Source organism: Setaria viridis, chromosome 3 (assembly GCF_005286985.2).
Source record: "Setaria viridis chromosome 3, Setaria_viridis_v4.0, whole genome shotgun sequence".
Taxonomy (NCBI): Eukaryota; Viridiplantae; Streptophyta; class Magnoliopsida; order Poales; family Poaceae; genus Setaria; species Setaria viridis.
The window spans coordinates 24,501,491-24,645,262 of record NC_048265.2 but is presented as its reverse complement, the minus strand read 5'-3'; the positions used below and the strand labels follow the sequence as shown (position 1 = coordinate 24,645,262).

Sequence of the window (143,772 nt, the reverse complement as noted above, 5' to 3'; positions counted from 1 at the left end):
CACATACAATTCACATAATTGCAAATCAATTCAAGTAGCCTTCAATGGATATTCAATGAACACAATATACAAATCATGGATACAAATGGAATATCATCATCTCTATGATTGCCTCTAGGGCATACCTCCAACAGCCACCACCGCCGTAGTGCGGGTGGCCCTCGTGGCTGTACTTCGCCACGCCACCCCCGTACCCGCCGCCGCCACCACCGTAGTGCGGCCGCCTCTCGTCACCGCCCTCGTGCCCGACATGGACGACGTTGCCGTACCCGCCGCCGCCGCCGGTGCCGTAGCCCCCGGTGCCGTAGCCCCTACCCGTGCCGTACGCGGAGGGGGGCGGGGGGTGACCGTAGGGGTCGGCGGCGGGCGGTCGGCCGTAGGGGTCCGGAGGCGGTGGCGGAACCTCCTCGCCGGCCGACCCCACGGCGCACGGGCCGCCGGCCGACCCCGCCTTGGACTCGGCCTCCTCCACCATCCTCTGCTGCCTGCTAGAACTGAGAGGAGGATGTGGCTGCCGTGCTTGCCCGATTGGAGTTGAGCAGGAAGATGAGGAGGGGTAAAGGAGAGGAGGCAAATGAGGGTAAAAGAGTCTTTTAGCAACCAAAGTGCTAAAATTTAGCCCCCCACCCAAACACCTTACAGTGCTAAAGTTTAGCACTCTATTTGAGGGGCTAAAGTTTAGTCCTGGGCTAAAGTTTAGACCCTTCCTCCCAAACAGAGCCTAACACATGCGCATCCTACCTAATAGATTGCATTTTTATCTTCATAAAATAGATTCAAAAAATTACGAACAACCCTGCCAAGTCTAGAACTTATTCCCTCCATTCTCTTTTGATGAGCCTATTTCCAAAAAATCAGATTTTCACTTGATAGTCCTACTCCCTCTCTCTCTCTCCTAAAATACACGGCATCCTGAGTTCAGCAAAAGTCAAACTGTGTAAAGTTTGATCAAATTTATGAAAAAATAAAAATAATAATCACAACATTCAGTTTACACCATTAGATTCATTATGAAATATATTTTGATATTTTACTTATTTGATAAGCTCTATAAACTTGGTCAAACTTTACATAGTTTGACTTTAACCAAACTCAGGATGTCTTTATGTTAGGACAGAGGGAGTATTTGCCATCGGCACCTGTTGCATTTTGGGTCCAACACGAGAGGACCTTTTAGTTCGCATGCACGTTAATTTTAAAAAATGGGCGTTAACACATATCATCACCTAGGAGTCTCGCCTTAAAATCATTTTGAGTAACGAGGAATAAATCATGACATGGCTTTGGATGATAATTAGGATCCTTCTCCTTAGTCATTGTACTAACAACAGTTACTCTATTAATATGTCATTTTCTTATACGAAATTTTAGTCATAAGCACAAACTTTGAATACAAATATAGCAAAAATTTTGTATCACATCGTTATACACTAATAGAGTAATTGTTTCTCAAATGCTTGTCCTAATGAAACAAAATACAGCTTATTTAATCTTAGACATAGGAAGTCGCATATACTGAATCCTTTCTTCGCGAAATGCATAAACTTTTGAAGAAACAACGCCCAAAAAAAACTTTTGAAGAAGCAAAATGCATATACTGAATCCCTAGTTTACGTTCCAATAACTTCCGATCCCGACGATGACTTGGTGTGCATTAGGCATTTAGGCTTGTGGGTTGGAAGAAATTCGGCTTGGTTTCGAATGTATGCCAAAGCTAGTTATCTTACTTGCTATCTCGAAAAAATCAATCAATTTTTTTTAACACACAGAAAAACTGTGTACCAATATATTAAGAAGAGAAAGAGAGTCAAGGAAAAAGACTCGTACACACACCTTTACACCTGTATGCCCGAGGCCAGTACTAATCACATGAGAGCTCTCCACACGGACCAACAAACAAAATCAACCAATTCGAGGAGTGCGGCTGCCGTTGCAATTGCTATTTGCTATTTGCAATGCCACATGATGTCATCATGTTACTGAGGTATTAGTGGCAAATTCTTTCTACTTAAGCAAGGGCATACTCAAATTCTTTCTTTGCCTTTTTTTTTTTTGAGATCTCTTTCTTTGCTGTGTTGGCGGGTGGCCCTTGCTTAAGTAGGCCCATGGTAGGTTCTAACTTCAAAAGGGCCGGCTCGAGTTGCTTTGTTTGATGGGCCATTCGAGAATCGGGCGTGGTCTCACCTACGGCCCATCACACTAGGAACAGAGAAATTGGCCTGTATGCAAAGGAGCTCTCATTCATTCATGGTTAAATTGCATAAACCCACCCATAAGCAGCTTCAAGTTTGACATTGCCCCCCATAAACCATTTTATTGCAAATATCCACCCGCTTACCCAATTTTGGTGAAAAAACACCCGATGCACGCAAATTTAACCGAATCAACCCGTTTTGCCAAGGTAAAGCTACTGCAGGCTAAGGTAGTATAGTCAAACTTGTCCTAGTGTTTACATTAGGTTCATTTACCATTTTGCATTAAATTTTTTGTATAAATAGTTAAATTTGATGTGACAGTTTAATCTCTTATTAGCTATTTTTTGCGGAATCTCCAAAAATATATTGAGATTATACTGCTAAAAGTACCTAATTTTGGTAGAGATCACATTAGCAACTCGCTATTTTTGAAAATGTGTTCAATGGGTTGAGTTTGTGCACAATGGGTGGGTATTTGCAATAAAATCAAATAAGTGGGTGGGTATTGCAACAAAATGACTTATGGGGAAGTAAGTGACACAAAACTCAATAACCCAAAAGCTTTCGCAACGCTTGGGTCATGACGCCCCCGCTCCCTCTCCCTAGCGACTGTGGCGGTGGCGCTCCACTCCATCTCCGGCTCTGATCTCATCGATGACGCCCCTCTTCGGTTCTCCCAGCCCCTAAACAGGTTCGCCATCTTCCCCTCCCCTCCTTCCGAGGTCGATGGACATCCCAATGGATCTTGTCAACTATCTGGATTTCTCCCCTGCAAAAGGTTTCAACAGGAAGTTTTGGATCTCTTTGGGGCTTCAGTTCATCACCCCTCCTCTGTTGTGGATGGTTCTTTCTTCTTGCTGGCCACTTTCCGTCGATATACTTTTCAGTTAATAGAATCATCAATTAGTTTTGCTCTAGCTTCCTGCTTAGGTGGCTCTCCTGCTAGTTTTCATGTGCAGTTCCTTAGTGATCGGTATTTTTAGTTCTCGGTTTCGTGCAGCAACATAATGAAAGAAAGTTCTCCAGCCTTCCTAGGAAAAAGGTTCACTTTGCCAAGAAATTAGTCAAAGATTCACCTTTCAGCAAACATCAACCTCGCTCGAGTTTCATGGTTGGTAATATCTCAGTTCCTCTTGTAGCTTCTCATCATTTCAACAAGATAAGTTTCGGACGCCTTTGTTTTGGTAATTCTCTTGATCTGGTGTCAAAGGAGGTCCCCATTGCTGATGTTTCTGAAAGATTACAGAAAGATCTATTTTCTCCCTCAACGGTTCGTCACACTTTTCTCCAGGTTCTTCGATCGAGACTGGATCCTTTAATTGCGGCGAGGGTTTTCCGGAGTTTTAGAATTCAAAAGTTACTTTTGGGCCTAAGAAACCGTGCTCGAGATGCTTGGCTATTGGGCACTAGGCCATGATGTGCTCCTCCCCAATCCGTTGTAGACCCTGTTTCAAGTAGGGCATAAAGCCTGGAGTTGCTTTACAAGGTCCAAGGCCAAAATCTCTTGGGCCCCCAAGAAGCTGAAAGGTCTTGCCAAGGACAATGCTGGGAAAGTGCAAGATCTTAACCCCCTGCTCCTTGATTCTCGTGCATCATGCTTGGTCTCTCCAACTTCCGAACAAGAGCAAACATCTCCCCCTCCGCTGCCTCCCCAACACTGTTCGCCCCAATCACCCACCACGTCGGCAGAGCCCTCATTTGAGGAGATGGTGAATTTCCCTTGCAATGCGATGCTTTTCGTTCCACCTGGCCTCCATGTGGAACACGGTTGGCTTCGTCCGGCTTGTTCACGTGTTGCTCTCAGTGGGGAGCCTCTTCGTCGACATGAACAATATGCTATCCTTTCTCTGGATCCTCCGTCGTTACAAGAGCAAGTTCTTGACCTTCTAGAGGATGTGTCTTAGGCCCTGGAGCAACAATTTGTGGCGGAACCTGTGGCGGAACCGTCCAAGTTAACCTGACTAAAATGCACTTAAGTCGCCTGACACGCGATCATGCACTTTAAGCAAGTCAACTTGGTCGACTGTCGGATTTCATTCGATAAACCACTTACACAGGATCGAGAAGCATTGCTCACACGAAGGTAGTGGGCACATAGATTACAACATTCCCATCACAATAACATAGTTCCATATTTTATTACATCAAAGTTTTCGAAATTCAGACCGAATTGGCAAGGTTGTAAGCAACAAGAAGTAAATCAAGCAGAAGCTAAATGTCGATACACGATATCATGACGAAGCCGATCATGACATCAATGACCCCTGTCCTCGCCGACCGAGGATGGATCCCAAACAAGACAACACCAGCAACCACACTTGAAAAAAAAGCCTTGCATGTCTAGGAGTCGGTGGAGTAGTTACCACCTGACGGGTAAGCCTTGTTGAGTATTAGTATACTCAAGCAAGACATCCCGAGTAATTAAGAACCTAAACCAAATAATCAACAGGGTGATTAAGAAGCAAATCAAAGCTAACTCCATATTGCTGAGAGTTAAGGGCCAAAAATACCTCAGTTTTCGAACCAAGTGTTAAAAACTCCCTCCTGTTGAGAATAACTTGTGAAGCAAATAAAAACAATTTTTAAAGAAGAACTTAATTTTTGGCTAATATAAAAGTGGTAAAACTTTTCAAGTTGAACACCTTCTACTCACAACACTTCTTCTAATTTTGAGCAGAGGATGTTCCAAAATCGAGTAGACGATCGGTCAAGTTTCAGATCCAATTCCAAAATAGCTTTGACCAACCTTCCACCAAAGGTCCTACCATCCTATCTCCAACTTCGTCGAGCTTTCCTTGTTGATCTTTATAAAAGTCATAGCACATACCTTGTTCCCGAACTTTCACTTTTGGAAGTTAAACCGCGTAGTTCGAACTTGGTGTGAGAATACGCGTTAAACCCGACACCTTCTTTACGACACGCATCGCCATGCATAATTAAGCATCATGAACATCTTTTTGTGCATAGTTGACCATCATGAGCATCATTTGTGCATAAATGAATGTTTTGGCCATGAGTTGTTGAGTGCCCAGAAATTCATCTTTTATTGGTGAAAAGTCAAATTTGTGAAGGAATCTCAATTTCTTCCATACAACTGTGCCTCCAATTATGTTATTCAAATACTATACATCATTTAGTGATTTTACAATATTTTTACCAAATTTTTCAGAGATGTTTTCTTGGGTCAAAAATTCATTTAAAGTTCAATTTTAGTTGTTTTGTTTTGACGATTGTGTTCAAACCATAAAACCTTTTTAGTTGATTCTTGTTGCTTGGATTCTTGGTGATTTTATCTTTCCAACGAGTATTTCTGGAGAATTTTTGGACACCGACAGCTAGGTCGTTTAAGGGGTCAAAGTTGGCACATTTTTTTTATCGCGGGCCCACCTGTCAGCTTCATCTCCTAACTCTCCCCCACCTATTCAGCACTGGTTGGGGGACCAAGGGCCCGAGGATGGCCGTTGGCCAGCCTCCCCCATGCCAGCAGGGCCCTCTCTGCCCATAGGCCACCCGAGCCTCGCCCACGTGAAGCTCCTTCCCTCCCACGCCACGTCTAGCGCCCGATTGGGTAGAGCTCCACCCGCACGGCATGGGCGCCACACGAACAGAAGTGCCGCCACCAGGCCGCCATGCACAGCAGCTCGCCATTGCCGCCAATGGGCAAGCAACAACGCCGTGGCAACCTTATCACCTCGCCCGTGCTTATCCTCTCCGCTCCCCTCCTATATAAAGCCCTCAACCCTCCCCTTCCACCATTGCCAGTAACCAAGCTCCTTTGTTCCCCAATCTTGTCCGGCCAAATTCGTCGCCGTGGTGCATGTTGGGATACGAGGTAGGCTACACTAGCGCAAATCAAAAATTTCTACCGCGTAAACAAGGAAAACTGCCGTATAAGGATCACGGGATTACTACTCGACGCACGGGTGCGGAAGATGTAGATTCGCGTCGATGCAGCGAAGTCGATCAGCGTAGTCGTACGTAGTCGATCACGTCGATGTCCAGCAGCTCCTCAGCAGCTCGCCCTCGTGCCGCGGCTCGTCGTCGGCTCGTCGTGACTCGTCGGCGGCTCGTCGTGGCTCATCGGCGGCTCGTCCAAGTGCTGCAGGCGCAACACCTCCAAGGTATCCACATGTGCAGGGAGGATGCGTCGCAAGCCGGACTGCTAGATCCGTGAGTTGCAACAGGAGAGGGCATGGGAGGCGCGGCAGATGTGTTTCGCCAAAAAGGTGTAAACCCTAGGGTGCCCCCACCCCTCTATTTATAGAGGTTCCAACGGGCCTCTGGGTCCGAGGCCCATTAGTACTTCTAAATCGAATCCAACTCGGATCACATCCGAATTGGGCTTCCAGCCCCTTAAGTGTATGACCCTATGGGTTCGGAGACGTATAGACATGGCCCGAGTACTCCTACTCGGCCCAACAGTCGGTAGCGACCTCTAGCAAGATGTGCCAACTCCTATATGCACACGAAGATCATATCAGACGAACCATCACAACATTATATACATGCTATTCCCTTTGCCTCACGATATTTGGTCTAGCTTCAAGCCGACCGCTCTTTCTCGATCCTGTGATTCGGAATCCCTTTGTAGGTTAACTCTTAACCGTACGTAGCATGGCCATGCATTTTTGGATCCGATCACTCGTGGGCCCCAGAGATATCACTCTCAATCAGAGAGGGGCAAATCCCATCTTGATTGACCATGTCTCATAGCATGCTTCTTGATAAACCTGAAAGCTACCTTTATAACTACCCTGTTACGGCGTAGCGTTTGATAGCCCCTAAGTAGGTCGATCCACATCTTGAATACTTGCGACAATCTCAGATCTAAGGACAAAGCGTATATGTTGGTTAAAGAGAGAACTACATCTTGTGTTGGGTCAGTCCTAGCACATGTCTCCACATGTGCCCACATTATTAGTTCAACATCTCCATGACTTGTGAAACATAGTCATCAACTAATACATGTGCTAGTCTAATATTCATGTGTGTCCTCACAAGAACTCCGACTAGGGACAACTTTAGAATAACCATACAAGTAAAGAGTTTCACACACAATTCACATAATTGCAAATCAATTCAAGTGCCCTTTAATGGATATTCAAGGAACACAATATAAATCATGGATACAAATGGAATATCATCATCTCTATGATTGCCTCTAGGGCATACCTCCAACAGTCTCCCACTTGCACTAGAGTCAATCTAGAAGGTACCTAATACCCATAGCTCTTACATGCGCATCATGCTTAGCCTGCGGGAGTGGTTTTGTCAATGGATCAGAAATGTTCAGATCCGTGTGTATTTTGCATATCTTGATCTCACCCCGGTTAACGAAGTCTCGAATGAGATGAAATCTCCGCATTATGTGTTTGTTCTTCTGGTGGTTCCTTGGCTCCTTTGCTTGTGCAATTGCCCCATTGTTATCACAGTAGAGATTCAATGGGCTGGACGCATTCGGGAACACACCAAGCTCAATGAAGGAATTCCTTATCCAAACACCCTCCTTCGTGGCTTCCGAAGCCGCGATGTACTCGGCTTCTGTCGTAGAATCGGGCACCATCTCCTGCTTGGAACTCTTCCAACTAACAGCACCACCATTTAGCGTGAACAAAAATCCTGATTGTGACTTTGAATCATCTCTATCAGTTTGGAAACTAGCATCGGTGTAACCTGTTACAACGAGCTCCTCCTCACCTCCATAGACGAGGAACATATCTTTGGTCCTTCTCAACTACTTAAGAATGTTTTTCACCGTTGTCCAGTGACTCTCACCTGGATCAGACTGGTGTCTGCTTGTCATACTTAGCGCATATGAAACATCTGGGCGAGTACTTATCATTGCATACATGATAGATCCAATAGCCGAGGCATATGGCACTCTACTCATGCGTTCCCGCTCATCAGCATTCGAAGGACACTGAGTCTTGCTGAGATGTATGCCATGTGACATAGGTAAGAACCCTTTCTTTGCCTCTTCCATGCTGAACCGCTTCAACACTTTGTCAATGTAAGTATCTTGGCTTAATCCTATAAGCCTTCTCGATCTATCTCTATAGATCTTAATGCCCAGAATATATGCCGCTTCCCCTAAGTCCTTCATCGAAAAACTATTTTTCAGTGAAGTCTTTACGGACTCAAGCATAGGAATGTTATTTCCAATCAGCAATATGTCATCTACATATAAGATTAGAAATACTACAGAGCTCCCACTAACCTTCTTGTAAACACAAGACTCTTTTTCGTTCTTGGTGAAGTCAAACCCTTTGACCACTTCATCAAAACGAATGTTCCAACTCCTAGATGCTTGCTTCAATCCATAAATGGATCTTTGAAGCTTGCATACCTTTCCAGCATTTTTCGGATCGACAAAACCCTCAGGTTGTATCATAGACACATCCTCAGCTAGGTTTTCATTCAGAAAAGCTGTCTTGACATCCATCTGCCATATCTCATAATCGAAATATGCAGCTATAGCTAGAATAATCCGAATGGACTTAAGCATCACTACGGGCGAGAAAGTCTCGTCGTAGTCAACTCCTTGAACTTGTCGAAAACCTTTTGCGACAAGTCGTGAGTTATAGATGTGAACATTTCCATCCATATCCTTTTTCTTCTTATAGATCCACTTGCACTCTATGGATTTAACACCATCAGGCGGGTCAACCAAGTTCCAAACTTGATTGTCTCCCATGGACTCTATTTTGGATTGCATGGCACTCTGCCATTTTTTGGAGTCTGGGTCCATCATTGCTTCTGCATATGCCGTAGGCTCATCATTGTCCAATAATAATATTTCCCGCATTTCGCGGAGCCTTGCTGACCTTCGTGGTTGTGGCGGTGCTTCTCTTGCCATGGGTATCTCAACTTGTTCTGCTACGTTAGCATCACTCGTTGATTCTTGCCCAATCGGCTCATCTTGAACTTCTTCAAGATGCACTGTCTTTCCACTCTTTTCTCCTTTGAGAAACTCTTTCTCTAGGAAAAGCCCATTCCGAGCGACAAACACTTTGCCCTCTGTTCAGTTGTAGAAATAATATCCCAAAGTTTCCTTTGGATATCCCACGAAAATGCACTTATTCGACTTGGGTGTGATCTTGTCCGACTGAAGTCGCTTGACAAACACTTCACATCCCCAAATCTTTAGAAAAGATAAACTGGGAACCTTTCCAGTCCATATCTCATATGGTGTCTTAACTATGGATTTAGATGGTACCCTATTAAGTGTGAAAGCTGCTGTTTCTAGAGCGTATCCCCAAAATAACAACGGTAGGTCCGACTAGCTCATCATTGATCGAACCATGTCTAACAAAGTTCGATTACGTCGCTCGGATACACCGTTTCTCTAAGGTGTTCCAGGCGGCGTAAGTTTTGGAACAATTCCGCAACTCTTTAGATGATTACTAAACTCGTGGCTCAAATACTCGCCTCCACGATCAGATCGTAAGGCCTTAATTTTCTTGCCACGCTGATTTTCAACTTCATTCTGAAATTCCTTGAACTTTTCAAAGGTTTCAGACTTGTGCCTCATCAAGTAGACATAGCCATATCTACTAAAATCATCAGTGAAAATTATGAAGTATCGGAATCCTCCTCTAGCCGTCGTGCTCATTGGTCCGCATACATCGCTATGTACGAGTTCCAACAAGTCTACTGCTCTCTCAGGAAATCCTGTGAAAGGCGTCTTGGTCATCTTGCCTAGCAAGCAAGCCTCACATGTCTCGTATGATTCAAAATCAAACGAAGTTAGAAGTCCATCAGAATGGAGCTTCTTCATGCGCTTTTCACTTATATGACCCAAACGACGATGCCACAAGTAGGTAGGACTCAAATCATTAGGCCGAGGCCTTTTAGCACTTACGTTACAGATAGGTGAACCATCAAGATTTAAAACAAATAATCCATTCACAATGGGTGCAAAAGCCATAAACATATCATTCTTAGAGATCACACAACCATTGTTTTCACTCGCAAATGAATAACCATCCTTCATCAAGCATGAAGGAGACAAAATGTTTCGACTTAAACTAGGAACAAAATAACAATTATTCAACTCCATAATAAATCCTGACGGGAGGTGGAGTTTCATTGTCCCGACGGTCAATGCGGCAACTCTTGCATTATTGCCCATGCGGAAATCAACTTCTCCTCTTTCCACGCTTCTACTTCTTATCATTCCCTGCATCGAATTGCAAATATTAGCAACCGATCCGGTATCAAATACCCAAGAATTAATAATTGTATCAGCGAGAAATATGTTGTCTATAACATTAATAACAAGCGTACCTGAGGTGGAAGTACTCTTACTTCCGCCATTCTTCAACGAAGCTAGGTACTGCTTGCAATTTCTTTTCTAGTGACCAAGTTCATGATAGTAAAAGCACTCTTTGTCTGGAGCAGGTCCAGGTCCAGCTTTAACCTTGGGCGCAGGGTTTGGCTTGGACGTTCCAGCCTTACCCTTCTTCCTCCAAGAATTGCCCTTCTTCTTAAAGCTAGGCTTGTTCTGTATAGCCATCACATGGCTGCTACTAGCGCTTTTCTTGATGTCAGCCTGTACTGTTTTAAGCATGCCACACAGCTCATTCAGACCCTTCTCCGTCCCATGCATATGGTAGTTCGAGATGAAGTTCCCATAGCTAGGCGGAAGAGATGAAAGAATGAAATCAGTGGCCAACTCTTGGCCCAGTGGGAAGCCCAGCTTCTCCAACCGTTGAGTGTAACCAACCATCTTGATTACGTGTGGTCCTACTGCTGCGCCTTCTGCTAGCTTGCTCTCCACGAAGGCCTTAGACACATTGAACCTTTCAGTCTTGGCCTATGTTTGGAACATGTCTCTAAGTGCCACGATCATATCGTGCGCCTCATGGTTTGTTTCGAACTGCATCTGTAGCTCGGGTTTCATGCAAGCAAGCATAAGGCAGCTTACTTCGAGGTTAGCATCACATGCTTTCTTGTAAGCATTCTTAGCAGCAGCAGGTACATCATCAGCAGGTTCTTGTGGTAGTGGGTTGTCTAGAACATCTTCCTTTTTCTTAGCCCTGAGAACAATTCTCAGGTTACGGATCCAATCTGAGTAATTTGTTCTATTCAACTTGTCCTTCTCAAGGACCGAATGCAAAGCAAACGGTGTAGCGCTGCTAGGTGCCATTTAATCTACAACAAAAGTAATGCAAAATACACTAAGACAAACGTATCTATGATAGAGCAAATCACATTAAACTATTTTAACAGAATCTACTCCCACTAAAATCAATATCCCTCTATTAATACTTAGTGATTCAGGATCCACAACTAACAAGTCTACTAGTGAGCTTTAGCATCACCGCTAGTAAACAAGGTAGATCGGTAAGCAACTTTTGCTAATCATATCACATATGACTCCTGTTGTTGGGTGACATCTCCATGTCTCGGCGCCCAACCTTTATGCCCCAAAGTCCTTAACCGTTAAGTTAACCTTGTTAAGCAAACAAACCCTTATGCGTGTAAGTGTCCGACACAAACCCGTCTAATCAAGGAAAACTAGTGGCACCCTAATTTCATAGACCCACCACTAATTGTACAAGACATGGGACGGTGCAAGTTTTAGTTGGGAGGGCATACTAACTTAAAATTTGTGAGGGATCGTTCTACTTCTAACATCACAGCATGCAGAAAGTAAAACATAAACAGAATAGCATTCACACAGTTGTGACACAGTACGACCCGTTTTCTTATGGTGATATCCATCTCCATAGAACCTGTTCACCATGGTGATCTCCATCTCCATGTTCCATGTGCACCATCCTCCTGGTGATGAGTCCTCCAAGAACTAGAACATGCTATTACGCCTAATAGCTAGTAAAAAGCTAGTAATGAAGATTACATAGTTGCTTGGATCATCACAAATTGGTACGCAGACCATTAAATACATTAAAGTGACAACACATATGGCTCATGCCGTGTTGCCGTACGCGCGATACGCAGGTCACGAATGAGTTACAGACATGCATCACATACACAAGGGGGCCATACTGATCACAAGATACATACATCCTGCAAAACAGAGTTAAGCGTCCTAACGTTCCAAACTTCGGAGACCCGAAACTCTATCTTCCAAGCCGAATTTGGGAAATCTAATTTCGCTGAAAATGGCAAGACCATTGAATTTCATGTGTAACTTTTTCTATAGATCAATTTTCATATAAAATTCGCCCCGATCCGAGATCGTACCGAAAAGTTACGGCTGATTTACCGAAGCATACGCACACGGCAAAATCCCAACCCTGGTAGTAGATCCCATCTACTATTGCACATCTCATGCGCCTGGCGTATGAACCTGGATTTCGATTCGACCAATCACATTGATCTTCGCTCACTGCAACAGGAATTACGTGTATCACTTAACTCCGATGGCGGAAACCCGACCGGTAGGAGTATGTCGTTACACTACCATTGCAGTAAGAATACGAAACCAGGACATAGATCAAACTGAAAACTCGCATATCTCCATATGCACACATCCCGAATCTAAAACTAAACAGCTACAGCTCTGATACCACTGTAGGAATACGAGGTAGGCTACACTAGCGCAAATAAAAAATTTCTACCGCGTAAACCAGGAAAACTGCCGTATAAGGATCACGGGATTACCACTCGACGCACTGGTGTGGAAGATGTAGATTCGCTACGATGCAGCGAAGTTGATCAGCGTAGTCGTACGTAGTCGATCACGTCGACGTCCAGCAGCTCCTCAGCAGCTCGCCCTCGTCCCGCGGCTCGTCGTCGGCTCGTCGTGACTCGTCGGCGGCTCATCGTGGCTCGTCAGCGGCTCGTCCAAGTGCTGCAGGCGCAACACCTCCAAGGTATCCACACGTGCAGGTAGGAAGCGTCGCAAGCCGGACTGCTAGATCTGTGAGTTGCAACAGGTGAGGGCATGGGAGGCGCGGCAGATGTGTTTCGCCAAAAAAGTGTAAACCCTAGGGCGCCCCCACCCCTCTATTTATAGAGGTTCCTAACGGGCCTCTGGGTCCAAGGCCCATTAGTACTTCTAAACCTAATCCAACTTGGATCACATCTGAATTGGGCTTTCAGCCCCTTAAGTGTGTGACCCTATGGGTTCGGATACGTATAGACATGGCCCGAGTACTCCTACTCGGCCCAATAGTCGGTAGCGGCCTCTAACAAGACGTGCCAACTCCTATATGCACACGAAGATCATATCAGACGAACCATCACAACATTATATACATACTATTCCCTTTGCCTCACGATATTTGGTCTAGCTTCAAGCCGACCGCTCTTTCTAGATCCTGTGATTCGGAATCCCTTTGTAGGTTAACTCTTAACCGTACATAGCATGGCCATGCATTTTCGGATCCGATCACTCGAGGGACCCAGAGATATCACTCTCAATCAGAGAGGGACAAATCCTATCATGATTGATCATGTCTCATAGCATGCTTCTTGACAAACCCGAAAGATACCTTTATAACTACCCTGTTACGGCGTAGCGTTTGATAGCCCCTAAGTAGGTCGATCCACATCTTGAATACATGCAACAATCTCAAGTCTAAGGACAAAGCGTATATGTTGTTTAAAGAGAGAACTACTTCTCGTGTTGGGTCAGTCCTAGCACATGTCTCCACATGTGCCCACATTATTAGTTCAACATCTCCATGTCCATGACTTGTGAAACATAGTCATCAACTAATACATGTGCTAGTCTAATATTCATGTGTGTCCTCACATGAACTCCAACTAGGGACAACTTTAGAATAACCATACAAGTAAAGAGTTTCACATACAATTCACATAATTGCAAATCAATTCAAGTACCTTTAATGGATATTCAAGGAACACAATATAAATCATGGATACAAATGGAATATCATCATCTCTATGATTGCCTCTAGGGCATACCTCCAACAGTGCACTCCCGGCCCGATTCCGCGCAGCCACGGCGCCTACTCGTCGTCCCGCATCCTTTTTGCTACTTCCCGGGCTCCCTCCCTCACCGGATGATGCCCTCCATGGGAGCTTCTTCCTGTGCCGTCCTCCCTGTGCGCCGCCCCTCCTCCAAATGCCTCCTCCTCTGTTGGTGAGTCGCCTGGCCCAAGGTGCCACCCCTCTCCCTCCCCAAGCCGTGCCCCTACCTTTCCCCCTGATTCTGGCCGGCCTAAGTGCCATGCACCTTGCCTGTGAACCGTGCGTGCCTCTGTCTGTGCATGAGGGAGTTGAGTGGAGAAGAAAGAGGAAAGGTAGGGGGTTATGGGGAAGTTTCAGGGACGTTTGCGCAATTAACCCGTAGACCCAGGGGGTAGATCGTAAGATCGTCTCGGTTTTGTTTATTTTCTAGATATAAAAAGGCTGAAACTTTAAAAATTCGTGGTAAATTGTAGAAAAATAATAAAATAGCAAATGAAGATGTTTTCGAATCCTTGTGAGAAGAATTACACAGTAGATTCATAATATGATATGTTTTAGTATAAAGTTTCTGATGTTTTTATTTATTCTTTCAAAGTGCTTTTAGAAATCCTTTTAAGTTGTTAGATGCATATATTGAGTTATAGAAGTCCAAAAGTTGTGATTCCAGTTGTTTTAGTCTTTTGATGACACTCTCTAGCTAAAAAAAATATTGAACATGCTAGTTGTGTATTGTTTTTATCATGTTTTTATTTTTTGATAAATAGGCAATTTTTAGCGTGTTTGCTTGTCTATTTCATATCTAAAGTTGTGTTACTCCAATTGCTGTGAAATTTTTATGGTAGGCTATAAATGATGCTCTTAAGCTATGGTAAAAATTTTATATTTATTGGTGCAATTATGACTGAGTTATTGTTTTAACTTGTTTATTGCTTCATAAATGGTTCTAAATAAGTTATAACTTTCATGTAGTTGTAAAAATGGGAAATGTGGTTCCACTACCATAATAACATATTATATGGCTATGTGTTTATAGGAAATAATGATCTTTAGATTTATCTTACTTTTACATGCTTTCTTGCAAGAGCATTTTGTCTTTTTCATAGCAACTAAATTATACCACTTGAGCATGTGAGATTTATACAGTAGCCATGTTTTGATAACATCTATCATCCATAAAAATCTCAGCTCCCAATGAGATGTTTGCCACATCACCTATAATTAATATATATGCTTACTATATAATTGGATGATGAAAGTTTGCTAGCAGATGCATATACTTAGGTCATGTGAAGCTTTTAATCATTGTTTTTGAGGAGTACATATGATGCTAAGTTATGATAAGTAGTGGTTAAGCTTTGAATATGACTCATATGTATGCTCTCATATTAATATAACAACTACTTATATAAGTTCTTCACCTTTGCTTTGATTCTTGCTTAAGGTATTTAGGGTGTTCCATGTTACCTAAAGCTAACGCTATTTAACTATGTTCATAGTATTTATGAGCTATGTATTTAACTTATGCATATGTTACATTGTTAAAAAAATAAATGAAGAACCTTGTTGCATATGTGCTGAAATGGCTGCTAGAGTAGTTTCTGTTGTGGCAATATTTTTGTGATGCAAATGATGTTTTATGTAAATATAGTGAATATAAAAGTTGTGAGTAACTTCATAATATACCTTGTGTTAAATTTTCATGACCATAATCCTGATGGTTTAGGAACTATAGATTTTACAAGTTCATCATCAGGTTTCGCGTGCTTCATGTATAGGTCTGAACGATTGTGTTGTTTGACTTAGCTAAGATTTGAATCATATCTTGGAGATAATATAATAAATTTAGGTTTTTCATGAGCCTTTCAAATTGTTAAAGATCACCCCTTTTTGGTGGTTTAAATCTCCAGTTATGAGGTTGTGAAGTGGAATGGCAAAATCTGTCCTAATCTGGACAGAGATGTCTTCTTTGTGATGTTTGACCTGGTTAACTTTGGTTTTAGCTTGTGGTGTTTAAAAAAAAGTTGTGCATGGTTTGTTAAGCTTTCTAAAGAGTCTAGAACCACCTTTCTGTGAAAGCTAGAACTCAACTTATGGCTGTCTAAGGTTTAATGTCAGCATCTTTCGAAGTTTGGACAGATTTGCTTCTTTGTGTTGTGTAGTCTTGTTAACTGTTGAATCATCTTTAGATGACAATAATAAAGTTATAGATAACTTACTAAGGTTTCTACCAAGTTAATAATCATGGTTGTTGGAGGTCTAGATCTGCTCTTTGGTGTGTCTTCACCTTGTTATTTGTTTAATCAGATTTTGGTGTGAATAACAATGTTTTAGATAATTTCCTTAACTTTACAGAAAGTCTAGGATCACCCTTTTTGGATGCTTATATCTCTAGTTATGGTTAAAATAAGTGACTACTGTGCTGCTGTCCAGATTCTGTCTATGTGCTTAAGTTATTAGCTTTAACTTGATGTTGCCTTGTGTGCTGGCTAGTTAGCTCATATCACTATTAGAGTTAAATTTATCTACCTGAGAATCTTATAAATGTGTTATATAATGTTGATCAAGCACTTAACTAATAAATGTTCCTGTGTGCATGTTGCTACAAAATAACCTTGCTGCATAGCTTGCTAGAACGTTAGTGATGTTGGTATGTGACTTGCTTGTGTATGAATTATTTAAAAATAAATGTAATAGACTTTGATCACCTTCAACTTGCTGGTCGTGTGATGCACTTATGTATGCCACGTTGATAAGCACCATCACCCTAGTTCTTGTTTGATGCTAGGCTTAAGTAGCTCTTGATTGTTAAATGCTTGCAATAGCTTGACTTGAGTTAACTAGTGTGCTGTGCTTGTTAGGTTTGCTATCTCTATGGAGACTTGAGTGATAGTTAGTTAAATAACTTGCTCTTTAAGTGCTTATATCTTGTGGTGTAACCTTGTGCGTGTCCCGAATGCTTTTGTGTGATGCATCTCTTTTTACTGCTCTTCGTATTCATGCTGTTGCACCTTGCATCTCATCTAGATACGCTAGATAAACCACGTGAAGGACATGATGATGGAACCGAACCCAAAGATGGTGTATGGTGGAGCTATCCCTAAGATGGAAGGACTAAGCATGTGCCGAGGTGGGAGATGCTCACCAACCGAGTGTCGTCTAACAAACACTAACCTAGTGTGGTTTCCAGGCAAGCTTCCGAGCATATCCCAGTTTTCTAAAACTTCTGCAATGATTTTATGTTGATTATGATTGTGTATTTAAGTTACTAGGCATTGTCTAAAATCTTAGATGCATGAACTTAGTATCCTTTTGATCTGAACACTAGCATGATAAGTCGCGTAGATGCAATGCTTAATAGGAACACGGTAAAAGTCGAGTGATTTCCTGTCACTTGCGAGTTATAGGAGTTGTTTGTTTACTTATGTTACAACCATAAGGACGATGGGCGAGGCAGGGCCTTGTGAACTATTTTGGTGGTCGGTGGATTGCCCCGTCTGTCTAAATGAAATTGGACTAAGGTCGAAACGTGTCGGCGTTCGTGATCAAGTTTTTGAAAGTTCTAATCTCATACCTAGTATGGGATGGGGAAGCCTAGTACCTGATTGAACTGGGGCGCTCCCCCGGCTGTCCTTGGAACGTTGTTCCCATGGTGCATCATGTGGGTGCAAGTGCGGTCATAGTACGGCAGTGGTCGGGATTATGGAGCATTGCATGCCAAAGGCAGTTGGCCCTGACACGTGCCTAAGGGATCGATGGGGACGGCTGACAAATGAAGCGACCCTTCATGGTGCGCGGATGTCGTGAGATTAGGTTCGCCATGCATGGTTAATAAATTCGAATCGATCCGTCTGCCTCTCACAGTTTGGGACTACTTGATCGCTATTCTGCACTGAGTAAAGATGGAACATGATAATGATATTAATCTTGATGCTTGTTCTTTAATTGTTTGGAAACTATGGTTGCTTAGTATAAGTTGCTAATCTAGACTGGTTAATGAACTTAGAACTTGAGCTAAAATATTTAAAGTAAGGACCAACTTTAGTCGCTTTTGGCAAAAACAAACCCATCACCAAAAAAAGCCTTGCATGTCTAGGAGTCGGTGGAGTAGTTACCACCTCACGGGTAAGCCTTGTTGAGTATTAGTATACTCAGCCTTGCTTGTGGCTTCTTTTTTTAGGTGTGGTTGCTGGTGTTGTCTTGTTTGGGACCCATCCTCGGTCGGCGAGGACAGGGGTCATTGATGTCATGATCGGCTTCGTCATGATATCGTGTATCGACGTTTAGCTTCCGCTTGATTTACTTCTTGTTGCTTACAACCTTGCAAATTCGGTCTGAATTTCGAAAACTTTGATGTAATAAAATATTGAACTATGTTATTGTGATGGGAATGTAGTAATCTCTGTGCCTACTCACCTTCGTGTGAGCAATGCTTCTCGATCCTGTGTAAGTGGTTTATCGGATGAAATCTGACGGTCGACCAAGTTGACTTGCTTAAAGTGCATGATCGCGTGTCAGGCGACTTAAGTGCATTTTAGTCAGGTTAATTTGGGCGGTTCCACCACAGAACCGTCCAACATAAACTGGCTTAAGTGCGCCTAATCACTATCAGAACAGCAATTATTCATAACCCACTTAAAATAGTTTAAATCTGGCAGTCCGTCGAGTGTCCCCGGGACAACCTTAATCATCCACATATGACTTGAATCTTAGCCATACATCAGGATCGCTTTCACGAAGGGAAAGCATCAACAAACATTACCTTTTTACATAAATACTGAAGAAGCAAATTATTACAAACCGTAGGTTGAAACAAACTTAAGTGCAAGTTAAACCATTTTAAGAGTTTCAAACTAAAACAAGCCGGGGAAGTAAAGTAATTACACAACTAAGTCCAACACTAGGGCATTATGAGACTTGTAAATTAGCCTAGTTCTTCGGGCCTTCCTCTTCGGCAGACTGCTGCTGCATGTCTAAAAACAACAAAAGAGGATCCCCTGAGTACGAAGGTACTCAGCAAGACTGACCCATTTAACCAGTATAGATAAACTAAAATAAAATAAAAATTTCAAGGAGTATGATAGCTTTCTAGTGGACTAGCTGACTCAACATTTTGCGAAAAGGCTTACTATTAGTGAAACCTTAGTTTTGTGATTTTATAGACCATTCGTGTTTACCTAAACAATCTAGGTTTATAAATCATTTGCAGAGACAAGTTGTTTAGAACATCATACAACAATATTAATTCAAAGAAAACATCATATTGAACTTGTTTACTCTACGATGTTTAAGCGATGATCAAGTGCATTCATAATCGAGAATTGCAGCGATCCGGACTGATTTATATCCTGCAGGAGAGAACTAATCACCAGCCATGCACAACTGCGTGGGTTGTGGGTTTGTTGGACGAGGAGCATTATATGGGTTCCTTACAACCCATGGATGCTGTGGTTGCTGTTGCTGGGGCCTGTAAGCTGGTCAAGGAAGTCCTCGGTAAACAACACTTAGCCTCTGAGGAGCGCTCCCAGATGCCCTAAAAGAAATGTCCTTCTTCTTCAAGGACTCCTCCTTTTTAAGGGATTCATCCAAATCTCTCATCTTCTCTTCTGCTGTGATTGCCATGCTCACAGCAGAACTGAAATCAGCAAAGGTGCATGTGGACAAGTTTTCTTGCATCTTCTCATTAAGTCCTCGAAGATAGCAGTCCCTCTTCTTAGACTCAGTGCTCACGTGCTCAGGAGCATACTGGGCCAGATGGTCGAATTCATTTGTATACTCTAGAACACTCTTGTTCCCCTGCTGAAGCTTCAGAAATTGCTCCAGCTTCATCCTCATAATGCCCTCTGGCACAAACTGGGCATGAAAAGCTGTCTTGAAATCATCCCAAGTTATCTCCCTTCCGACGGGTTGCCTAGCCAGATAGCTAGTCCACCATGTGCCTGCAGGACCTTGGAGTTGAAGTCCCGCAAACTCGGTCTTCTGAGTTTCCAGGCATCGAAGAATCATGTGTAACTTCTGCTGCATGGTTTGAAGCCATTCATTTGCCTCAATAGGATGTTCTGCTTTCAAAAATATAGGGGAACCGGTGTCCAAAAAGTTGGTATAGTTTGCGAAAAGGCTTACTATTAGTGAAACCTTAGTTTTGTGAATTTATAAACCATTTGTGTTTGCCTAACCAATCTAGGTTTATAAATCATTTGTGTAGATAAGTTGTTTAGAACATCATACAACAATATTAATTCAAGAAAAACATCAGATTGAACTTTTTTACTCTAAGATGTTTAAGCAATGATCAAGTGCATTTGTAATCGAGAATTGTGGCGATCCGGACCGATTTACATCCTGCAGGAGATACCTAATCACCAGCCATGCACAATTGCGCGGGTTGCACGTAACGACCTTTCGATTAGTCGTACCCAAAGACTAGAAGCATAATTACCCAAACCCAGGTTCACACCCCCACATGGGACCCCACATCTAGCTTGATCTTCATGTGAGTTTCAGGCTATGCTCCTACCTTTCTCCCACACACCAAGCACGAACTAACCTATTGGGCTTGTTGGATCACAATGGCAGTAAGCAACTAGGTAATATCACTTGATCAACGATTAAAACAACAAATGGGCCTTAACCAATTTAACAGAGAAGATGGAACTACAGAACTCAAGACTCCTTTCTTGATTCCATCCAAGCTTCCGTCCACCACTTTCAAAACAAGTCATTTCCTTGATATAAATATGTATGAATAATATTACCTTAGGTTGCTGAGTGCCAAAGGTACTCAGAAAGGATATGGATATCATAACTATGCTTTGCTAAGCATGGGACATTACTAATTATTTTGAATAGGTGGCAAAGATGTCCTACGATAAGGTTTGATTGTGCATAAAAGTAAGGTTTCAATCAACTCCTAGACTTAATGCATAAATGGAGAAATAACCAATACTTTGGACATGTGAATATAAATCTTTGAAAATAATAGGTCTAGATGCTTCGGGGCTTGCTTGGGGTCACAAAAATGTTAGTTCCTTCAGGAGATCCTTCAACAAAAGGAACACCTTCAACAATCTCCTCGAATCCCTAAGTTTCTTCAGATAATTCCAGGAAATCCACTTCAGGAGCTTCAGGCTCCACAATATGATGCAAGTCACACTTAGAATATGCAAAACCTTTTGAAACTGACTATACAACTTATCTTCATGATAAATTTCAAGCCAACACTAACTTACCCAAAAAGTTTAGCCCTCGAATTATTTTCTTAACTAACCTAACTTAAGTCTTTTCTTTTATTTGGAAAAGTATTATAAATAATTCCTAGTCTTAAAACCTAATCCCTATGGATTAATAAGCATTTGTGAATAATAAACATTTTTCAAAATTTTATATATTTTATAAAGGTTAAGTATTTATTTAAGTACCTTAAATAAAGGCACTAAATAAATACCTAATTTTTATTATCTTTTCCTAGTGTTTAAGAATTTTAATGCATAAGGGAAAATAAAAACACACCTAATAAAATTGGTTTCACTAATTTTGGACATTTCTACAAAATAAAATGAATTAAATATGAAAATAGAATTTAAATCTAATTTCTAAAACCCCTAAAACCATTTTCACCCGAAACCCGCTGGAAACACTTTTCTCACTCACCCCCGCCCTACCCATAGACACAGACACGCGGGCCCCATAGTCAATCACCGCTGCCTACCAAAGACCGTGGGTCTACCGGCGGGTAGAGCCGATAGCTTGCCGCCGGTGAGATCTCTCGTAATGGGGACTTGCCGTCTAGGTTCCCTAGGTGCTATCGCATTGGCTGATGGTGTTGTTGCTCAAAAAGGTGGACTGTGCAGGGGTGCTTGACAGCGGTGGCATAAGCAGGCCCGGTTCAGCCGGCGTGGTTGATGATGGCGGCGATACTCTGGCCAAGGGCTTGCTCTACAGCTTCTACAAGATCAAGACAAGTGTCCCAGACCCAAAGCTCAAGCAGAGAGGGGCAGCACCCAGGCACTCATCGTGCGGGTGACTCACGGCGGCCGGCACATAGGAAACACAACGAAGGCGACCTCACCAGTGTGGAGCTGCAGAAGTGAGGTGCGTGGAGCGTAGATGGGATGGTGGTGGAGCTATGGACGATAGGAATTTAGGCAGGACGCGGTGGTGCTCAGGGAATCGAGTTGCGGCGCGGCTTGATTCTTGTGGATGGAGAAAAAGAAAGAGATGGCAGCAGCGTCTTGGATCTTTATAGGCTAGGGAAGGCAATAAGCAGGCCAACTACGGCTTAGTGATGTGTACGCGATGTGGAGGAGTGTTGGATGGCAAGGTGGACGGTGCGTGATGGTCAGGCGATGTAAGGTGGTGGCGCCGACAAGCAGGCAGGCGAGCAGCTGACCAGAGGCGGTAACAGGGCAATGTTTTGCTTCGAAACCGGCCTGTTCATCGACGAAATCTGCACAAACCGATCAGTAGTCCATTCTGAGCCTTTAACCAAAATTGCAGATGGTTCAAACCACTACAAACCATAGATACACATTTTTTTTTTTGCAAAGATCAATGAATTTGGAGATACAGTATCTGAACTTTGGGAAACACTCGAACTCATACTGAAACCTTTGAACTTGTTCTTCAGTTAACAACCGACAGTACAAGATTCAAACTTTGAGCTCACATTTAAATACTTAAACCTCCTTTTCCTTGTACAAGAGCTACTGACATTGGTTAACCATAGACTGGAGATTCCATTTTGCATGATCTTGTCCAATGTGTTAATGTAAACTTCCTCAAAATCTTGACCCAAATTTGCCCACTCAGCAATGTTTTCAGACTTCATTCAGTTTATCAGTTAAGTTGAGAACTGCACAGCTTTCAAACTTTGAGCCTCAGTTTAAAATTGAAATCTCTCTTTTCCTTATCCAACAGCATGTCCAAAATACTCACTAGATACCCAAGATCATTTGTAGTCCAAAAACCTCCAGGGTATCTACGTGATTTTCTTCAGAAATCAAATCCGAAAATGGTCACTTGATCATATTTTCAGACTTAGGAATTCTTCCAGATTCTGTTCAAGTTGACTCTAGGCAACAACTTTGACTATGCCATTGAGGTCCTTATCACTTGAATTTCCTCTCAAACTTGATGCCATTGAATTCTAAGCACTTTCAACTCTTGATTCCTCATTTGGTCAAATTTTTCCAAATTTGAATCTTTAATTTGATTTTTTGACCACATTTGACCCAAATTTGACTTAACTCATAATACCTCCTTTTAAGACAAATTTCATCATGGACCTAATGATGGCCTTCTTTAGGTCTTAAACACATTTGGTGTTACAGCCTCTCCCCCTTAAAAGGATCTCGTATCAAGATTCCAAATGCTCGACTTCTTCTTGAGAGTGGAAAGGAAAATGTGTCATATAGCTTTCTTTTTACAACTCCATAAAAAAATTGGGGAACTGCTTTTGTACATATTATACATCTGTCCATCTAATTTCAAACATCTTCAAAAAATTAAGGATACTTGGATTCCAAGTTCTTTGCTTGTTCCCAAGTGGCCTCATCGTTGGTGTGGTTCTTTCACTGTACCTTGTAAAACTTGATACTTTAGCTGCGAGTATCTCGTGTTTTATGATACAGAATCTTATTAGGTCCTTCTTCATAGGTCAAATATGGTTCCAAGTCAAGTTCTGGATCTTCTAGAATTTCTTCAGGAACTCTTACATACTTCTTGAGTTGAGACACATGAAACACGTCACGTATAGAGGCAAGTTGGTCTGGCAATGAAAGTTTATAGGCAACAGGACCCTTTTGCTCTAAAGTTTCATATGGACCAATATACCTTGGAGCAAATTTTCCTTTGACTCCAAAATGTTGCACTTCCTTCATAGGTGATACTCGGATATATACAAAATCTCCAACTTTAAAGACCAAGGGTCATCTTCTCTTATTTGCATAACTTTTCCTATCTTGACTAGGCTATCTCCAGATGCTTATGGATCTTTTGAATCTTTGCTTCTACTTCAATAACCAAATCTGGTCCAAGGTTTGCTCTTTCTCCTACTTTTGACTAATTCAAAGGTGTTCTACACCTCCGGCCATATAAAGCTTCAAACGGTGCCATCTGAATGCTACATTGGTAGCTATTGTTATAGGAGAATTCTGCCAGAGGCAAACATTCATCCCATTTCTTTGAAAAAGTGATGACACAAGCTCTCAACATATCTTCTAATATCTGATTAACTCTTTTAGTATAACCTCCAGTTTGTGGATGATATGCCGAGCTTCTTATTAGTGTAGGACCCATTGCTTCATGTAAATGTTCCTAGAATCTAGAAACAAATTGGGAACCCCTATCAGAGGTAATGGTCTTGGGTACTTCATGTAATGACATAATCTGGTACAAGTATAACTCTGCATATTGCTTAATGATGTAGGTAGTCTTAACCGGAATGAAATGAGCTGACTTTGTAAGACGGTCAACTATAACCCAAATGGAATCATATCCTTTGGAGGTAGTAGGCAATCCTACTATAAAATCCATAGATATGTCTTCACATTTCCAAGTGGGAATTGTCAAAGGTTGCAACAAACTAGTGGATTTCTGATGTATTGCCGTAACTCTTTGACAAGTATCACATTCGGATACATACCTTGCTATTTCTCCCTTCATTCTTGTCCAACAAAATCTCTATTTCAAATGTTGATACATCTTATTGCTCCTAGGATGTATAGAAAATTTGGATAGATGTGCTTCCTCCATAATTGTTTTCATTAAGTCACTATTCTTGGGTACTACTATTCTATCCTTGAAATAGAGTGTCCCTTGAGAATCTTGAGTGAAACAAGAAATTTCACCTCTGCCCAGCCTTTCTCAAAGTATCTGCATTCCTTCATCTTCTTGTTGAACCTTCATTATCTGCTCTTTCAAGGTATCATGCAAAGTAATATTCTTGATGGTACCTTGGATTACTATTTCTAAATTCAGATCTTCAAACTCTGGACATAGAGTCTTCATGCTAGATTGAACAACCATGCAATAGCATTTAGCTTTTTTTCTTAAAGCATCGGCTACTACATTAGCCTTTCCTGGATGATAATGAATTTCCAAATTATAATCCTTAATGAGCTCCAACCACCTTCTCTGCCTAATATTCAAATCTGATTGAGTGAAGATATACTTCAAACTTTTGGGGTTCGTATAAATATGACACACACTACCCAGAAGGTAGTGTCACCTTATCTTCAAGGCATGAACCACTGTAACAAGCTCAAGATCATGAGTAAGATATTGCTCTTCATGTTGCTTCAATTGCCGAGAAGCATAAGCAATGACCCAGCCTTCTTGCATCAGTACACAACCAAGTCCTGTACCTGAAGCATCACCATAGACATCAAAGGGTTTCTCAATGTCAGGTTGAGCTAGCACTGGAGCTGTGGTTAATAACTTCTTCAGCTTTTGAAACACTTCTTCACATTTAGTTTTCCATTTAAATTTAACTGCTTTCTTTAGTATCTCAGTTATTGGCTTTGAAATCTTGGGAAAGTTTGGAATGAACCTTCTATAATATCAAGCCATTCCTAGAAAACTTCTAACTTCATGTATGGATATCGGTAGTTTCCAATTCAATATATCCTTAACTTTCCCTGGATCAACTTAAATGCCTGTATCTGACAAAACATGTCCAAGGAAAGGTACCTTCTTTAGCAAAATATTCAGACTCATTGAATTTGGCATAGAGTTGATGTTCTCGGAGCCTATTTAGAACTATGCGTAAATGCTCCGCATGTTCTTCGTCATTCTTTGAAAATACCAAGATATCATCAATGAACACCACCACAAACTTGTCTAGTTCGGGTATGAATACTGAGTTCATCAAGTACATAAAATGCGCTGGGGCTTTTGTCAATCCAAAGGACATTACCAAGTACTCATACAACCCGTACCTAGTAGAAAATGCTATTTTGGGAATATCTTTAGGATTTATTTTTATATGATGATATCCTAACCTTAAGTCAATCTTAGAGAAAACTTTTGCTCCAACCAACTGATCAAATAGCAAATTAATCCTTGGAAGTGGATACTTGTTCTTGATAGTTACCACATTAAAAGGGAGATAATACACACATAACTATGGTGGTATGATCTTTCTTTTTAACAAAGATTTCTTGGCAACCCCAAGGTGATGCACTAGGCCGAGTAAAACCCTTGTCCAACAATTCTTGTAACTGCACTTTTAATTCTGCCAACTCTTTAGGTGTACGGTCTTCTTTGAGATAGGAGCAGTACTAGGTTCTAATTCAGTGGTAAACTCTACCACTCTATCCGGTGGTAAACCAGGAAGATCTTCAGGGAAAACATCTTCAAACTCATTTACCACAGGTATGGATTCCAATGTTACTTCCCTAGTCTTCTTTACCATTTGGTCGAAGCATTGGCAGGTAGGTAATTGGATTATGAAAGGATTTCCTTGCACATCCTTTAAACCAAGTGTCCGATTGTCCACATCAATCAGAACTTTATATCGTTTCATCCAATTAACCCACAAAATGATGTCTATTCCTTGATCTTCTAAAATTAAAGGAGCAAAACCAACTTTCTTTCCATCTAAGTTTAGGGTCACATCTCAGGCTATTTGGTTGGTGTTTTGGGTGGTTCCGGTGGCTTGGATAGCATATCTTGTCCTTAAGGTGCTTATTTTCTAACTGATGATTTTCCATGAAAGCTCTACTTATGAAAATATGCAAAGCACCAGAAGCAAATTAAATGACGGTAGGATGATTGTTGATAGAAAACATACCAGCCATGCACTACTAGAAAACCCCCCCTTAGCTGCACTATAGTAGTAACGCATGCTAAAATCATCTCTACATCAGCATGTAAAGATGCTTTTTGAAAATGTGTCAGACTGTTACGATATTAGACACGCTTATAGTGTTATTAGTCATATAAAGACATTTTTTAACACGCTATTGAAGTCATCTCAAAATAACACGGAGTTAGACATGCTTTAAAGCGTCATTATCCCCTAGACACGTTGTGAAGCGTATCAAACAATTGTCTATAGCTAGGTAAAGATACTTTTCTGACTTGATTAGAAAAACGTATCGAATTGATACAAAGTTTGACATGTTTTCAATCGCGAATAGCATGTAGACAAGTCGTAAAGCGTATCAAATAACCATCAATAGGAACGTAAAGATGAATTTTGATGCGAAACGGAAATGACATATTTATTTGCAACAAGAGAACCTAATATTTGTAATCATTAAAGGATGAAGAAACGATATATTTGAATTGGTAGGAAAAAAGCAACTACCATATATCATAATATTTATAACGTTGGCAAGATATTAGAGACCTGGATGCTACAAATCATATTAAAATTAGCTATCTACAACAGAATTAAAAAAAAGGAAAAAAATGGTGGCCCCAAGGAATCGAACCGCGGCTAGCAATTTTAGAATCCTGCAACTATACCATTGAGCTAGCAACGTGTGTTCATCAAGTCTCTAAATAAAATTATATTTGACTATACAAAGCCCGCCCAGTACATCCGCCCAGGCACCCACAGGCCAAATCGGCAATCTAATCCTAGCCAATTCTCTAAACAAAATGCTACGCCAGCCCATGAGACGCCGACACCACCGGACTCGAAGTCCCTAGGAAGCCGTCGGCGCCACCGCACAGGAAGTCCCCATTCCTCAAGCATGCTGGAGGGAGGCGGCGCTCGAAAATCCCTGCTCCCAGGCATGCTGGAGGGTAGTAGCACAGCAGCGACGTTGAGGTCCACGTTCGCCCTCCTACATTTTCTCTCCCTTTGTGTGGTTCAACTCCATTGTAGCGCATGGCTGGTAAATCTTGAATCTAGTGGCTGGACCAGGGTGGCTAGCAGGGGCCATGGCCTCCCTAATATGGTGACTGGATTTGAAGACCTCTTGTGTATTGCGTTGTTTAAAAGCCTAGAGTAGTCATCAATCATCACTCAGCACCACTTTAGTTCCTCTGATCTGAAGCCCATGGCCTAAGTGTCAACGCAGGTTTGTGATGCATAATTCAAGACTTTTTGTTCACTAATATGGGCTGGTGAAGCATGAAATTGAATTTCATATTAGTCATTTCTGTTATTTCTGATTTGCGGTCTACTGTTTAAGCTGGTTAGGTGGAAGCCTTTTAAAAAAGAGAGGGAAAGACTTCATAAAACTAAATTAGAGTTTCATATTTCCAGTTGAGCTAGCGGGATTAGACCAACTAAATTAGCCTGTTTGGGCTACTTAAACCAGTCAGCCAAAAGTTCCCTGAGCAAGTTGTCTCTCTCTGTATTCTTCATAACATAAGCATCTCTGTGTTTGGTAGTAATTCAAAATTCTATAATGATTAAGGATTCTATTTGCATTTTATTTTAGGAATTAACCATCACCTAATATTCATCTCTGTCACAACTATTTACTGCAAATTAAACCAGCTGATTTATTTTATTTAAATTTTATAGCTCCTTACATAGGGTGATGGAACGAAGTTGGATGAAAAAAGCAAGACGGGAGATCGCATATGAAGATGGTGTTGAAGAATTTTTGGCTTTTTCTTACCGGGACCTTCCACATGATAGCGAGATACTATGTCCATGTAAAAATTGCAAGAATAGAATAAACCAAAGTCGTGATGAAGTTAGGACACATTTGAGGTCTGACAGTATTCTTCAAGGTTAAACTACCTGGGTTCACCATGGTGAGAATTATGACATACCATCAATTGCATTTGTTGGTGTGCCAAATATCACAATGTTTCCTGCTTCGGGTATAGTACAAGGTCGCCGGGATGGAGAGAATCAGATAGCATGCAAGAACTGCTACATGCTGCATTTGGTAGGGCTGCAGGCATGCCTCGAGGTGAAGCAGATGATTTTCAGTCAGGATTTTCAGATATGGAACATAATGCCCTAGAGGATATTGTGAATTCAGCTCAAGGTGATGATTCGGGGAGGGATCAGAATATAGATGCAAGGTTCTTGAAGGATGCAAACGTAAGGTTATACCCTGGTTGTAAATACTCAAGGCTGTCATTTTTGGGATTTTTTTATTTTTAACCTTTTTTTATTTATTTTTAACAATAACCTCAGTGGGACTTTATTTGCGCAAATAGCCCTTTTGGCCGCGCCAGACCGCCTGGCGCGGCAGGAAGCCTCTGTCGCGCCGCATGCACTGGCGCGGCGAGTCGCGGTGCCAGGTGCGCGCTAACGTGGCGGGCGCTCGCCGCGCCAGCCCGCCTGGCGCGGCAGAGCCTACACTACAGCCGCGCGCCGGCTCCCTTCCTCTTCCCTCCCTCCTTTCTTCCTCCTCCAGACCCGCCCGAGCCCGAAGCTCCTGCGCCGCCCCCCGCCACCCCACCCCCAAATCCACCCAAAATTCAGCGTTTTCGGTGGGGGGAAGTAGTGGAAATCGATCCCTGCTTCGTGTGGAAGGTATTCCCCTACTTTTTCTCGTATTTTACCGTTGCATTTGGTAGATCGGAGGATGTTTAGGTGACTTAGGGTTAGGTTGATGATTTCAATTTTGAATGAAATGCAATGGTGTTTTGTGTTAGATGATACGTAGTTCATACGCAATTGAGTCTCTGCCCGCGATATTGACGTGTAGAACTTGTTGAATGCTTCGATTTAGGTATATATTCATCCAATTGTGTGGTTTACATGACATGTATTTTTTTTATATGTTCAATTAATTAGTCTCATATTTTTGTTCCTTAATATAGTTGCTATAGTTGATATGTTTCAGTGTTTGTATTTTGTAGATGGAGTGTTTACATTTTATCGAAATGATGTATATAGCTCGTATGGATTACGTGTGTAAAGTTTATTTGTGTATTAAATTTGTGGCACTTGATGTCCAGATGAGATGACGTCGTTTGGTTGTGAATACAAGCGGCGTAGGTGGTATGTGCGTTATGTGGGCGAGTCCAATGGTGCTGGTCCCGTACCTCCTGCCCTTCCGGTACCTCTTTGTAGATGTGGCGTGCAAGCAGAGGTGAAACAATCAAGGCATCCAAAGACAGCCGGAAGAGCCTTCTATGTATGCAAGTGGACTTTTGATCCAATGCCTGCCGCACCTTGTGATTTCTTTTAGTGGATTGATGGACCCGACAAATATGATCCTAGGATCCGCCTATTCCCATATCATAGCACAGAGCTTAAACCATACCATCAGTTTAGGCGTTGGGTTCCTCCTCCACCAAACCCACCTAGGATGACTGAGGAGGAGAAGCAGGAGGCTGCTTGTAGGCGTGTGAGGGATCCTCCCATGTGCAAGTGTGGTGAGCTAAGCTTATGCGTCCTAACTTAGGGGATCCACCTAAGTTTACTCCATTCTTTCGATGCTCGCTAAAGACTCATGTAATTATATTATGAGAATATTAGTATGTCGTTTAGCTAGCAGTTATAATTTTACAGTATATTGTTCATACTTTTACTTGATGTTATTACTTTGAAGTTGGAGCAGCGTTTTCTAGTTACTTTACGTATGAGTAGTTCACGTCACCATTTTTTTGCAGGATGGGTGGCCGTTGTGTGATTTCAATGAGTATATATACGGCCCAATGGCAATGTGGCCAACGGAGGAGCAAGTGTGGGAGTTCGAGAGTGGAAAGGCACCGTGGCCATGTGTGTCCTCTCCTAGTGATAGATGCAAGTGTGGTATATTGGCAACACAAGGTGTGGTGCCTTCTGAACTTGGATATGGTTCGTTCTGTGGAAATGCACATGGCGATTACTGGGTTAGTAACTACTCGTCTCTTGTGTGTTATTAAGGTTGGAACTTGTTTCAAATTTGTAAGAATATGAAATTGTTGTTGCAGGAGGGAAGGACATGTGATTGGGAAGATTTTTCTGGTCGTTATGATTTGTTATTAAAGTTGGGTAATACATCGGAACCATGGAAGTCAAGGAAACAACATTAAATTAAAGAAAAGATTAGGAAAGAGTATGATGTGCCTATTCCTGACAACGACTTGCTTTGGGGGAAAATATATCAAGATATGGTGCATGAGACTAGAGGGGAACCTGAAAGACTTTATGCAAGGGAAACTATTATTAAGTATTGGAGGCAAAATAGATCCAAGTATCCACGACCTCTAAATGAAAATGAGAAGAGAGAAAATAGGAGGAAGTTGCAGGAGGAGAAGGAGTTGGAGAAACAAAGGTTGAGGGAGGAAAGAGATCGCTTAGGTTATGTGGTTGATCCGAATGCGAAACACCCTAAGGGTTCATGGGAAGAATATTTGCAGCAGGTTAGGGCAAGAAAGAGAAGGATTGAAATAGAAGAGTTACAACAAAAAGCGGAAGAGGCACATATGGAGACGATTAAGGCTCTTGTTGCCGATTTACCTGTTGGTAAGGTTAATCTCGATAAGAAAGGGAAGGGAGTTGTTGTTGCCGGAGATGATGATGATGATGATGATGATGATGAGTTACTATATGAAGGTGACTCGGACTAGATGAACGTATTGATGTAGCTGGATCATGTTTCTCTTTAGTTGTGAAAACTATGTTCATTTATGAGAAAACTATGTTTATGTTTATTCTGAGAACTACGATTAGTTGTCAAAAACTATTTTCATTTCTGAGAGAACTATATCGAAACGCATCAAAGTTTCCTCTCCGAACTAGTAGTCAGCGCTAGAGTGTGAAAGAAATAGTAGTAGCTTCGATCAAAATTTCTAGCATACTCGCAAGTCACGTGAGAACCAATATCACCATCAGAAGTGCTTACCTGAGATCCTGAAACTGAAAGTAGCTCTCGTCCTCGTAACCGTATATAAATAATATGATATCATCTGAGGTTGAAGAAAGCTATTTGAGCCACGTGTGCATGATGGACCACAAGTGCAAGCAAATTGGGATGCTAGTTCAGCCCTATTTTTACTCTCTTCTAGATCCGCCCTTTGCAGCGAGTACTTCCTCGTGTCAGAAAGGCAAGAAAATGGAGGCATTTGTGATGGAATAATAGTAGAAGACGAAGTACGAATGGGGCAACATCTACCCCTAACATTTGATGCACGTGTGTCTTCTTCTTATCCATGATTGCGCACCGGTTTGATCTAATCCCATTGCAGAACACTCTGTGGGCGTCTTGTTAGTACCCTCTACCTTTTGTTAAATGTAGTCAGAATTACCGGGCCTACTACTAAACATTATTCTCTATCCTAACCACGGGCTTGCCGCGCCACTCCACCTGGCGAAGCAGCAATGCGCCACTCTGCCGCGCCAATCGAAACAAAATTTCAGTAGGAGTCGCTCCTTGCCGCGCCAGGCGGAGTGGCACGGCAGGAGTGCGCTCCTGTGCCAAGAGAATCGACGTTTCAGTAGGTTTAGCCCCCGGGGGGGGCCTTGCCGCGCCACTCCGCCTGGCGCGGCAGGAGTGCGCTGCCGCGCCAAATGAACCGAAGTTTCAGTAGGTCCCCGGGGGGGCGGGGGGCCTTGCCGCGTCACGCCGCCTGGCGTGGCAGGAGTGCGCTGCCGCGCCAAATGAAACAAATTTTCAGTAGGTTTCGCCTGGGGGGGCGGGCCTTGCCGCGCCACTCCGCCTGGCGCGGCAGGAGTGCGCTGCCGCACCAAACGAAACAAATTTTCAGTAGGTTTCTGTAGGGATACGAGGTAGGCTACGCTAGCGCAAATCAAAATTTCTACCGCGTATAACCAGGAAGAACTGCCGTATAAGGATCACGGGATTACCACTCGACGCACTATTGGTGCGGAAGATGTAGATATGCGTCGGTGCAGTGAAGACGATCACGTAGTCGTACGTAGTCGAACAACGTAGTCGTACGTAGTCGATCACGTCCAGCGGCTCCTCAGCAGCTCGTCCACGTGCACAGCAAGATCGCCTCCGGTGCCGCGGCTCGTCGTCGGCTCGTCGTGGCTCGTCGGCGGCTCGTCGATAGCTCGTCCAAGTGCTGCAGGCGCAACACCTCCAAGTTATCCACACGTGCAGGGAGGAAGCGTCGCAAGCCGGATTGCTAGATCCGCGAGTTGCAACAGGCGAGGGCGTGGGAGGCGCGGCAAGTATGTTCAGCCAAAAGGTGTGAAACCCTAGGGCGCCCCCACCCCTCTATTTATAGGGGTTCCTGATGGGCCTCTGGATCCGAGGCCCATTAGTACTCCTAAACCTAATCCAACTCGGATCAGATCCGAATTGGGCTTCCAGCCCCTTAAGTGTGTGACCCTATGGGTTCGGATACGTATAGACATGGCCCGAGTACTCCTACTCGGCCCAATAGTCGGTAGCGGCCTCTAGCAAGACGTGCCAACTCCTATACGCATACGAAGATCATATCAGACGAACCATCACAACATAATATACATGCTATTCCCTTTGCCTCACGATATTTGGTCTAGCTTCAAGCCGACCGCTCTTTCTCGATCCTGTGATTCGGAATCCCTTTGTAGGTTAACTCTTAACCGTACGTAGCATGGCCATGCATTTTCGGATCCGATCACTCGAGGGGCCCAGAGATATCACTCTCAATCAGAGAGGGGCAAATCCCATCTTGATTGACCATGTCTCATAGCATGCTTCTTGACAAACCCGAAAGCTACCTTTATAACTACCCTGTTACGGCGTAGCGTTTGATAGCCCCTAAGTAGGTCGATCCACATCTAGAATACATGCGACAATCTCAGGTCTAAGGACAAAGCGTATATGTTGTTTAAAGAGAGAACTACTTCTCGTGTTGGGTCAGTCCTAACACATGTCTCCACATGTGTCCACATTATTAGTTCAACATCTCCATGTCCATGACTTGTGAAACATAGTCATCAACTAATACATGTGCTAGTCTAATATTCATGTGTGTCCTCACATGAACTCCAACCAGGGACAACTTTAGAATAACCATACAAGTAAAGAGTTTCACATACAATTCACATAATTGCAAATCAATTCAAGTAGCCTTTAATGGATATTCAATGAACACAATATACAAATCATGGATACAAGTGGAATATCATCATCTCTATGATTGCCTCTAGGGCATACCTCCAACAGTTTTGTCGGGGGGAGGCCTTGCCGCGCCACTCCGCCTGGCGCGGCAAGAGTGCGCTGCCGCGCCAAGCGAAACAAATTTTCAGTAGGTTTTGGGGGGGAGGGGTGCTAGACTTCCGCTGATAAAACTTAAATAGCTTTTTTTCTGATTTTTTTAAACTAGTTTGAACCACGAATACGCGATAGCCTACCAGTGCGAACATTTACGAAAAAATACACGAAACACAAGTAGGTCATGGAGCAAACATATAACATTGTACGGACAGAAATAAACCTAACATCCAACTTAGTCTTTTACACACGTGACAGAAATAAACCTAACAACCAACTTAGTCTTTTACACACGTGACGGTTCCAAAAGTCTTGCACACACATATAATATAAATTGCACACCTAGTGCATCACACTTGAGACATGCAACGTTCAGTGTCGTGACCACCGCTCATCCGGAGGGCTAAAAGGATCTCTTGGGCGACACTCCCTCCTTGGATGTGTGCGCAGCACATTGGCGCTGCCAACGTCGGTGTGGTCCCGGGAACGACGCCGCCGGCGTGGCATCCGGGTACGAGGTGCAGGTTCCTATGGAATAATTGGGCACAAAGCATAAAATTTGTATGACACTTCGGGAGTGAACATTAAAATCTAGAATTGAATTTGGGGAAACTTGTGAATGTACCTAGCTGGACTGTCCCTGCGTCTGAGTCACAGGTGGAGCATCGATTATGCCGGAAATCTCCAGTTCCTCACCATATGTAGGGTCGTCATCCTCGGACTGCTCATCTTCAGAGTCCTCGCTTGCCTGAGGGGATGCGGGTTCCTTGCCTCGTGATCTCCTGCTAGGACCTGCAGCAGTGGACGGTGTTGCAGCCCTGGGGGGGAGTCGCAAATGGAGTCCGACGTGATCTCGAAGAAGTACCCTGCGTTATCTCGATGGAAACCGACATGAAAGGGGCAATATACTATGCCGAGAAGCTCTTCGAGGCACTGGCTATGGCCGCACCCAACGACGACGATGAGCGCCCAAAACAGAACCCACACCCTCCAACCAAACAGCGCATCATCCCCGACGATGCCACGCTCACCAAGGAGGTTAATCTCAGGGATAGCCTTGGCAAAACCGTCAAGGTCGGGGCCAAACTGGGTGACAAATAGGAAGACGTGCTCATCACTTTCCTCTAGGCAAATGTCGATGTGTTCACATGGGAGCCATCGGACATGCCTGGGGTCCCCAGGAAGGTGATAGAGCACATACTTGCCGTGCATCCCGACGCGCGTCCCATACAACAAAAAGTGCGACGGCAAGCCCCCGAGAGGTAAGACTTCATCCTCGAGCAAGTTCGCAAGATGCTGGAGGCTAGGATCGTACAAGAAGTCCTCCACCCAGAGTGGTTGGCCAACCCAGTCATCGTGCCAAAGGTGAATGGGAAGCTCCGGATGTGCGTCGACTAAACCGACCTCAACAAGGCTTACCCGAAGTATCCTTTTCCGCTACCCCGCATTGACCAAGTTGTCAATTCCATGGAGGGGTGCGACCTCCTTTGTTTTCAAGATGCGTACTCCGGGTACCAACAGATAAGTATGGCATGGGAGGACGAGGATAAAATGGTGTTCACCACCCCGGTGGGCACATATTGTTACGAGCGTATGCCTTTCGGCCTGAAAAATGCCGATCCCACCTTTCAGCGGACTATGCACATCACGCTGAGGGACCAGCAAGGCCAGAACATCGAAGTGTATGTCGATGATATTATCGTCAAGACCTGGGACCAAGCCACGCTACTAACAAATTTGTCCGAAACATTTCATAATTTGCGAGCAACGTGCATGAAGCCCAGCCTGGAGAAATGCATGTTCAGGATCCCGTCAGGGAAGCTCTTGTGTTTCCTTGTATCCAACCGAGGAATCATAGTAAACCCGAAGAAGCTGGAGGCCATCAAATGTATGCAGCCTCCCTCCTGCCTGAAGGACGTGCAGCACCTTACCTACTGCATGACAGCTCTGGGGAGGTTCATCATGAGGCTAGGGGAGCGGGGGCTCCCTCTCTTCTAGCTACTCAAGAGACAAGGCATTTTGAATGGACCGAAGAAGCAAGCGAAGCCCTAAAGCAGTTGAAGTCGTACCTCTCAACACCGCCGATGTTGGTCGCCCCCGGAGACAAGGAGCCCTTGCTCCTATACATTGCTATGACCCCCCAAGTGGTGAGCGCAGCTCTGGTGGTCGAAAGGAAAGAGCAGGACCTACCACCTGAGGGGAGCGACAACATGACTACCGACACCCCTTTCCCGGGAACACCTGATGATGGTCCCAGGGGCACGGCTCTAGCTGAGGCCCCTCCCGGGACTACCAAAACCCAGGAGGTTGGAGAGCAAGTGGAGGGCTCTTCCGGGAGCTCACCTTCCCGAGCTCCCGGCTCTACCATCCCGAGGAGAGCTAAGAAAGTACAGCGCCTGGTGTACTTCATCACCGAAGTACTACGGGATGCGAAGGAGCGATACCACCAAGCACAGAAGATGTTGTACACCATACTGATGGCATCCCAAAAGCTAAGGCACTACTTTCAGGCGCATCTGATCACGGCGGTCACATTATATCCCCTCACCTAGATCCTCAGGAACCAGGAGGGTACCGGGTGAGCCGTGAAGTGGTACATTGAGCTGGCCATGTTCGAGCTGCAGTTCGCCCCTTGTCACGCAATCAAGAGCTAGGCTTTGGCCAACTTCATCGCCGAGTGGACTCCCGTACCTGAACTAGAAAAGGAAACCATTCCGGGGTCCATCAACACGGAAGATGGAGAGCCCTGGACATTGGAATATTGGACAAGGAACTTTGACAGGTCCCTCACCCTGCACAGCATGGGGGCTGGTGCGGTCCTCACGTCACCCACAGGGGAGGTCCTCCGCTATTCGATACTACTCGATTTTCAAGCCACCAACAACATCGCGGAGTATGAGGGCCTTCTCGTCGGACTCCGGGCGGCCACCGAATTGGGGATCCGATGGCTTCTTGTCAAAGGGGACTTGCAGCTGGTGGTCAATTACGTCTCCAAGGAGTACCAATGCGTGGACCCCCAAATGGCTGCATACATTGAGAGGTCCAGAGGATGGAGCGGCACTTTGATGGGATGGAGCTCCGAAATGTCCCCAGGAAGGACAACATGGACGCCAATGAGCTATCCAGGATCGCCTCATCCTGGGCACCTCTGCCTCCCGTGGTCTTCGAGGAATGGCTCACACGACCTACTGCTATGGTAGCCGACCATAGTGAAGGGGAAGCCCCGCCACCGAGCGGGAGGAGCCAGGCCTTGCTACAAGAGGGAAGCTCTATGCTCCCTGTGTGTTCTCAAGAACCATCGTGGATGGATGACATCCGCGGCTTTCTGAAAGAAAACATCCTTCCCGAGGATGATGCCATTGCGGGGAGGATCGCGCGATAGTCCAAACACTACGTCATGGTAGATGGGGATCTATATCGGCGCAGCACGGAGGGGGTCCTCCTAAGGTGCATATCCCAGGAAGAAGGCGGCGAGCTCCTAACTGAGGTGCACGAGGGTGAGTGCGGGAGTCACTCCTCGTCCCGCACGCTAGACGGAAAGGCCTTACGGCAAGGTTTTTACTGGCCGATAGCCCTAGAGGATGCAGCCAAACTGGTTAAGCACTGCAGGACGTGTCAATTCCATGAAAAGTAGATACATCAACTAGCATAGGCACTCAACACCATCCCCCTCTCATGGCCATTCACGGTCTGGGGGCTCGACATTTTGGGACCATTCCCAAAGCCAGTCGGAGGATACGAGTGGCTATACATCATAGTGGACAAATTCACAAAGTGGCCAGAAGTGGTGCTAGTCGTCAAAGCAAACAGAGGTTCAGCCCTGAAATTTATAAAGGACCTGGTGGCCCATTTTGGCATGCCCAATAGAATCATCACCGACAAAGGGACGTAGTTCACCAGCACCCTCTTCAGCGATTATTGTGAAGACATGAACATCAAGCTGAGTTTTGCATCCGTCTCTCACCCCAGGAGCAATGGACAAGTGGAAAGGGCCAACACAGAGGTGCTTAAAGGGCTAAAGACCAGAACTTATAATGAGCTCAAGAAGCATGGCACCGGGTGGATCGACGAGTTGCCAGAGGTGGTATGGGCCAACCGAACCACTCCTAACAGGGCCATGGGAGAAACCCCTTTCTTCCTGGTCTATGGGGTAGAGCTATCCTCCCCTCCAAGCTAACTATAGGAAGCCCGACGGTACGCACTTACGAAGAAGAAGATCAAGAGCTTATGTGCCAACAAGATGTTTTATATCTCAAAGAAGTAAGATGCAGATCGGCATTACAGGTGGCCCGGTACCAGCAGGCTCTACACCGCTACCACCAGTGACATGTCCGACCACAATAGCTCTAGGTGGGAGACCTGGTCCTGCGATGCTTCCAGTCTTGGAAAGGCAAGAACAAACTATCCCCCATGTAGGAAGGGCCTTTCTGAGTGATGGAAGTATGGTGACCAGCGGTAGTCAAGTTCATCGATAGAGATGGCATCCTAGTGCCCAACGTGTGGAACATCGAACACCTCCATAAGTTTTATCTGTACATAGTGTGGGGGTCCCATTGCTCAGGCATCAAGGACAACTACCTTGGGACGTTCATCCTCGGGATAGTTGCCCGGGGGTTCCTACCTATGTATCGTTTATCCATGTATCAGTTTAATGTTATCAGTTCATTGTTAATTCCAGTCATATGTTAGCATCTGAACATATGCCCTTTTTTAATAACAATTTTAAAAACTTTTATGCTAAATCCTCTAATCACGACAAACAAACCTCGGGACGCACCCCCTCAAGAAAAGCGTTTGTGTCCAGGATGATAGTAGCTGAGGCATCAGTGGGTCCCAACAGTCAGTGCCTAGCTCCTGGCCTGGTCCCCAGACCCCAGGCATGGCAACCACCTAGCAGCTCTCGGCCTCCACTATCCTATCTACTGGCACAAGCATAAGTACAAGAAATAGCGCCTTCCCGGGAAGAGAAAAACTAAAACAAACACCTTCTTTTATTTCATGCTTCATGCATGGCAACCTCCCACAACACAAGGAGGAAGCCAAGTGCCCTAAAAAATAAGCTTCTTTTGGAGTAGTACATAGGAAAGTACATGGTCACAGTGACCTAAAAGAAAAAATTCTACAAGGATTAAGGAAGATCTGCGGTGTAGGAACATGAAGTTCCACACCATAGAGAAGGGAAGTCCACGAGCACGGAGCACCACTTGAGGACAGAAGTGCCCCACTATAGCTCAAGATGAGAAAGAGGGTGAAGGAGACACCTCCGATCAGCAACGGCAGCAGCAGCAGACAAGGCCTCAGTCCCGTGCAGAAGGAGCGCCTCCATATCCACCATGGACGCTCTGCTCGCCCGGGAGGAAGGTGACCGGTGAGGAGCAGCCATGCCAGGCACCTGCGAGACGCGTACCGGGTATCTTTCCCTGGTGCACAACCACAGCATGCCTGACATCTCAGCCGCTGCAGGCATAGCACATCAATAACATCCCCCGTGGATGGAGATCTGAAGATGGGCCAGCCCTTTTGACCATGGCATCCACCATGGCCAGCCGGAGGTGCACGGGGACGATGGCGTCACTGCAGTCCAAGAGGAGGCTAGGGGCTGCAGCGCTGGGCTGTTCTTAAAGATCTACCGGAGGCTGGCCCTCCAATTAGAAACCCTACAAGCATCCCCCAACTCCATCTCAGCGGCTGGATCAGCGGCCTCTAGGAGAAGGAGGACGTCAAGCCCACGAAGCAGCAGAGCAACCCCACCAGGCACGCCCTCACCACCAGATAGACCCCGGGAGGCACCAAGCCGGCTAACGTGGGAGCAACAACATCCACATGAACCCTATAAAGGGTCCCTATGGGAGGTAGGCATCGATGGATGCATACCGCACCTGCTTCTGGGACAGTCTCGCCCTGGTCACGGGTGGCAGCCTTCATTGACTTCTCCACCCCTTTGGGTGGCCTACCTCATCGGCGAGGAGGTGTGAGAGCCACCACAGGGGCAATAAAACCCACAAGCAACCCTACGATGGATCCAGGGAGGGCCACCCACGAGGTCACCCAGCCACGTACCTCCCCACCTTTCAACCCAGCTCTGCTATGCTAGGTGAGAAAGGGAAATGGAGGTAGGATAGGTGCACAGACCTGAAGGTCTACACACCGCAACCCTGCTTGTTGCCAGTCCGCCGCACCTCCACCTCCGCTCCTAGAGCGCCACAACTCCCCGAGGTTGTGGTGCCCTTTCAACTCAGCTCTCCTATGCTAAGAATGGCAGGCTGCACGTAGCAGCAGCCTTTCTTTCGGCTTCCTCACTAGGTGAAGCAGCATGACAAAGATCAGGTCCGAGGCTAAAGCCACCGGATGCCCCAAGAAGAACTAAGCGGGCTACAAGTTCTATGGCGTTGGTGTGAACAAGGAAGGCAACCCTATGAGCTATTTATAGTCGAAGAGGTCACGCTACCTGATAAGGGTGACCTATTCATGAGGTAGCCATTTGACCGGAGACGGTGCATGACCCAGGGGTCCGAAGGACGCCCAAACAAGCAGTCGCTAGGTGTCGCTCGCCCTCAAAAGGCGCACAAAGTGGAGCCAGCAGTCAGATGCTTCCGCTCATGAAACGAGGACCATAGCGGGCGACGCAAGCAAGGCTGGGGCAACACGCGAGTTTTCTTGATAGGATGCACTAGCATGGGGCCATCAGGAACTGCCACCTAGCCAAGAAGTCCCCCAACTGGGACAAAGGAAAGAAAAAATCCGAATAAAGGAACAATAGCCAAATCTGGAAGCCAAAAGTAGAACTCCTGATTATTACAAAAGTGGGGAGCACACACAGTAGCCCAAAAGTTCAGGTGCCACACTTGAAGCAAGACGACGCAAAAGACAAGACAAAATAAGACATGGGCCCCGCCGAGGGCTGCTGACGTGCGGCAGCCGCCGAGGAGCCGTCGGATGCCTCGCCTGCGGAGGCCGCGGGAGCAGTGCCTAGGTCTTCTTCCCCTTCACCATCGGCCCCTTCATCAATCGGAGCTGGGGCAAACTAGCCCATCACTTCGACGACTAGGTCATGGAAGACGGCACGAGCAGCTTCCTCCTCCTCGACGGTCAGGCCCTCGCGCAGCGCCTCCACGGGCAGATCACCCGACCGAGCCCTCAGACAAGCAAGGATGTGCTCCACGATGTTCTATGCCAAGTCACGCGCTCCTTGAAGCGCTGCGGCATCCATGGCCGACCAGAACACCTCCAAGTGCTCCGCCAACCTAGTGAAGGCGGGAAGACGATGCTCCAGCCCACAGTCAACTGACAGGCTGCGCAGAGGGAACCACTCCCAGCCACCATCCGAGAGCACGTTGTGGAAGTGAAGGCCGATGGTGCGAAAGCCTTCGGCGGACGCCTGGGAGGAGAGCTGAAGCCGTTGGAGCTCCTCCATGAAGCCGTGCAAGAGAGAGAGAGAGAGAGCATGTCAGCAACCCTCTCCTTAGCCTTCTTCGCCCGCTTCTAGGCCACCGCACAGGCAGTCTCGGCCTCCCTAACCTGCCGTTGTGCATCGAGAAGTTGGGCGCTGATAGTGTTCGTAGCTCCGCCTGAATCGCCTTGTTGGCCTCCGCCCGCACCGCCACCACCTGCTGGCTGATGGCGGGCGCCTCATCCGCCTATTGGGTCATCTCGCGCTCACGGCGGTCCAGCGATTGCACGCGAGGCTCCAGGCTTCGTGCAAGAGCGTCGAGCTCGTTGGCACGATGAACCAGCTACGCCTCCTGCTCTTGGGCGGTTGTGTGGGTGGTGGCCACCGCCTGCCTATGCTCCTCACGGCACTAAAGCTGGGCGGCACGCTCTTGCAACTTGATCTCACAGACAGCCATGACCGTGTCATATGAGTCAAGCATCTAAACACACATGGTGGCCGCCTCCTCATGGGCCACCAGGTCCACCTCCTAGAGATGGGCTTGCTCCTCGCGGTGAGCAAAATCGAGCACCACAAAATGGAGCTCCTGCTCGTGCTCTTAGAGCTCTGCCACACGCCTCCCCGAAAGTTCCTCACCAGGATCCACGGCAGCCTACTGGACATCTTCAAGGGCAGACTCTAGGGTGTGTCGCACGCGGAGAAGAATGGCGGCCGGCCTATCACCACTGGTGGAACCCACCGTAGGCGGTGCAAGCGCTGGGGCGTAGATGCCACAGCGAGCTCCACCAGGGAAGCGGCGTTCGTCTCTGCCACGACAACAGCCGGGGCAGTGCCCGCCACCATCGATAGTGCACCGATAGCCCCTGTCACCTACACCGTTGCCCCCGTCAGGATGTCAGGAACCTCGGCTGCTACCACTATCACCGCCGCAGCCAGCACGATGAGCACCTCGATGGCCGGCATCGCCACAACCAGAGCTCCATGAACTCCGGCTGCTCCTGCCGCTGTTGCCGACAGAGTCCTGGGGGACCCGGCCGCCGCCACTACTCCTGTGTCATCCCACTCGGGGGAACAAAGTGGGGCAGGGGTCAGCTCGCACAACCTCTCAGTGGTGCTCATGGCCCCATCCACAGGAGACGACAACCCCACGGGTGGGGGACCACCCGCATGGGCGGATAATCGGACGGAAGGAGGCAAGGATGGCAAGACCCTCCCGCCAGATTCCCCGAGTGGGATCTGCCCTGGCGAATCACTCATGCCCATGAAGAAGAAGCGGTGTCAAAAAATGGGGGGATGAATCAAGAAAAAGAGGAGCATGAGTCAAACCTGTGCCTGGGCCCCATGTTGTGCCACCGATAAGCCAAGGCCACGACAGCCACCCTTGCCCTCGAGTGTTTGGGCAGGGCAGAGCGACCAATGGCCACACTTGATGGTCTCGCCGACAATGATTCTTGCCTCAGGGCAGGCAGAACGTGCAGAGGAGAGGGCGGCGGCAACGACAAAGGAGAAGAGCCAATCGGGACTGGAGAGGAGGGCCATCGACGCTTCCCGTCCCCTTTGGGGGCCACCATCCCTGAAGATCCATCTATTCCTCCCTCAATGCGAATGCCACCAGGGGGGCAAGCACGACGCACCACAAGTTCGTGCGCATCGGTCTCAGGAATCATCAAGAGGATAGCGTGGCACGCTTGGTCCTCACACAGGGGCACGACGCGCCCTAGCAGGATCCCCATCACTAGGTCCTACACCTTCGCGATCAGCATCAACAGCTCTGAGATCTCCATCTCGGAGAGGTTCGTGCCCACCCCCCACCGCGTGCGGGTCGAGTTGTCATCACTGGTGTAGAACCACGCCGGGCAAACCCACGCATGTAAGGGGGCAAGACGGCGGTGGAGGAAGTCCACCACCACCATGGTTGGCGTGAGCCCTGCCTGCCTCAGCTAGACAATCTGGTCCAGCACCGGCCACCATCCTTCTCCAAGGATCGACGAGGCAGACCATGTGTCAGTGACTACGACCAGAGGAGAGGCCGGGAGGCAGAGGCGCTGGTGGGACACGATGGCCTTCATGTGAAACCACCACCGCTTCCAATCTTCCCACTTATCATGGAGGATCATGGAAATGTACTCCCCCTCGCACGCAGCCTGGAGCTTGAAGATGCACACCCCCACCATGCAGGGACTGCTACCAACTGGTAATCTCAGACATTGGAGGTAGAAGAAGTGGCAGAAAAGCTCGATAGAAGGCCACACACCAATGAACATCTCACGTAGATGGGCGAAGATGGCCAGTGTGAGGATGGCGTTGGGCGTGAGGTGCACCAGATGCACCTGGTACTCCTCCAGCACACGAAGGAAGGTGGAGAATGGGGGAATGAGCCCGCAGAAGAAGAAAGAGAGGAACATGACCACCTCCTTTGGCTCATCGGGGGTCACCGGATCCGTCGCCCCACAAATCGTCGTGCCACCATCCGGCCTGATTGGAGGTAGCATCGCTCGGATCTTCTCCAGGGCATCTACGGTTGTGATCGTGGAGCACCTAAGATGGGTGACCCGAGGATCACACTATGGCAGCGGAGGCACGCGACAGCTGGAGGGATCACTTCTGGCCATGGCGGTGAGTGGAGGAGCAGGCAGGAAGATTGTGGTTAAGGAGACAAAGAGATGCGGAAGGTGACAAGTGGAGAAGGAAGCCCTAAAAGCTCACCCATGCGACCTAATAAAGCCACGAGCATGGTGCCTCGACTTTGAGAAACGGCCGCCGAAAAATAAGTACGGGAGAGACCCAGAATTTAGGGAAATCCCAACAGAAACATAGGCGTTAGGGCGCGAGGTGAAGACGGAGCATCAAGAAGTGACCCCCTTTTATTCTACTAGGCCCCACGCTTGGCCTGAGGAAGATTGTCCAGCATAGGGTCGGGGGCAGCTGTCAGCGCCAAGGGAACGAGGGTCCCTCGAGGAGGCACTTACAGTTGGGGCCCGCCTGCAGAAAAAGGCTCCCTCTTCATGGAGCCTACTAAGGGGATGGGCCCCGAAATACAAAGCCTAGGAAGGACCAGGAAAATATCATCTCCACATTATGGGACCCACCGAGGGCCCACGTGGTAGGAAAAGAACGCGGGCGAGGAGGCCTCTCGAGAAGCCTCTCGGGAAGGCTCGCTTCGCAACTAAGAAAGCGGTAGCGTATCCCGGCATGAGAAGGGTGCGGCAGTCGAGGTAGGCCATCAGCAGGCGCCTCGTCCTCATAAAAATACCATCATTACAGTTGATAGGATGTGCCTGGGTGCCTCGGGGACTGGCAGCCCCACCCGTGCCGTCCAACAGGCGGCAGGCACCGCCCTCGTATCAAGAGCGTCCTGCCAAGCTCCCAGCCACCCTCTGCCAAATAGGCGGGCCCACATTGAGGATCCGAGAGGTGGCAAATGGCCCTCCGGGGACTCTGACAGAGGGGTGGGCCCCACACTGTGGACCTGAGAAGTGGCGAAGGGCTCCCGGGAAGATCCTCGGGACCCAGGTTCAACGCTCCTCATCTCGGGATGGTGGGGCTGGAGTGATAAAAGCGAGGATTACCAAAGTAAGATGGTAAAATATGAAATTGACATACAGAGGATTTGGACGAGGTGCTCCGACGCCGTGCATACCAAGGTAAGGGAGTGGCAGGGCAAATGGATGGCGTGTCAGAGGAACTATAGCAAGGAGAGCAGCCATTGGGTAGCCGCGTTCACATGCACAATGTAAAGAGATGGATTGGGGTGTAAGACTCACTCCAATCAGTCCCCTCCAATGGGCGGCAAAGGCCGGCTCTTGTACAAACACAACAAACAACTCTATGTAACAGAACACATAGGACGTAGGGTATTACGCTTCCGAGCAGCTTAAACCTGTCTAAAAACTCTCTAAGTGCAATCAGCCACACCAACTCCCCTCAACGCCTCTCGAATATCTACGCATGAACTAACCCCCAGGCTGGATCTCAAAAAGGAGGTCTCATCAGATCCCCGCTCTCGGTGCTTGACCACCGTCAACACCAATTACAACCTATGCTATGTGTACTCCGAAGCTGCAGAAAGGGGTGATTGAGGTGATAGATCGTGCTAGAAAACAATGTACCTGGAGAGGCAGTGACCTTACTAGTAAAGGTGGCAATTTGGTTGCATGGACAATGGTTATGCTCCCAAAAGCAAAAGGTCGATTGGGTGTTATAAACCTGAGACTTCAAAATGATGCCCTGCTCCTGAAACATTTGCATAAATTCTATACCAGCCAGGGCATTCCCTAGGTACATTTGATCTAGGACACCTACTATACAAATAGGGTACCTCATGCAAGCAGAGAGGTGGGCTCCTTCCGGTGCAAGGATGTTTTTAAACTCAACATCTTGTTCAGAGGTGTAGCTAGATGCACTGTTGGTAACGGCTCCTCAGTTTTGTTTTGGGAGGACCTATGGGGTTCGACTGTTTCAGCTGATAAATTCCCCGGGCTCATTTCCTTTGCTCTGGATAGCCAACTTTTGATCCAGAACATAATGGAGATAGAGGATTTGGCAACCATTTTCAATCTTCCTATTTCTGAGGAAGCTTTCTCTGAATTACAAGAACTTCAAGCCCTACTGCAAAATATTCCATATGATCAAAATGCTCTAGATCAGTAGTCTTACATTTGGGGGAACAATCTGTACACTGCCAAACGATTCTACAACTTGATCTTCTCAAGCTTGCATGTGGCACCGACTTTCAACTGGCTATGGAAATCTAAATGCACCCGGCGTCTCAAATTATTCTGCTGGCTGCTCTTGGTTGACCGTTTAAACACAAGGAATATGTTGAGCAGAAGACACCTCAATGTGCAATCATGAGTGCAATGTGTCCTCTATGACAACGGACTGGAAGAAACCAAAGATCATCTCTTTTTTTACTGCCCTTTTTCACAAGCATGCTGGCTCAAAGTGCAGATCATCTGGACAGACGCAGATGTGCATGAGCGAATTGCATCCACACGATCTCTTGGAAATGTTGCACACGTCATGGAAATCTTCGTCATCGCCTCCTGGAAAATTTGGAAGATGCGCAACGCCATTATCTTCGACTCAGCAAGGCCAAATCGGCAGCTTTGGACCGTATGGTTCAAAGAACAGGCTCTCCTTCAACTTCACCATTTCAAAGAGTCCCACAAATCTTCTTTTGTTCAATGGCTAGAATCTATCTAACTGTGTAACCCCATCGTCTTCCCCTCCTCCTCTCTTTCTACCCTCCTTTCTGTAAGTATCTCATGTAAGTATGCCCTTGTCTGTACCTTTGTGTTTCTGTTTTGTTTTAATATATTTGTTGTGGGGAACTCCCCCAAAGTTTTCCTTTCAAAAAAAATGACTTATGGGAGACAACGTCAAATTTGAAGTGGCTTATGGGAGTGTTTGTGCAATTTTAGCTTCACTCGTCAAGTACTCATTTTTGCAAGTATAGCCCAAACTAAAAACAATTGTAAGTATACCTACGCACCTAGGTGAGGTGATCAAATCATATGTTTAACGCAATATGTCTATCAATGATGCAGCTGTATATATTGAGAGGTTCGATATCTCGGAGGTGCTCATAGCAATAGAGCTGCGTGTGTATTCATGTCTCCTAGAAATATTAATATGTGTGTTTATGCAAGTGTACTGTAAGCATGTTGGTGTATGGCTATACTGTATTTTTAAATAAAAAATAAGAATGAAATGTATCATGGATCCTTAAATGAGCCCTTAAAAGTAATCAAGGTTCTGCACAAGAGGTCCCGTGTGCCATCCTCGTGTGTCAACACCTTCTCAAAGAGAGTCAACGTGTCGAAGAAAAGAGTACGAAAAATGGATCAAAGCGAAGAAATGCGCACCAAATGAAGGGAGACGCCACAAGATTTGGGGGCAGTTAAAGCCTGGTTAAAATTAGCATGCCGAAGGCGGGGGCAGCCAGACAACTAGCCACCAAGGCCATCACGCGCGCGCGCGCATGCACGAGCTCCCGACGCCCCTGGCATCCTCTCCTCTTGGACGCGCGCGAATCGGAGCCAAGAAGCAGCCGCCGGCGATGTGGTCGCCGTGGGTCCGCCGGAGCAAGGCCTCCGGGCGGCTCACGCAGTCGCCGTCCTTCTCCTCGCCGACGGCGTCGTCGCCGACCTGCAAGGACTACCAGGGCATCAGCGCCGTTCTCGACGACGCGGCGCCCGATGCCGCCGGCGCCGGCTCGGCCGGCAAGAGCGTCCTTCACCGCGCGCGGTCGGCGTCCAGGCTGCGCACGTGCAAGTCATTCGCAGCGGCCGCGGAGGCCGCGGCGGCGGCGGTGGCCGGGGAGCGCCGCGTCGTGCTCTACTTCACCTCCCTCCGCGCCGTGCGCGCCACGTTCGAGGACTGCCGCGCCGTGCGCACCATCCTCCGGGGCCTCCGCGTCGCCGTCGACGAGCGGGACGTGTCCATGGACGCCGCCTACCTCGCCGAGCTCCGCGCGCTGATGCGGCGGGACCGCCCGACTCTGCCGCAGCTCTTCGTCGGCGGCAGGCTCGTCGGGGACGCCGAGGAGGTGCGCCTCCTGCACGAGAGCGGGGAGCTCCGGCGCGTCCTGGCCGGAGCCGCGCAGGCCGCGCCCACGCCGTGCGCGTCGTGCGGCGGCTCCCGGTTCGTCCCCTGCGGCGCCTGCTGCGGCAGCCACCGGCGGTTCAGCGAGAAGACCGGCGGCTTCCGCGTCTGCGCGTCGTGCAACGAGAATGGGCTCGTCCGGTGCGCCGCCTGCGGCTCCGTCAGCTGACGTGCACGTACGCGTCCTCATCTCGGCGTCGATTCGGGAGATGGAAGAGGAAATGCTGAGCTGCTGACGGATTCCTAGATCAATTGTGCTGCATTGGATTGTAACCCTCAAGGATGGGTGCATCAAGTCAGAGAAGTCTTCGGATTTGACATTGTTGGATCGGATTAATTGTGTGTTCTCAAGTGTAGCCAACGCTCATGAATAGAAAGATTAAAAGGAATAAGTCTATTTTTGGCTCCTCTGGATCTGTGTTTATCTTGCTTATACAATTGCACCTCCTAACTCTAGAACCGTAAAGTTTCTGCAACCTTACCAGTTTTAGACAGGTTCAAAATTTCGCCGAAATTTCACGAATTTCGGCAAAATTTCACGAATTTCGTGCTTTTCGGTGGAGAGCGAAAAATGTAATTTCAGTTAGAAAATTTCATAAAATTTGAATTATGTATGTTTTATATAGCATCTACAACTACATAATGTCAAGTAGCTAAAGGTGGCACAGTGGTTGAAACACCAACCTTCTCTTGGGAGGTCCAGAGGTTCAACCTCTGCTTCATTCTAATCTAATTTTTCTGCCACCAACCGATCGCTAGTGCTGGTGACCACTCCTGAAGTAAGCTTAGCCAGCCGTACGGTTGCGGGTTTGATGTCCTTGTGGATCCTAGAAATTGTGCTTTGTACCATAGTGTTGCGAATTCGCTTAGGTGGTTTGTTGTGAAGCCTGTTGTGTGATTAAGATCTCTAATCCACTCGTTATTTTCTAGCCCTTCGCGCTCCGTCCTCTTCTTCTTCCTTGTTTTGGCATAGAGTTCAGGGGCGATGTCTTTCGGTCAGCGTCCTTGGATCCACACGTCTTGCCAGAAGCATGTCTTCTCTCCGTCTCCAAGGTGGATTGTTGTGCATGCAACGAAAAGCAGCCTATCGCGGTCATCGCACGGTGTTTCTATTCCAGCCCACGTCTTGTTGGGGGATACCCATTCATACCATAGCCATCTGATATGCAGCGCCCTTTCAAATTTGTCGAAGTTTAGGATCCCCACTCCCCTATGCTCCTTTGGCAAAGTGGTCCTTGTCCAGTTGACCTTGCATTTTCCTTCAGTGAGTCCCTTGTCTCCCGCCCATAGGAAGCGTTTTCTTATTGTCAATCTCTTCCGGTACTTCTTTAGGTGTTTTGAGCGTCATTAGCAGATATATGGGTTGTGAGGATAAAACTGCTTTGGTGAGGCATAGACGGCTGGCCTGTGTGAGGTTCCGTCCTTTCCAGTTTGATAGCTTACTCGCTGTTTTGTCCACCATTGGTTGGAAATCTATTCGTCTTAAGCGTGTGACCATTAGTGGTAGCCCTAGGTATTTTATCGGGAAGTTACGTCGCGCGATCGGGAGGTTGCGTAGAACTGCCTCGATGTGTATGTCGGAGCAGCTTATTGGCGTGACACTTTTTTTTGCATGTTCGTTTTGAGGTCGGTTGCTTCTCCGCATTTGAGCAATAATTCCTTTATGTTTGTGACGTCTCGTGTAGTGGGTTTGATGAAAATTACCGCGTCGTCAGCATACATGGATATTATCATTCTTGCCGCTCGGCCGTTAAGCTTGATCAGCAGACCTTTCTCCGTGGCCACTGCCATGAGACGTTGTAGCAGGTCTATTGCCAGGATGAAGAGTAGCGGTGAGAGCGGGTCGCCTTGTCGAAGTCCTTTGCCATGATGTATGTGGTCCATGGGGATCCCGTTTAGCAAAATTCATGATGTTGATGTGGTGAGAATGGCCATGATCCAGTCCCTCCATTTTAGTGGGAAGCCTCGGTGCTGCATCATCATCAGTAGATAGTCCCACCGTACAGAGTCAAACGCATTGGATATATCGAGCTTCATGAGTAAGGTCGGCCATTTGTTTCTGTGGAAGTGGCGTGTTAGGTTGCGTACATAAAGGAAGTTGTCATGAATGCTCCTTCCTTTGATGAAGGCACTTTGGCATGGCGATATCAGTTCGTTCATAAATGGAGCTAGGCGTAGGGCTAGGATCTTAGTTATGATCTTCGGAATAGCGTGGATTAGGCTAGTTGGTCTGAAATCTGTAATGTCCTCCGCTTCGTCCTTTTTTGGATTAGGATGATTGTGGCCTTGTTTAGCAAGTTTAGGTCTGCGCAACGAGAGTTGTGGAAGGAGTTGATGGTCGCCAGTAGATCGTGCTTGATCGTCTCCTAACAGATGTTGAAGAAAATGCATGTGTAGCTGTCAGGTCTTGGCACTTTGTTTCGTGGCATCCGTTTGATCACCCGCCGGATTTCCTCCTCCATGAATGGGTTATTGAGTAATAAGAGGTCGACCGTGGGTAAATTAAGCGCTAGCCAGTTTAGGTCGATCGTTCGCGGTGGTTGTTCTCTCATAATGTTGTTGAAGTGATCTTGCACAACTCGTTGTTTGTCACTGTGGGAGAAAACCCATCCGTTTTCTTTACGTAGCCTATAAAGTTCTTTCTTCATCTTCCAATTGCCTTTAGGTGGAAGAACCTTGTGTTGGCGTCTCCTTCTTTTAGGTATGTTATCCTGGAGCATTATTTTCTCCTTGCCTTTTCGATGACTGCCCATCCTATGAGTCGCTGTTTTAATTTTGCCCTTAACCATGTTTCTGCCGTTGACAGTGTCCTGACTTCTTGTGCCTCATTTAGACACAAAATTACCTCCTGGCCATGTGCATCTTCATTCTTGCATTAGATAATGTTGACGTGCTCCACTCCTTCAGAGCCTTCAACGTTACGTGTAGCTTGTGACCTAATTTGTGGAAAGGATCAGTGTGTTGCATCGGAGCATTCCAAGCAGTGGAGACCACTTGTTGAAAATGGGTAGGCGTACCTAGAAGTTTTCAAATTTGAATGATATAGGGCGCCTAAGGTCAACATGGTTAGTTAGGAGCAAAGGGCAGTGATTGGAGTGGAACGATGATAGCGCGTGAAGGAGGCAATTGTAGAACTGGAGATCCCAACTTTGGTTGCAGAATGCTCTGTCAAGACGAACTAGCGTCAGCGTCCTTCTCTCATTACTCCATGTAAATTTTCTATTTTGTAGGTTTATCTCCTTTAGGCCACAGTAGTTTATGGCATCTCTGAACCTATTCATTAGCCTCCGGTTGAGATTTCTGTTGTTCTTATCTCTTGCACGGTAGATTAGATTGAAGTCCCCTAGTATTAGCCATTTTGTGTCATCCAGGGGTTTGAGCGTATGCATGTGTCGTAGGAAAGATTCTTTTTCGGGTCGTCTCGTCAGGCCATATACCGTGGTTAGCGTGAAGATTGTCATGCAGTGTTTAATTATTACGTCTACCGAGATTGAGTATTGTCCAATCCTTATGTTCTCAATATGTACTGTCGGGTCATTCCATAACAGGAGTATTCCTCCTTTTGTGCCTGCCGCCGGTTTATACACAAAGCAATTTAGCATGTAAGCTCCCAGGAATCGAGCCAACGTGGAGTCTTCGTTTTGGAGTTTCGTCTCTTGGAGGCACGCAATTTGGCATGGTGTCAATTTCATCGTCTCCTAAACTAACTTTGGGTCCGAAATAAAGGGGGCTGCCTATGTAATAACAAGGTGATTTAGGGGCTTGTAGCACTCCACATCTTCCCCATCAACTCCACCTTCTCAAAACACTTTAGCTTCTCCCAATACAATTCGTCTAATAAAGATAAGCAGTCAAACTTATAAAACTCGCACGTATCTAGATATTTGAAATGGCGCACCATTTTTTTTATTTATTCTAAACCGGTTCAATCTCCTGGGGGTGATCATGCATAAACGTGCACGTCTATACTATGATTCGCTGAAGAAGAAAGTAACGTGTGCATTGCGGATGAATCACAGTGCTCAAATAATTTTTTTTTTGAGTTACACAGTGCTTAAATAATTGAATAAAAAACAAAGAAGGCCGTTGGCACTTGGAGGTATAGGATTTCAGGCCCATCAAGCCCAGAAACCACTCAGAGCACACGAAATCCAGCCCTCGAAAGTTCTTGGCCTAACCGGAATTCCTTTCTTCCGTAAGATTTGAGCTTACACACCTTCCAATGCTTTGGATTAGTATTATAGTGGCAAAGATGAGGTATAAGGATAATCCAAGCAGCCACCTACATGATATATGGCACAATTTGATTGTGGAGAATGGATGGGTGATAAACTATTTTGAACCTTAAACTTAAAATGCACTCCTCCGTCCCAAAAAATAAGTTATTCTGATATTCAAAATTTGTCAAAAAAAAAACAAGTCATTTTATCCTATTTTGTATATGCATGTGCATGTGGTTGTCAATTAGTGTCAAATATAGCTTAATAAATAGGGGCAAACAAAACCATTTTACTTTTTTTGTTAATAGTATGTCCAAAAATTTGTAGAATGACCTATTTTTTTTAAGGACGGAGGGAGTATTTTTTTTTCTCAAATAGAGTGAGTTTATTTTGATTTGGTTTGAACTATTGTGTTGTTCAGAATAAATGCAACACAGTGAGATGCAATATATGTACATTGTAAATATTTTCTTGTTTTAAAAATTAGCATTCAAAATGTACTGCTTTGGCATTTTGAATATACAGTTCAAAATTTTGCATTAATTCATAGATAAGGCTATACCACAAAACGGCCCTTATTTGCACGTACGAACCACTAAAGAAGATTAGGTGTGCTCATGCCGTCGCTTGCACGTTTAGGAACAACGTAATGGAGATGCCCGATGATAGTATATGATTTTTGTTGAATGCATGATTGATCGCGCAGCACAATTCCTAAGCAAAGATAACTGAAGTTGTCGTGTAAACGTGATGGCTTTTTTTTTAATACTCGAATTTTTCATGCATGGTTCCAGTTAACCCTTTTTAACTTTGATCAAAGAATATCCTCAAGCTATTAGATAGAGATATATGGAAATCATATGAATTTTATCTTGAAGAGTAGTTTCATAGTGTAATAGTTTTTTTATTTTTTTGAACACATTCGTATCAAAACCAGTAGCTAAAATTGCATCTTGAAGGCCGTCTTGTTGTCGAGCATTCCCTCTCTTCGTCTCTCACAACCAAAGGAAGTACTCCCTCTGTTCCAAATTAATATTTATTTTGATTTTTCTAGATACAAAACTTTTCATATGGATCTAGATATATGTATACGTAGCAAAAATTATGTATCTAGAAAAGTCAAAATGAATAGTAATTTGGGATGGAGGAAGTAATAATCTTTTCTCTCTTTTCAAATTAGAGTTCACTTTAAGTTTGTCTTGAATCAAATTTGTTCAGTTTTGACCAGGTTTATACAAAAGAGAAAAGAGAAGAGCTTTGTTACAATACTTTTAAAGTACCAGCGGTACTTGCAGTTACTTTCCTTTCTCATCCTTCTTACCAAAAAAATTAAATAGATTTACACATAATTAAAAAAACATCATAATAATTTCTCACTATTTTTGGTACTTGATCCCACTAAATTGGTACTTCTTGGTACTTCTCGTTAGCTACTTCATGGTACTTCCTTTGTTTCAACCGTCGATTTTGCCGGATGGACGGCTCTTATTTTTTCAAGCACTCTTCTATAGAAAAATATAATAACATCTACAATACCAACTAAATGCATTACCAAGAGATATTTTATGGTGGATTCACTGAAACTAATTTGATGTTATAGATGGTTATGCTTTTTTCTATAAACTTAGTCAATACTGGAGGAATTTGGAGTAACTAACAGACATAGAGACGGAGGCTTCTTCACTGTTTTCTCATATGGAATGATGCTCTCGCATGGATGGCTGGACGCATAATCTCGAGTCGTACGTTGCATGTAAGTGATGTGCATCCCCAATCGTAAAGTAGAAACTTTAGTTAGCCGGCGAAAATTGACAACCGCGTCATCAATTTGCCTTTTGGTCCCCCTGGCAGATGAGTTTTGCCAAACAATCAATGGTTTCACGTCGATGCTCTATTCACAAATAAGAGAGGGGTCCTTGAAATTTGGCTTGTAATTCAGGGAACACATTCAAATAAGTCCAACAGTTCTAGAGAAAGCAGAGCACCGAACCACCAGTACTGGAATATCCACAAAACAAAATAACTTAAGGTGCAAACAAGTGGGAAATCCGAATGAGTTCACACAAAGCCATAGGGATAATTTGATTCTGGATTAAACTTCCTATTTGAGTTTCACATAATTGCGTTAACAGGTCAAATCCAATTCTCCAATGCTGACAAAAATGAGATTACAACACAGCAACTTATTAGGTAGGCTGGTACTGTCGATCCATCAATGTGCTTCTTCAAGAACATCACTGGTAGGCAAGGGCCACAGTGCCATTGTGTTTTGTAAGGCAGTGTCTGTACTGAAGAATCTGCTAGACTGACAGATCGATGATAGTATCACCGTCGGAAGATGAATTTCTGAAGGTCACTGTCTGAGTTTCAGGCAATTGGTAACGTCAGAGGCTGTCCTACGACTCTGCCCCAGAAGCACGTCAACAGAAACAACGGTTAACTGTTGACGAACGCGTTGCTCAGAGAAAACATTCTGATAATGCTGCTCATCAGGAATGATGAGGATGCATGAATGGAAGGTTAGAGTGCATAATGTCGTGGGGTACCTTACATGCAAGTGTCGCACAATGGTTTGGTGCACCGAACCGTACGTAAAGCAGAGGGAAGCTCCATTTAGGCTGGCAGAAATTGGCAACTGCATCAACTTGATTCCTGGTCTCTTAAACAAAGAGGTTAATGTCATAGCATTAGTTTTTCAACTGTTCACCAGAACCTAAACTATGTCTTCAGTTTACTATGAAAGCTACTTTATATTCATGTGCTAATCAAAGAAGAAAAACCTTCAAGATCTCATCAAATTACGTTTTTTTGCTCACCACAAGAGAAAAATGATAGGTTTTTCTTTTTTGCTAGTACAAGTCGGGCTAGACATGCCAAGGTTAATCTGGCACTCAAAGTAGGTCAGTGCAGAAAGAAGAAAGGATAAGAATGCAATTACATGTATGATCCTGGTCTATTGTAAACAGTAGGCAGAAAAAGAAAGTAGTTTTCTTCCCGCCTCCTTTGAACTAATGGCCGCCTCGTGCTACATAAATGGTTAGGCAATACAGCAATAGGTTCATTGTCTTTGCATTATTCTCTTGTTTTGCCTTCAATCCATGTCATGCGTGGTACACTATGAAGTTGGCAGCCAACCAAACGATGCATACATCAACGTGCATGCATGGGTCCGGCTACTAATTAAGGTTCATTGACATACTAATTAAGTTGGTTGCTGATCGGTTGGTAACCTTACACACCTTACTCAGGGAAAAGCATCTTCATGCACAAGCCATTTGTAACATTGTTAAAATTAAATGTTTCTAACCCATCAATTAATAAGGAAAATTGCACAAACATCCTCAGATTATGTGATTATGTTAAGCATATACCAAAACACATGTGGTAGAAGTAGAACAATTCCATGAAATGATAGGGGAGATATTGCAATATTTTCTTAAGACCAATTGACCAAGTTAAGGCCTCAAACCACACCCATATATGATGTGTCGATCCAATCCATGACAAGAGAGTAGAAGACAACAAGTTATTAGGTATGATGGTCTTGTCTACCGATCAATGTGCTTGCTTGGTGGTGTCGTCCGTGCACTGAAGATAGTATCATCGTCGTCCATGAATGTCGTAATGTCACTATCACTGAAGATAAGCCAATTTTTTTTTTTGCGAGGATGGAGATAAGGCAATTGACAATGCAAGAGGAGGCCTTATATTCCTCCTTCGTAACACCAAAAATAAATTTTCAGCTCTTCACTGTCAAATTAAAAAAACTCTGAAAATAATGTCGGAAAAAAGAAACTCTGATATCGTCCGGTCATTGTTAAGGGCAGCTCCAGTAGTATAAAACCAGCCGCTAGCTCAAGAGCTCATGCTGTGATTTGTGAGAGGCAGAAGAAGCTTTGGCACAGTACGTACCCCGGCCATAAAAAGGTTGCAGCCACCTCTTGCGTTGTCTATGGTGCTGATGTACTTTACGTCTTGTGGTTCTGATGTCAAGTCGTTACGGCCAAGATGTACGTACGTACATGTTGCCCAGAGAGAGAACATCCTGTAGATGCAAGATGGCATGCAGTCACGCACAAAAGGATGAAATGACACGATCCAGTCGGATCCGCTTCAGTTTTCCGTTAGGTGAGCGACGCATTCCACAGAGTCAATCATTGACCGCGACGCCATATATATGTTGTTCCTTGTCAGATTGCCCCTTTTTTGGCCAAGAAAAACTAGTCAGCGTGCATGAACATACTGTCACTCTGTCAGTGGAGTGATCATCGTCTCTCCAAGTACAAGTACTCGAATATCTGATAAGTACCGACAGGTGCAGAGGTGCTTAGCTACGACTACGACCTCCTGCATGTGCGCTGGTTGCTTGCGATCCAATTATTGCATTGGCTACTGCGATCGTTGATGATGAGGAAGAAGACGACGACAGATCGGAGTCGGAGTTAACATGCGGCGGACCGGGCGGGTAGGCGGAGGGCGATGGCCGCCATCCTAATCGTTTCACCAGAAAGAGCCTACCCTACCGTCCCTTCCGTCCATCGACGATTGATATCTCCGCTCCGCAACGAGGGAGACCAATCACCCGTCGACCCATCGGCCCCCTCTCTCCCAGTCCCCACTCCCCAGAGACCTCTAGTCACAAATGATCCGTCTGAGGTCTGTACTGTCGGCAAGAGAAGTAAATTCGTTACGATGGATGACAAGGAGGCATACACGACGCGCGCACAGCACGAGTGCACTGTGCACGCATGCAGCTGTATCTCTCTCTTTGCTCGACAAGTCATCATCTCTCGATGACCTTGTCAGACCTCTGTAATTTTTTCCCCTTCCTCTTAATAAAATACGTGTCTTTAAAATACGTGCTAAGACACGGTCACTAAAAAGCTATGTTTCTCTCCTCATGCTCACACGCCTACAAAACTTACCACTAGCATCGTTCACAAAACTTACCACTAGCATCGTTCGTTCAACTCAATAGACGATGAGCATAAGATTTGAGCGTTTGCCCATGGATAGAGCCATAAGTTCTGTGCATTGAGTTATGGTTGAGTTTTCAGTTATAGCTATGGTTTTTTAACGAACCGCACAAGACAGTGCGAGTTTCTATTGATAGAGTAGAAAAAATACGATCCTAGGAGGCTATATGCAGGAAAAGGAAAAGAAAAGAAAAACTAAACTAGATTCGCTCGGTTAGATTGGGACATCAACGTGGGAACCACTCAACTCAAAATCGTCAAACCCGACCAGTTGGATTGGGACATCAACACGACCACACCACTGCACTCGACAATGGCAGCCGAACCGAAGCCTAATCGCGGCATCCACCAACATTCTCACTCCCATATAGTCGTCGAAACCTCCAGGCGGGATCCCGCATTGATAGAGAATCAAGAGAAACAGACCGCGCTGCACCGAGAAGGCCAACACTATGCGAGACCCTTCGCCGTAGTGCCGCTGCAACATCGCACTCCATCCGACAAAGTGATATTACCAGATCCATACCTCTCGCAGGCTGCCTCGCAGTCGCCACCATGATAACACAAACACGCGAGGCCTCGCCACATTCGCCGTTGGACTCCACCTCGCTCTCGTCGCCTCGAAGAAAGGCCTCGCCACGCCCGCCACAGTACTCCATATCACGGATCCGTTTCTTTTCTCACCATCAGAATTGTGAGCAATATTGCCTTGCTTGCCAAGGTCCCCATATAACATCCAAGTCGTCGCCGCAAGTCAGCTTCGCCTCGTTGCTCCACCCGCGCAAATGGCCTTCGCCGCCGTATCAGCAAGCCAAAGTAGTCGCTTGCGTCGTCTTTCGATGATGTACCGCACCGGAGTAGCCCAGCAAAGCTGAGCAACCCGACACAGTCCGCTGCAAGCCTAGTCGTCCCACGATGTCGTTGCTGCAAGCGCCATCCTTCGACGCAGTCCCAAGCCGCACTGACAGTTGCCCAGCAACACCAGCCACCGCGGTCCGCTGCAAGCAGCCAGCCCAACAACAATGCAAAAACCCCTAGGCACCGCCAGACCTGCAACCGCCTCCACGTGAGCTCAGCAACCCCCATCAATCTTACCGTCCTGCACCATGCCGCCTTGCCGCCACCGGCTGCAGCCTCCCATGATCAACGCGTCACCAGCAATACCACAAGCCGAGTTGGATCTCTAGAGACGACGCCTCCAAGGAGGGGATGACGCCAGTGGCGCCGCCGTCGCTCGTTTAGAATTTGGACAGGGTTTAAACCCAGCGAACCCCATGCAGCAAACAAGGATGGAGCTCCAAGATGACGCCCCAACGAGGAGAACGACGCCCTAGGGCGCCGCCGCCATCGCCACCAAAAAGATCGCTGGCAAAAGCTTTCGCCCAAAGCATCCCACTCCTAGCCATTGCACGTACACAACCCGGCACTCCCTGGACAACAACCATGGAAGCCCTCCCAAGAGCGGCGCCGCCATCGTGCCTCCTCACACCATGCGTAGACCACCTTCGGTTGCCCTACCACGACTCCTCACCGCATCATCGGCGCGTGCGCAGCTACTGCCACGCGCGGTCATCACCTCCCGCAACGGTCAGGACCGTCGAGGCGTCCCCATGCGCCACTGCCAATAGGCCACCTCCACCGCCACAGCCCGGCCGCTTGCGCCCCGCGCCACAGGGCCTCCTTAGCGCGCGTCCTCTTTCTGGACACCGCCTCCCATGGCCACCGCACAGCCCAGCCGCAGCAAGCCACCCCTACCTGAAATCCACGCGGACCACGACAGTGCGCCGGTTACCCCCGCCGATCAGGCCTCGGGCGCCACCGCTGCTCCGCACGGCCCTCCATGCACAGCTTCGCAACCCGCCGCACTAGCTGGCCGATGGAGCATCTGGCCATGGCCTCACCGAAAGCACACGTCGCTGCTGTTCTCAGGGCTGGGATCGACGCCGCCGTGAGGGGTGCCCCCGCGTAGATCCGGCCACGTAGGCACTGGATCCAACCTCGGAGCTACCGGATCTCGGCGTTGATGGACCGACGCCGGTGGCAGCCGCCATAGACCGCCGCGGCGCCGAGCTTCGGGAGAAGCCTCACTGCTGCCTTCCGTGCAGCCTGCTTAGGCAGCAGCGAGGGGGGCAGGGCGGTGGAGGGGCCTGGCGGCGCGGTAGCTCAGGCGCTGCCCAAGTCGCCCACAACGAGCGACGCGGGGGCGGCTTCCAATTGGATGCCTATCTATTTTAGTGACAAAAGGCCGCCATAGCTATGGTTGAGTGTTTTTTTTTGGATAAAACACATTTACATACGCGCGAAATACAGCGCGCATTTGAATACGAAATATTTAGTGAGTCTAACTAGTGGGGGCCAAGGGTACAATAAGTTCAAATAAGAAGCGGTGGGTCTATAAGACAACAACCCTAAGCATCATGCATATGTAAAATTTACTCTAATTTTTTTAATATAGGAAAAGACAACTTTGGTCATCAATATGTTTTTCGATATTTGGGTTTAACTTTTAGAAATGTCATAGCTAGATTTTTCCTTGAAAGGTACTTTGATAAGGCTATATTTTCCTATATATTTACATACATTATATGCTTATTAGTAACCAGTGGTCGAATCAGTGCGTTGGCGACCATACTCTGTCGCGATATGGTTTTGAGTAGCTTCTTGTAAATCCAGAGTCAGAACATACCAACCGCAAAAACTACCTGGTCCAAGGCCAAATTTTACTCTGGTGCTATTGCCTCCTTTTGACCTCGCGGCTCTCGACGAAGCCGTTGCGTTGGGCGTGCCATACACAAAATCGACACGTCCGGGCATCGGGCCAAGCGGGAATTAATTGCGGTGCCGCGGCCGGTGAGGCTCTGCTCTACGTCTGCTATGTTCTTGTGCTCCTGCTCGCACTGCATTGCTGCGGTAGTGGCGAGTGGTCACAACTCACACCCGAGACCGGGGACCCGATCGACCCCAAATCATCTCCACCTCCGCGTGGCCGTCTTCCCCGGTCTGCTCCCCCACCATATCTGGTGCCCTTCCTCCCCGGTCTCCACTCTCCAGTCTCCACCGCGACGCTACTACCTAGCCGAGGTGGAGACGACCTGGTCTCCTCCCACGCCATTGCTACCTGATTAGCTCCTCCCACCCCTCCACGACTGCCACGCTACCCAAGTCGTCGCTTCCCTTTCTTGATCTCTCTGCCTTTGCATAAAGCTGCTGAAGCATGTGGCCTTCCACGATCAGTGAGTGAGCGTTCCCGTGTTGCTTCGTGGAGTTTCGTCGGCGTCCATGGAGAAGATGCGCCGCCGCCGGTGGATGGTGGGTGTCCTGCTGCTGGTGGCGCTGGTCTCCGTGCTCCCTCATCTCGGCAGCAGCAACGACGCCGGGCAAGGTGTGTCTCTCTCTGCTACTTCCTTTTCTTTCAATTTTCCTCTTCGTTTGTCGGTGTGTAATGTGAGAAGGTAATTGGGCATCAGGGCATGAATCTTTGATACTCGGTTCACGTCATGAGAAACTGATATATGTTTCGTCGGTGCTAAACTGGTTGTAGGAACTCTGAACCCGGAGGAAGATATCCGCTCCGACTCCGAAGCCAGGTGAGATCTCTGATCAACTGATCCTGATGAGCCACAGCAATTCTTGTTTTCTTGGACCATTCCGTTTTTCTCAACTGTTCGCGTGCCTCAAATAATTGTTCATGATTGATCTCAACTTCCAGAGTTTTAGTGCCATTAGGCAGAGGCCCTGATGCTTTTCTGATGCCAATAAAATAAAAAGGCGGTACCATATTAAGCTTGACTTCATCCATGTAACCGATTACGCATCTTCAGCACCAATCCTTCACTTTCCACCTGAAAACAGCAAGCAAAAATCCATGCAGATCACCTAACGTTGTCCACAAATATTTGGCACACGTATCTACCATTCTACCTTCCTGCACCGCGTTGCACGAATTGTACGTAGAGTGGTGGATAGAGCAAGTTGAGCTTGGAATCATGCATTGGCTGTCAGAAAGACGGAAACTGACAGCTGAACCACCAAAAGCAGAAGCCCCAGAGTATGACGGTACATCATCCCTTGTCCGATTGTTCTTCGCCTCTTCTGCTCACTCTCCTTTTATCTCCACCCAACTATTGGCAGGATAACCCATGGAGACCGTACAAGAAAAATCCTGCAGGAGCAGCAGAACAAGTACTGGTCCGGGCGTTTCGACAGCAACAAGGCGGCATGGCCGGATTTCACCAACAACAATCCTTCAGCTGGCGGAGGAGGTTTCCAGGGCCCGCCGTCGACGTTCACGCCAAACCGGCAGCCACAGTATCCGCAATGGCCACCGTGGCCGTGGACACCGAAGGCTACGCCGCCGATCAGCTTTCCTCCGTCGCCTGCTCCGGCACCTTCGCCGGCGGTGTTCGCCAAGCCTTTGCCGCTGCCGGCGCATGATAGCAATCCTTCACAGAGCATCGCACTGCCCCCACAGCCGGCCGACAACGGTAGTAGGCCGGTGATCGCCGGCGTTGCAACTGGAGGGAGACACTCCAATCATGTCGGTAGGCCTGTCTACGTCATCGCCGCGGCGGGGGCATCCCTGCTCGCGGCCGTGTCCGTGGCGGTCTTCCTCCTGTGCTACCGGTCCAGCAAGGTGGTCACCGTCAGACCGTGGGCGACCGGCCTCAGCGGGCAGCTGCAGAAAGCGTTTGTGACAGGTGGGCCCAGTTCGTCCCCGACATACTGTTAATTTGCTAAACAACGGCCAACCTTCATTTTGCAGTGCACATATACAGCTTCTTGGAGATGCTTGACAGATGCTTCGATCTGCAGGTGTGCCGTCGCTGAAGAGATCAGAGCTCGAGCTCGCCTGCGAGGACTTCAGCAACGTCATCGGCTCCCTGCCGGATTACATGGTGTACAAGGGGACGCTGTCCAGCGGCGTCGAGATCGCGGTGGTGTCGACGACCAAGAGCTCTGCCAAAGAATGGTCCAAGCACTGCGAAACACAGTTCAGGAAGAAGGTGAGAAATGCTACTCTGAAACTGTCCCGATTTTCTCTGAAGATTCACCATAGAACTTAACAAATTGACATTAAGGACAGGTAGTGGTGTACAGTAAATCTTTCCCTACTAATGGCCAATGTATTGCTTCAGATAACAAGCTTGTCCAGAGTCAACCACAAGAACTTCGTGAACCTGCTGGGCTACTGCCAGGAGGAACAGCCCTTCACCAGGATGATGGTGTTCGAGTACGCTCCAAACGGCACTCTCTTCGAGCATCTCCACGGTAATGGACTAGAATCACTGCACTAGAACAGTAAAATTTCACGATCATATAAGCATATATGCATAAAATTTCACTGTAAAAGTGTGACACTGATGGTTCTGGCTATCTGCACTGCAGTCAGAGAAGACGGCCACCTGGACTGGCCGACGCGCCTGCGCGTGGCGGTGGGCGTCGCCTACTGCCTGGAGCACATGCACCAGCTGAGCCCGCCGGAGATCCTGCGGACGCTGGACACGTCCACCATCTGCCTGACCGACGACTTCGCCGCCAAGATCTCCGACGTCTTCTTCTGCGACGAGCCCCGGGAGGAGGAGTCCTTGCCCCCTTCCCCGGCGCTGGCGGACAGGGAGGGCGTCGTGTACAGCTACGGGATGGTGTTGCTGGAGACCATGGCCGGCCGGTTCACGGCGTCGGCGGGCGGCCTGCTGGAGGGCTGGGCAGCGGGGTACCTGAGAGGGGAGCGGCGGCTCAGGGACGTGGTGGACCCCGCGCTGCGGCGGTCGTTCAACGCCGCCACCGTGGACCGGCTCGACGGCGTCATCAGGGGATGCACCGACCGCGAGCCCAGGCGGCGGCTCACGATGCCGGAGGTCGCCAGGCGGCTCAGGGAGATCACCGCCATGCCGCCCGACGCCGCCACCCCCAAGGTGTCGCCGCTGTGGTGGGCGGAGCTGGAGATCATCTCCACGGAGGTCAACTGACGGGCATATGGGCATGTTTATTTTGCAAGGATCTGAATCCCTGAAGTTCCCAGAACAATCTCTCGCTCAAATGCACCCCCAAAGAGCTGTTCAGTAGATAATACACCGTTTTTTTTTTGTATTTTGTTTTTTGGGTTTCAGTTTGTATTCAGTGAAGTTTGTGTCCATCTGTACATAAGAACAAGAAGAGAAACTGCAGCCTGCAGTGTGTGGCCAGAGCAGAGGTTGGATAAAGTCCAGATGTTGCAGGTGATGATGTGCTAAAGATATAAAAGGTCTTGCATAGTTAAACGTAGATGTGCACATTCACAAGGGGTGAACCTGAATCCATTCACAAGAAAATTGTCTCTAGCTTAAGACCTGCTTACCTGATACTAATTTTATTCAGAAGAACAAATTTCACGAAACAAAATTCTGGTGTGAGACCAACATAGTTCAAACCATGAACACGCGACGAAATTATGCATAACCCGCAGTTATGCTGACATGGGAATGGGATACTCTGTAGCAAAGCATGTACATCAGATCAAATTCTGGGAGAATGCATCCAGCTATGTGCGTTTGATCATCAGCAGATACATTCTCTCAAAATTTGATCGGATGGACATTGAACAGAGGACGCATCAGCAGCAGCATCGAATAATAACAGGAGTAAGACAAATTAACCAAGTTTTTGCTGTTCAAGACATCCACAGACAGAATCCACCCAGTCTAATGCGACGCACAACGGCTTTGACAGACCAACAACACCACGCGACTGCTACGACAAAGATCCTAGGACTGACGCTACATATATATTGGTATCCTTTCGTTCACCTGTGGCAAATGGACTTGGCACAGCCACAAAAGAAACCTCCCATAACCAACAGAACAAAACCATCTCACATTAAGAGACCACCGCTTGGTTTATCATACCCTGGGCCCATGATGCAGTCTCCTGAACTTCATCATCCAAGTCAAGGCACTCCCTCAAGAACTCAACATGGAAGAGGTGGGTCTGGAACAGATCCTTTGAGCTCGCGCCAAGTGTGTCTGCAAGATCCCCGAGGACAGCAACTGCAGCCTTCGTCACACTATCATCCCTGATTGCATGCAGATGCATGTAGCTGTAAGAAACAGGTAACAGACGACAATATAATAGAAATGGCAACGTAAATGAAGCATACCTGCTCCTATCTTTGGAAACAGCTTCAGCGAACTGCAGTAGATGGGTTGCATATGGAATCATCAGCTGCGCTTTTGGGCCCTTGATACCCTGGAGTATACCAGAGTATGCCTCAAAAATGCCCCGTCTGAGCTGGTTGCCATAATCAACCATATCATCATCACTCTGATCAAGAGTACCAAGGAGTTCTGCAGCTCCCTGAAGCATCGGCATAGCATATGGCAAGTATTTCTCAAAATTCTCACCAATAGCAAGAGCTATGTCTCCAAAGCATGAGAAAATCGGAGGCTTCACAGACCGATTGAGCATAGAGTTTGATAGGTCCTTGAGAAGAACAGCCATAATCCGATCACAGAAGGGCAGAATTTTATCTTCCAAGGCACGGCAAATATCACCCACCACCCCTACAGAGATGGAGCAGACTTGGTACTCTTCATAATTCTGCAAGCCAGCTTCCAGGTATGTGAAGAAGTTAGGCATGTATTTCTCAAAATCTGAACCAGTAGCATATGCAAGAGCACCAATTGCAAGCATTGCTTCTTCATGCACGGTAGAACTGTGGCAGGCAAAGACACGCAGAAACAGAACCATCAGCTGATCAGCAGTCTGGACAATTATGGACTTTGCATCTGTACTGCTCAGTTTCTGGATGATGACCTGCAGTACCCCACACAACAAAGCCTGCAGATCACTTTGCTTCTCTTTGTCACCAGAAGAAATTATATGGAGATCAAATGTAAGGTTTAACCTTCTCATGATCTCCTGCAATAACTGGCCAATAATGCCTGAAGTTTCAGGTATATTGCTGACTCTCACAATCTCATTTAGTGCTTCATAAGCAGAAGCACGGAGCCTGAAATGGGTGGTATCAGCACGATCCGCAGCATTGAGAAGAGCAGCAATAACATTAGGTAGATAAGGTGTGAGCACAGAAGACATGGACTCTGCATCTTCATAACCTTGGGCCAGAAAATAAATAGCACCGCAGACTTTCTCAGCCACATTTGGAACATCCTTACTACTCTCAAGCAACACAGCCATGATACGAGGGAGATTTGAGTTATTTATGATTGGGTTGGCACCAGCAGGAGAATGCAAGATCTCAAAAACCCTCCCAAGAGTCCAAGCAGTAGTATCTTTTACCTGGCTGTTTGAATCGTTCATTGTGTTGAGCAAGAAATCAAGACCAGCCTGGACCAGCGGAGCAAGTTTTTCAACAGAGGGGCCTTCAAGGATAGAACCAAATGCAAAGGTAGCTGCCTCGCGACAATGCCAATCAGGCTTCGTGATGTTGGCCTCAACAAACGGCATCACAAGAGGGACAATTGCATCACCAACAGTTCTAGCAATGAGTCCAAGGCACGTCCCACCACTCATAGAAATGTTCCATACATTATCATCTTGATCTTGGTCTTCCTCTTGCTTCAATAGAGTTTCTAGCAGCATCGGAACAAGTGAAGGGAGAGCCTTTTCAATAAAACGAAAATGTATAGTAGAGTTGCCATCATCAGATCCCTCATATTCATCTTGGAGTGCAATCTCTTCATCACAAATAGCGCTCCAGAACTCAACAGCTTGAAGTGCAACCTGTTCTTCATCTCCTTTCACTGCATTAGCAGTCAGGTTGAATATGGTTTGCATATAAGGATCTAAGTGCGAATAATATGTGGATGCAATTGCAACAAGGCATTCAAATGCCGCCTGTCTGATCTCCACTTCTTTAGACACAGCAGTATCGCAAATCACCTTCATTATGTAGTTCCTCTCCATTTCATTTGCAAAGTTACTCTCAGCAAAGTCAAGAGCATTATAAAGGGCTTTAACTGCTGCAAGACGAACTTCAGGGCTGAGCTCTGTCTGGTTCATTCCCTGGACCACAGCAGTAAGAACAGCATTCACTTGATCCTGCTCCAAGTGCTGCGGGGAAATCTCCTCACATACATACCCCAATGCCTCTAGGGTTGCTTGCTTCAAAGGAGCAGATGCACCCGGGGATGTCATGTTCCCCAGTAATTGGGCAATGAGGTCTTGCCATTCTCGACGTGGTATCTCAATCGATGCAACCTTGGCAATGACTTGTGATGAGGTATGCCTTGCATCATGGACTGAAGATCCTAGTGTTACCAGCAACGACTCCTTGATCTTTGATTTTATAGATGGATCCACGCTGACCCATTGCTGAGTCAGTAGCTCCTTTTTTGCAGAATCCTTTGCATCCAAAGAATTCTTAAGGATGATACCAGCAAGCCTTCTGGACTCTGGGGGTTTTTCATCATTCGAGAGCTCTATGGATAAGGAGAGGAGGAAGTTTGGAAGATTCTGCTCCTGGAACTGCGTGAGGTTGCTTTCCGCTACAGTTCGAAGGTTAGCATCCGGAGATTGAGCGGCTAGCAGAACCTGTGTAATATCCATGCCTGTAGCAAATGCCCTATCCTGCACCAAAAGGAAACAGATTGTCAGTCAGTAAGGAATCAGAGAAAATCAACAAAAATAGCATAATACATACAGACCAGATCAATGAGCCAATTAAATCTAGCTTAAAGCTTTTGCATTCAAAATAACATTGTCCACACCACAAATATTAGCCAGATAAATCATTTAACAAAGGCGCTGTATGATTGTGAGATATCAAATTTTTATAAGCACTACTAAAGCGCATACTCATAAGATAATCAAACATATTCTTATGTAGAAATTACTTTCCTCGTCAGCAATCAAAGATTATCAGTTAAACAACTAAACCAACCAATGCAATGAGAGGCCAGACAAAGCTAATGCGGGGTAAACATGATCCAAGCATCTAGATAATCATGTTACATCTCTGCTAACATGACTTAAAACATGAACAGGTGATTAATACCATAAACATTTTTCAACCTAATAACAGAAAAAGGAACACTATGGAGCACTACTGCCTATGGGTAATGAAGAAATTACACAGCATCAATATTCATAATAGAAGAAATGTAGAACAGTGCCACATGACAATGAAGAAACTACGAAACAAATATATTATTGGGTGAACAGATCGCTACCCTAATAGTATCAGCAGCCATATCAATCAACAGAGAGCAGAGATATACAGAGATATATATCAATCAACAGAACAAAGATACATAACTACACTACGTTGTATGAATACACCAATCCACCTAACTTGGACGCAACATGATCATTAGAGCGCCTATTACTGGCAACATCAACAAAGGAGATGGCCAGTGTTTGGACTAAGACAAACCGTGCCTCAGTTAAAATCCACAGAATAAACCAGGCGAACATGACATACAAGGCATACGCACCAAGGAGCATCACAGGACAACTAAGATCATGCTCAAACTGAATCACTGAAGAGCCAAACCAGCTAGACGCATGACCGCAACAAGCGATTCATCGGAGCAAAATAAGAGCGGGGTTAGGGTTCCTTACGCGCAGAGGAGAAATCAATCCAGGCCCGGACGAATCCCGCCCGCACGCGAGCACGCGAGATCCGGACGGCGTCGCTGGGGGCGGGGCCGGCGGCGGCGCGGGATGGAGGCTAGGATTCGGGGCGGGTCGGTGGAGCGGAGGTGTGGTTTATAAGATGCTTCCCCGCTCGCCTATTCAAATGAAAACGCAACTCCAGCGTGGGGAAGAGGGGGCATGAAAAGAAGAGTGGTGGGGGGGTGCAGGCGGCGGCTAGGGTTTAGGAAGGGAGGTGGGCTGCGGGCCGGGCCTTCTTGCGTGCTCCACGAGACCGTGCGGGATTTTGGGAAAGCGCTCTGTGTGATTGAAATGTTATGATGGATGTAAATGAACTTCTGGCAAAAAAATTGTAATCGAACTTTATAATTTCTTGGGAGACTTCTGCTTTACTAGCCCAACTAAGAAATTTGTTTTGTCCACTAAACCCCATATGAAATGTTGATTCATCAACTCCCTCAAGTTATCTATATATGTCTAATTTACACCCTAATGAAATTTATTTTCCTCACGTTTTAAGTTAAACTTTTTGTGGGTGATTTCTAGCGCCACATTGTATGTTAAACAAATCTGACTTTTGAAATTGTTTTCATAACGTGGAAATATCTTACAGTAGTCTCAAGGTCAAGATATGAAAATACAAGAAAAAATATTTAAGTATTTCTCAAACATAGGTTCGCAATACCAGCTAGGATTGCGCACAATTTTACCTTAAAATTCAACTGGTATGGGGAGAACAAAATATCATTTTGTTAGGGCATAAATCGATCTAATGTAAATATGTAAAATTAGTCAATAATTTTGTTAAGTGGACAAAGCTGATTGTTTTAGTGTAGGACATTTTTTCCCTTAGATTTCATATGTTGATCATTGATTATTAATATATTAGGAAAATAAAACACAACCATAGTTTGTATTGAAAATATATTTGTTCTTTACCATGTTTTGCAAGTATATTAGGGCAGTCCCAATGGGAGAAACCAACCTAGTTTCCATAGTCTAGGATATTGTATCAAGAAATCATCCTTCACAATGCAACTTTTTTATCTAGAGTCTAAACAAAAATCCAACAAGGCATTCTCCCTTCTAGTACCAGATCCTCTGTGCATCATGTAAAGGAGCTCGAGTGATGGGTAGCAGCGATGCAAGCGCAAAGATCTGGCAATAAGTAAGAAGAAACTACTTGGGTCTCCCCAATGCAGATTCGCTGGTTTCTTGGCTCATTGGTGCGCGTGAGGACTTGGTTTCCTCTCTAATGGTTTCTCTCTCTCCATAATAAATCTAATGCCACATCAGCAAATTGCTTAGTTGGCATGACAATTAAGAGGGATAGAAACTATCATCAATGTCCCATTGGGACTGCCCTTACAAAAATAAAATGGATTGGCCAATATTAATTTTCGCATAACATCTTAACTCGGAGGGAGTGCACAATTTAGTTCATTATAAATGGGAAACATGCTTGGGAGTATAGCGACTGTGTATAATGATGGGGGAAAAAGGAATTGTAACGTTAATACATGACTTGAGGGAAAAAAAAATTATTCATGCAAGACTTTAGACACTCTTTAATCATTCACTTTTTTTCAAAAAGAGATCCCAACAATTCAAACTGCCAACTGCTTCTTTCTAATTTTTAATTTTATGCGGCCTCAGTCTTTCTGCGTTTTCCTGTTTTGAGATTCATTCAAGGGCAAAAAGCAGCCAAGGCGTCAAAAAACGATAAAGTAGGGACATGTTTGATTATTTGTACGAGATGGGGCGTTCAAGAACTTTTATAATGGATTGCTGATTTGCTGGTGACACATTATTAGATGTGAAAAAAACAAAATCATCACCAATTAGATCTAGGATGGCAAAGAAACAAAGGCCAGGTTCGTTTCATGATTTTTTTACAAAGGACAGCACAGACGAATTAGCTATCCTACAAATAGAGATGTTCATCCTATGTTCATACCTCATGCCAAGCTTTCAGCTCTTGCTTTTCTCCATTGTTTCTCGTTCCAAAAGCAGCCAAACCACAATCAACGATAAAAAAGATATGTATATCAGTACAAGTGTACACTTTACAAGTTCAGTTCCAATAGAAATGTACATTTAGATCCCCTAAAGGCTGCCACAGCCCCCAGCTTTCAACTTAACTGCATATGGTAACAGTAACACAGAAAATTTACATGTACCATATGGTAACAACAATAACACAGAAAATTTACAAGAACCATATGTACTCTGTTCAATAGTACAACAATAGCCCTGCTTGAAACAAACAGCTAGTCGATAGCTCCGTTTCAGTCAAAAATATACAGGGAACCGTAATTATGTACCAGTTGGGTCACCGTAGTCAGAGCTTCTCTGTCTTGTTCATCAGGGACTTGAAAGCATTTGAATCACCCGCATTTTGTACTTGCTAAGTGTGGATATATGATGGAAAGGCCCAGCAGAGCCTAAAGCATGTGCATCATCCACAATTTGAATTTGCGGACATAAAGATAGACAATACAAGGTCCAATCAAATCTGTCTCGGAAAGTCGCTTGCAGAGTTTCATGTACGATTCTAAGCTGCCAGATTCCTGTATGTTTCTCCGCAGTGCAGTCAATACAGCAGCTCTATCCAGGTAATCAGGAAATATGCCCATGTCAAGCATCTGCATGAGTGTTTCCGAGGCATCTAGAATGAAGCCACCTTTGACATAGCCTCGCAGGAGCCATGACATGGACTTCTTCCTTCTTCCAGCACTGGTTGACTCAACTCCTGCGAGCAATCGGCGTACAGCAGCAGCTTCCCCTTGAGATGCACAAATTGCCAATACAACATCATAGAGCTGTGTATCAGGTTCTCTACCAAGAAGCTTCATTTCCCAAAGTTGGTGCTCAGCTTCTAAGCCACAACCAGCACAAGTATACAATGAGAGGAGCCTTTCATGCACAAGTCCTAGCACTTCTCTGCTGCCTTCCTCTACTGCCCAGTTTGACAAAAGAACACCATCACTTAACAATTCTGATTGATACTTTTCAATACTGTGCATGCTCTCAGCATCCAGTTTAGAAATAGAGCCATCCTTCACCGATGAATTTAATTTACGCAGAGCCTTTGAGAATTCCTTTTGCTCTTTAACCAAGGCAGTCAACCCAATTAGATAACTATACACCTCAGGTTTCAGGCCACTCTCCTTAAATTCAATGACCAATCTCACAGCCTCCCTATAGTCCCCATCCATCTGTCAGATAAAAAGTATCTCAAAAGGTTAGAACAACCGGAATTAATAGGCGTCATATTGATATGAGATATGGTTTTTATGTGCAGCTAAAATATGTTGGAACAAATGAATGCCAAACACATTTGCAGTAATCATAATTTTAACTTAGTAGTGTCAATTATCTGAAGTTCAATTGGTATACTATGAATGCCATCCATCCATATGATCTAATTTTTAGCATCCTCGATCATCGCAACCTTGCTACTAATGCCACCAAATTTCACGTATACACAGTCCAGACAAAGAAAAAATTGTCTTACTGAAAGTATAGATATCCATTATACTAATAACAAAATATCCAAAACATAACAGAACATGCTCTAAGCTAGTAACTGTATAATATTCTAATATCAAGATGAATTTGTCATTGCAATTCATTCTGTCTTCTAGGTATTTTTCAGCAAAATCAAGGACCATGAGAAGAAGGATCACATAGAAAATGCTGTTGGCAAGTATAAAATACGTATACAGCAATCCTTGGAGAGCCTTCTGGAACAAGTTACCGCTGGCTTCCTTTGTATGGGTAACTATAGTTGATTTACTTCAGTTTTTTATTTTTTTGGTCACTTGTACAGAAAAGAGGATAGATATCGTATGGACTGCAAGCTGCAGCTACAAAACAGAGGATTTGGGCTTGCTATTTGATACCTTATATTGGTATATAACAGGAGGAACAACACACCAGAAACCTTGCAACATGGTATATGGGCACACACTTACACCCAAATAACCATGAAACATTGAACTTGTCAATTTTTTTGCTAAAAGCTCCCTGATATGTACAAGCAAGCCCCACAATAGCTCCCCAAACTTTATATCCATTCGGTTCATAACAAGGGGCCATGCAGCGTGCAACATCTGGTCATGCTAAGTTTAACAGAATAACTATTCTAGTACAAAGTATGCCAAATATGAAAACCAATACTCCACATTGTCAGGAAGAAGGATTTGGCAACAGTATTTAGCAAAAAATTGGCAGGAATCCTAGAACATAGCCAAATTCCATGGGGCACTCCAAATAATAGCTTAATTTTTTAAAAACAACCTAGGAGGAGCTAGGCAATTATGAAGAAGAAATAGGCACCCAAATTCGAACTAGAGGGGACTCGAACCTAGGTGGTTAGAGTGCACGACCACACCTCCCACTCTAACCAGTTGAGCTAGGCTCACTTCCTAAATAATAGCTTAATCATTGAAAGATAGGCCTCCAGAGCCACAAACTGAATACCAAACCCCAAATTTCTGATTCTTAAATGGAAAGCATGTTCTACATGATTAATTTTTTTATAGTAAAGAGGATGATACATGTGTTGATTAAAAAAACTAATACAACCGACAGAGAAGACTAAACTAATGACAAAAAATCAGCAACACGATACATGCTGAATATTTTATAGCAGAGCTCATGGCTTGCAACTAGTAACAGAATTGGTTTAGTACCATACAGAATATCCAAAGACGATTTGATAAGACCACGCTACGATATGATTGAGTCTGCTGCAAACAAAGATCACTTTAAACTTTTGAAGGGACATACACGTGCACAATAATAATCTACAAACAGTCAAAGACAAAGGTTTTACACTAACAAGGCAACAACCCAATGCAGCTGTTTAGAAATCAAAACTAAATGATGCAATAAGCACAAATCACGTTAAACTTCAGAACAGCAGAAATCTTTGTTTGTTTCAGCATACACTTAGAAGACCAAAATCCAAGAGTTGATCATTTTGTACTAGCAAAGCTACACTGCAGGACTAACAATTGCACAAATTTGAATGTTTATTAAGACACGACAAGCACAAATTGAAACGGGTAGGAACTGCAAGTTACCATCATCTTCCAGGCGAGGTAGCCGACAGGTCCTCCCCGCTCGCCGTCGCCGTCGGCAGAGCCGTGCTCCCCTCCCGCACCAAGTCCCCCTCTCCTGAGCACGTCCCTGACGAACTCGACGGCGTGCTCCCTCTCGCCGCGGTCCCAGTAGAGCGCGACGGCCTTCTCGACGAGGCTGAACCCTGGCCTCAGCCCGACGCAGTCCATCTCCCCCAGCAGCGCGGCGACGTCGGCGACGTCCCCGCCGGCCCCCACGAGGCGCTCGATCCATCCGCAGGCGATGGCGGCCATGAGCTCCATGGTCTCGCCGTCGACGCGGTTGGCGCGGCGGAGCCAGTCGAAGACCTCGAGCGCGCAGTAGGCGTCGCGGCCCTCCTGCGCGAAGTAGACGAGCACGAGCTGCAGCTCCCGCGGGGACAGCGCGGCCAGCGGGGCCTCGTCGGCGGCCGCGGAGGCCGGCTCGCGCTCCAGGTGCTCGATGGCGGCGGCGAGGAGCCCGTCGGGGGCCGCGGCGGAGAGGGGCGGCGCGGCGTGGTCGAGGCGCAGGGAGCGCGGGGGCGGCGGGGGCCTGGGGGAGGCGGAGGACCCGGGGAGGCGGCGCGAGCGGGTGGACTGCGGGAAGGTGGCGACGGCCGCTGCGGCCGCCGCCGCGGCGGCGTGGGAAGAGAGCACCATGGATTGGGGTTGGGGTGAGGGGTGCGGTGGGGCTAGGGTTGGGAGGAGGGCATGGAACGGGAGTGCGGCGGAGGATTTGGAGGCTTGGTTGTTGATGTGTGTGGGGAGGAGATGGGGAGACGTGGCCCAAGCCAAGGAAGGGATGGTGGATCGGCGATGGCGACCGGGGGCGGAGAGGAAGAAGAGAGAATGTCTTGTCTGCGGATGACGGACCGCCGAACGGTTGCCGCTTCTCGCTTTGCTGGTGGACTGGAGTTGGACTGCAGCAGCCTGCCGCAATGCCGCGGCGGACGCCGGACGCCACGACGCCACAACCGTATGCCGCCGCTACCACTGTACGGATGGAAATTATCCGTATTCAAAAATGCTAATCTGAATATCCATATTCATTTTCAATATGAATATCAAATGGGAATATCCGATTTTTCTATCCGGTTTATTCGTATTCAACAAAAATATGTAATATCCGATAATATTCGTATCCATTTAATACCTAATGAAACCATCAAAAATGTATTTTTATGACTGATTACTAATTACAAATGATGTTAGTTTAAGAAAAAGTGTATTTTTCACCATCCCTCATATTTCATTCGGTGCAAATTAATCCCTTAACTAACTAAATTGGTGCATCTATCATCCCCACCTTAATTTAACAATGATCTAGTGTCATCTAATAGCGGTTTATGTCACGTAATCATTTGACTAATACCTGTTTAGCGATATAACATGCTCAGTCAAAGATATAATGCTCATAGAAAACATAAAATCATCTAAATTGTCTATCACATAAAATTTTATCGGAAAAATTAATAGAACCGATTCACACCAACTATTATAGTGATTGGCTCAACATTAAATGTGGTTGAGCAATGATTAGTAAGATGATTACATGACCTAAACCGATGTTATTGACACTAAACTAGTGTTAAACTAAGGTGGGGATGATAGAGGTTTATTTGCATTAAATGAAACATGAGGGATGAATGTCACACTTTTGCAATACTTGAGAGATGGAAAATACACTTTTTTAATAAAAATAATGATGTACACCATTTAAACCATTAAAAATTATCTACATGACAAATGAATAATTATGTTAATCTAATATTACTAGTGATATACAATAATAAAGTTTAATTAATTCTAATATGACTAATAATATTAATTTTAAATACATTATATTACTTATTTAATGAATAAATTATATTTATATGTATTAACATACTTATTTTTATTGTTAAAGGATATATATTTGTGGAAATATTTAATTATTTAAATATTTTTTAATAAATATGTTATTTTCAATAAGCTATATATTATGCACTGTACTCATAATTTACTACGTAACATGATTTTTTATCAACTGTAGAACCATCAATAAACCAAATTGATACACATTATGACATTATGTTCCAAGTCAAGTAAGTATTCAAATTCGATTTGAATAATTTGTTTTGTATTTGTATCCGATAATATTCATATTTGTATCCAAATTTGAATTAAAATATGGTAAATAATGCTATCCGAATTCGATTCCATGCGTATTCAATCCGAATCCATCCATAACCGCCTACCAGCAGGCATAGCGGCGCTGCCTTATGGGTCCCGGGCATCGGCTGGGTTTGGGTTGAAAAATTAATCCTACTGGTAAAATACATGTTGCTACCGTGAAATGCTAATTGTATTTTTAGAACTCGTAATTTTTTTTCTATTTGTATCACTATATTTTTATTGCATTAAGTGGATCTCTACGCATTTGCTTAGGGATGGCAATTCTACCTGTAGGCATGAATACCTGTGGGTTTTGTATCCGATGGGCGAGGGTATGGGCATTAATTCTTGCATGCGGGCGAGGGTACGGGCACGAATTCTTACCCGCAAGCAAAGCGCAGGTAAGAAACCTTACCCGCAAGTACATGCCGGGTTACGCAAAACCCAAAGTAGTAAATTACCACTCATCAAGGTCCAATTACATACATATAGTTCAAGCTCACTAAGAAATTCTAACATTTATGTTGTAGTGTTTACACATGACTAGCGAGATGGTCGGATGAAATATATCGTTATATTTATTTGGCTTGTGTGTAACTACTAGATAATATTTAATTCTTATATTATAATATTTATTTGACTTGTGTGAGTGAGACTTATGCATGTTTGTACCATTTTGTGGATGGATCGATCATTGGTTGTAAACTTTGAATTGTGTTTGTCGCTTATATGGTATTATGGCTGTCAAATTATTGTTGTACTTGTTGATATGAGTTTGTTGACATGTTTTTATTATGCTGCCCGATGAGTGCCCGATACCCGCCAGGTACCCTATAGGCACATGTAGAAAATTTTACCCAAAGTGCCTCACGGGCACGGGTAAAATTAGGACTGTCGGGCATGATGTCGGGTGGGCCCCTGTTGCCATCATTCATTTGCTAGGAAAAATAGATTGTTCACTTATTATATATCCTTGTACTCAAATAATCATACATTTCTATTTTTTGTATTTCTTATGGTCTAAAGATTAATTCTGCAAGTGCATGGAATCACCGTTGTAGCATTTCACCCGGGAGTATTCCTGAGTATTGTATTTATATTTTCCACAGGGAAGCACTAGTGGCGTAGACGATCGGTAAATAAATCAATCGAACGTTTCCACAACTTAACGAACTACAACTTAGTGGGGTAACGATAGATAGGCGTGATAACTTGTGACATAGAGGAGATCCAAGATAAAATATAGATAGAAAGTGGACTAGCTAGTTGGGAGGACAACGAGACGGGACTAGGTTCCTAATATGAACTATCTAATCGGGTCAACTTCTAATAGAGACTAAACCAGATATGACAACGGCTAAAGAATCCTTATCCTAATTCACTCTCTTAGCTTCGGGTACCCGAGACACACCACCCCGGAAAGGGATGAGAAGGGGGATGATCGTGCCTACCCCTAAGTCCTACAGTCCAGAACTAAAGTGGTGGACTACGTAGGCCGGACAGGGCTGTCACCACCTACTGGCTACCACAACTATTCTGTTGAACTGGGTGTAAATCAAGTGAGAGACAGTTCTAGGCACCACACCTACAACTAGCCACTGAGATATCCTTCGGGAATCCGATAGAGGAAACTTCTTGTCCAACCACAACAATTGGACTCAGACGTGAAACCCGCTAAGAGAGATTCTAAAGATAGATCAACTAGAGCTCAAGCCAACTCACTATAGTCTAAACTAGAAATATCGTAACTAGAATAAAGTAGATGCTAAATATGAATTGACTCAATGAAAGATAGAACTTGAACTTATATTAATAACTCAAGTCTTACAAAAAGGATAAAGAAAAAGATACAAGAGCTTATACCAGAACCTTCGAAGATTTCTTCGGAACCCGAGGCGAAGCTCGACTCGACTATAATTCCCAACTAAACTATCCTAACTCTACTAAGTAGCAAATGGTAGTGGAGAGCTCCTTCTTGGTGTCTTTCTTCTCCTAGCGCGAATGCCTCTATTTATAGCACTATTGACGGCAGTAGGCAATTTAAGGGCACGAACACAGGTAAACATGTCTAGCTACCAAGATGCGTCAACATACTAGATCTAATCACCATGATTACATAAAGTGTGCTATGTAGTCTAATCTAGAATTAGACTAAGGAAAAAGCAAATTCATGATAGAGAGAAAGCATAAAGAAGGCATTGAGTCGCTAACAGATCGGATGACATGAAGAATATTCCTCACATAATAGATGTATTTAGATCTTTACCTCCGAGTACATACCATCAACGATCCACTACTTGCTCTTGAACTCCACCATGGCACAACCGCGTAGGGAGGCCATGACGGCTAAGGTTTGGCCTATGCCATCTCCTAGACAACTACGAAGACTTGCGGTGGCCATCAGCTCCCTCTGGTGAATGCCTTAGGTTTCGTCATGTTCTGGTGGATGGATGCGTGTGCCGGCGGAGAACGGGGATATTTATAGTCCAGAGGTGCAGTTGGGCGAAGGGCACGTCGATCGGGGCCAGAAAAGGGCCAGGTCAATTGGCCTGGACCCACATAGGCTGATCGATCTACCCTCTGTAGGACTCCAATGCCCGATCACTTCATACAAAAGTTGTAGATCTTTTCAAGGCATGCATTTTTCTTGTAAATTCATCCCAATCGGAGTTCGGATCGGGAAGATATGACTCGTGCAAGTTCAGCTCCTCCTGCGCGAATGCAATTCAATATTTGTGTTTGGGCCTTCTAATATCTAAAGTTTAGGCCCCAATCCAACTTGTAAAAAAACCCTTCATTTATATCGTATTTCCTGCCATTTTACAATGTAGTCCAAAATACAACACATATGCGAATATGGGGTTATTTCAAGTGCCAAGTGGCGGGTTAGTATAGGATTTAGTCCAAAAATACCACTTAAATAGCACTAAAAAGGTGGCAATAACGAGCGCCAACAAGCATCCAGGAGGCAGGGCGTACTGGTAGGGATCAAGCAGAGGCGATTGGAGGTGGGCCCCTAGGTCGGCCGAACTGACTAGGTCAACCGACCCTAGGATCCACCACCTCAGCCTGATCAACGCCTTAGAATAGCTCCTAGACATCAGTTTCTTGCATGCAGTTAGGTGGTTGTGCTCCGTGGCGGCCAAGTGTTGGTTCGGCCGAAGTGAATAGGTCGGCCAAACTAACAACCCATGCCCGAAGTCGTCCGTTGCACCACCTTGTCTTGTGGACGGCTTGGATCAGTCAGTAGGTAGGTTGTTCGGTGAGAATTGCTTGACTTGTGGGCCCATGGATCCAAGGGAGTTACACCGAGTCCATAGGATCAAACCGCCATTTCTTCAATGCATGGGATTGGTCCTAGGTGTGTTTCCTCGAGCATGTGCGAACCTGGACCAAAGTGGGGCAACATGGTTGGGTCGGCCCACCTGGTTGGGTCGGCCGACCTGGCCATTGTGCCCAGATTTGGTCCAGAGTTCGTTCTCCTACTTCCTGCTACAAATAATCACCAAAGCTCATGGAACTTTGTTATTCACATAAAAATGTGCCTATGGATTAGTTCATGCTTCATTATTTCAAAGAATTTGATGGTTGAATATTGAGTATAATTTTGAGAATTTTACCAGAAACGCCTCACGGGCACAAGTAAAATTAGGACGGTCGGGCATGATGTCGGGTGGGCCCTGTTGCCATCCTTAATTTGCTAGGACAAATAGATTTTTTGCTTATTATATATCCTTGTACTCAAATAATCATACATTTCGATCTTTTTCATTTAGATTTGCTAGAGATAAAAAATGGGTATAGCGATATTGCACCATACAATACGAACACATCTCTAATTGTACTCTCTTCTTACCCAAGTTGATGAGGACTATATTTCGCATATGATCCAACCTAACAATAACAATTATCATTTACTTTATATGTAGATGCATGTACTACCACCGGATTGGAGGGGAAGGGAGAGGACATGAGGGAGTGCCACCGGACTGGAGGGGGAGGTGAAGGAAGAGGACGGGTGGCTGGGTAGGTGCGCCAGCAGATTGCAAGGAGGGCCTATCGTACATACATCTATGGGTCCACCAGGAGGTTTGACAGTCCTAAATATAGGGTTGGACACCAAGACATGTCAGACATGAAGGCTACAGTGTAGGATGGTGTATTCTACGTGGCAAGATAGGAACTAGTCGAGGATTAGGAAACTACTCGTAGCAATTAGAGTATGACTCATCTCGTCGAAACCGACTACTATTCTTGTAAACATCCGACCTTTAACCCTACCCCCGGCAATATAAGGCGAGGCAGGGACCCCCTCCAAAGCAATTCAATCCAACCAACATATAGGATGTAGGGTATTATGCAATCTAGCAGCCCGAACCTGTCTAAATCGTGTGTTCGAGTTCACCTTCGAGTTCCTGATCTTGGTGAGCCCTACGCACTAAACACTACCTCGGGCACCCCCCCTCAGTAGGTTATCAGGCCTAAACACCAACAATTGACGCGCTAGGTAGGGGTTCTCGTTGAGAATCCACTGGCGAACTTGATGGTCCAAGTCATCATCAAGCCAACCGTCGCATTCAAAGCAGGTGCGATGTTCATCTTCAGCTCCTAGGTTTGCATCACAAACTGTGCTGGAAACTTTCACCGCCACATTCCGCTGGCCTCGGAGAAGAAGAAGCACAACATGAAGCTCCAGCGTCAAGCTCTGGAAGAACTCGTTGAGAAATTCGGCGAATTTTCAATTTCTAACTTAGTCAGAGGTTGGGGGGACGAGTTCGAGTACAACTCGACTTCTCCCGCTAGTCGGATTGGTTTTCACGAGCCGACATTTAAGCCATCGTGCGAATCGGACTACGATCCAAGTCGATTTCCATTCAAACAACGAAACACGGGTGCTATTTACCAAGCTACTCTATCCAGATTATAGTCCGACTCGAATATGATCGAGGACCCGACTACTACTCGGATATGGGCGAGGAGACCCCTTTATCAGGTCCGTAGCAGGGCCTGGTAATCACATCAACTCCACAAGGCAGATTCATCTACTGGCCCAATATGAAGCCACCCGCTCTCACCAAGAACGACGACTCACGCCTAATTGCTTACCTTGATACCCTCCCGTACCAGGAGGGAACTCCCCTGTCGCCCATCTAGGAAGAAGGCGGCTCCACGGAGGTCATCACGTCAAGTTAGGGAAGCTATTCTCCGGAACTAGAACTCTTTGCTCTTATCACTGGACAAGAAGGTGAAGAGGAAGAGCAACCAGAGAGAAATCCGCAACATGAACATCACCCGGATGATGTTTCGTAGGACAAGCTCACCGTCAACGTTTCCGTAGAAGAAACCGAAGCTCAAAGAACTCGACGGAGAGCAAGAAACACCGCTAGAGCAGAGCATCGCTGCTGCCTTGCAGCAGACTTGCCAATTATGAACCTGGACCACGCGTTTGAAGTAGCTCAATTGCGTCAACATCGTACTCCTCTTGCCACCATCGCATCCATTGATCTTATTACTCGCGCAATGCCATAGGACAAGTACACTAGGCAATTGGTTGAACTGGCGAAGCGCGCATACGAATTGGTGGTGCTACTCACTATCAGTACAGACGGCAGGAGGAAACAACGACACCAAGGTCATCTACTTCCCCATCTGCATGAAGGCAGCGCCACTCACATGGCTCGAGCATTAGACAAGAACTCCATCGACACGTGGAAGGATCTCAAGGTGGCGTTCACAAACAACTTCGCAGGGGCAATGCAGCATCCTAGCAACAGGATCGACTTGTCTCAAGTCAAACAACAACAAGGAGACCTTACGAAGTTACCTACGTCGTTTCTTCGACAAGAAGGCCACAATCATGGACATCACGGAGTGCGATGCCATAGATTGCTTCTAGAAAGGTCTCTATGATCGCCAGATGTTCCAGGATTTTGGCAGGAGACGTCCTGAAGATATCAAATCTATTAAGATCATGGTACAGGTGTGGGAAGATGAAGAAGACAAGGAGATCGAGAGGTTCGAGTCTAATCGCAACAAGGCCAGAACAACAATAATCAGAACAATGGACAACGCAACGATAAGAACCGCAATGATCGCCTCAAGAATGACAACCGAAATAACTACTCAGGAGGTCAGAATCACAAGAGGAAGCCAGACAATACCATCGTGGCAATGTCACAGTCATCCAAGAAAGGTGGCAGGAATCAAGACATGACTCTGTTTAGCGAGCTCCTGAAGAAGCAGTGCCCATGGCACCCGTACCATAAGTATTCTGTGATGGATTCCTATAGTCTACGCACAGTCATGAAAGACCTGCTGGAACCTTTTGGAACTAAAGACAAGGGCAAGGCGAAGGAATACGAAGATGATGGTGACAATGGCAAATTCCAGAACCCATCCAACACCATCAATGTCATCTTTGGTGGCACACTGCGTACTGCTATTAAGCGATCCCAGAAGCTCGCCCTCCAAGAGATCATGTCCATTGAACCATCAACACCTACGTTCCTTAAATGCTCCGAGGTGCCAATCACCTTCTCCAGGAAGGACTAATGGACTAGTTTCTCAGACCCAAGATAATATCCTCTCATTCTGGATCCGGTAGTTGCTGGCTCAAGACTCACCAAAGTACTCATTGATGATGGTAGCAGTCTCAATGTACTCTTCGCCAAGACTCTGAAAAAAATAGGCCTCGACATTACTGACATGATTACCCCATTGAACTCTCTGTTCTATAGGATTGTCTCAGGCAACGCAGCTATACCCCTTGGACAGGTGGTTTTGCCAGTTACCTTTGGGAGCAAAGAACACTACCGAATAGGTTCGAGGTGACAGACTTTGAAACATAGTATCACGCTATCCTTGGATGACCTGCATTGGCCAAATTCATGGCCATCCCGCACTACATGTACCTAGTACTCAAGATGCCGGGACAAAAGGGAGTACTGTCCCGGCGCGAAGACTTGAAGAGATCATACGACTGCGACACGGAAGCTATAGAGCTAGCAGCGACTACTTAGATGCCAAATTCGATGATGCAAGTCTACACCGCTTCAAAGAAACTATTCTCGTTAGAACTCGAGATCCCACAGAAGAAGTCAGGGGCAACAAGGTTAAACCGGCAAGTGAAGTTGACATCAAAGCCATTGACCTTGAGACTGGTGATAGCTCCAAGACAGCTATGATTGGCTCAAGGCTATATCCTAAATAGGAAAGCATGCTTGTCAGCATCCACCGGGCCAACCGTGACATCTTCGCATGGAAGCCATCAGATATGCCGAGGATGCCCAGGGAGTTGATCGAGCACTCACTAAATGTGGATCCAAAAGCTCCGCCAAAAAGACAACGACTACGTCATTTTGCCCAAGACAGAAGGGAGACCATTAAGAAAGAGTTGGCCAAACTACTCACGACGGGCTTCACAAAAGAAGTTTATCATCCAGAGTGGTTGGCCAATCCCATCCTAGTGTGAAAGAAAAATAACAAGGAGTGGAGGATGTGTGTCGACTACACGGACCTCAACAAGCACTGTCCAAAGAATCCCTTCGGGCTCCCTGGGATTGATCAAGTTATCGACTCGACAGCTGGATGCGCCCTACTCTGTTTTTCCCGATTGCTACTCGGGGTATCACCAGATAGCTCTCAAGGAAGAAGGCCAAATCAAAACTACGTTCATCATCCCATACGGAGCTTTTTTCTACACTACAATGTCCTTCGCGTTGAAAAACGCAGGCGCTACCTGTCAACGGGCAATCAAGGAGCGTTTCAAAAAGTAGCTACGCCGCAATGTAGAGGCGTACGTGGACTACATAGTTATAAATACTAGAAATCCTGACGACTGGATTGCGGATCTAGAAGAAACCTTCAAAAGCTTGCAAGAATTCTGGTGGAAGCTAAACCCAACAAAGTGTGTTTTCGACGTACCCTCCGGAAAACTACTCGGGTTCATCATCAGTCACCGAGGGATTGAAGCCAACCCCGAAAAGATCTCAGCCATCACCAATATGCATGCTCCATCATGCATCAAGGACGTCCAGAAGCTGACTGGATGCATGGCGGACCTCAACAGATTCGTCTCAAGGCTTGGAGAATGGGGACTACCCTTCTTCAAACTACTCAAGCGGCAAGACAAATTCCAGTGAACTAAGGAGGCAAATCAAGCCCTGCAACAGTTAAAGCACTTTCTATCAAAGACACCAGTCCTCACGGTGCCAAATCTCAACGAAGACTTGCTACTCTACATCGCTGTGACTACCAATATCATCAGCACGGCGATCGTGGTTGAAAGACTAGAACTAGGCCATGTATACAAAGTACATAGGCCCATCTACTTCATCAGTGAGGTGTTGTCAGATTCTAAAGCCAGGTACCCGCCAGTCCAAAAATTGCTATATGCAATACTACTCACCTCGTGGAAGATACAACACTACTTCAAGAAACACAACATCTCGATCGTTACAGATTTCCTCTTAGGTCCTCCACAATCGAGATGCAACAGGAAGAATATCCAAGTGGGCGGTAGAACTAGGAGCATTGTCCCTGGAATTCAAGTCGAGGACTACCATCAAATCCCAGGTACTAGATTTCAAGGCAGAATAGCGAGAAAAATAACTACCAACTCGAGTAAAGCGACCAGAACATTGGGTTATGTACTTCAACATATCACTCAAGCTTGAGGGCGCCGGCGCAGGAGTACTCTTAATATCTCCCAAAGGTGAAAAACTCAAATATGTCTTGCAAATCTTCTGGAAGGTCTCCAACAATGAAGCTAAATAGGAAGCACTTCTGCACAGGCTTTGCCTGGTAGTTTCACTGGGAATCAACCGATTGTTGGTCTACGGTGACTCACTGGTGGTAATCAATCAAGTCAACGACGAGTGGGATCGCCACAAAGACAATATGTATGCATACTTCCTGGAAGTACGCAAGCGAGAGAACATGTTCTCCGGCCTGGAGTTCCACCACGTGGCCGCGAACGTCCTATCTAAGCTGGAATCTACTCATGTTTAAGTTCCAGCTAGGGTCTTCATCCATGATCTAAACAAGCCATCCATAATGGATCCGGCGCCATCAACAACCACCGATCGAGGTCACGATGCACCAGACCAGAAAGTTATGATGATCGATGTAGACTGGAGAACCCCCTTCATCGACTACATCAAAGAGCACAAGTTACCTCCAAACAAAATAGAAGCAAAGCAAATCTCACGGTGTGGCAAGAACTATGTTCTAGTCAGGGACAAACTCTACAGATGAGGCGCATCATCAGGAGAACTCATGAAGTGCGTCTCACGATAAGACGATAAGGACATACTGGAGGAAATTCACAAAGGCATCTGCGGAAACCACACATTCTCACGAACGATCATGGGCAAAGCTTTTAGAGCAGGGTTTTATTGGCCTACAACTCTCGTTGATGCCGAGGAACTAGTCCACCGATGCCAAGGATGTGAATTCTTTGCCAAGCAACAACACGTCCCTGCCTACAAGCTGATCACCATACCGCCCTCTTAGCCCTTCGCATGCTGGGGGCTAGATATGATTAGCCCACTACCTACGACACCTATAGGATTCAACCAAGTACTGGTGGCGATCAACAAATTCACCAAGTGGATCAAGGTGAAGCCAGTAACCTGCCCCAAGGCAGACAGAGTACTTGACTTCCTCGACAAAATTGTCCACCGCTACGGCTTCCGTAACCACATTATCACAGACCTGGGCTCCAATTTCAACAACCACGAGTTCCGGGAGTACTGTGAGAATAGCGGGATTAACATCCGGTACGTCGTTGCTCGTCCACGGGCCAATGGCCAGGTTGAGCGCGCCAACGAGATGGTACTGGAAGCTCTCAAGAAGAGACTACACAATATTCGAAATACTAAAGGGGGAAAGTGGTTCAAAGAACTACCCAATGTCCTCTGGGGGCTTTGCACCCAGCCGTGCAAGCCTACAGGATAATTGCCCTACTTCCTGGTCTACGGATCAAAAGTCGTCCTCCCTGCCGCATCATGTGGAAATCTCTAGTAGTTGAGCAGTTTGAGGAGGGCACAGCAGAAGAAATAAGGCATCTAGACCTAGACAGCCTCGAAGAAGCTCACTGTGCAGCACTCATCCAGTCTGCAAGGTACCTTGAAGGAATCCGCTATTATCACGATCGCAACGTTAAAGAACGTTCGTTCAATACAGGCGATATGGTCCTCAAGCGTATCCAAGACACCAAGGGACTGCACAAGCTAAACTTACCATGGGAAGGACCATTCATCATTTCCAAGGTCACTGGACCTAGGTCGTATAGGCTACAACACCTCTCTGGTGAAAACATCAACAACTCATGGAACATTAAGCAACTTTGTCAATTTTATCCTTAAAGTTTACATGTTCGTGTAAATTGGCCATCGACCTCAGTTGTATAATTACAATTCAATAAAGCAAATTTATTTTTCATCGTACAACGACTACTTATCTCTGCCTGATTACAACTTGCAAAGGCAAGTTCGCAGAGCTATTTAGCTCCCTGGGCACTATCGCCCAACTCGCAGCTTGTAATAACAAGTCTGTACAAAGCTATTTAACTTCCAGAGGCAAAATTGCCTACATGCGGCGTGTAATAACAATTCTGCAAAAATATGTTATTGAGTTATTCAACTCATCGGACACAATTGTACAAAGCAGCTTGCAAAGACAAGTCTGCAGTTAAATTCGTGAGTTAATCAACTCACTGGACAAGTCTGTCCATCGGCGGCCTTCAGAAAAGAAGTCGTCAGCAATTTCGGAGTCCACTAAACTACCCGAGTTCCTACTAGACAAGTATGTCTAGTCGTGGCTTGTAATAACAAGCTTGCAACTCCAGGTTTTTGAAAGCACAACATCTGAACAATCTAGAGAGGTTACAAAGATAGGCTCCAGCCGAAGAAATCCTGAAGAGTCTACTCGTCTAAGAAGTATGACTACCCAGATGCCATGAGTACTCGTACTCCGCAGAAAGGAGTCGCATCCTAAAGTACTATACACCGTGTATCTGAAGAGGCTCATAATAGTAGCCTTGTGCACAGACACTTACTACTACTGTACGAGCAACTATCAGGGTACTTCGTAAGACGCACTAAAAACAAACAAGTCGACAGCAATAAAAATTGCAACAAGACTTTGAATAATTTACATTTCATTCATATCATGTTTATATTACAAGGAACTAATGTTCACTTTTTACATAGACTACTCAAGGTCTAAGTGACTAGCTACTTCCTTTGCGATAGGGCTCATCTCTTGCAGGTATTGCTAGAACTTCTCATCAAAGCAGTCCTCTGTGATCCCTTCCGCAACTGGAGCCAGGTCCGCCTGTGGGTAAAAGAACTTCACAAAGGTCAGAAGCTACTTCGAAACCGACTCTGCTATCTTCTGGACGTAGCTGGTGAACTTTGCAGGCACCTCCTTGAGTATCTCAGACAGAGGGCAGGGCTCCACACCTTTAGGTAGGGGCTCCACCATGTCCGCTATGGGCTGAGCTGCTTTGGTTAGCTCCTTCAGAGCAAGCGTCGTAGCTACCAGCTCAGCCTCGTGCTCCTAGATTGTCTTCATGGCGTTGACCAAGTCGACCTCCCCGTCTACACGCATCTTCCTCTCCTTCTCCAGGTGACGTTCCAAGTTCTCGTACAACGCAGACAACTTGTCATGCTGGTCCGTCACTCGGTAGTAGGAGTTCTGCCAGTCAACAACTCGTCCTTAGAGATCTTTCTTTGTCTTCACAAGCACTACAGGAACAACATAAAAGGAAATTCAATATCGCAAAATGGAATCAGTACTCAAAGACTAAAGGAGAAGATTAGTTACCTCTCAACTGTTGCTTTAAGGATTTGTTATGCTTTCGGAGGTGGTCCTTCTCGTCCTCAAACTGCTGGACAGTATTCTGGTACTCGGTAGCTTGGCCGTCGTACTTCATCAGCAGTCGGTAGGAGTACTCCCGCTCCTTGGCGAGCGCCTGGGCGAGTCCCTCAGCGCAGATTATCGTTTCTCTATAGCCCTGGAGCATTTGGGACTTTTGCCATGAGATCTTGATTACATCCTACAAAATAGAGCAAGTACTCGTGTCAGGATATGGGTACTAATTTCAAAGCTAAGGAATCAAGAGGATCAAAAGCTTGCCGCTGCATATTTGCCCACACGGCGGTACATCTCCATCATCCCCACCTCCAGCTCTATGTTGAGTAGCAGGTCGTTGATTAACTTAATATCTTTAAGACTAACTCCTTCAGCTAGCAATGGTTCCCTGTCCACTTCAGCTTCTGCTGCGCCAAGTGGAACGCTGGTCGGCGGGCCTGGCTCGGAAGGTGGGATGGTCACCATAACTTGCAGCCCCTCCATAGCTTGGGTCTCTACTTCCGGCTCGGGGGCTACAAGAGTAGCCACGACACCAAAGATAGTCGCCACCGTGGCTTCGGTCTCTACCTCCGGCTTGGGGGCTACGAGAGTAGCCATGACACCAAAGGTAGTCACCACTGTGGCCTTGGGCACTGTGGCTCGGGGGCTGGCACTAAAGCATCATTCAGCGAAGAAATCACATCTTGCATTAACGCTGCTACAAGTGATACGACACCTAGATTTGTTGCGAGCACAAGTTGTTCCTCTTGCGGCAGACTTGTTGGTGCCGAGACGATATCCTTGACCGAGTGGCTACTCCCATCAGTCATAGGCTTTGGGTTTGGACCTCCAAGCTCCACGCTAGAGGATTTCCTACAAAAGACAAGTGTTAGAAGACATACTACAAGTCAATAACAAGCTATAATTAGTACTCGAAGAGAGTATTAGTACTTACTTTGAGGATCTGCTCAGCTTCAGAGAGGGCTCCCCTGCCAAGCGCATTGGCTTGATAATCGGAGACGGCCTCTTTGGCGCGGCTTGTTGGATCACAGTGCGATCCTCGCCAGCCTTCGGTGCCACCTCTGCCTCTCGAGTAGTCTGTGCGCTGACAGGGTTCACCCTAGCAACGAGGGGTTCTGGGTCATCTTCGATATTGATGACCTCCTCGATCATTGCCAACTGCTGCTGCACAACTTCAGTAGTCATCCTCTCCGCCTTAGTCACCTCCCCGACTACCTGCAATCCACCAATGCCGTATTGAGTAGACATGGTGGTAAGAGATTCACTTACTAGTACTCGATCCTGAGGATCTTGCCCTTCTTCGAAGGTTATTACTGATGAAGGCACATCTTCGGTGATGAGAGGCTTCTTCACCGCACGCTTCATAACAACAGTCCGCTTCTTCTTTGGCGGTGGTGCCAGCCCAGTCTCCAGATCATCTTCTACCACGCATTTTGATGACCCGGAGGATGACCCAGCCTTGTCAGACGGTCGGGCCTTGATCACGAATTCCTCCACAGCTTCCGAGTCAGAGCTGCTATAGGACTCAATTTTATCTTCCTCCTCCTCCTCGGCTTCACTCTACACGGTCACAGCCTTATGGACGTGCGGAGCAGCTTCACTGTCCTCTGATCTAGGAAGAGAAGGAGCACAGCAATACAAGTGTACATCTTCCTGCATAGGAAGACAAGTAAGTACATCATAAATTACCAAAATTAGTACTTGGGGGCTACGGCCACGGATACTTACACTTGTTAGCGGGTTGGCGGCGCCGAATTCCTGCACAATCGTCGGGATCTCACTTGCATTCTTGAATAGGCGCCTCAACCATGCCATAACCTGGTCCACGCTAAGCTCCTCCGGTGACATCCATGACTGGTCATTGATGCCAAGGTAGTCGTAACCCCAGGTACACCGCAGTTGTAGGGGTTGAACTCGCCTCTTCATGAAGCTGAAGGCTACCTCGACTCCTGGTAGCCTCTACTATTTCAGTTTGGCTATCCTGTCCAGGAGCTCCAGTAGCTGTAAGCAGTCTCCGTGTGAAGGCTCATCTAACCATCTGTTATTCCAAGTCGGGCGATGGCCCATCAACTTCGGGAGCTTGGGCTCGTGGTTGCCGATGTAGCACCACTTCTCCTTCCACCCAAAATGCGAGTCAATCAACTCATAGTCCAAGTACAGGCCCTTCACTTTCTCCCTCATTTGGATTCCAGCCCCGTCGACTACTTCAGTGTGTTCTCTCTTGGGCTGAGGCTTGGTGTGGAAAAACTTGCGAAAAAGCTAAAAATGTGGCTGAATCCCCAAGAATACTTCACATAGATGAACAAAGATCGCAGCATGCAAAATGCTGTTGGGGTTGAGATGCACAAGCTCAATCTTGTAATAGTCCAGGAGGCCGCGAAAGAAGTCGAACTTAGGCAAAGCAAATCCGCGTTCAATAGAATGGGAGAAGATTACCGTCTCATCGACGTACATCTCTAGCGGCCACGGATTGCTGAATGCAGACCTCCAGTTGATGACATCCTTCTCCTGGAAGAGGTTGGCTACCACAAGTGCCTTGATGTCATCTTCCTTGAGCGATGATCGCTTCCAGGCACAAGCAGGAAATGGCGGGGTAGTCTGGTCAGTCTTCCCATACTTGGGAGCTGGTAGTTGGATCTCCTTTTTCTTGTCCGCCTTCTTCTCCCCGCCTTCCGCCACCTTGGATGCAGTTGCCTTCTTCCCCCATCCTTGTTGCCATGAGGCTCTTCTTTCACATACACTCAAGGGCTAAGTGGCGGTGGCGCTAGATCTCGAGGATCGAGCAGCGGCGGCGTTAGGGCTACAGTGCGGAAGATGAACGAGCAGATGGCATAGGTAAAATGGAAGGGATGTTATCCTCCATTATTTATAACTGCAACGCAGTAACAACAGCGAGATTAAAGGGAATATTCTAGTTTAATGGCCCAAAGATTTCACACCTGGTTGATAGTTTCCATTTTTTCGGAAGAGATAAGGTTACTGTTGACGAACGGTCACGTTGACCAGAGGTTAACCTTTATACCACTAGTCGTGTAACGGCTCGGGGGCTGCGGGTCATGTGCCTATCGGCTAAAAAGTTTTTTCTTTGGGATTTAAGGAAAAAGATATGCAAATTACAGATTGACCTTCAGCCTAATTCTTCGATTCAACCTAAGGTTCAGGGGCAACTTCATATGGAGTGCGACTTTCGCACTTCCATATAAACTTTAAGATTGAAGATTCAAGATCAAGTTAAATGAGGCTTGAGAACAATCTAGCCGCATGGCAGTACTCAAGTACGTTTGAAGACTCAACCCGATGGAGTACTCAAAGAGCACCAAAACTAGTCAGAGAAGCCTACAAAAATACTTGGAACTGCTGCATTTGACTAAAAAGTACTCAGAGGCTTATGATACATACATCTATGGGCCCACTAGGAGGTTTGGACAGTCCTAAATATAGGGTTGGACATCGAGACGTGTCAGACATGGAGACTATGATGCAGGACGGCGTAGTCTACATGGCAAGACAGGAATTAGTCGAGAATTAGGAAACTACTCATAGAAATTAGAGTAGGACTCATCTGGTCGAATCCGACTAGTATTCTTGTAAACAACCGACCTGTAACCCTACCCCCGGCAATATAAGGCAAGGTAGGAACCCCCTCCAAAGCAATTCAATCCAACCAACACACAGAACGTAGGGTATTACGCAATCTAGCGGCTCGAACCTAGCTAAATTGTGTGTTCGAATTCACCTTCGAGTTCCTGATCTCGACGAGCCCCATACACTAAACACAACCTCGAGCACTCCCCTCGGTAGGTTGCTGGGTCTAAACACTGACAGGGACAGAGGGGAGAAGATGAGTGGGGCAGCTGCTGGTGGGAATGATGTGCCTAACCTGGTGGGGAAGTCTTATATGCTTAGGGCTTGTTTCGTGGGCTTGGGCTGTATATGTTGTTGGGCCTGTTTGAGACACATCTCGATCTTTTCGGTCAGCTGACCCTAAAGACGAATGAACCGAAGTTGTTTGGGTTAGTAGGAACCTTAGATTGAACCAGTGACCAATTTTCTCAATTTCGGGTAATTCAGTTCGGTCTTCGGTAATTCAGTTCAGCCTTCGGTTATCCAGTAATTATGCCCTTCGGGTAATTCAGTTCAGTCTTCGGTAATTCAGTTCAGTCTTCGGTTATCTGGTAATTATGCCCATCCCTAATACCACCATGTGTCCATATCCTTATAGCAATCCAAGCAGGATCATTTAGTATGCTTAGCAACTTCTGCAACCATATATTTCCATTCAATGGCATGTTTTTAAAACACGTGTGGTTTGTTTGTTTTTAAGAGAGTGATGTGAGTTCTAACAGGATTTTTTTTGAGGGAAATCATCCGGCGAGGTACACATATGTAAAAAGAGATATGTACTTGTACAAGGCTGCAAGTCCAAAGACAAAGGGGGAGGAGATTAGTTGATAGACTACTCAACCAATTGGTGATTTAACCACTAAATTCTGGTTTCACTCGAAGAGTTACCAGATTCATATCCCTCTTAAAGAACTGCCGCCATTCATAAAGGAGAGTGAGCCATTGTAAAAACTGACGCTATTTCTGTGACACCAAATGGAGCAGTAGGCTATAATCAAGACTTCTCTAAAAATGCATGAACGTAAAGCTTAACGAGCTCTGATAATCATCTTCAGTGGCCTGCAGAGAAGTGTCCCAAGTGATGTCCAAAGAATATACAGCAAGCCTAAGGGCACTCAAAGAAAAGATGCCACAATGGTACAATTGTGGCCATTATTTGAAGAGAGATGGGAGTAGAGTGGTATGTATAAAGTTATTATTTCTCTTTAGATTTTGTTAAATCAAATCAAATGGGTGGATCACCGTTGCCGCAAATCTCAAATAAAATAATATTGCCATTATATTCAGTTTACATGCGTATACTTGGAAAAAAATGCATTTTTAGTTGAATGGTGGAGTTACTAAGTAAAATTCAAATTATTGTGTCCACCTATTTATATTTTTTTAAGTTTAATAACTATGTGCATTCTTAGTTAATGAAGAGACAAAAATTAAACTTCTTTTTATTAAATATATGTGCCGCGCAACCTTCCAATGCTCCTCGCATCCTTCTTCACCCCTCTGTATGGCACCCCATCATTACCTTTTTTCGCCGACCATTCTTTGTCACCCAACCATCCTTACTATCTCTTCTCCTCACAACCACCACAACCAACCATCATTTTAACCTGGCAATCTCCTTACCACTGCAACCATAAACCTTAAACCTTGATAGCTCGCCATCCACACATGACACCTAGTAATATTTTAAGCTTTCAATATCATCACAGTAAAACTATGTACCGCTCAAGAAAACACTTTAGGTATTAATCGAAAAATACCATGCTACGTTGACTATATATATAACTACGTCTATACAAAACTATGTACTCCCTTAGTTCCAAAATGTAGATCGTTTTTGCTTTTCTAGGTACATAGATTTTACTATGTATCTAGGTATAACCTTATATATAGGTGACTATGCATCTAGAAAACCCAAAACTGACTTTTGGAATGACAAACAGTTCATCTTTTATTTTTATGATTTTAGCCGGTCGGCAAATACTTATGGAAAAACATTTGGCAAAAAAAAAGAAGAATTCGGAAAGGAAAAAAGTAGAGAGCGAGAGAGGAAGAACACCGATAGCCAAACGAAACATCAGGAGGGAATCCCCTCTGTCTCAACTCTCACGCCTCGCGTCTCCGCTCCGCCGTCGCCGGATCGGCCACCGCCCTCCCTGCGGTTTCAACTGTTCACCGACCACCGTCCTCCACGCCTCCATCCGATCGAGGCGGTATTCCACCGTAGCTGCTCCCCTCTTTCTTCCTCTCGTCGGCGCCGTCGTGGAGCAGGATCCGATCCGTGCCCGCGTTGATTCCATCTCTTGTCGGTAAGGAAATTCTACCCTAGATTGCTTGTTTATATTGCTCGTTTGGCTCCCCAGGTTTTGTCTTTGCTGGGAGCCCTCAAATCCATTCCCGTCCTCTCCAATCAACCAATTTTGTTGCTGATTTGTTGTCTGCGTGCTGGAACACTACTGCTAGCAGTTCATTTATTTTGCAAAAAAGAGAAAAAAAAGTCGCGTGGGGTTCAACTGAATCCCCATGCCTCATATAGTCATATTAAACCGGCCCTTGCCTAATCCGCTTCCATCTCCTTCTCTTGGCAGAGTGAGAAGATAGATTAAGAATGGCTGCAGGGAGCAGTTCCATGGCCTCCGAGGATGACTATGAGGTAAGAAACAAATGAGTTCCAGTTCTCTTCTCTCTTCCTGGCTGTTGCTCTGTTTCCCCATTTTCTATTGGGATCAATCGTACTAGTTTAGACTTTAGACACGTATGGAGGTACAGCCTTACTGATCAATTGCTAGACAGTGGATGAACAAATGACATGTTTAACTACTTTATAAAGTAAGTTGCAGGCTGTCAAGCAGAATTGGAGTAACTTTTTTGTTGGGTTTGCTTCTAGCTATGTAGATTTGTCGTGACGACTTCATGTATTACTACATATTCCTAGGTTACAATTGTTCTGACAACGTCGAGTAGCTTTGTACCATTTTGGGTGTGATTAGATTGAACAGAAACATATCAATTGTCAACATATTTTTGGGTGGTAGTGTGAACTTAGGGGATGCTTGGTTCCCTGCCAACGTTTGCGACGGCAGAAAGTTCGGCAGCCACAAAGATTTAGGGTGCTGCTTGGTTGGTTGTTATGTTTTGGCGTGCCACAGCTAGTTGGCAGTTTTCCGTTGTATTTCTCGCTGCAGCGGCTCCGCACTTCTGCAGTTTAGTCGTTGATTTTTTCCGCCGCATCTTTGGCGCAGCCGTACCTTTGGTGTGGCTAACTGCGGCCAGCAACCAAGCACCCTCTTAATGCCTCATAAGGGGATTAGAGTGGGGATATATAAATTATAAAATTATACTCTGAAAAAAAGTAAGAGTCTATATAACTATAAGCACCAATTTGTTTGATTACAGAGGAGTGTGAAATAGATCATGATGTAGAGTTTTGGTTAAAAAAATATCGTGATGTAGAATCATGTGGCAGCAGAATACAGGTTTGAGTAGAGGATGCAATGCCATCTACAGACTAACATAGCATTTTTTGTCACATCCAAATATATCTAAATTTACTCTGTACTGTGATTGTATTTGTTCTTATAGTGAGTGATGTGATACAGACTGAACAAAAGAAGCAAGCTGCTGCAGATGTTCTTTTCCACTATTCACAGTTTGTTATGGTCTGCATTGGTGAGGATGTTCGCCCTACTGATCTCAGGTTGCATCTTATGAAGGTATATTTATTATATGAGATTTGTCATCTTTTTATCAAGGTTGGCCTTTGTGATTCATTCATCTTTGTTTCTTTATGAAGAAGTGCTCCCTGAGCAGATAGATGCTTTGTTCTAGTTAGTTTCCCTCTTATTTTCGTTTAACATTTGCTGGTGCAAGTGCACTTTAATTTTTTAAATACTTAAGTTGAGAGGCTTTTTACTAGAGTAAGCGGCAACAATACTCTACTAGTCCAATGCAGGTAAAAAATGTCCCAAAAATTAGGCATCTATGTTTTAACATGGTTTGCTATGTCTTCTAGACTCAACTTTTGGTTGCACAGTGATGGGTCTGTAATTTGTAAAAAATATCTGTGTAAGAATCAGATGAACAAATGGAAATTTTTTGCTATGGCTTGGAACTATTATTTGGTAGTCCCATTGTCCTCACCATCTCCTTCTGATCCTAAGCAGCTACCCCTGAATGTATACTTGTTGCAATCAGTAGTAATTTCACAAAATCAGCTGGCTCTTCTAAGTTGAGAGGTCAAAATTAAATCTACAGATAGCATCCTATTAATTATTTTAAGTAACATCAAGAAGGGTTTAGGAGTTCGATGACATACGTGATCCTATATGACAAGTTCGGTGACCTTTGGTACAATTTATGCTGTTTTCGTATTAAACAGGTTCTTTCCTGATTCCATTTTCTTTATGTAACATTACTCTACTTGCTTTGAATTGTCGGTACCACATTAGTTGCTTTTATGCTGTTCCACTATCCGCATATGGTTTGCCCCTTGTAAGATCGCTTACACTCTTGCCAGTCAGTTATGCTGGTTCTTGTATGCAGACCTGAGACAGAATTAACTGATATGTATGTTGATCTAACTTTCTCAAACTCAAGTTCAGATTTATACTTCAGGTTATAATTCTTAGCAGTACCTCACCATATATTAAGGTTGAGTCTTCGAAATAATAAGAAAAGAGAGACTAGATTGTGAGGTTTATGTTTTTACTGCCACTTCGTTAGAAAAACACTGAAATAATGACCTTGTCTGACACAGTGCAAAAGGGGGCTATCCTGTCTAGTAACTTAAGCATCTAGCGTATTTAAAGGACTCAAATGAAAACGGGTGGTACAAGTGTCATATTTGTGTGTCTTGGCTTACATGCTACTCCCTCCGTTCCAAATTGTAGGTCGTTTTGGCTTTTCTAGGTTCATAGATATTACTCAGCTTGTAGGGCATAAGGTGAGGTGCATGTCTCTAGGGTCTGCACATCAGTGACTGAGGCAGTTTGTAAACTGCATGATGGTTTGGGTTTTCCAAAACTGTACGGGTTTTAGCATAATGGCTGGGGTATGCAATATACAGTTTGTGATTAATATGCATTTTGTTTCGTAAATAATAAGATTCAATTCCATGCTGTTATTCCTTTTTCTGTAATGCAGTTTTGATCTTGAATCTGTGTCCATAAGGGCTCATATGAAGCTAACTTGCATCATTTGCTCTTTATTTGCTTCAGGAAGTTTCAGGAATGCCCACTTCTCTAAAGGAGCCTCAACAGGCTGCTGCCTCACCGGATTCTAGCGGTGAACCATCTTCCTCTGGAACAATGAAAACAGAAATCTCCTAAGCTTCGTAAATTATCCAGCTCTGATCTCCGGCTGTTTCTTGTGCACCGAGAAGAAAGTGATGTTCAGATGTGAGGCCTACTTTTATCATAGGAATGTAAATATGTTAATACTTAATAGTCGCATCGCTACCTAGATTTTGTTTTTGTGACAATGCAGAAGGACCATTTGGTCATCGTCATGCCCTTGCTGTTCTGGAGCTTTGTCTTCTGTCGTGACAGTGGTAGATGATGTTTGTGATGAGTATTCGTACCCATCTTCATGTTTGAATTCGTTTATATTCAGGCAACAGTTACGTAAATGCTGCTGTATTTTCGTTAAAAACGCAAATGCTGTGATATAAATATGTGCATGTTGTATAGTCCTGTCTGAACTGCTGCAGTATAGTACTCCCTCCGTTTCAACACGGTGAAATCTCTATAGACTTAAAACCGTGTACTTTGTCTCTATGCAAAGTTTGTTTTTTAAATTTTCACCTAACACTATATCATTCACTATTTTAATTCGCAGTGTAGGGAAATAATTTCATAAGACTCACCGTGGTGAATTTAAAGAAAAACTTACATTCACTACAACGTTCATGGTGCGTACGAAGTTTGTACATTTTGTACATTCTATAACACGAATATTTCATAATTTATTTTTTTCTACTAAAGTGCTTGAGACAGGAATAAAGTAATAATTTATGTGGATACTGCATCTGTGAGCACATGAACAATTTTATGCCGGACAAGGTGATATCGGACAATATAGCTGTACGTAAATTAAAACTATTAATAATTAATCATTTTCTACATTATTGTTAGCGTAACATTCCTATATTTTCAAATTACAGATGATGCGTATCAGAGAAGAACTCTTGGAGAAGGAGAGGTTTTTGGCAATCCAAGAAGCTCTTATAGGATCTCAGGTGGATAAGGTGATAAATCCCGAAGGAGAATTTTATTATGATGGACATTCAATAGCCGAACGGAGCAACACCACGATGGGAGGATCCTAAAAATGAAGAGGGCAAATTATTGTATATATAATAATTGTATAAATACTAGTTTGATGTGTATAATATACTAAGATTGTATATATATAGTACTATTATGAAATATATATATATATATATATATATATATATATATATATGAAGCAACAATTAGTATTAATATGGAAAAGAAGTAAAAAAAGTCTTAGTACTAAAGAGGGTACATGCTTCCGCCTGCGTGGTGGTCCTTTAATCCCAGTTGATTTTTACCAACCGGAATTAAAGGGGTCTTTAGTCCTATATGAATGATTCAGAACTAAAGAGTCTCGTTTTATTCCGAATACCCGATCCAATCGGGATAAAGGTGAGTTTTTCGCCGGTGGATCTTTCCTTGCGCCGGACGTAGAAGCGTTTCCGTTAGAATCCTTACGCGTAACGCCGTACCTAAATTTCCTATTGAATGAATCCTACAGATAATTTGCTTCCATCCGAGAACTTATTAGACGCACGGCGCCATGGAAGAGGAGGCGAGGCCAAGCAAGAAGGCGCGCGGGGCCGCCGGTTCCGGCCTGACTGCGTTCGCGCTTCGCCTGGCGAAGCATCTCACTGAGGACGCCGATGGCGGCGGCCAGAACCAGAACCTCGCCTTCTCGCCGGTGTCCATCTACGACGCGCTGTCCCTGGTGGCGGCCGGGGCGCGCGGCACCACCCTGGACGAGCTCCTCGCCCTGCTCGGCGCGGCGACGAGCTCGCCGAGTTCGCCCGCGGCGTGGCGGAGCGCGCCCTCGCGGACCGGTTCGGGTCCGGGTCCAGGGCGCCGCTCGTCGCCTTCGCGTGCGGGCTCTGGCACGAGAAGACGGTGGCGCTGAAGCCGGCCTACCGCGCAGTCGCCGTCGAATCCTACAAGGCCAAGACGCGCGCCGCCGATTTCAGCAAGAAGGTCACTTCCCTCGTTCCCGTAGGCATGCAGATAATCAATGCGTCGGTCGTATCAATAATAATTCATCTAATTCCAACAACTAGAAATTAGATCGATCTGAAGATTACTTCATCTTTTGCGTTCCGCGCGCTAATCAATCTGCACATGTAAACATTTCATGCATGCAGCCAGAGAAGGCAAGGAAGAAAATCAACAGGTGGGTCTCGAAGGCCACAAAGGATCTCATCACCGAGGTCCTTCCTCCGCGTTCCGTGCACTCCCCTGACCGGCCTCGTGATTGCCAACTTAACGCCATCTACTTCAAGGGCAGGTGGTCCATGCCCTTCGACCAGGCGGCCACCGAGACCGCGCGGTTCCACCTCCTCTACGGCAGCACAGTGCGCGCGCCCTTCATGCGCAACCGGAAGGATCATGCCATCGAGCGGCACAAAGGGTTCAAGGTGTTCAAGCTAGCTTACCTGCCGTACCGGCTCCCCACTCGCAGGACAGTTATCTCCATGATGGCAGCGGCCAAGGCTCAGGCGAGCAGCCCCGGTTCTCCATGTGCGTCTTCCTACCGGACGCCCGGGACGGCCTGCCGGAGCTCGTGGACAAGATGGCCTCCTGCCCCAACTTCCTCTGGGACCACCTACCCAAGAGCCGCATCGAGACTAAAGAGGTGCGGCTGCCCATGTTCAAGCTCTCGTTCTCCAGCCGGATCAATGGCGTTCTCGAGGCCATGGGGATGCAAGCCGCCTTTGACCCAGGCGAGTCCAACCTGAAAGACATGCTGGAGGGCGACCAGCCTCTGGTAGTGGAGCATGTTTTCCACAAGGCAGTCATCGAGGTGAATGAGGATGGGACGGAAGCAGCGGCCTCTAGCGCTTGCACATTGCAATTGCTATGTCTATGTACTAGGCCCCCTGTGAACTTTGTTGCCGACCATCCATTTGCGTTCTTTGTGGTGGAGGAGGTGTCGAGTACCATCATCTTCATGGGGCACGTCCTCGACCCGACAAATTCAGAGCGAATGTGTCATTGTGTGGGGGGAAGTTCTACTGTCACCTCGGTAAGAATGTTTCATGAAGAATAGAAGCTCGATGTGGCTAATCCTATCTTATATGCTGTTCCTTTGATAATAGACCCTGTCCCCTAGAGTTGTGCAAGTGGTCTTCCGTTGGATAACATTTTAGTAAGCAGTGTTAGCTTGGATGATGTTTCAGTAACCGGTCTTCATCAGTATCGTATTAACTCCATATAGTAGCTTTGAGTTTTCATTGCGTTCAATTGATGTTAAGGGATGGCATGTTTCATCCATATAGTCCAACCTTTCCTTGCTTTCACTCGCTGGTCGAAGTCTGTTTTTTTTTGGAAAAAAAAAATCCTTGGGAGGTGAGATAACAAATCCAGTTACAAGCATGAAGCCCATCAATAGCAGAACAAATAGATCGAAGTAAAACAAGGAACACGCATAAATTGCTGATCATAATAGTAAACAGGTATTGATGCAAACTTGGACAGAGCAAAAGATGTACCGCTAGTTCTGCCATATGCGACAGCAGAAGGGAAAAAATTACAAGCATTTTCCTACCTTTCAGCTCCAGGTTGTCATGTTATATCTTCTTCTCAACCGATGCAAATAAGACTGCGAGAATCACAACTGCATACATCATACATCACTTATTCCAACAGTATGCTTTACAACCAAACAGCTTCAAACTGAACATTTACAAAACAGTATTATCATACAGCTTGGTTACAGCAACACAGATTACAGTTCAAGAACATATAGCATAATATATGTTTCTGTCACAGTGCAACTAAAACCAAGCATTTCCAAAACTAACACTCGATATGCTATGTAGACTGCCGTCGACGACCGAAAATACTAAGAACAGCAGCGAACTTCTCCTATCCTTCATTTTCGTGCTATCTGGTACACAGTTTCACTTGTACTGAACCATAACCTAGGATAGCCAGTGATCTGAAAAAACGAAAGTGAGCTATACCATGCAGAACGCTGTAGCATCTATCTGTATCTCCAGATCAAAAATTAATGGTACTTCTGTGCTTTGTATGAAAAATTGTATTCCTTTTCTTGTTTTAGGGAAAGCTGGACGATAGCTCAACCTGCAAAGGAAACAAGGAATTTTATTCAGAAATTCAGAAGAACAAGACATGAAGTTGATAGCACAACCTAACTAAATGCAGACATCGGTTGCCAATGAAGAACAGAGTTCAGCACAATATTCGTTGGCATCAATGAAGGTGTTCTATTATTTACTTGCCTGAGCTTCTGAAGAACGATCTAGCATATTCATAAAATGATGGCCTCTCGGGTGTCACCGTAGCAGCCTCAAGATCCCACCTTCTGGACCATGAGTCGGTGATACTGTGGCCACTTGATGCCAGGGTCTCAGTTACGTGCCTTGAAGTCACTGGCAAGCCCATTTCAGCAGAAAAGCTGCTGGAGCGCCCGTTCCAGCTTCCAGGGAGTGTGGCCAAAGATCTCAGCCACCCAAGAGAGGCCCTGACAGCCTCTGGCCCCTCCTCAGAGGCAGGAACTGGCAGTGGCTGCTGTGCCTTAGCGCAATCTAAGCCATTGCCAAGGCGGCCACTCGAGCCTTGGCTCGGGCTCCCAGTAGTGCGCCGTGAGGATACCGGCACCACCGCTGCAGTGGCACAATTGTTGGAGCATCCTCTCCAGCTGCCAGAAAGTCTGTCCAGGGAAGAGCGCAGCCATCCATGAGATCCTCCCACAGCCTCTGCCACCTCCGCTCCAGGCGGGGATGGCATTCGCATCTGAGACTCAATGTCATACTCATCAGAGCAGAAGGTTGGAGCAACTTTAGTCTTGTCAGGGACGGGGATGGTGATAGAGGCATAGCAGGACGGGCAGCATGATGGTGTGGTGCAGCGGAGGCACTTGACAATGCATGATTGATGGAAAACGTGTGAGCACACCGGGAGGACGAGGAGAACATCAGTAGGCAGAAACTCATGTTTACAGATGATGCAGACCATCCTCTGCCCAGGCTTCATCCGCACTGCAGGGAGCGCGAGCAACTCCAGTATCAAACGCTCTTCTGCTGGAAGAGACGGTGCTGATGGCACCAGCGTGTCCACCCCACACATTGTCATCACAGCCGAGACAGGTGAGGATGATACCAATTCTGCCCCCTTCACTGGCCCTTCTGCAGAATGTGTCACGGACGATGCAGCTGAGGCTGTACCGGAATCCTTCAGAGCCAAAGACACCATGGTCATGGCAGCCCTGTCCCTAGGCGAAGCACCAACAGCTGCTGATGCAGCAGACCGCATTCCAGACTCAGCTGACGAGGAAGAGACAGCCATTGGAGAAAAGCTGCGGCGAGGGGATAATGATGAGCAGGACAAGCGGCGACGGTGACAGCCTCGGCGGAGGATCACAATACAAGTGGTAATGGTGACCGTGGTGATGATGATGACGATAATAATGGCGAGGCTGGAGCTGATGGACGAAGAGCGCGGGTCTGACGGCGACGGGCTTGGCACAAAGGCTGATCCTATAAGCACCAAAGGCGGCGGAGGTGGAGGTGGGACAATGGGACCTGGAAGCATATCTGCAAATGGACAACAGAAGCGCTTAATTAGGCCAAAATGTTCAGCTAATTCGGCAAAACCGATTAAATTGAGATCATAGAAAACATAACAATCCAACACGTACTGGAAGATAAATTGTGACCAAGCATGTTGCGGGCGCATGAGCATAGCAGAAAATTCGAAATTCAGCAACCGGAATTCACCCCCACAATTCCCCATACAAATCAAATTTCTCTTTGAGCAAAGGTGCCCCCAAAACAATTTACCCCTGGTCGTGACTTGCGACGACTAATCGCAAATTGGCGTAACAGAGTTCAATCGCGTGACCGCGTCCTGCTTCTAGCCCACAGCCGGCCAAATCGAACCAGTTCAAGTTTCTCATTTGCAGCAAGCCGAGGTGGAGGGACCCTAGGAAGATGAGGAGAAACCGACACGCACCTCGCACATCAGCGGCGGAGGTGATGACGAGGCGGAGACGGCGCGGGATGCAGCGGAGGTGGCGGAGCCTTCTAGTTTCTCGCGAGGGACCTGTAGGAAGAGGAGGGCGAGGATGAAGATGATTGGTCGAGGGCTAGGGTTTGGCAGCGAAGAGAAGCGGGGGCGGAGGGAAGCATCAGAGCGAGCGCGCGGGACGGGGACATACCTCAGCGGCGATGTACGGCGGGGCGGAGGCGGAGAGCCGCACGGGTCGCCGGAGCCCGAGTTCCCTCCGGCGAGGTCGCGGAGAAGAGGCGGGCGGCGCGAAGGCAGTGGCGGTGGTGGGGAATGGGAGGCGGAGGAGGGAGAGAGGTTTGGGCGTGGGGTTTGGAAATGGTGGCGGTGGCGGTGCGCGGGAGGGAGCGGAGGCTGGCAATGAAAAGGCGGAGGAGCGCAACGTCAGGTTCAAGGGCCCACAGGTCAGACACACTGAACGTGCTGCTGGCTTGCTGCTTTGTTTGCTGCTGGGGCGCCTGCCTCGGGGGAGTTTTTATGGGCTATTTGGCTTGGCATAGCCATTCGGCCCAGAATGTTTTTGATCCTCTCCTCCACTTAGAGAGAGAGAGAAGATATCTAAAAAGATGAAACCTGGGGTAGCTTTTTTCTACGAGGTCTAATTCGTCTTGTTTGGAAAATATTTTGGGCGATAATTACTTCATTAATATTTCATTATGTAATTCAAATTTATAACAATATGAGTTTTTCTAATACGACCCTAATAATATCAATTTTGTATAAAAAATGTATATTAGAATAAACAAAAAAATATTAGTAGAGTAAATCATATAATTTAACATCCATGTTAAATTTAGCACTCCAGTATTAACACACAAGTACGTTCCGTTTGCAACTTTTTTTCATGTGTTTTCTCATTGCCGATCCACTAAAATTAACAAAACGCTATGGCATTTGCGACATGCGTGAGGGATCTATTGACACATAGATTAAGAAGAGGTGGGAAAACTGTCGACAGAGGGACTAATTGGTTGCCCGCATACAGCCCCAACCAGCGTGATGCAAGGATGTGATGATTAATTGCATGTGCTCGTAGCTGGCCTGGCTCATCAGGTGCAAAAAGGCTCCTCGAGCCTGGCTCCGCATATACGCAAGCTGAGCTCATTTCCTCGAAGCCAGACTCTGGCGGTGCAGCGATAAGCTCTTGGGAAGCATAGACTCACGAAACACATCTAGATAAGCAACCAATCAGATTCTCCAACTAGCCTAGCTCTATACAAACATCAACCAAACAAAGACTTGTTGCATCTAGGGAGCCTGGCCAGTTGGAGCCAGCATCTATGAAATGAGCTAGGCTCGACCGGTCCTTAAACCAATCACGCCCCAAGGATATGTAATACTCGGGTGTGGCAGGTTGCAGGCACAGATCAATAGCGAGAACACTACTATATAAAGAAGAAGATGGATAACAAAATAACACGTCATGTGCCTATTCCTCCTAACAAGGATGGCTAGAGGAAGAAAACGACGACGGGCTTGATGTGCATCCGAAAGCAAATAATGTTGATTATTTTTATTGCGGGACAATTGTACAGAATGGAAAGACTTGTTTTAGGAAGGGGCAACGCTTATCTGTTGTACAGAGAAAATGTATCAGAGAGAGAGACCACTGGGGGGAGGGGGGGTGGAGGGGAGAGTATGTATCTGTTGTAGAGAGATTGCTCAGCTTCGGTAGATGTTGATTCCATATTTCCATGTTTGAATATCTAAACAGTTTTTTGAGTTCGATTCCAAGAAACAAATTCCATATTTAGCCAAATAAAAAAATTGGACTTGAATCACTTTCTAGCCAATTCAAATTCCTTCTGAAATCTGAAATGGAATCTAATTGATGGAATGCCTTCCAATTCTTAGGATCCAAACGGACCCTTAATAAGATTCTGTGACGTGCTATTCAGGGATCTCGATAAGGATCCAGATTGGCAGAGTGCGCCGGTGCTAATTTTGCATCGTACTTCCTACATTTCAAATTATATGTTGTTTTGGTCTTTTAGATTTATAGATTTTGCTACGTGTATAAACAAAATGTATCTAGATACATAACAAAACTATGATATTTTGGACGGAGGGAGTAATAGGCTAGCCGAATTGCCATACCATGCGTGTAGCGAAAAATAATTTCCTGTTAGTTGCTGATGTGATAATGGAAGCAGCTTGTGTGGATCGTCCCATATTCACACGCCATGTGCTTTGCCTCTACCATGAGTAGTCCCATTTCACTTGGGCTTCAGTACGTCATCTACTGCCAATCAATACAACGGCGTCAGGAAGAAGAGTTAGTATTAACACTAAGTAGCCCATGCATTCAAACTTTATTGACCTGTCGAAATTAAACATCTGAGCATTCATCTTTGTTGACCTATACAAGTATGCCCAAAGGCATAATCCTGAAATGAACTATGTTATCTGATGGAACTCGTCATGTTTCATTTCTTGGCCTACTTATGACAAGAAAATAGTTGGAATCTGAACTTGATTCCAACCATTTTCCTGTTGCCATACAGTTACCAGACTGCCACTACCTACCATAGCTGATCCCTAAGTATCACGGTTCATGCTACTGGAACTGTTTTTGAATCCACCACAGCAATGTTTAACACGACGACATAATTATGTTCATTCTAAAGAAGACAGGTTCATCACTTCATCCTACAGATTGCTTCAGCAAACAAAGACCCACAATCTGCCATGTTGTTGGTGTGCTCAGCTTGCTTTCCAATGCCCACATGCCACAGCAACAAGCCTTGTTTTGCGGAGGTATGCAGCTAATCATCCTTTCAAACCAGAAATAAGAATGGAGGGTTTCTTCATTGGTGTGCCATCAGTACTTAAAACACATTCAGATGATAACCTCTAACTGGCCAAATCACATTGTATCCCTGGAGTGATAAAATGCACGGAATTAAATGTTTTTATATAAAAAGCAGTAGTACTAGACGGTCAAAACCCTCAAGGAAAATTATGATTTTCTTAAAAAAGAAAAAGGAATAGAAACATACCACGTTGGCACTTAGCAGAGTGACACTCCATTAAAAACTTCAGTCTGATACAGGCCTTAGCCCATCTCTCAATCTGCTAGAGAGGTTCTGCAAGGTGCTCAAGCTTCTTTCAATTCGATCCTCAATAAATGCGAGTCCCCTCTCAAGTTTTAACACACTTATATGCATGATGCGAACATTAACTTCTGCAAGTTTTGCAAAAGCACGTAGCAACATGTAATAATCAGCATGTGCAACATAAATAAAGCCACCACTTAGTCTCCTCCTATAACGAAGATAAACATCTGATTTCCTCAGTTTCCTAGGTGGCATATAATGAAATCCATGATCTTGCATCTCTGACTTGAGGATTTGCATTGCATCATGACCTGAAGATGAAGAAATACAACTTGCTTCAACAAATGTTCCATCTCGGTAGCGCTTGTTCACTCCATTTGTAATTGTTGTTTCTCCAATACCTTGAGGCTGGGATTTCACATGCTCTTTTGGATTGTCATTCTGCAAAGCAATATCATAAACATCTAAATATTTCATAGCCAGGAACAAAATTTGTGCAAGACAACTAGAATGATGCTATCAAAACAACTAATCAGCCATAAAATCAACATGAAGACCCCACCCGTAACAAAATGTCAAGGTTCAAGGTCAAACTCAATCTGTAGACTGCATTGACTACTATAGATTTTCTAGAAATTCATATGATAGCAAGTTTTGATTGATACAACCTGCTCAATCTGTAGACTGCGTTGACTACTATAGATTTTCTAGAAATTCATATGATAGCAAGTTTTGATTGATACAACCTGGGATGTGCTGCACTGCGTATTAAGTCATTAATACAGTTTACATAGAGAAAGAACTTCTCCAGAATATGGAAAGGGAAAGAATTAATCTGTAATGGGCACAGTCTTCAAGTTACATACTATGATATTTTTGGCACCTCATGCAAAACGAAAATAGGTGACAACATTGTCAAGCAAAGTGCAATACCTCTCTAGCTTTGTACATATCCCAGAAGATCTCTGTTAGATGCTCCTCTTCAGTTGAACATGTAATCCCAGTAAAAATAACTTCCTTGCAGTATTTGAGATAAGATCGGAGGTCACTTGAGTAGTCTGTAAAATTAGAAAACATCAAGTCAAGCGTCCTGCCATTAAGAGGTACCCCCACTAGCCACAAAAGTGTAAGCTAAGACCTGAGAAATCAATCAATTATAACTTTATCAAAGATATAAATGCAAGTATCTAGACTGTTACACATAATGATGCCGGTACTAAATAATCTTTTCATAATATCATACTCCCATAATTCTTGATCGATTAAATAAAAATGATTTCACACGGTCAGCTATAACATCTTATTAACTTTGGAAAGTTAAAACCTCATCTTTCTGTAACTGGCAGAAACTACAGAAAAATCTATCACTTCCAATTTCAGTGCTGAAACGAAGTTACTCGACGCCATCTATAGAAAAAGGAAAAAGGAAAACTTGACTTAATTGAAGCACATGCCAAAGTGGTCCAATATTCGCCATCAGTTTACCCCGTATGTGTTTGGAAGCACAGGTTGATGATAATTGTACTACATTAAGGCATTACCAGAGGAGCGACAATCGAGTAGTGAGAAACTTGTGCGTTGTTTGTAAAGATTTGAAACACAGAATGATGCACAGGAACCCACATGTGCTAGTCTTGTTTTACCCAACATTATCTTTTCACTTCCAAGCAGAAGGATAACGAGACCTTAAAATCCATGAAATACATAAACGACCATTTGTACTTAATTTAGTATAGCATATTGAATATAGACTAACTATTGTCAGCATAAGCATGACACAAACTAACACATGTGAAGAAAAGCTAATGTGGACAAAAGGCAAAGAGCCAAAAGCCATTCAAATTTTACCATGCTGCAACATTGATTTTATCATAGGCAGCTGCAATTGCACACAATAGTTCTCTCATGCCAAACTCCTCGCTGTTACTGTCATCAAGCTTCTTGAAAGTTGGTGAATTTGCAGCAGGATCAGATACAACTGCGTTTCTCTCTTCCCCACAAATATTCTGCAAATAATCATAACTTCAGTCCATTTGCATTTATCAAAGAACTTAAATAACATAAGGAAAGGGAATCTATGTGGCAAACTCACCTCCCATATCCCTTGACCATTGACGTTATACAGAACCCGTAGAGTCACTACTAGTATAGCCATCACACAAACCCGTGTAGGGACTCTAATAGGATTACTGGATAACCATAGTTCTGCAGGCAATGCCCACTCATAAATTCAGCGTGTGTGGGGAAGCTTATCTACAGGCAGTGACAAGTCCTTCAAGCAAGGTTGAGCTATTGCATAGAAGTTAACTGAAGGAAGCCTCAAGCCTACTCTTTGTGCTATGGATCCAGCAGCAGCTTCCAGTTGCCATGCTCCAATAACTTGCACTGGCCTGAACAGCTGCCTTGCATCCAAAGGGCAGCCTTGCAGTTGCAGCGAGCTCCCAAGGAGCTTGTCTACTTCAGTAAACACTGCCAGATAAGGGATCTTCCCTTCCATTGCCCACCTGTAAATGTCAGTAGGTAGGATGGCTTCACGGGCAATATGACAGGCCAAGAAACAAACTGCAAGTGTTGAGTAAATGGGCAGCAACGTCCTCAGTGAGCGCAGAAAGGCAAACTCAACCCTGCGCCTGTCCTTTTGTAGTGGAAACATATCATCATCCGATTCAAACTTCACCTCGTCAGGTTTATTGTTATCTGCAAACAAGAGAAAGATTCATGTGGAGTTTGTTCTGTTCTTCCGATGGCAATACCTAAACAAGGGCGATTTACGGCTCACCTCCACCGCCAGAACCCTTCTCTCTCACCGCGGCCTCGTGTTCCGCGATCACCTGGCGCGCCCACAAATCGTCGAACACCTTGGATGCAGCGATCCAACGCACCCAATGGTGCTGGCGACGCCACACACGAGCGCGCCCGCCCGGTGCCGCTCCACCAGCACCTCCAGCTGCCGCTGCAGGATGACCTGGAGGCCCCGCACGTAGAGCCAGCGCACCCGCGCCGCCAAATCCTCGGGCTCCCCCCACGCCCCGGCGTCGGGCGCGAAGTCCCGCGGCTCGCTCGGCTCCACGAAGTCGTCGAACGCGGCGGCGGCGGGCGCGCGGGCGGGGCCGGGCGTTGCGTGAGGGGTCCTTGGGTAGGGCGCGGGGGTGTGGGTGCGACCTTGGGGGTGTGCTGGGTGGTGACACGGCGGACGGTGATGTTGCCGGTGGCTTGGAGGTCGTGGGGGTCGGCGGCGGTTGCCTGCGTGGTGTGGACAGCATAGCACGTGCGGCACGTGAACAAGCCGTCGTCGCCGGCGTCGTCGGCCGTGTAGTTGTCGCCCTTTTCGCAGGACGGGCACACCAGGTGGATCCTTCCGCCGCCGCCGTAGGGGTCGGGGGAGGCGCCGCCCGGGCTGTAGTCCATGGCTCAAAGGTTCTGTGCCTCGGTGCTAGGGATGGCAGGGTGCGAAACGCCGATATCGCACCCGCGGGTCGGGCGCGGGTCTACTTTTTCTCACCCACGGTGACCCGCGGGCCCCGCAATGAACGAATGTTTAAAATTTCCGTCTAGAGCCTCGTATGTATACAAACTACTCAATCCATCAAGTAAACCTAACTCATATAACCATAGTCCTAGGTATATTATGAGTTGCGTCCATCCTTTCAATCTTATTAGTTCGCACTCTCATTGATTTTGTTAGTGTTAATGTAGTTGACTACTTACTTTTGAGTTGCTCTCGTTAATAATTTCTATCGCGGTACTAAGTATTGATTGTTTCTATGACTTATTTTCGATTATTTGTTGCTTAGATGATAATTTGGGTACTAAAACATTGTTGTTTAGTTCATAACTTCATAGAATCTATTGTGTTGTTAACAGACTCGCGGGTGACCCGAAACCGTGCGCGACCCGCGGGTGCGGGGACGGGCGTGACCAAATGTCGCGGTTCTTGTCGAGGGTGGTTTTTACTCCACCTGCACCTCATCCCAACCTGTTGCCATCCTTACTCGTTGCCGGTGATACTACTAGACTGTCGTGCATATGTGAATGCTCATCTGGGGCTATAGGCTTAAGTTGGGCCGTGCGCTGGGTCAAGAGGGCTTAGAAAAGTTTGCTAAGTATCCAATCCATTTTGTTCACTTCTCCTCGAACTATTTCACTTCGTGCAATCACAACATACAAGTTAAGTTATACTCCATCCGTCTAAAATTACTTTTTTTTTACTTTTTTATTCATAACTTTTGATATATACTTAGTATATATACTTAGTATATATCTAGATATGTATCTATAAAAACTAAAACGAATATGATGCCCTATGTTATAATAGAATTTTGTGATTATTTTTATAGGTTTGAAATATTTACTAAAAAGTCGATACTTAGAGGTATAAAATAGCATTAAAATAATCGTGGAACATCTTAATCTATTTTTTCGAATGTACAACACCCCCAAAATTTTTCACCCTAATGCATGGAGAAACAAATAAAAAAGATAAATCTCATAGATTGTACTAAGTAGTTTAGCAGAATAAGCTTGTCTTAAATTTTGTTTAACGATTGTTCATATAATAAAATGAACTTTTTCCTTTATATTAAATCAAATGGTCATTCTAACTGTCAAAGGGACATCAAGCATATTTAATATATTTTTTGTTCTAATTAATACATTGATCTCCAAATGGACACCTTTGATAACTATGGGAAACATATATTTTTTTTCTCTTAACATGAATCCTCTCAAATACAACATATCAATCAAATGTGCCAAGTAATCTTTTCAAAAAAAAAGTGCCAAGCAAAACGATTGTTCTATAGGCACATTAGTGAGTGTGAAAATTTTAATGAATGGAGTAGGAAATTTGAAGTGTCTACTCCTTATAGAAAAGGGATGTATATGGAATACATTTCCATTGGTATTTGTCCTATACTCCTACCACTGCACAAAAATTCCTATCTGTTAATATAATATAAATATGGAGTTGGAACTATAAATTAGTTTCCTATGTCAAATCGCCCTCAAATCCCTTCACACCTCTTTGCTGATGGTTGTCAACTTTTATGTTTTCGATGGTAAACATACTAATCATTTATATGTATAAAAGTCTCCGGTAGAAGTTTCTTTTTTAAGTGTGCAACTTTACACACTCCCTTCAATATCATCTGGATTGTTTAATAAGCTTCTACTTACTATGCTCTTTTGTACGGGATATTTAGAAAGGTGACCATTGTATTCAGAATTGCACTTGTATTTCAGATGATAATAAATCTTTAAAGACCGAAACATGCTTCCAAGCTTGGGTCAGAGATTGGGCCACGTCATCAAAAATCATCAGCCGTCCAATCTTATATGTATGGCAGAAACCAGAGTGTAAGTGCGAGCCATCTTCACAATGTTTCAGCCAACATCGTCCTTGTGATTTCTAGCATTTCAACCAGGATGTTACTTTTAATTCCTTTAAATTCCCAATCATTTCTAAATACACGATAATATCTTGAATCTGATCATGCCACGAAGATATGAAGATATGGTTATTTTAAATATTAGAAATGGTGGAAACGAGAAAAAAAAAACCTACTTCTCTTTATGCTAAAAGTACCACTAGCCACATTTTTTTTAAAAAAAAACTGGCCAAAATACTAGGAAGGCGTGCCTAGAAAAGATAAGGTTGACTCTCCTTGTACCACTTTACTGTTTTCTCAAGCTAGAACTTACCCATTTTTTCTCTAATGATAAGGCTCTAATTCTATTTAAGTCTTTATATTTGTGTATGCGTTTTGCATATATGTGATCCCACGGTCTCTCAAATGGACTAATTTTTGCATGCATTTAGGATGCACTCTTTTGGTAAAATCAAATTTCAGAGAATTCATACACTTTTTCTACACCAGCAGAATTCATAGTTGTATTGTATCAGGCCACTCGGAAGAATATGTTCAGTCAGTTCAGACCTGGGAGCAGGGGAAAAAAAACCCCACACGAGCGTCCCAAACCGGCCGGGGAAGGCCCGAAGGCAGCCAGCAGCAATGTCGTCCTCCAACGACGCTCCCCTGAGCCCTCGATCCCAGGTACACCTCCCCTCCTTCCTCTCGCGATCTCACTCCGAATCTCTCTCGATTCGCGGCCTCATCGGGCAATCTTGCGCGCCGGCAGCTAGCTCTCAGCTGCTTCGAGGAGCTCCTCGACTGCGCGGTGGCGGACGTCGCGTCGGAGTGCCACCGCATCACGCGCCTCGGCCTGGACCGCAGCGTCGACGCCGAGGAGGAGGAGCTCCGCGTCTGGGCCACGCGCGCGGCCACTGGGTGCGATCACCACCACCCCGGCGGCGGTGGGGCTGCCGAGGAGGGCGTGGTCGGGGGCGGGAGCAAGGGCGGGGTCGACGTGTTCGGCCAGACGCACCCCGCCATCGCCGCCGACGTCATCGAGTGCATGAACTGCGGCCGCCCCGTCGTCGCCGGCCGCTTCGCCCCGCACCTTGAGAAGTGCATGGGCAAGGTAAATCAATCCCTCCACCGTTGCCGGTCCCTTTGGATCTCGATTTCCTGATAATTTAGTCCATTTTGTTCCAAGCATTCGTTTTAATTAGTGCTTAGGCCGTCGAACTGAGACTGAGAGATAAGGACCGAATTGAGTTTTCCATGGAATTCAATGGATTATCCTGCTGCTGCTCTATGTCATGTAGCTATGCTGATCTGAGTGATGACAGTATGTCTAGTTCTTTGGTTACACTATGGATTTGAGATTAGCAACTAATTTGGATGACAATTGTTATGCTGTTCCATGGGTTTTCATTGTTGGGAGAACAAAGGGTCTTAAAACCCTCCAAATCATGGGGATGATTGCTGCAGGTGATCACTGGAATTGCTTTTGGCCTGTGAGCTGAGACATGGTTGTCAAAAGGATAAAAAAAACTCATTGAGTTCAGTTTTGCAGCTTTTCCAAAGCACAATGGCACAGAGATAAGTAAATAATAGGTGTACTTGTGAAGCCCTTTTGATATAACTTAAATGGTAGGTTTAACCCCTTAAACTACTAAATTGTTACATTCGGCTGTTGACTAAACAAAATCGATTTAGTTCTGTCCTCTGAGCTCTGTATTGTTCTTCTTCATTCTAACTGTAAACCCGAGTTGACTCGACATATCGAGCTTATCTGTAAGGTCATGCACCTTGTTTCTAGCGTTATGCCAATGTGGTTAAGTAGTTGCTTCTGTGGATAGCTGTTGTATACTGATACTGTGGAAATGGCTATGTTGTGCAAACTGTAATTGTATTAACTTCACAGCTAAAAGAAAATCACTTACCACATGACCTCAAACCATTTGATTTCAAGCTATTTTAAATTGGACATTTACCTTTCAGGTGAAAAAGTAATTATGTGAAATTATCTCTACACTTAAATAGGTTAATGATTGGTTGCTCACCTATTTTTACTTGTCATTTATGAAAGTTACAGTCGCCAATTCATACTTTTAGTGAGTATATTTAGTAGTGAAAATTACCAAAAAAAAATAATGGAGTTTCATGATGAATTTACTGATATTATTTTCATGTATCAAATTCTACCAAATATGTGTGTAATGTTGGTCAAAGTTTTTTATTTTGGCTGCACCCATTCTAAAGTGACTTATATTGAGAACAAAAAGAGTGGTATTTGATCTTTGCAGAATCGTCAGTACAAACTGTTTTTTCATGCCATGTAGGAAAAATCATTAGGCCCAACATAAGAAATGTGACAGCCGCATTTAGCGGATCATGGTCAGGCTGTGTTCTCGTTTGTGGAATGGAATGTTAATTAGGCCGGGGGGGGGGGGGGGGTTCAAGTCCTCCTAAAATATTTTGAAACACTATTCCTGTTCCTAAATTTCTGTAAAGAAAGAGAGAATCCTTTTATACCACTATTTTGAATGCCAATCTGTATGACCGTATCAACCTTCAATCTCAGTATTCTTGCTAGCCAGGAACCCAAAACTTTGTAAGGCCTACCCTTCCGTACCATTTCTGTCTAACAGGTGGTGGTAAGCTGTTAGGTAGTAGTGCTGAGAATACAGCCTTGGCTTTTGAAAGGCATGCGCTACATTTGGCACTGACTGAGCTGCTGAATCCAAAGGTATTGTGAGATGGCGCCAAGCAATGCTGCAACATAGCAAATTTTCACAGTCAAAGTTTACTTTTTTGGCTGATGGACAAAATAAAAATGGTATGAGATGGTAGGACTTAACAAAAATGTTAATTGGATAGGAACAGATCTCATTTGTTGGAGCAGGTATGTTTCTCGGCAGAAAACAAATGTGATGACCCCATATCTATTACATAGATTGGCTGATGATTAAGAATTTGATTACATTAATATGTTTTTGTGTTGAAATAAAATTATGATCATTATCAGTGATTTATTCATCAATCTGAAGTTTGGGCACATGTTTCAGTTTTCTTCGTGATAGTTCAGGCTCCAGTATTATGTATTTTTTCTTCTGTTGTTGATGCAAATTGGTCGTGGAATTGTGCTTGATTTTTGGTGCAAATCTATATTATGACATGACAATGTCTAAACAAAAGAAGTACATGTTAAATCACAATAGGCTAATTGAACTCATGGTATTGGAATGGGATGACACTAATTTATGAAGAAGTTGGTACAACTTGGCTTTCTTTGCACTTCATAGGTAAATTTGCATTCTTTATAGCATGCTGAAGGTCTAATATGAATCTTCATAGTAAGTTTTTACCTTATTTTTATGTTGACACCAGGCAAAAACTAACCATATTCCCCTAGCATGCTTCAGCTATAAGGATGATGTCTGAAAAGAAATATATACAAAACTTGATATCTAGCATCTCAAAGTATCCTCATTCAAACCTCAGTATTAGGTTTGAGAAATGATGCTCTTATCTAGCTTTTGAAGGGGGTCATGGACCAATGTTAACATGTAACTAGTTCTCAAACTATTGATAGGGATTTTTCCTTTGCTGCCCCACCCAATCAATGGGTGTCTCTTCTCTCTGTTTTTTTTGGGATTAATTTTGGGAAGCTCTTTAACTGGGTTTCAGTGGCTAGGATGATTCCTTTTCATTTTCCCTTTCTTTGCACTTGGGGATTGACTAACATTCTGGTTTCTCCCTATCTGACCCTTTATGTTTTTCGAACTTGATTAAATCTAGTTTGCTAGTTGGAGAGGTTCATGTAGATGCATCACTCCTATCGTATTTTTATTACTGTCCTAGCATTATGTGTCGTCTCCACCTATTTCTGTTTGGAAGTAGTGTTTCTTGCATAAAAAAGAGCTTATTTTAATATTTATCCTTTAGGGAAAATTACAATGATGTATGTGTCCGTTGATATTTCAGGGGCGGAAAGCTCGAACAAAAGTTACAAGAAGCAGTACAGCTGGGCGGACCAGAAGCAGCAACGGCAGCGCAGCTGCTACATCCTACTCTCCATACTCCAACACAACGAACCCTAACAGGGGGAGCGTCCCTAATGGCGTGACTGATGGTGGTGGCGGCACGGGTGGAGATCACAGCAACCATGCGCCATAGGAGCCCTGACTCAAGGTTGCGCCTCAGCTGCCTCGCTATGGGCCCGTGTGAAGCAGGTTCTGTTGATAAATGTCATCTATGAACCACAAGTACCTCTCCGGTAGTTACAGTCAGTGAAGGTGAGAAGGCCGAATCTCCCGTGCATTAGGCTCGGGACTGTTCGAGTAGATCACCTGCTGTCTTGTTGTTCAGCGGTTTTTTCAACTTTTGTACAGCTTTGACGCTTCTATCAGTTTTCAGTGGTTACAGTTTATTCAGGCAAGCGTTTGACATCCGGTGCCAATCTTTTAGGAGGGCTGCTTAATTTGTCGCAAAACACTGGGTCGTAAACATTCTTTTTTTGGCTGGGCTATACATGGCCGGTGTTGAAGCGGGTGATCGGCGGCGGCACCATTTGTGATGATGCGGACGGTGCTTTGTGATGATGATCACGTGTTCTCTTAACGAAACACGTGCCTAGGCATGTTCATGGAAAAAAAGAGCTTTTTTTTTCCCCTCCAAAAACGGAAGCAGAGACGGTCTCAAACACGACCCCTTTATGAGCTTGGGTTTCTCCTCTGCTACTGGCTGCAACGTCGGTTTGCCTTCGTTGCAGGCCCGCAAACTTTCAACATCTGAGTCACCGCCATGTGGGGTCCACTGCATTTGGACCCACATGGCAATGACTCAAAGGCAGGGAACAATGTTAGAGGATCTCATTCACTCAAGATGAGGTGGTGGCTGGTGCCACTACGGTTGGTCTGACGGGACGGGATGAGACATCCTATTTTTGAATTCTTCTTTTCAAATAATGTTCGATTTATGTGGTACTACTTCCGTATTAAAAGATTTGTCACTGTTGAATTTTGCTCACAACGTTTGACCATTCATCTTATTAAAAAATTATGTAAGTATTATATCTTATTCAAAAAGTTATGTAAGTATTATTTGTTTTATTTGTAACTTATTTTGTTATAAAAAATATTTAAAGTATGACTTATCTTCTCCAATAATTTTTTGAATAAGATCAATGGTCAAACGTTTTAAGGAAAACTCAACAATGATAAATATTGTGCGAAGTGAGTATGATCTATTTCCATGTGATGTGGTTATGGGCCCATGGCATTTATCATTATCATGAACACTATATGTCCCCTGTTTTCCAACAAAATAGACCTGGCTGGGAATTCGCCAACATGAATCAAATATATTACATATAACCTGTACGTACGTTTTGCTGCCATGAGGCGGAGGGATCTGATTCAAAAGCCGACACCAGGGGCATGTCTCAACTTTTCAGTTTGCAGTTTTGCACACCCGCCGCTAGACAGCTAGAGTATCTTTCCGCTTTGAATATGACTTGAACATTCGGCGCGCGACGTGCGCCCTGCCGTTTCAACAATCAAATACAAGAAAGATCATAACTATAAGAATATTTGAGCAGTGCTTGGAAGCACATTAAAAAGATGCCAGCAACCATAATCTTGATATATAACAAAAAACCAAATATCAATGTTCTTACAATTTTGATATCAGTTAAGATTAAAACACAATTACATTAGTTTCTTGTAAACAATGTTAGTTTAATTTAGCCTTGAGGTCACCTTAGGAAACATTCACAAACTAACTTCTTATATAAGCCCGTGGGCCGTGGCCTCTTTACTTGAGTTCCGAGTCCTGATCAGAAGTATTCTAGCTGTTGAGCTGCACCAAACATTCGCTCATCCACAGTTAGCAACATGAATGGGATCTCCATCGCCAGCGCCCTCTCGTTGATCTCTGGCAGCGGCACAGACCTCCACATCGGGAACACACTCACCGGATCCACAAAAACCACAAGATGGACCGCATAAGAACAGTTTGCTGTCAAAAGCAACCAAAACAAGTACCTGATGCTCTCTGTTTGAACTATCATACTGAACTTCTATTCTGTTCTGTAACCTGCATTCTTCCTGAAACAGGAAAATGAGGAATTAGTTTGTACACAAAACTTCACTTCACCTATCATGCACAATGAAAAAAGAATATGCATCTCATTTTCCGAAGGCTCAGCCAACTAAAGTCACCATCAATTCCCAAAATATCACTCTTTAAGCAAACTTACACAACAATTAGAAATAAAAAAATCAATGACATTATGACTTAATGCTCTTTGTTTTCATTTTTTCCAGCGGCTGCCAACCAGAAAAGGCAATTTTATGACAATAGAAAAAGGCAAGCAGTATAACTCATTATTTACATCTAGATTGCCCAATTCATCTAGGATAGTAGGCAGATTTGCAATAAGGCTACATGCTATAAAATCGAAAGGCCTAAACATTGAAGGATGATTAGAAGTTTTCACAACCATCCGAAGCTTCCCTCCAAAAATAGCACTTAGCTCAGAGGCAACAAACCTGAGTTCTAATTAGTGCAAATCAGTTCTTTTGTCAAGCTGTCTTCCAAGCATCAGCAGCAGCAGCAGAAGTAAAAAGCACACCCTCTTAAAAACTTATGCATCACATACACAACTCCTGTCCATGTCGCTAAGCTTTAGCAGTTCATCATGCATTCTATCCATGTCAGAACTTAAAATCTTGAGCATCTTCTGGCCTGTAGATTACTACTAACAAGTGACCATGCTTTAGACTCTAGATTATCAATCATTCTTGCTTTGTTACCTACTTATATAATGCAACAGCTCTAAAGGCCTAAATCACAGTTAACGAAAAGGGAATGGGAACACTGAGGTCCCAGATGCATCAGTTAGAAATTACCATACTATTTTTTCACCATGCAGGAAGCTGGACGACATTGACAGGCTACAAAGAGTCAGCAAGATAATAAAAGCTTCATTTATCAAAGTATTATCTTAAGGAAAACGATTGCATCTTGCTATGCTAAATTACATATCAAAGCAATCTCTAACATGAACTTTCTGCAGCCAGTCCATATATGTCCCTGCTTCACCCATCAGATTTTTTTTTGGGCATGCCCACATATATGACAAAGCAAATTTTTGCTACTTAGAAAGGTGCACTGTGCTGATCCTGGTCCCCAGTCCCCATCTTTAACCATCTATTATTTGTGCATCCAATGCTAAGAAGTTCATTACCACACATTAGATAGAAAGACCGGGAAGAAAGCAAGCATTGGTTGATAAGAATGTATCTGATGGTGGGAGCCAATTTTCTTCATAAACATACATATATTATTTCAATTTGCAAAGCACGATAAGTAGATCTAGCAATACCATATCACAGATCTAGTAATGAAAGATGAAGCTTTTACCCTATGCAGAGCAAAGCAGGAACATCAACACCACATCACACAGCAAACAGGCCCCCTGCAGATAGACTAAACGGCAATAACCATGGTGTCTGTCCAAGCACAGAAGCAACTCAGATGCTAATCACACAGGAAACCTAGACAACCAACTCTTGAGATAAGAAACACTATGCCAAAGGGCAAATAAGGCACCCATGTTCCACAGAGCAAGCAAGGCAACATAATAGGTTCACCAGAAAAACACAGAAAAGGGACAAACTTACCCTGAGAACTTGCTGCTCAAACCCACGAAGATTGCTGCAGGCACAAGAAAAAGAACAAGATGTAATAACTCTGTTTTCCCACTGATGAAAGACACAACAGCTAGCACACAAGCACATGGAAAAGTCAGTCGTCGGACAAACTCACCCTGAGATCCCGCTGAGCCAATCCAAGAAGCTCCCTGCAGGCACAAAGTAGAGTATCAGATGCAGTCAATCAACATCCACGCCACCAGATCAAGGCGAGGAAGGCAACCCACCTTCCTGCAACGATGGGCCTTCCCAAGCCTAGGTCACCGACGCCATTGCCGCTTCTGCACCTGCACCAGGACAGCAAGAACACGCACATCATCCAACGCACGATAAATCCAAAGCAGCAGCAGAAGAGGAAGATGCGGTCAACAGCTGGAGCTTACAGATATGATCCTGTTTGCGACGGAGGAATCAGGCGGGAGGGAGGGATGTGGGGAATCAAAAGCTAGGGTTAGTAGTCGGGGCGAAAGGAAGACGAAAGTGGGGAAAGGACAAGGGACGAGGAGGGTGTCGGTATCTAGGCTCGGCAACGTACCAAGGGTGTCCGAGGTAGTGTTATAGTTGGTGGGGCTCATCGAGATCAGGAACTCGAAGGTAAACGTAGACACACGATTTAGGCAGGTTCGGGCCGCTAAATAGCGTAATACCCTACATCCTGTGTGTTGGTTGGATTGAATTGCTATGGAGGGGATCCCCGCCTCCTTATATTGCCGATGATAGGGTTACAGGTCGGTTGGTTACAAGAATACTAGTCGGATTTGACTAAACGAGTTGTACTCTCTACGAGTACTTTTCCTAATCCTCGACTAATTTTGTCTTACCACGTGGACTATGCCGTCCTGGTGTCGTAGGCCCACCAGAAGATTTGGACAGTCCTAAATATGGGGCTGGACACCGAGACGTTGGTGTTTTATACCAGCAACCTACCGAAGGGTATCCCGAGGTAATAGATTGGTTAGTGGGGGATCGTCGGACCTAGAACTTGAAGGTAAAAGTGAGGACACAAGATATGGATTTATACAGGTTCCGGCCGCTAGCGTAGCATAATACACTACATCCTGTTTGGGGTATTCTATATTGCACCCTGCGCTTAGGTGTTGTTTGGTATTGAGGATTTGGTCCTCTATTGTGGTTCTATGATGTCTTCACCTACTAATCTAGAGACCCCTATCCTCCTTTATATACTCCAAGGGGCATGATTACTGGTTGGTTACAAGGTAGGAGTCCTAATAGGAGTTCGTATTTTTCCTTCCTTGCGAGTACTGGGGATCTATCCCGACAGAGGGGGACTTGTCTCAACCCCGACACGCATCGAAGCCCGGGAGCATGTGCCCTCCCAAGTGGATGGGACTGGCTGTCCTCGCCAACTGCTCCTACGGGATGCCCTCGGCATTAGCAGAGAGGAGGAGGGGGACGCACACGCTTACGAACGCCGTGTGGTGCTACCTGCGAACTATTCCGACGAGGGGCCTGGGCGAATCCAAGGAAGGAGGTGAGTGGCCTACACAGCCTACCCACCCAAGGCATCGAGCGCCTTACCCTCCTCTGTTCCTCGTCGGTACCATCCGCCCTCACTGCCAAATGGGACTACCGCAACCGCGAACCCACCACTCAGCAGCACCAGGCGGCGCACGACCGATGAACAGGCCCAGCGTGCGGCCGCCCCACCTCACACACTGTTCTGACGACGGCGTCGCCGAATCCAAGGATGGGGTGGAGTGGCCTACCCGACCTACCCACCCAAGCCTGAGCGCCTCACCCCCTCTCCTCCTCGCTGGCACCATCAGCAGGCCGAGCCTAGTCACCGCCAAGCGGGACCACTACAGGCACGGACCTACCGCTCAGCGGCACCGGGCGCTACACATGCGTTCTTCACCGCGGCCCCCGCTCCTCCTCCAGCACCAGCTCCACGGCCCCTGTGACAGAACCACCCAAGTTAACATGGCTAAAGCACACTTAAGTCGTCTAACACGCGATCATGTACTTTAAACAAGTCAACTTGGTCGTCTGTCGGATTTCATCCGATAAACCATTTAACTCAGGATCGAGAAAGCAAGACTCACATGATGGTGAGTGGTTACAGAGATTACAACAGTCCATCCAGATTAAACTAGGTGCATTGATTTATTACAACATGAGTTTTGAAATTCAAACATAGTTTGCAGAGTTTTTTCAAGCAGCGAAAATAAATAAGTGGAAGCTAGGCGTCGTCGCATGATGTCATGAAGAAGCTGATCATGACATCAATGATCCCTGTCCTCACTGTCCGAGGAGGGATCCCACTCGACCGCCCAACCCGGAGGAAGTTGGGTAGGCCAAGTGCCACTTGCAGTGAACTCAGAGGTATCAACATCACTTGAAATGATGTGCCATAAGCAAGGCTGAGCAACTACGCTAAATAAGACTTAACCGACGGGTGGTAACTACTTCCACCAACACCTAGACATGCAAGCTTTTTGGCTCTGGGGTTTGTTTTTGCCAAAAGTGACTAGAGTAGGTCCTTACTTTCAATATTTTAGCCACAAGTTCTACTGTTGTTTTACCATTCTAAGTTAGCAACTATACTAAACCAAGCATAGTTTCCAATCAATTAATACAGATAACAAAATTTGATCATCCTCATATTTCATTCTTACTCAGTGTAGCATAGCAATCAAGTAGTCCCAAACTGTGAGAGGCAGACGAATCGATTTGAATTTCTTAAACATGCATGGCAAACCTAATCCGACGACATCCGTGCACCGCGAAGGGTCGCTTCATTTGTCAGCCGTCCCCATCGATTCCCAGACCTGTGTTGGGCTCACTTCCCTTGGTACAAGGCTCCATAGACCCGGCCTCTGCCGTTCTATGACCGCACTTGTCACCACATGCGGCTGCAAGGGAACTCCGTTCTAGAGACAGTGGAACGATCCGCTCACGTTTCGGTTCAATCAGGTACTAGGCTTCCCCATCCCATACTAGGTATGAGATTAGTACTTTCAACACTTGATCACGAACGCTACCACTTCTCGACCTTAGTCCAGTTTCATGTAGACAGACGGGGCAATCCACTGACCATCAAAATAGTTCACAGAGCCCTGCCCTGTCCATCATCCTTATAGTTGGAACAAAAGGAAAGCAAACAACTCCTATAACTCGCGAGTGATAGTCAATCACTCGACTTTTACTGAGTCCTATTAAGCATCGCAACTACCCGGCCTATTATATTAGTGTTCAGATCAAAGGGCACTAATTCATGCATCTACGGTTTCACACAATTCCTAAAAACGTAAATGCATAATCAAGCAACCAAATATATTGCAAGTAGTTAAAGATAGGAATTTATGCTCCGGGGCTTGCCTTCACACGGGGAGTTAGCGAACTGGTCCTCGGCTTGCTCTGGTACGGGCTCGGCTCCGACTTGCTGCAGATCAGCTACGACTCCTTCTTCTGGCGCCGGGTGAAGCTTGTATGTTCCATTAGCAAGGTTCAGCTCTACACAAAATGCAAATGCATCAAGTTCAATTTCCACGCTTTCTCATAGGATGCAAAACATAAATTAACACTGAAGTATAAATTTCATCATCACCACATTCACCTAAACAAGATTCTACACCTTCTTTATCTGCATAAGGTAAGGTGTGTTGTGGTATAAAACCTAGGGTTGATTTGATGGTGATTGGGTACATATATACAACTTAACTTTATTAAACTTCAGAGTGGAAAGGTATCCTAGTCTGAATATTTTTTTTACCTCTTCCAAAAATTAACTTTATCGTTACTCAAGGTTTCTTTCTTCCAATTAGGTAGGTTCATCTTCCAAATTTTATTTCTATCTTCAAACAGTAAGCTATGAAGCCACAAATTTAACAGAAACTTAACTTTGTCATAGGTAAGCTACTGTATAAATTTGAGGTCCATTGGAGGTGCATAAAAAGAATTAGAATTACTTTATTACCTAAGGTAGCATATACTTAAAACATTTTTAAAACAGAAACCATAACGAACTTGGGTATGAAATTTTAACAGTAGGTTCGAGAGGTGAAATAGAGCCTTTGGTGAATTTTTCATACTTTTTAGTTAAGGGAATCTTTTTTTTTATAAATTTACCCTATTTATTCTTCCCTAAAAAGGAAAGTGGTTTCTTTCTGCTTCTAATCAGGTTCCATATTTTTCCTACAGACTACACTACACCACTAACTTATACCAATTTGTTTCACATTTTTATCATCTCTAGTTTAATTATTGTGCAAAAAGACAAAAGCAACCTTAGATTTCCATGATAAAACTAAAATAGAGATATAAACATCTGAGCTAGGCTCCACATCATTTTTATAAGCTTCCATTCTCTAAAAAAAACACTTGAGAGTTGGATTTACTATTTTAGCATTTTTCTACAATTTATTATGATTTAAATGGCTTAAACAAGGATTAAAATATATAACATTAATTCGAGAAGATACATGTGACAAAAGTATTTTTATTAGAAACTACACTTTATACTGAGTCTAAGAAAATTGGTTTGACATTTTTCTGAATTTTCGATGAGTTTTGGTGAATTTCCAAAGTTAAATACATTTTCTGCCGATTATAAAGAAAAACCTCGGCAAACTTACGGTCTAGCCCCTAGGTCTATAGGTTAAACACGCAGAGGTCCTTGACTTTTAGCGCTAAGGCTGCTGGAAGAAGGGAAAAGACACAAGTGTGTCCTTGGCGGCGCACCCGGCGGCGGTCTAGCCAAATTCCGACGATGTGCCGGCCAATCCAGGGCAAGAAGTTGAGGGGGAGGCGCGGGAGCTCACCGGGAGTTGATTGGCGGTGGTTGGGGTGCGGAGGAGGCTTGGTGGAAGCGGAACGGCGCAAGGGCAGGGAGCTTCTGGTGGCGGCGAAGTCTAGCAGCGTGCCGGCGTCGTCGGCGTTGAGGGACCCTAACAAGCGGCTCCGTAAGCTGCGCGTGGACACGACGGAGCTAGCAATGGTGGTGGCGAGGAGCGGGGAGCTGCGGAAGGGGGAGCTCCATGGAGAGGTGGCTTGGCGGCAGGCGTGAAACAGAACAAGGGAGCGCGGTTAGGTTGGGCGAGTGGGGAAGGGGAACAGGCATCGGGCCTCCATTTATAGGGCCGAGGTGGAGCGGCGAATGAGGCGGGGCCAGGGCTAGCAGCTGGGGACCGGAGGGGAGCCGGGGCGCTGCTGCGGCCATTTAGAGCGGCGACTCCATTGGCGGACAGAGAGGGGGTGGGGGGGGGGGGGGGGGGGGGGGAGGGGGGCGACCGGCGGGGTGAGGCAGGCGAGGTGGCAGGCTCGAGCGAAACGAGCGTGCACAGACCTCCACATCGGGAGTTTGGCGACTTAGGCAAAAATGACGGTTTGGCTGATTTCTGAGTTTTTGGCTGACTTTAGCTCCAATTTTGAAAAGTTTCTGATGCGAATTTGACCAAAGTCAAATTGAGGAAGTTGTTGTATAAACTTAGTTCTCATACTCTTATAAAGGGTTTTGCTGACGCTCTGTTCAAGTTTTGTGAGATGAGCTTAAGCCAAGATGCATGGTTGAACTGCTTCCAGACTTGGCCTAGATGGCTGATTGAGGTTGGGTTGACCGAACTAGTGGACTTTGACCGGGGTTTTGGAAGCCTTCTCTGTGGATTTAGACCTTACTCCTTTAGTCAAAGTTGTTAAGGGCTTGAAGCTCTAAAACTATTGTATAGAGCTCAGCTTGAGTTTATTTTGAAAGTTTCTAGATAAAGAGCTCCAAAGTTGGGATTTTATTTGTTTTTCTTAAATGGACACAATTTTGAACTTCAGGATTTTGAAGGTCTTCTGCTCAGATTCAAGCAAAACACCAAAAATAAAAGTTGTTAGGAAAGTTGAGTTCTACAACTCTTAGTTGGACAGATTTTTAAGTCAAAAATCTGAGTTGTGTTTTAAATAGTTGTGTAGCTTGTGAGGGTAAAAGTTTTTATCTTCACAACTGCTAATTGTTCTTCTTTATGCTCTAATGACTTTATTTAAAATTAAATATGATTTAATTAGGCTAGGTTGTTATAGCCCCGCTCCTCCGTCAGCACCAGCTCCTGACCGAGCCCCGCCACTGAACGCGGGACAACAGCAGGCTATGCCCCACTGCTCAGCGAGGCACCGCTCACCGCATGCTGGGTGAACCAAGCCGCAGCACGCACAGTGCCCGCCCACCCTATCGCTGGACAGCAGGACCACCTAGCCCCAAGCAGCTAATAGCGAGCCACGGCGTGGAACGCTGGGTCATGGCCCACCGGTCAGCAGCGCGGAGCCAAGGCTGGAGCGGAGGCTTCCTCCCGCGCTCCTCCCTCCCGACGCTGCCGAGCGTGGGCTGCGCGACACACATCTGTTTTCGCGTGTGGATCGCGGGGAGGAGGGCAAACGGCAGGACCTTTTAATCAAGCTGAAGCTGATGACCCGGCGTACGCATCCAAAGCGGAATTTGTCGCAGAGGAGGGCACGTACTGGTATCCAAACTAACCCATTCGTTCACGTGACGATTGCTGGGAGCAAGTCAGGGCCACGCTTCCTTGCCATCTCCATGTAGGAACAGGAGAGGAATGTGATAGGAAAATAGAGGATTGTAAAACATAGAAAATTCACAGAGATCTCCTAATTTCTTTCTATAAATACCCCTCCTTCTTCCTCCAGCCCGAGCCATCTCCTCCAGCTCGAGCTTCACCCTATCCATGGCAAAATAGGCTCCTTCTTCCTCCAGCCCGAGCCATCTCCTTCAACTCGAGCTTCACCCTATCCATGGCGAAATAAGGGGAGGCGCTGCCGGATTTGTGACCATTTCTTGGGGATTTCACTCATTCAAGTGTTCTAAAGGTTAGAAACTCCATCCTCCCTTGATACATGGTTAGTATACTAAATTTTATACTTTAGAGCTACACTATTTTGTGATTTTTAGAATAAGGTACAATAGAGAAAATTTTCTTTGTATGAATGTGTTATTTAGAGCTCATATTTGTAATTTTTAGAATAAGCTACAATTTTTTGGATGCTACGTTTCGTACTAGTCAAAGAAATTGATATGAGGTTAGAGAAATAATTTCATAGTTTAGTAGTTTTCAAAGATGAGGTAAATAAATTATTGAAAATGTGAGCGAGATAAATTATAGTACATAGAGATAATAAGATGAAATAGAGGTACGTAATTAGTCATTTTTAGAATAAGCTACAATGGAGAAATTTTTTCATTTATATGTTTTTTTAAATATATGCACCATTTTGTATAGGAAATTGTAGAAAATCATGTTAACTTAGAAAAAAATTCTTGAAGTAGCTAGAATATATAGAAAATCATGTTATTTTATGTTTCATTTATAATTGTATAGATGATTAGAATATCTTTGGTTCGGTAATATTTTGTAGATGGATCGACAATGATTGTACAATGCAGACAAACGTTCCATGGAGTACATTAATGGCTTGCTTGGTTTTCTCGATCAGGCAAAATCCAACAAACCGTCATCCTATTTCATTTGTTGTCCATGTAGAAATTGCAAAAATGAGAAGGATTACTCATCCAGATAGACTATTCACACCCACACATACAGTTTTGGATTCATGCCTAACTATTTTGTTTGGACCAAGCATAGGGAAAGAGGAGTTATGATGGATGATGATGATGAAGAACAAGATGACAACATTCCTGATTGGATTGAAGGAGGTGCCTTTGCAGATGCTCCAATGGGCGACGCTGAAGAAGAGATGGGCAACACAGAAGGTTCTATCAATGATCTAGGTCAGGTGTTACGAGATGCAAAGGAAGACTGCGAGAATGTGAAGGAGTCAAAAAAGTTCGAGCGTATGTTAAATGATCATAAGAAATTGTTGTACCCAGATTGCAAATAGGGGCACAAAAAGTTGGGTACCACACTAGAAATGCTGCAATGGAAGGCAAAAAATGGAGTTTCTGACAAGGATTTTGATGAGTTAACGAAAATCATAAAGAACATGCTTCCCGAGGGAAATGAATTGCCATCCTCAACGTATGAAGCAAAAATGGTTGTTTGCCCTCTTGGTTTGGAGGTACAAAGGATACATGCATGTCCTAATGACTATATCCTCTATCGTGGTAAGGAATACGAGAAATTGGAGGCTTGTCCTGTGTGCGAAGTGCTGCGTTATAAGATCAGGCGAGATGACCCTGGTGATGTTGAGGGGCAGGCCATCAAGAAGAAAGTTCTAATGTGGTATTTCCCTGTAGTACCACGGTTGAAGTGTTTGTTCATAAACAAGGCACATGCAAAGTTGATGCGTTGGCACAAAGAAGAACGTAAGAAAGATGAAATGATTAGACATCCCACTGATGGGTCCTAGTGGCGAACAATTGATAGAGAATTTCCTGAGTTTGAAAAGAATGCAAGGAACATGCAGTTTGGGTTAAGTACAGATGGATTCAATCCATTCGAAGAGTTCAGTAGTGGTCATAGCACTTGGCCTGTGACCTTATGTATATTCAATCTTCTGCCCTGGATGTGCATGAAGCAAGTTCATTATGATGCCATTAATTATCCAAGGCCCAAAAAAATCAGGCAACAACATTGATGTTTACCTAAGACCCTTGGTTGATAAACTTCTACTTTTATGGAAGGAAGAAGGTGTACGTGTGTGGGATGAGGACAAAAAGAAGACTTTTAATCTACGAGCATTGTTGTTCGTAACCATCAATGATTGGCCGTCGCTTGGTAATCTGTCCGTACAGTCAAACAAGGGATTCTGAGCCTGCACGCACTGTTTAGATGATACTTGCAGCATGTATTTGAAACATTGTAGGAAGGTCGTGTATACGGGTCATCATCGATTTCTTCCTGCTAAGACCCATTAAGAAAGAAAGGGAAGCATTTTGAATGGGTTGAAGAAAAATGTACTAAGCCGTTCACCATAATGGTAAATGTGTATTTTTTATGATAAAGGATGTGAGGGTTATCTTTGGCAAGAGTTCTAGTAGCCAACCTGTTCTGAACAACGAGGATGGACATGCACCCATGTGGAAGAAGAAGTCTATATTTTCAGAGCTACCTTATTAGGAAGTCCTGCAGGTCTGTAATGCAATTGATATGATGCACCTGATGAAAAATCTTTGCATGAATGTGCTTAGCTTCCTGGATATATATGGAAAGGCAAAGGTTACAATCGAAGCACGTCGGGACCTGAAACGTATGAAACAACGAGATAGACTATATCCAAAAAATAGAGATGATGGACATTACTTGCATCCTGCTAGTTACACTCTCAGCAAGGAACAGAAGGAAAGTATGTTTCAGTGCTTGAATAGTATCAAGGTCCCATTGGGATACTCCTCAAATATATAGGCAATAATAAAGTTTAAACAGAAGAAATTCACAAATCTAAAAGCCCATGATTGCTATATCCTGATGACACAATTGCTACCTGTTGCACTGAGGGGTATTCTACCAGAGAATGTGAGAATGGCAATTGTGAAGCTATGTGCATTCCTCAACATGATTTGTCTGAAGGCAATCCATCCAAACAATCTACTAAAGCTACAGAATGACGTGGTGCAATGCCTAGTCAGCTTTGAGATGGTCTTTCCAACTTCCTTCTTTAATATCATGACCCACCTTCTAGTCCACCTTGTTGAAGAGATTTTTGTTCTCGATCTTGTATTTCTACACAATATGTTCACTTTCAAGAGGTTTATGGCAATTTCTGAAGAAGTATGTTCATAACCGTGCCTGTCCGAAAGGAAGCATCGCAAAGGGATATGAAACAGAGGAGGCTATTGAGTTTTGTTTTGACTTTATTGACGACCTGAGTTCGATTGGAGTCCCTGTATCATGCCATGAGGGGAGACTGAAGGGAAAGGGCACACTAGGGAGGAAAGCTGGGATGGACATCGATGAGAATACATTTCGTGGAGCACACCTAACGGTCCTACAAAAATCATCCCTGGTCGCTCCATATATGGAGGAGCACAGGGCTATTGTATAGTCCTCAAACCAAGGGAAGATTGAGGCCTGGATTACATGTCATCACATTGACACTTTCGCCTCTTGGTTGCGGCGACGACTGATGGGTGATGATATGATTGCAGAACAACTAGCATGGTTGACTAGGGGTCCATCTATCTTAGTATCGACATTCCAAGGATATGAGATAAATGGGTACACATTTTACACCAGAGCCCAAGACCAAAAAAGGACAAACCAAAATAGTGGTGTCCATATTGATGCAATAGACAACAATGGAAAAAAAGATAGATACTATGGTGTCATTGAGGAGATATGGGAACTCGACTATGGACCTTTGAAAATCCCTTTGTTTTGGTGCCAATGGGTGAAACTTACTGGAGGAGGTGTAACGACAGATAACTATGGGATGACAATAGTGGACCTCAAAAAGATTGGATACAGAGACGAACCATTCGTCCTAGCCAATGACGTGACTCAAATTTTCTACGTGAAGGACATGTCAAGAAACCAATAAGGAAGGGTGCTAATAAGTCAGATGACCAGCCAAGCGCCACATAGTTCTTCTAGGGAAAAGAAAAATCTTTGGAGTTGAGGACAAGACTGATATTTTAGAAGATTATGATTAGTTCGATGATCTTCCTCCATTTTCAGTCGAGGTTGACACAAGCATCCTGTTAGCCAAAGAGGACGCTCCATATTTATGCCACAATCACAACCAAGGGACATTCGTCAAGAGGAGGGTTATTAACGTTCCATTAGATGATATTGCATAATGTATTTGAACAATTATGTTGTCTTTTTGTTATCAACAAAGGAGTTAATGTAATTATGAATGGTTAGATCTTGTTTTTCCAAATATAATTCTCCTTTGTATGTGTACTCAGCTTGCATTTCAGAACATCATATAAATTCTAAAAATAGCAAACCAGGCATTTGTACTTAGCAACTTGTGGTGGGAAATTGAACAATGCCAGTTTCATCTGATCGACTATAGTTTCATCTGATGCTCCATTCCTGTCTCTCTTTGTTTCACTATTTTTGGGTACTTTGGTCAATGGAGTAAAGGGAGGTGAAACTTCTAAAGCGATTCCAGTAATTCCTCTCGCTTATTCTCCTTTTGGCTTCTTTGGTTCAATTAGACTGCTTTCTTGATTGCTAGGATTCGGTATAGGTAATGAAGATTCCATCAATTTTTTTTCCATTTTGCAGAAACTTAGAAGGTAGAGCTGCATGAGAGGACAACACTGGTGCGTTCCTTGTGATTGTAGCATTGGAGGAAAAACCTACTGCTCCAGCTATTTTTTTATCATTCAACATCCTCTCCTGAAATATGATATTTTATAGCCATCAGTCAAAGTCAATAAGGTTCTAGACAAGCACACGAATCAAGTTTTGAAAAATAGACTGTTTCAATTAAGAAGAAAATTAACGTGTGGCCTATGGAGCTGAACTTCTCTTGCAACATTGGAAGTTTCAAGCGTGTCACTAATGTTAGTGCTCCTTTCATTGACTTCCCTAGTATCAATAATTTTGCCTTCTCAGTAGCTCGAACCAGCTTATCACCTTTGGGAAAACAAAAAAACATAAAAATATAAATTTCATAGAAAGCTAAAATTAGGAGCTATTCATGAATTTTTTTATGTTCAAGCTTGGTACCACTGCAGCAGCTAGAGATGTACTTGATGATCTCGCCGCAGCCGTACTTGCTAAACTTGCAGACCATGTTCATCTCGGCGAGCAACTTGTTCTTTACAAAAGCTTAGCATAGCCCGGCACACACATCTATAGTGCAGCAAAAAGCATGCCTAAGACTCCCCAAACCATGCTCATAAGGAGCTCATAGCCACTAACAACGAACACCTAACAACAAACCCCATGCAATGAAGCTAACTATGAAATGGGACCGGACGGAATCAGCAATTGAGGCCTCGTCAGCCGATGTACTTGATGATCTTGCCTCGGGTACTTGATGTACTTGATGATCGCGCCTCGGGTACTTGATGTACTTGATGATCTCGCCGCAGCTGTACTTACTGAACTTGCAGACCGTGTTCATCTCGGCGAGCAACTTGTTCTTTACAAAATCTTAGGATAGCCAGGCATCCGCATCTATAGTGCAGCAAAAGCATGCCTAACATTGGTAGAAAACTCAGCTTTAGTCCCGGTTGGTAGGGGCCATATCTCTCTAAAAGCCATTCGGGATATAGTTTTCGAGATGAAAGGGGGTGTCTTTAGTCCCAGGTCGTCCACCCGGGACTAAAGACCCCCTTTAGTCCTGGTTGGTGTTACCAACAGGGACTAAAAATTTTGAAAAAAATAAAAAAGCCCCCCAACCCCGCACGCGCCTCGGCCGCGCCGCCGCCTGCTGCCACGTTGCGGCCACCACCATGCCCGCCGCCACCATACCGCCCGCAGCCACTACGCCGCCATTGCTACGCCCGCCACCACCACCGCCACGCCCGCCGCCGCCACCAGCACCACCACCACCACCACGCCTGCCACCACCACGCCTCCCACTGCTCGCCCAGCCTGCCGCCGCCACCACCACCTGTGCAAAAAAAAGAGGGAGAGGAAGAGAGATGGGGGGAGAGGGAGAGAGAGGGGGCGAGTACTCCCGCCACCACAGCCCACTGCCCCACCGCCACCACGTCGCCTGCTGCTCACCCGGCCTGCCGCTGCCACCACCACCTGTGCAAAAAGAAAGAGGGAGAGGGAGGGAGATGGGGCGAGAGGGAGAGAGAGAGGGGGCGAGCACTCTCGCCGCCGTTGGATGGTGGATGCCGGACCACGTTGCTAGACACTGCCCTGCAGCTCGCTCTGCTGCTCGCCCCTCACTACTAGTGAGGGGTGAGCGGAGGGGGAAGGGAAGGGGTAGCAGAGGGGGTGGTGGCACCAGGAGAGGAAGGGGCAGAGGTGGGAGAGGAAGGGGCGGCAGCAGGAGAGGAAGGGGGATGGGGTGGTGGCGTCGGGAGGGAGGGGTGGCGAGGGGAGGGAGTGGGGAGGGTCGGGGAGAGGAAGAGAGTAGAGGGGGCGGCGTGAGAGAGAGAAGAGATAAGGGAGGGAGGGGGCGGCGTGAGAGGAGGAAGGGAGTGAGAGAGAGAAGACTCCCCAAACCATGCTCATAAGGAGCTCATAGCCACTAACGACAAAATCCTAACAACAAACCCCATGCGATGAAGCTAACTATGAAATGGGACCGGACGGAATCAGCAGCTGAGGCCTCATCAGCCGATGTACTTGATGATCTCGCCTTGGGTACTTGATGTACTTGATGATCTCGCCTCGAGTACTTGATGTATTTGATTATCTCACCTCGGGTACTTGGTGTACTTGATGATCTCGCCGCATGATCCAAGCCCTTTCTGAACTGCACATGGAACATGAAAACTCTTTCTGCAATGTTTAATAATGTAAACCATATTACCTCTTCTTCCGTTCTAAACGAATGGCATAAAATGCATTCATATTCGAATAAGTTGATTGGAGTTAGCAATCTCTTCAATTCAATAGAACCTCCAATTTGAATAAGTTGATTGAACAATACTATTTGCTAAAATCTCACCCTATTAAATAAGAACTGATTTTGGATGATTAAAATATTAATTTTTTAATTTTTTGTAGCACCATTAAATATTAAACAATAAATTTACATATAATTAAATAAGTACATGATTAAGTCATGGTAAACATGTTAACAAGATTACAGGAATCATTCTCCTAAATTTTTGCAAGGTCAAAACATGTATTTTTTTGAATTTTAAAGTTAACATAAGTATTATAACCATTATAACCTATTTCTAAGTTAAAATTAATAACTTTATCATGTTTGAGATTTGACCGCATCCGACATTTTTATACTATATATCTAATAAACAGGAAGCTACCAAATTATTTTTCCAATTTTAATGAATGTTATTTGATTTACTACGCAATAAATTAATACAATAGCAATTGTAAAAGAAAGAAAAATAAAAATATGGGTGAGAAATTGAAATAGGGGTATGCAATCCCTTTAGTACCGGATGGTGGGAGCACTCGGTACTAAAGGGGGGCATTTTCATTTCGCGTGCATGGAATCCCTTTAGTATCCGGTGGAGGAACACCTGGTACTAAACGCTTTAGTACTGGGTGTTCCCCCCACCCTGTACTAAAGGGCCTTTAGTACCGAGTTGGATTGTTACCCGGTACTAGGGGGTGGGGGTTAAAACCCAGCGCACTTTCTCCCTCAACACTTAGCTGTTTTCACGTTCACGTCCGCTCTTCGTCTTCCCGCTCCACCGCCGCGTCATCTTCGTTGCCGCCTTCTCGTCGCCCCATGCCGCCACCGCCCGTGCCACCCCCTGCCTGCTAGTCCTCGTCACCGCCCCCCTCGTCGCCGCACCCTCGCTTGGCCCGACGTCGCCCCCACCCGCTAGTCCCCATCACCGGCTCCCTCATCGCCGCACCCTCACCCGACCTAACGCCACCCCTCGATGCCGCCTCGCCTGACGCCACCCCCGATGCCGCCGTCGCCGCCTCCGTCCGTGACTGCCACCGCTGCCCCCGTCCGCAACCGCCACCGCCGCGCCCGGCCCGACGCCACCCCCCGACACCGCCTCCGATGCCGCCCTCGTCGCCTTCGTCGCTGCCTCCGTCCGTCGCCCCCGTCCGTGACCGCCACCGCCCCCGTCCGCGACCGCTACCGCCCCCATCCGCAATCGCTACCGCCCCCGTCTGCGACCGCCGCCGCCACGCCCGTCCGCCCCCTTCCACCCCCGTCTGCAACTGTCCACCCCCGGACCATCCGCGACCGTACGCCCCAGCCCACGACCGTCCGCCCCCGTCCACGACTGCCGCCACCACCGCCGCCCTGGGCCCTGGCCCCTCCAGTGCTCGTCGACGATCTTGCCCTGACCCCTGACTCGCGGCCGGCCGTGGGCTCATCTTCGCTCTGACATAAGCCCGCAGCTGGCCGTGACATCATTTTTTTCATTTCTTGATTAATTAGAAATTGTATGAAAATTGAAGAAAATTAAGTAGAAATTGTAGAAAATTATCTAGAAATTGTAGGAAATTATATAGCAAAAGTGTTGGCATCTTGTGTTGGATGAAATATTTGTAGTTCTATTAGTGTTGGCATCCTGAACCATATATTGTTGTAGTCAATTTGTAGTTCTATTAGTGTTGGCACCCTGTGTTGGATCAAATTACATCATATTAATTTAGCATTTGTAGGAAATAATGTTAATTGTAGGAAATCATGTTAATTCTTTTTTTTATTTCTGCAGTACATTAATTAGCTAGAAATTGTCGGAAAAATGTTGAATTAGCTAGAGAATATAGAAAAATTCTTGAATTAGCTAGAAATTATAGGATAATTGTTGGAAAAGCTTATTAATTGTAAATTATACGACATGCCATGTTACAAAATTCTGTAATTGTTAGAAATGTCTAGAAATAAGTGAAAATTACTTTGATACTTTTATAAATTATAATAGTCATTCTTTTTCTTGTAACAAGTTGTATAAGTATATCATCCTTTTTTTAGTCATTTTTTTGTTACAAATTGTGTAAGGGTTTAATTATTTTTGTAGTCATTCTTTTTATTGTTGTTGCATACCATTTCTTAAAATAAATCATTTTATATTATATTAGTTACAATGTAATGATCAGCAGAGGACGAACATGATGCCCGAATGACAGAGGAGCTCATATTTCAGTTGATTGCTGAAGGCGGCACAAACGATCAACCAAATGAAAGATCGATCACAGCCAGGCTGACATCTACCTCAACATGGCTGGTGATGGCAACAAGGAGCAACCAATTGCCGAGGGAGGCAATGAGGAGCAACAAATTGCCGAGGGAGGCAATGATAGGCAACAAGGCGAGGTATAGCAATTATTATACGTAAACATTATTTGAATTCTCTTCTTATCGAAAGAAACATCATCACGCAATATTCCAATCACATAACATTTCAATTGTCATTTTTCAGCCAGCTGGATCAAGTAGCAGGCCTCAAAAGAAATGAGGCAAGAACAAGAAGTTAGTGGGTTGTATCATCATCACAGAAATTGCTGAAGATGGTGAACCGATTGCTCCTGCCAATGATAAGACAAAATTGGTGAATCAGATTGGGTTTCTTGTCAGAGATAACATCCCAATCAGCTCTCAGAATTGGAAAAAACCTGACAAATTTTCTTCAACAAGCACAGTCCCGGTCCCCACAAGCACAGTCCTTTATGTACCTGACCGAGAGAAGAATATGTTATGGCAATAGTTAAAAGATTACTTCACGTTCGAAGATGTAGAGGAAAACAAAGTGAAAGAATGGGGCTTCAAGAAGGCTGCAATTTCTTTTCATACGTACAAGAAAAACTTGAACAAAGAGTACATAAAGAAGGGGCTTACACCTGATTTCAATAAGCACCCGAAGTTAAGGGATCACTAGGATTCCTTTGTACAGTTCAAGCAATCAGAAAAGAGCTAGTCGCAAACTTAGACCAATACCGACAACGCTCACAAGAAGCAATACTTTCATCAACTTGGGATAGGAGGTTACAAGTCGGGGATCATGAAATGGCATAGGATGGAAGATGACCTAATTGCTAGGGGAATAGTACCACAGACTCTCGAATGGCCTGAGCGAGCAAAGGATTCGTTTTATGCTCATGGCGGCAGGCTCAATCCTGAAGATGGATCAATTGTGTTCAGCAATGAATTAAGAGAACCGGCTACGAGACTTGATAACTTAGTAAAGAAGACGCCCGATGGATCCTTCGTGCCTGATCGAGAGAGGGACGAGCTGACTATGGCACTTGAAAATCCTGAACACCCTGGACGATGGTGAGGCAAAGGAGTCATTTTGTGGAAGTTTGCCTTTCGTGAGCACATTGAATCATATAGAAGTCACCAAAGAAGTAAGTCCGACCACGCACGATAGCTGCGAGAGCTGCAAGAACAAGTAGCAGCATCAGAGGCAAGAATGGAGGAAATAATTTACCGGGTGTGGTGCTAGCTTGATTCTGTGGCCCAAGCGCTACATAAGGATTACATAGCCGAATCCCCTAACCTTGGGATTATCTCCTCAAGGCTCAAGGGAAAGATCACCTATGCCATCTACCAGGGCACCCTCTCCACTACCAAACAGGGATCCTAGCATGAGTCCAGTACCAAAAAGGGATCCAAGCATGAGTCCACCTCCACCTCCTATGAAGAAGCCTTCGGTTCCACCTCCACCTCCTAAGAAGAAGCAAAAGAAGTAGAAGGAGAAGCAACCAGCTGAGAAATTACCATAATGATATGACAGATGATGAACTCAAGGAAGTAGTGGATGCTGAGAAAATAGCATGGAGGGAGGCTCACAAGGAAGCATGGAGGCAGAAACAGAAACAAGAGCCACCACTTGATAAGTGTAAACTTCGGTCTTTCATCAGAAGCATGGAGGTAGAGCAAAGGAAATAGCCAGAGAAACCACCGCTATTTGATTACGAGAGGCAGATAACAAAGCAAGCTTCTAAGAAAAGGAAGAAAAGTGGGTCAACTATTCCTCAACTCGGAGCCCAATCCAACCAATTGGTTGCCCCACTCAAGGTGCTTTCTGAGTTTGACAAGAACCTGCTGCAATTCCCTCAAGATACTAATCTAACCGCATCTCAACTTCGAGGGGAGGATCACATCGTTATGCACCCTGGGGCTACTAAATGGAAATATGAGTATGGTAAACTGCTTGTGTTGCTGCAGCTAGTGAAACTTCTCCCAACGAAGTTGTACAAGTTGCACGAATGGTACATGGAGGCTACAACATAGGGTTTTGCTGTGATCAAAGTTCGGATTGGTGATGAACATTATTTCCGTGGGGATGACATCATAAATGTGCTGCTGGAGGAACTATTTTTCGTGTTCAATCAAGACACACTTGACAAGTCACTCACCAGTTGCTGGGTTTTGTAAGTCTTTAATATATTCCTCTAACTTCAAAATCCCTGCTCTAGTCAATTTGCGATGTCTTAACTCCTATTTAATTTTGTATCATGCAAGATGGAGATTCAAACTTGTTGGAGGAACGGATACTATGACATAGGCTTCATGGAACCCCAAGTTATACACGAGGCAAATCTAAGAGATAAACCAAATCAGACCTTGAAGAATATATATAAGTTCTTCGACAAGCAACATTACAAGAAGTACATACTACTACCATACAACTTCAAGTGAACGTGTTTCCCATCTCTTTCTTTTTCGAACTAGGCAGTTAAACATAAGACTAACTAGCTTTAATTTGGCTGTACAGATTCCATTGGATACTCATTGTTGTCATGCCTGATATGAGCTTTGTATATGTCTTCGACTCTTTGAAGGAAAAAAACAAGAATACGCTGACATCATAGACGCTATGAACAAAGCATGGGCTCGATTCCGTCGAACTCACATGGTTGAATTCAAGGAGGAACTTGTTTGGAAGACTGAATTCCCAGCATGTAATTTTCACATCTCGTGACACTTCCTTTAACACAACAAATATTTCATAACTTTTTTTCCATATATGTAGTGTTCGGGACAGGAGTCGGGTACTAATTTATGCGGATACTACGTATGTGAGTTCATCCACGGCTTTATGCGTCCGAACCGTATCACCGACCACGAATTAACCGTACGTATACAAAATTCTCAACAATAAGTTAGTTTTGCTTAGAAAATTAATTCATGCGTATATACTTCAAAAATCAGTTCATATGCTTATATTTCAAAAATAAATTCATGTGTATATACTTAGAAAAATTAGATTGAGTATTTCAATTTATTTGCTTATATTTCAAAAAGAAATTCATGTGTATATACTTAGAAAAATTAGATTAAGTATTTCAATTTATTTGCTTATACTTCAAAAATCAATTCATGTGTACATATTTAGAAAAATTAGGTTAAGTATTTCAATTTATTTGCTTATATTTGATGTAAGTTTCAATTGTCCAAACCCATTGATCTACTATATATATATAATAAACTTTGCCAATGATACATATGATGTACAGTAAGGATAAACTCATCACCACGGAAGTTTTCAGGGCAATACAAGAACAACTCTGTGGATTTCTTCTGGGCGAGGTCACACATTCAGCGGGGGTGTTTCATAATGATGGATCAAATCTACAGCACCATCAGGAGTCGGGTTTAGAATAGTAGATACGATATGTGTATGCATAATATGTCTATATATATGTGTAATATTATTCATATATGTGTATGCACAATAGGTATATATATATATATATATATTATCTCAAATGTAATATTTAAGATAAATAGAATTGTATATATATTAGCGTATCAGAACTAGTATACGTAAAGGAAATAAATACGAAACACAAATATAGAATAAAGAAATAGAAAATAAGAAAAGAAAGGGGAAAATTAATACCGGTTAAGGAGACTAACCGGTACTAATTAGGCCGCCCCTGTGCGCAGTGTGGCAGGCCCTTTAGTACCAGTTGGTATCCCCAACTAGCACTAAAGGGTACCGGTTATTTCAACTGCTACTAAAGGACCCCCCTCTAGTACCGAATTGCCAGTACTGGTTGCACAACCCGGTACTAAACGTGGATTCCCTAGTAGTGCAAACGGCAAATTTGTTTCCATTCCACACGAATCCAACTTCCTGTACTTTTCCTTTAGTATTCCCGTGTTCGAGATAGGGTCGTACTCTCTTTTTTCTCTCTATTGTTTTATTCTTTTTCTCTCTATCCATTATAAGGATGCTCCACACATCGGGCACGGTTTGATCGACAAAGGCATTTTATAGAATTACAAAAACCATAGCATAATAAAAACTAAAATACATTTAGGGAGGGTCATAACTCTAGTAATTAGCAAGACAAATCAAGAGTAATCATAGTGGTTAAGCAAAAAAATCACAACTAAACTCAAATTGCCACTTGTCAAATTCAAATGCATTTCAATTGATCTAAGTGTTGAAAATACCACTAAAAGGCACTTTCCTTGGGCTGGGTTTAAAAACAAAATTTGGAATAAGAACTTAACTTTTGGCTAATATAGAAGTTGTAGAACTTCTAAAAATAAGCAAATTTTGTTAATTGAGCTCTCACTGATTTGGAGTGGAAGACACTCAAAAATTGAACCAAAGTTCGGCCAAAGTGGGGCAAATTCAAATTTCAGCCGAGGCAACGTTCTACCAAACTTTGCATGAGTTTAGTTCCAAATCCATTGAGTTTTTCCCAAGATAGCCTTTGTAAAAGTTGTAGCCTGTAGTCCCATCTCCAACTTTTAGACTTGGAGAATTCAAAGTTTGAATTCAAATTTTTGAGAAAAATAGGACCAAAGTTGCTACCCTTGTGCGCCACGGAGAACCCGAGGTGCACCAGAATGCGGTCACCATCGAGCGGCGAACTCACCGGCGCCACGCAGCATCCGACGCCTGGTCCGCTGCATTGGCAACAGCTTGAGCGCCGCCTCGCCTGACTACGCACATGTGCTATCTTATCCGCCCGGCCGGTCGATTACCTCTGGCCGACCCCAGCCGCGCGCCCACGCGCGCCTGCCCGCGCTCGCCACCGTGGCCACCACGTCACCGCCCGCCCATGGCCATCACAGTCCAACTAATGCTCGCCAGTGATGCGACCTAACGAGTGCGCCCCCTCTGCCAGTCCTTGCGCGAGACAAACCAGCTTCCCCACGCCACAATCTTCCTCCGCCAATCCTCCGCCGCTCGCCCTCGCTCGCATACCACCACGACCAACCACCGCGCGCTCCTGCCTACTCTGCCAATGCCTGGCCGTCTCTGTGCTCCCCAGTCACCACCCAAGCTTATCCCGGTGTCCTTATCCCTTCCGCGCCCCTTTGCCGCTATAAAAGGGGGCGGAACCCCCTCGCCGGCGTTGCCCCGCCATAGCTTCCCGCACCGAAGCTTCACCGCTGCGCCTCACCGTCGAGCACCCCCTCCTGAACCCCGCCAACGCCGCCTAAGCTTCCCAGTCGACCACCCGTGCCTCACCACAACTCCCAGAGCCCATCCCCGGCCAGCTCCGCCACTGCCGTCGCTGGAGCAAGAGCTCCTCCGCCGCAGCCGCTAGCTCGCCGTCGACAGCCGCTGCCGGCCACCCTCCACCCACGACCACAACGCACCGACCCTAGGTGAGCCCCTCATCATGCCTAGACCCTCACCTAACCCCCTCCCTGCCGGTGCTTGCTGGAATCGAGCTCGTTGCGCCGCCGGCCGAGCTAGAGGGGCACATTGGGTAGCCCCAAATCTTTCTAGGGTTTGAACCGTAAAATACCAGGACCCTGTTGTAATGTTTCAAAGGATTCAGGGGCCCTTTCACGAAATGTATTTAACCTTTTCTGTTTTAAAATAGATTAAAAGGCTGAAACATTGAAACCGTGTAGAAAAATGTAGAAAAATGGGAAAAATATGAAACTTATTTTGTTGGACTCCAGATGATGTCTAGTTTCACTGAAAAATATTCTTGGACCTGTCACTGTCATGTTTTTGGCACTAGTATTTATTTTGTATAAAAGCCAATGAATGCATTGTAAATCATAGAAACTTAGAAAAATATGAAACCAGTTCTGTTAGTTTACTCTTGACATGCTTGTTCTAGATATGTAATTTATGCTACTAGATTTGATGATGATCTTACTGTTTTAAGTCCAAATGCTTAAATGCTAAGTTTAATCTTGTTTTTTGGACAATAAATAGAGGAAAATAGATAAAAGTGCAAGATTTTCTTAGGTTCCTGATGCCACCTGTCTAACTAGGAAAAATAATAGCTTTTGTAAGATGTGTGTTTTACCTTGCTTAAATAACTACATGTGGTTTAATGTACTTGTTATGTGATAAATAGTTTTCATGCTCAATAAACCCTAAAAAACTTACAGTAACCTTTGTTAGTGTTGATAACCTTTCTGTAAAATTTGTGGAGCTAGTCTGATGATGAAACTCTAGTTAAAAATCATTTTTCATGTTCTGCAATTTAGTACTGTTTGGTTTTTAGTAAATTTTTTAAAATTCAAATGCATCTCAATTTTCTTTACAGTAGATCACTTGTGTAATAATGAAGCTTCTGTAAAAATTTTAGAATCATATCTTAACAAATGCTTCCAAAAAAATTTATTCAAGTTTAATAGCTAATTTAAATTAACTATAACAATTGCTACTAGAAATGGTAAACTAGTAAATGCTTAATTATGTTTGTTTATAATTCAGAAACAAGATAACTTTCTAAATGAATGTTGAGCAACCCCAAAATGACCCCCACCTTTTTTTTATGAATTCTACGTTTTTAATACCTTATATGTGTACACAATCACCATCAAAGTCAAGCCCAAGTTTTAAATTGCAACACACCTTACTTTACGAAGAAAGAAAAATTTGAAATCTTGTCTAGGTGAATGTGGTCAAAATGCAATCTTTACTTCTGCAATAATCCAAGAAATGCAACCTGCAAGTTAAAGTATGTAATTGAAATCTTGGATATGCATCTCGTGTAGAAGCAAATCTTGCCGACAGTACCTACGAGCTGATCCCGGAAGCTAAGGAGGAGCCATCTGCGGAAGTGAACCAGATCGAGGTTGCCTAGGAACCGAGTCCAGCTTCAAACGAGCCCCAGACTGACCTAGTACTGGAAGGAAAGCCCCGGAGCATAACCTTGATTTCTAAAGTTTATGCAATACTTTGTTAGTTATGTTTGTGCATTAAGTTCGTAGGAGTTGCTTGAAACCTTAGTTGCATGCTCCTAGTACCCATGTATTGAATACTAGCATGATAAGTCGAGTAGTTGCTATGATAAATAGGGACACGGTAAAAGTCGAGTGATTCCCTGTCACTCGCGTCCTATAGGAGTTTCTTGTTTATTTCTATTGGAATCATAAGGTTGATGGGTGGGGCTAGGAAATCTATTCTGAATTGGTGGATTGCCCCGTCTGTCTAGAGGGAAGCTGCTAAGGTCGAAATATGTTAGAGTTGTGGTCAAGTGTTTGAAAGTACTAAGCACATATTGAGTATGGGATCGGGAAGCCTAGTACCTGATTGAACTGGTGTGGACCTTTTCCCCGCTCTATCTGGAACCGGGTTCCCCTGATGCATCATGTAGGTACAAGTGCAGCCTCGGTACGGCGTCGTTTGGAACCAGTGGGGCCTTGTATCCAAGGTAAGTGGGCTGTGGATAAGCGCCGCGAATTGAGGGGAATCGCTGATATATGTGAACCCGTCGTGGTACGGATATATCGTGTGTTTAGGTCTATCTTGCAAGGTTAAGAAACTTGATTCGAATCATCTGCTTCTCATAGTTTGGGATTGCTTGATCGCCTTTCTACACTGAGTAAGAAGTGGAATGAGTATGATGATAAATACTAATACTTGAATTAAATTGCTTGATCACCATGCTTGCTTAGAATAAGTGCTTACAAAGAATGGATAATCAACTAGAATTTGCTACTGAAACTTGAAGCTAAGGATCTACTGTAGATGCTTTTGGCAAAACAAACCCCCTAAGCTAAAAAGCCTTGCATGTCTAGAAGTCGGTGGAGTAGATACCACCTGACGGGTAAGGCTTGTTGAGTATTAGTATACTCGGCCTTGCTTGTGGCTATGTTTTCAGGTAATGTTGATTTTGAGAAAATGGTTGCCAGTTTGACGTGGCCAATCCAACTCCCCCCGAGTTGGACGGTCAAGTGGAACTCGTCCTCGGTCAGCGAGGAACGTGGTGATTGATATCCTGGCAGGCTTCACCATGGTATTTTGTATCGCCATTAGACCTCTCATTGTTTTCCGCTGCTTTTGAACTCTGAACACTACTTTTATGCTTTCGAACTATCGACTTGTAATAACTTAAACTGGGACCTGTAATAATTTATCTGGATTGTTGTAATCTCTAGACTCGCCTTCGTGCGAATATGATTTGTTTCAATCCGAGACACGTGGTTGCACCGGGTGAAACTCGACAGACTACCATTTTAATTCAATTAAAGTGTCTGTTGGGGGGAAATATTAACGACCTCCTTGTGCCCCTTAAAAAAACAATCAAAAAGGCCCAGGCCCACCTGCGGTAATAGCGATCTCTGCCGACCCGGCATGGGCAAGGAGCATCCCACTCCACCTCGCCCGACCCAGGGCCTCGGGGTCGGACACGCCCGACCCCTCGCTAACGAAACTCCACCTCGCCCGACCCACGGTCCCAGGGTCGGATGCACCCGACCCCTCGCCGCACGGCTCCACCTCGCCCGACCCCGGGCGTAGGGGGTCGGACTCATCCGAGCCCACAAGACAAGGGTCCGCCTCGGGCGTAGACCGGCAGATGAGGGCGCGGATCTCGTGGGCCCCCACCGATCTCACCATAAATGCATTACAGCTCTGGCGCGTAGAAAGGCGCCCGCGCTCCTCGACATGACCCGCCAGAAGTACCCGTGCAGTACGCTGTAGCCACGACCGCACAGTCTACAGCAGTCGCGACCTCCCCTGATTCGCCGTAGGGCACTCATTGCATGCATCGCCCAGCACAGGAGGGAGCGCCGCCTGTTCTCGTGCTCAGCCTATCCGGCGCAGAGACGCGACGTCCGTGTTCCACGGGCCGTAAGCAGGACAACAGGGGTCAGCCATCTCCCGCAACGTGCACAGTTGCCACGACCGAACACCATCATCATGCTCGGTGGCAACGGTCGTTTGGAGGATCGTCGACAGGATCCGACGACAGCCGCCCTCCTCCGATGGCCGCGCTAACAAGAGACGAAGACCGGGGCAGAAGGCGGCGACCCAGGGACTTTGTCCTTTTCCTTGTTTTTTACTTTACTTAGCTTATCTCTTTTACTTCTGCACACACCTAGCTCACCTGTAACCCCTGAGCGCTCCTTGCGCTATAAAGGAGAACCAGGGGCCCCGATACCAGGAGGACTCTGAAGCCAACAGAACCCACACACTCATCTCACGAGCATCAGTGCACACCCAAGAGACTTGGGACCGGATCCCTCTCTCGCCTGTTTGTAACCCCTACTACAGACCACACGTGAGTAACACGAGCAGCTCCTCATACTGGACGTAGGGCTTTCCTTGCCCGAACCAGTCTAACCCCGTGTCCTCTCACGCTACCATCCAAAGCCTTACGCGCATAAAAGAAATTTACTAGCCGTAGTCTTGATCCACTAACCTCGATAACGACAGTTGGCGCACCAAGTAGGGGACCTTTGCGCGTACATCACCAGCTTCAGATGGCCAGCCATGACACCAGCTTTGCTCCCAGATCCCTCGTCCACTTCGAGAGCTTGGATTTCCTCGCCATGGGGGAGGGAATCAAGCTGATCCCTCTCCTTGCCCTGCCCGCTCGCCCCGTCATCCCCAGATCCGCCGCCGGGGTAATGGTGAGTGGCCGGGCGCGCACCACGGGGCCCCCTTCGGAGGAGTGGCCCTTCGGGCTGCGCAATACCACGGTGACCTACGGTCGCCTCCTGGCGCGGTCCATGACCATGCCACCCGTGAGCAACGAGCTCGTGGGCGTGACGAGGACAGCCTCTGACGCTGGCTTCGACAGCGGGAGCCACCACCCCTCGCGCGAGTGCTTCATGGCCGACATGCACTCCGAGGGATCCAAGACAACAGTGCTGAAGGGAGGCAGCGCACTCCCCCACCACGTGCCGTAGCTACGACTGGGGCCCTTGCCAGGGTCCCAGTGTGGCCACGACTGCCGGAGGAGCGCGCGACGCCCCACCAGGAGGTC

General features: G+C 45.2%; 8 protein-coding genes, 1 long non-coding RNA gene and 2 pseudogenes across 10 annotated transcripts; 6 read left to right on the top strand and 5 right to left on the bottom strand.

Moving 5' to 3' along the window:
* The first annotated feature begins 36,255 nt into the window (after positions 1 to 36,255).
* On the top strand, positions 36,256 to 38,860 carry LOC140222202 (uncharacterized; annotated as a pseudogene).
* Positions 38,861 to 47,511: 8,651 nt separating this feature from the next.
* LOC117849165 (uncharacterized) lies at positions 47,512 to 48,564 on the top strand. Its single transcript, XM_034730747.2, has one exon. It carries the CDS (start codon positions 47,545 to 47,547, stop codon positions 48,334 to 48,336), a length of 792 nt encoding a protein of 263 aa, XP_034586638.1. The 5' UTR covers positions 47,512 to 47,544; the 3' UTR covers positions 48,337 to 48,564.
* Positions 48,565 to 60,189: 11,625 nt separating this feature from the next.
* LOC117847065 (inactive receptor-like serine/threonine-protein kinase At2g40270) lies at positions 60,190 to 63,627 on the top strand. Of its 2 annotated transcripts, XM_034728216.2 has the most exons (7): positions 60,190 to 60,745; positions 60,905 to 60,950; positions 61,235 to 61,411; positions 61,495 to 62,060; positions 62,176 to 62,366; positions 62,499 to 62,631; positions 62,749 to 63,627. In XM_034728216.2, exons 1-7 carry the CDS (start codon positions 60,643 to 60,645, stop codon positions 63,330 to 63,332), a joined length of 1,800 nt encoding a protein of 599 aa, XP_034584107.1. In that variant the 5' UTR covers positions 60,190 to 60,642; the 3' UTR covers positions 63,333 to 63,627. The 2 variants fall into 2 exon arrangements, with proteins under 2 accessions (XP_034584107.1, XP_034584109.1); XM_034728218.2 differs by lacking the exon at positions 61,235 to 61,411 and having other exon boundaries at positions 60,194 to 60,745.
* A 342-nt stretch (positions 63,628 to 63,969) lies between these two features.
* Positions 63,970 to 68,144, bottom strand: LOC117847064 (importin subunit beta-1). The gene is made up of 3 exons (XM_034728215.2): positions 67,924 to 68,144; positions 64,499 to 66,930; positions 63,970 to 64,414 (listed from the first exon to the last, which is right to left on the bottom strand). The coding sequence occupies exons 2-3, from the start codon at positions 66,907 to 66,909 to the stop codon at positions 64,219 to 64,221; spliced, it is 2,607 nt and encodes an 868-aa protein (XP_034584106.1). The 5' UTR covers positions 66,910 to 66,930; positions 67,924 to 68,144; the 3' UTR covers positions 63,970 to 64,218.
* A 1,838-nt stretch (positions 68,145 to 69,982) lies between these two features.
* Positions 69,983 to 73,973, bottom strand: LOC117850322 (pentatricopeptide repeat-containing protein At2g30100, chloroplastic). Its single transcript, XM_034732149.2, has 2 exons — positions 73,047 to 73,973; positions 69,983 to 71,174 (listed from the first exon to the last, which is right to left on the bottom strand). Exons 1-2 carry the CDS (start codon positions 73,719 to 73,721, stop codon positions 70,401 to 70,403), a joined length of 1,449 nt encoding a protein of 482 aa, XP_034588040.1. The 5' UTR covers positions 73,722 to 73,973; the 3' UTR covers positions 69,983 to 70,400.
* An 18,774-nt stretch (positions 73,974 to 92,747) lies between these two features.
* LOC117850835 (uncharacterized) lies at positions 92,748 to 96,402 on the top strand. The gene is made up of 4 exons (XM_034732711.2): positions 92,748 to 93,025; positions 93,305 to 93,369; positions 94,316 to 94,429; positions 95,933 to 96,402. Exons 2-4 carry the CDS (start codon positions 93,325 to 93,327, stop codon positions 96,041 to 96,043), a joined length of 270 nt encoding a protein of 89 aa, XP_034588602.1. The 5' UTR covers positions 92,748 to 93,025; positions 93,305 to 93,324; the 3' UTR covers positions 96,044 to 96,402.
* A 1,130-nt stretch (positions 96,403 to 97,532) lies between these two features.
* On the top strand, positions 97,533 to 99,132 carry LOC117849164 (serpin-Z2A). The gene is given in 4 exon segments (XM_072292397.1): positions 97,533 to 97,755; positions 97,758 to 97,957; positions 98,125 to 98,473; positions 98,476 to 99,132. Coding segments are annotated over 4 exon segments (1,326 nt in total). The 3' UTR covers positions 99,030 to 99,132.
* Positions 99,133 to 100,061: 929 nt separating this feature from the next.
* LOC117847453 (uncharacterized) lies at positions 100,062 to 101,605 on the bottom strand. The gene is made up of 2 exons (XM_034728672.2): positions 100,225 to 101,605; positions 100,062 to 100,066 (listed from the first exon to the last, which is right to left on the bottom strand). The coding sequence occupies exons 1-2, from the start codon at positions 101,534 to 101,536 to the stop codon at positions 100,062 to 100,064; spliced, it is 1,317 nt and encodes a 438-aa protein (XP_034584563.1). The 5' UTR covers positions 101,537 to 101,605.
* Positions 101,606 to 104,303: 2,698 nt separating this feature from the next.
* Positions 104,304 to 108,504, bottom strand: LOC117847454 (TATA box-binding protein-associated factor RNA polymerase I subunit B-like; annotated as a pseudogene).
* Positions 108,505 to 110,976: 2,472 nt separating this feature from the next.
* On the top strand, positions 110,977 to 114,862 carry LOC117847170 (SAGA-associated factor 11). Its single transcript, XM_034728333.2, has 3 exons — positions 110,977 to 111,119; positions 111,205 to 111,546; positions 114,399 to 114,862. The coding sequence occupies exons 1-3, from the start codon at positions 111,078 to 111,080 to the stop codon at positions 114,588 to 114,590; spliced, it is 576 nt and encodes a 191-aa protein (XP_034584224.1). The 5' UTR covers positions 110,977 to 111,077; the 3' UTR covers positions 114,591 to 114,862.
* Positions 114,863 to 116,036: 1,174 nt separating this feature from the next.
* On the bottom strand, positions 116,037 to 118,670 carry LOC117847242 (uncharacterized). Its single transcript, XR_004638558.2, has 5 exons — positions 118,513 to 118,670; positions 118,357 to 118,416; positions 118,245 to 118,278; positions 118,100 to 118,133; positions 116,037 to 116,521 (listed from the first exon to the last, which is right to left on the bottom strand). It is a non-coding gene; the product is annotated as an uncharacterized lncRNA (long non-coding RNA).
* Positions 118,671 to 143,772: the final 25,102 nt, after the last annotated feature.

What these genes read in the sequence shown, in the direction of transcription:
- LOC117847064 (XM_034728215.2), bottom strand. Translation starts at nt 66,909, where the DNA reads ATGGATATTACACAGGTTCTGCTAGCCGCTCAATCTCCGGATGCTAAC. An exon ending in GTTTCCAAAGATAGGAGCAG is followed by an intron (nt 64,415 to 64,498) that starts GTATGCTTCATT and finishes GCATGCAATCAG; the next exon opens with GGATGATAGTGTGACGAAGG.
- LOC117850322 (XM_034732149.2), bottom strand. Translation starts at nt 73,721, where the DNA reads ATGGTGCTCTCTTCCCACGCCGCCGCGGCGGCGGCCGCAGCGGCCGTC. An exon ending in ACCTCGCCTGGAAGATGATG is followed by an intron (nt 71,175 to 73,046) that starts GTAACTTGCAGT and finishes TTTATCTGACAG; the next exon opens with ATGGATGGGGACTATAGGGA.
- LOC117849165 (XM_034730747.2), top strand. Translation starts at nt 47,545, where the DNA reads ATGCACGAGCTCCCGACGCCCCTGGCATCCTCTCCTCTTGGACGCGCG.
- LOC117850835 (XM_034732711.2), top strand. Translation starts at nt 93,325, where the DNA reads ATGGCTGCAGGGAGCAGTTCCATGGCCTCCGAGGATGACTATGAG. An exon ending in CCTCCGAGGATGACTATGAG is followed by an intron (nt 93,370 to 94,315) that starts GTAAGAAACAAA and finishes GATGTGATACAG; the next exon opens with ACTGAACAAAAGAAGCAAGC. An exon ending in TCAGGTTGCATCTTATGAAG is followed by an intron (nt 94,430 to 95,932) that starts GTATATTTATTA and finishes TATTTGCTTCAG; the next exon opens with GAAGTTTCAGGAATGCCCAC.
- LOC117847453 (XM_034728672.2), bottom strand. Translation starts at nt 101,536, where the DNA reads ATGCTTCCAGGTCCCATTGTCCCACCTCCACCTCCGCCGCCTTTGGTG.
- LOC117847065 (XM_034728216.2), top strand. Translation starts at nt 60,643, where the DNA reads ATGGAGAAGATGCGCCGCCGCCGGTGGATGGTGGGTGTCCTGCTGCTG. An exon ending in GCAGAAAGCGTTTGTGACAG is followed by an intron (nt 62,061 to 62,175) that starts GTGGGCCCAGTT and finishes TTCGATCTGCAG; the next exon opens with GTGTGCCGTCGCTGAAGAGA. An exon ending in AAACACAGTTCAGGAAGAAG is followed by an intron (nt 62,367 to 62,498) that starts GTGAGAAATGCT and finishes GTATTGCTTCAG; the next exon opens with ATAACAAGCTTGTCCAGAGT.
- LOC117847170 (XM_034728333.2), top strand. Translation starts at nt 111,078, where the DNA reads ATGTCGTCCTCCAACGACGCTCCCCTGAGCCCTCGATCCCAG. An exon ending in CCCTGAGCCCTCGATCCCAG is followed by an intron (nt 111,120 to 111,204) that starts GTACACCTCCCC and finishes GCGCGCCGGCAG; the next exon opens with CTAGCTCTCAGCTGCTTCGA. An exon ending in TTGAGAAGTGCATGGGCAAG is followed by an intron (nt 111,547 to 114,398) that starts GTAAATCAATCC and finishes TTGATATTTCAG; the next exon opens with GGGCGGAAAGCTCGAACAAA.